Genomic DNA, 139552 nt, shown 5'->3' with positions numbered 1-139552 from the left:
ATCTCTGGTCCTCAAAGGTTTCAGATTCACAAGGCATATGGAGCTCCTGATCGACTTCCATCAGCTCATACTTGGTAAGTAAATATTATAGCCTGTCCACATCCATACATTTACTACAATTTACAGTGTCTACATAGAGTTTCTGCCATACTGATTCCTTCTCTCTACTTTCATCTTTTCAGCTTCAATCAACTTGACCTTCCTGAGTACACCTCAAAGGAACAGCTTCAAGAACGTTTGTTACTTGCCATCCATGAAGCTAGTGAAGGGTTTGGTTTTGGTTGACCAGTATTCTCGTGCGATATTTTTTGCACAGCGGTTCCTCCATCTGGAGTCTCCAACCTGTCATTTGGAGGTCACACATCTATTTCCTTTCCATATATATTCCATATGATAATCACAGGAAATTTTTCATGTGCTAAATTAGTCAACACTTGATTCTAATAAATCCCCGATCTCCTTGTGCTTTTGTTCAAACACCATTCAGATCCAAATGTAGAGTTCAAGTTTTTCAACCCGCTCCCCACAAAAATAGGGGCTTCTAATTGTGGCTTAGGTCGTAGATTTGATATATATATTTTTTAATCTATTTTCTTGAAAAATTAATCACTTATGGTTTTGCCTTCTCTTTGATCAGAAGATGGAGTTTGCGCTGTTATTCTGTTGTGGGCTCTATTGGTAGCATCACAATGAGGCATTTCAATGTTGATCAATTTATTCTGATGCTCTCGCGGCAAAAGTGGCTAGAATGTTTTTTTCCTTGTATAATTCTGCCATGCCTAGTTTGGGAGCTTTCTGACAGCCTTCATACTGTGTCAAGCTTTTGCAATCTGCTCCAATCTTATTTTATATGTAGTTTCTATGGCCAAACAGCCTTTTATAGTTCTAGAATTTACCAATAAGATTGAGGATGTACATATTCTGGAATACATAATATTGATGCTTTTGCTCCAGAAAGGAATTGTTCGATTCATTAAAAAGGGCTCTTAAGACGGCGAATGTAGTGCACAAAATAATAAGTAATAGAGTATATAAAAATAGGGGGAAAAAAGGAAGAGAGAAATAAATATGAAATAGGATGGGATTTTGAGATCTCTGGCTTGGGAGAAATAAAAACGAAATAATATCATGAGATTGTTTTGTTAAATGGAAGATTATAAATTAAATTATTTTACTCTTTTATTAGCGTTTACCATTAACTAATCACATTTGACAATTTAACCATTTTTACTTGTAGTTGTACATAATGGAAGCTATCAAATTTTTAATCAGTATAATGTTCTCATAATTGATTCGTGATGAAGCAATTTTACAAAAAACTGGTTATCGTGTGTTTAAAAATTTGTCGTTTAAAAATCTGAATGCAACTATTGTGCAGTAGATTACAAATTGGATTCTGAATGAAATTTGAGTGCAAAGTGATAACTTCTCGGTGCACCAGTGTTTGGAGCAATTGCTTCCTCTATAGTTTGTTTTGCGTGTGGGCTTCATTTGTGTGCTATTGATTTCAAAATCGACTAGCTTGCTAAACTGTGTTGTAATCAATTAATATATATGTACCCATAATTAACTAGATGGACATGGAGGTTATTTTCAAAAGTTTGATAGAATGGGCACTGCTTTTTCTCAATTTCCTTTCTATACCTAATTTAGTGGGATTGAGATTTTATTTTTTTATTTTATTTGTTTCACTTTTATCAAAATTAAATTTCTGGATTATCTCAATTTTCGCCTCTTCCACTCGATGCTGGACTATATCTCACTTATCAAAGATAGTCTTAGTTAACCGCAACAAATTTGATAAATATAGGTAGAAAATCTAGATTTATATATTGATTCCTGTATAGTGTTTTTCTGTTATTATTATTATTATGCCAATATAGTGGTTTTGATTGTTTTGTTAAAAAAATTAATAACATATATTAAATTGCACTTTTGATCATCTTTTATTTAATATATAATTTTGATTTTTAAAATTTTAATTTTATAATTTCAGTCTTTTAAATATGTAAAATTTGTAATTTTATAATTGTTAAATGTTAATTTGTAGATCTTTGAAATTATAATTATAACATTATTTTTTTGGGTTGTTTACTTCATTTGTGTAGTTAAGTGATAAGTTGATGTTAGTTAAATTGGTTTAGTTCCAATGAGGGTTATAAGGAGCTTTCGCAAGAAGGAGACTTATAAATTTCATGTTGAAAGACTCAAGAGAGTGGAGAAAATGAAAACCTTTTTCTTCTCTTCCTCTTTCTAAAGATCTTTCCGTTCTTCTCCCTTGTAGTTGAACCAAGTGGCTAACTTTGATATCAAAGTTGGTGGAGTCGAGATCTTGTCTCGAAGTTGTACAAAGTTTTCCTCTTTTCTCCCTCTTCTTACGGATTTGTTATTTCAAGACATAAGGGAAGGTAGAACTTGATTATTAGTGGATTGTGGTGCTACATGTACCTTGATTCTTGTTGAATGTTTGTAGGTATGCTTAATTTGGAGTGGATGTTGGATTTTGAAGAACTTGTTCTTGGTGTCTATGGTGAAGAAAGAAAAGTTGGATGATCTGTTTGGTGTGTTGTTGTTGCATGTCACCTTTTATTCAATTTATGAGTTGCATGTTGTTATAACTAGAAGATTCTAAGCTTGCATGCATGATATGTTGCAAAGTTGTATCGTGTTATAAGTTGCTATGTTGTGTTAGTTGCTCATCATTGAAAAATTGTGTTGTTTATATACTAAGTTGTATGTTGTTGAGTTGTAAATCCTATGTTGTATGCTGTTATGTGTTGTTAAATTGGACGTTCGATTGTTGTTATGTTGATCATTTTAATATCTAGCTTACCCTTACATGTTTCTTGGTGGTTGGATTGCGATGATCATGTTTTTAATGAGAGTAAGGCAAGTTAGTTGGAGGTAGACAATGACTTTGGTGAGACCATATTACTGTTTGGTTTTGCTGCATTTGTTAGATTACTTTGATGTAACTAGTTTGTCTAATTATTTCTTGACCAACAACTATGATTTTTATTTTCACAATTAGATTATTGTACACACATGCATATACACATATAAATATTTGTTTGTTTGTTTAGTTTAGTTGACAACTGTATGTATATATATTATAATGTACATATCTAAATATCGTAATTATCTTACTATTAGGTAGTTATAGTGTGGTTTCCATTACTAGTTGTTTGATTTCGTTAAATACAAGGATTATGATAGATTCTTAAAATAATATTGATCACAATTTCAAATTATGTATTTAAAGTGATAATTAATATTTAATAATATTTAGACTATATTATATTTTTTATTCTTATTTTCTTTTCTTATCAATTTACAAGTAAAAATAAAGATTAAAATCATAATTTATCTTAAAAATTATTGTGTCATCTACTTAATATTAAATTATAATTAATATTATAAATTTAATGATAAATAAATAAACATCGATCAAATCAAAATTGTTAATTTTACAAACTGAAAACTAAAATTATATAATTAAAATATTAGAGATTAAAACCGTGAACTAAAATTGCAATTGATATAATATATGTATATTTGAATTTTTTAAAATTATTATTTTTAAATGGTTTTTATTATCAGGGAGTGATATGATATGTATTTAGATAACATTATGAGATAGCATATGGTACACATAAATGAATGTCATGTTTTTAGTTAACAGTATTCATAATCATGTTAACATTTTTAAAATTTCATAAAAATTAAAATTAACGAAAGAAAAATTGATCATTAAAAATAAATGCATTTATATTTATCAAGTTTAAAATCATATTTACCTAATTTTCCACTTAAATAAAATTAAAATAAAAAAGATGAAATATAGGAAAAAGGTTTAAATTTGTAGTGGATGAAATAGGGATAGTTTCTTGTCTTTTTGAACAATAAAGCATAATTACATATAATAGTTTCTTCTCTGAAAAAGGTTTGATTTTGAGAAATGGGTGGGAACAAGAAGAGGAAGAGAAAGGAAGAAGAAGGAAGCAGCGTGTATTCGGAAACCCCACCGGACTTTGCTCTTTTGGCTTCCCTCTACCCTTCCTTCCACCCTTTCGTTCAATTCTCACGTCGCGCCACCATCGATTGGACCGACTTCAACGCCACTCGCGAACTCACGCGCGTGTTGCTCCATCACCGCCACGCCCTCAATTGGTTTGCTTCTTCTTCTTCTTCTTCTTCTTCTCTCTAGAAAACCCTAATATACTGTTTATTACTGAAGAAGGAATGAATGAATGTGTTTTGCTTTGTTTGTAGGTGGATTCCTGTTGGTCAACTGTGTCCCACTGTACCCAACAGGTGCAATTACATTCGTTGGCTTCAACATCTTCTCTCCTCCAACCTTATTCCCAACTACGTTTCAAGTGATGGGAAGGTTAGGGGATTTGACATTGGGACTGGAGCTAGTTGCATTTACCCCCTTCTTGGTGCTTCTCTTCATGGATGGGCTTTTGTAGGATCAGGTATGAAGTTAGTTAAGTAACAACTTTTGGAGAAATTGGGTTATGGATAAACTTATTTTATTTTTCTTTCATATTTTCTTCTCTTACAAGAGTTTCTAGAAAAATTTATGCAAATAGACCTTTAGATTCTTTTCAACTTCATATTATTTCGAAAAGTTGGATGGAAAGCTTTTAAAAGTGATTCTTTTATGAAAAACAAACCGGGCATTAGATGTGGGTGTGGCTCTTTAATTGCTTTTGGTGTGTTCTTTATTTAGAATTAGAGTTTTTCTTCAACAATGCCTAATAAAGGTTTGTGTAGGTTATTGAGCTGATATTGAAATTTTGATTTAAAAAATCACTAAAAGCTTGTAAGGAATGTCAACCAAGATTTATCCATTGCTTTTAGCGTTATAGTTTGTGCAACCACTTTCAAAATTGAGATATTGATTTGCTTATGATGACTGACTGCAGATGTGACTGATGTTGCAATTGAGTGGGCAGAGAGAAATGTTAATAGTAATCCACATATTTCTGAACTGATTGAAATCAGAAAAGTTCAAGGCAATGCAAATGCTCCTGGTGTGGAAGTTGAGGAGTCCGTGAATGGGGATGAGATAACCCTGTGCAAGAGTACTGATACTGAGGTAGATTCTTTGCCTCATGGTTTTCCTGACAGCGAGAATAAGAATTATTATGGGCCTCCCATACTTGTTGGTGTAGTCAGGGATGACGAGAAGTTTGATTTCTGCATGTGCAATCCGCCATTTTTTGAAAGCTTGAAGGAAGCTGGACTCAATCCCAAAACTTCTTGTGGTGGGACCTCAAAGGAAATGGTTTGCCCTGGTGGTGAAAAGGCCTTCATTACACGTATCATTGAAGATAGCGTTCAACTGAAGCATCAGTTTCGGTATTACTATTTGTATATGAAATATCTTTTTTATTTTTCATCTTACATTTACCTGTTCATTTGCATGTGAAAAATTTGAGCTCATTCATTTTAATTTGTTTATAGGTGGTTTACTTCAATGTTAGGTAAAAAATCGAATCTCAAGTACCTTATATCGAAACTTTGGGAGGTTGGAGTTGCCATAGTCAAGACAACTGAATTTGCCCAAGGCAGGACATATCGTTGGGGGCTTGCTTGGTCTTTCTTGACTCCCATGCAGAAGTCATCAATTTCTTTACCCGACAAGAAAAACATGTCCTTCACACTTGAGGTACAGTATACTGCTATCTATTTTACAGTTTCTAACAAGTATTGCTTTTAAGTTCACACACTCACTGGTGCATATTTTAAATTGGTTGTTATTCCATGCCAAAGAATAAATGATGCTATTATTCTTTGAGCCGAGGACATTATCTGGCATTCTAGGATATTGATCCTTGATAGAAACTATAAGAACATGATTTATATATTTTGTGCTACAACTTAAAGTGGATATCAGATTAGTGAGAACCTTTAATCCAAAATATGCTTTGAACAGCAATCTAACTGACTGACGAGAATGACAGGGATTCAGATCATCAATTTGTGTAGTGTGTATGCTCTGGGATATAATATATATGGTGGCTAACTTGAAGAGACATCCTGCTAGAGTGAAAGGCAACTATTAAGTTCAGATGTCAGAATCTTGTCAACTAATTTGAAACAGGAAGGCAATCTTTCTAGCATGATATTTATAACAGGAACTATTTTCCCTCAATTAGTGAATGTATTAGTTATCCATTATCTTTCCAATATATTAAGTACAACAGCAATTTTCTGATTTATTCAACAAAAAAATAATAATTCTGATTTCATGCATTTTTATTGTTGGGTGAGCATTCAGTTCTTGTTGGTGCATTCATCCTTTGCATACAAGGTTGGCAGGTGGGGAATCCCAGTAGCTCTAAGTTTCCAGTTGGGGCACAAGTTTGTATATGATTTCATGTACGAAAGAGATCTTCAATTATATGAAGTAGATGTTGAATTGCTTCAAGATTATCAATTGCACCTATGACATATATTCCCGTGTGTTGTCGCATTTGGTTTCTTCCTGACATGATGTGATGAAACAAATAAACTTTCCAGGGTCTTCAACGCCAACATGGTGCCTTTAATGTGTTGGAAGCTGTCAAATTTTACTTTTCTTCGCATGGCCTATCCTGTAAATTAAATACCTCCTCTTTCACAGTGGATGTAAGATCAGTCACTCTTTAACTCTTAGATTCTTGTATAATTTCTTTGTGATGGCTGTTAAACATGATCTCATTATAATAGGTTGCAGCATCAAAAGATGAATGTGATTCGATCTTGAGGAATGAATTACCCATTATCAATAAATCCATGGATTTCCAACCTATAAGAGAGACATCTAATGGAACGAGTTTGAATTCTTCTCTTGAGAGATTATGCTTTCGTATATCGGTATTCTTGCATTCTTGCTAGCTTGAAAGTTGATTTTGTTTGGCCGAATTCACATTGATCTTGTGTTATTTATTCATCCTACAGGTTTTTCAGCAAATCCCTGGGACACTGTTGGTGAAAGGTTCATTACAAGACAGGAATAGCCCATTATCAGGTTTTTCTCCAACCTGCTTTTCCAATTTCAAATTTCCTAAATGTTTTTTTTTTTCATCATTTTAGTAACATTTTTTCAAGAAATAGCATTGGAGGAATAAATTCTGTCTGTATATGGGCTCGATGTGCATTATAAAATTAACATTGTCGGTGCATTATAATTGCCTTGGTTAAGTGGCAGTGACTCTCTGCTAACAGTAAATAAATTTAGTTGTGGGCTGTTCTCTTTGCAGGAACATTCTCAGTGATTTTCCAAAAAGTGGAGGAAGCTTTGCGGAATAAATTTTGTACGAAATCTGTTTAGGGTTTTGATTATTCGATTTATTGTTTGGGACGGTGACTGTATATGATATGGAATGTTGAGAAGTACGCTAGTGTTATTAATTTGTGGACTGATGGTTTATACAAAGCAGGTAGTGATTATTAGGGATATAGATTGTAATCGGTACTTGACCTATATTAAGGCTCTCACAGTGATTTTGTAAACACACTTTTCTAATTCAATTCAATAGTATATTGCTTCTATATCAGTTTCTCTCTTCTTCTCCCCTCTGAATATGTTTCTTAACAGTAATGGTGCTATTTTGGTGTGAAAAGGAAATGGAGGACAAAATGCAGGGTTACTCCTGTGGAAATTTTGGGTAGATCATGTGTATTATTTTGTTCAACAAACCAACAATAATCATTCAGTTGGTTTGAAAATTGTACTCTGTGGGATCCAAATTTTAAAAATGTCACATTAACTTTCCATTTATATACTCGACAATTAACAGTATTAGAACTTGCTCCTATCCTGTGATTTGATGTATAACTTAGTGATAAGGGAATCAAAGGGAGCTGTCATCAATGCTCTTGTGGAGCTGTCATCTGAATCATCTGGTACCACTCATCTGAATCATCTGGTACCACAGTAAACCCAGGTCGTTACATGAATTAATGTTCTAGGAAATGTCAAATTATCCTTCAAAGATTAATTTAAATGTTCGTAATAGTCTAAAAAGGATAGAAAAGATTGAATAATTTTGTATATTTGTTTTAAATAATTGATTTAATTGCAATTTTGATCGTTTTAACTTGAATTATGTGTGGTTTTGGTCTCCGTAAATTATTAACTAATTAAAGTTTTTCTATTTTTAAAACAAATTTCATTGATCCTTCTCTTAATTTTGTTTTATAGATTCTAATTTTTATTTTCGATACAAATATCTTAGGGCTTACGGTAGATTTGAGATGTGAAATAATTTAAAAAATTTAGAATTCAAAACTTCGGTGAAAATTTAAGATTTTTTCTTCTTCTAAATGGAGGGAAATTTGATATTTTTATCGGTGAATTTTGTAGGGAAGATTCAAAATAATTCATTATTTTGATTTGTGAAAAAATGGAGAAGAAAATGAGAACTTGATTTTATAGAGAAAAAAATTGGTAGGAGACTACATTTTAAAATTTAAAAATTAATGACTCTATAAGCCAGAAGAAACTAAAGAGATCAAAATCTCTTATAAACTAAATTATAGTTAAAAGAATAATTAAACACAAATAATTATCTAACAGTTAAAATTGGAGTAATATGAGTTTTAAGTTAGAACTTTTTCACTGTCTTTTAGAATAGTGTATTTAAGTCTAACTCAACCCTATAAAATCGACTTGTAAGGTGAGGGTTGGGACTTGAGTTTTTCTCAATACACCCCCTCATGCTTATGATGCATGTATCAATGGTGGATGACCCATTTTTAAGAATATAGGATAGTTCTGATACCATCTTAGAATAGTGGATTTGAGCCTAACTCTTTCCACTTATATTTTCAATTGCCTAATCTCTAGTCGATGTGAGACTTAGGTTTTTCCCAATATTTTAGAATAGTGAATTTGAGCCTAACTCAACCCTACAAAACTGACTTGTAAGGTGAGGGTTGTTTTCCACTTATATACTATTCAATTGCCTAATCTTTAGTCAATGTGAGACTTGGGTTTTTCTCAATATTTTAGAATAGTGGGTTTGAGTCTAACTTAACCCTACAAAATCGACTTGTAAGGTGAGGGTTGCTTTCCACTTATATACTATTCAATTGTCTAATCTTTAGTCGATGTAAGACTTGGATTTTTTCTAATATTTTAGAATAGTGGATTTGAGCCTAACTCAACCCTACAAAATCGACTTGTAAGGTGATGGTTGTTTTCCACTTATATACTCATCAATTGCCTAATCTCTAGTCGATGTGAGACTTAGGTTTTTTCCAATACTGTCATATAGTTTTTATGGATAAAAAAGAAATTAGTTAGGATAACTATCATCAGGTTTTATGAATGTTGTGTCCTTAATTCGAGTTTGAGTCTCACTATAGATAGTTGGATACAAATCCCTTGGCTTTTTTCAAGACTTGGGATGGCAACCGGCCATGGCCCATGAGGCAGATTGTAAGTAGTCTAATTGGATCTCGTCACTCGCCTCAATAAAAAAATTATCTTGTATTTGTTTCATATCCACGTGGATATAAAGGTCTGGATTTCCTTTCATATTCATGCGAATATTTGTCTCATATTGATGTGGATATTCGATAAATGAGTATTTTTAAATTTTATTAATACTTATGAATATTAATTTTTATATATTAAATATGAATTATTATTTTTTATAAAAATATTTTTAAGATTTTTTTTACGAAAAGGTTTATATGAATTTTTTTAATTTCTTATATTTTTTAGTTTTTATTTATTATAATTATTTATAAATTAAATATTTTTGAATTTTATTAATATTTGTAGATACCAGCCCATTATTAAACATAAACTATTATTTTTTACACGAATATTTTTAGGAACTTTTCTTTAATAGGACTTAGAAATTTTTTTTCAACTTTTTATGTAATTTAATTTTTATTTATTATAATTATTTAAATATTAAATATTAATATTTAAAATAAAATATCAATAAATAAAAACAATTTTATCATAATATAAATTATTTATTATAAATATAAATTATTTATATATTTAAAACATCTATTTATATAATTTTAAATATAATTTATATATTTAAACATAATATTTATTTATATATAATTTATTATAAATTTTAATTATATATAATCAACATATTTGTATATTACACAAACTAAAATATTTATTTATAAATACATGTAGATATTTATGAATTATTTTAAAAAATAAAAAAATAAGTATAATTATACTTGTGGATATTATTTTTATTTTTTCAAATAAAAATAATAAAAATATATAATAAAAATATCACATGTTAATTTATCCCTTTTTAAAATAAAATTATTATTTTATAAAAAATATTTTAGAAAATAAAAAAATAAGTATAATTATACTTGTGGATATTATTTTTATTTTTTCAAATAAAAATAATAAAAAGATATAATAAAAATATCACATGTTATTTTTATCCCTTTTTAAAATAAAATTATTATTTTATAAAAAAACCAATTATTTATTTAAAATATACTAAATTACCAATTGATTAACTAACATAACAAAATATGAATTTCTTACTTAGCATAAGTAAATATAAACAATAATTTAAAGATAGTTAAGTAGTATTATATAATGAGTATCGGTATAAATAAATACTATTATATTCCCTTCTTTCATTTACGACTAAAATACAAACTCTTATTTGAAAATTAAAAAGCATAATTCATGCATTTTTTCTGATGAAAAACACATTTTCCAGTAAAATATTCATTATTGATGATTGATTATGAACAATGATATATTAACCAAATTTCTTCTCTTTTCTAATTACTTAAAATAATAAAAATAAAATAAAACGTCGAATAAAAAACAAGTGACATGCAGCATTGAGGAAATATCCAAGCGGTACTTAAATTTTAACTTTGTTATAAAAGTCAGCCTTTCTAATAAATTCAATTACTAACATTAAATTTTTTTTGAATAATCGAAAATTAAATGTTAAGTTGTAATTTAGGGATTAATTTGCATAAAAAAATTTAAAATTTAGGGATTCCACATGTAATAAAAAAATCTTTTGGATCTTATTGGTCGTTTCAACCATTATTCAAGGAGTAAATTAGGTGTAGTATCACACATTCTATTAATTACAAAATTAATAATCGAAACTGTGATAAAAAAAATATATTAAATTTTAAAACCATAAAATCAAATGTTTATTAGTACGTTTAGTTTGGGTATTCTTCTCCGAAACGAGGTTGTGTTTGGTTGGTTTCGAATTTGATGATGGATGTTCGAATGTTGGCTTCTCCCTTCCCTGGCTACGTAAAACCCTTTGCAAGACCAAACCCTTCTTTTCTTACGCTCAGGGCATCTTCTCTGCGCCATAACTACCCTCTTGCAAGCAAAATTATTGTTAAAAGTAAAATTCCTTTCCCTCCCTCTTACCTTTCAATTCTATTCTTTTATGTGTTTTTGATGCATGCCCATCTCTTTGCCAATTGTTCTCCTGTTGTTTGAGCCTGTGGACACATACTGGGTTTAGAACAGACACCTTTTATCCCATTTTCCTTATAAAGCAGTAATTTTTATGCCAATTTGGTGATGTGGGTAATGTGTAGGAGAAGTTATAATGAGATTGATGATTTATTTGTTGGACATGCCAGCCTTGTTAAATATAATTATCTTAGGATGCTTGTATTACTTATGGGTGGCACTCAGTTTAGATGTCAACAGCTATCTACCATTGCCAGCTCAAGGTGATTTGTGCTACACAAAAATAAGTGGCAAGTAAAACACCGTTTTGGTCTCAGAAATATTTTAGGTCGGTCGGATTAGTCCTAAAAGATGAAAATCACCATTTTCATTCCTGGATTTTTTTATTTTTATTTTTGAAAAGGCAAAGATTTATTAGGACCAAATTGATGGTGGAGATATCACAAGCAGCAACCTCCACCCAAACAGCAAGTACACCAGTTAATTATCACAGTGAACACCAACACAGCCTGCTACCAAATTCGATTTACAGGATCTGAATTTGGTACTAGAGAGCAAACAATACTATGAAATCTACTTCTTTTGGTCAATCAATTTAGCCTTCTTTTTGCATCCATTTAGTGCTTTCCAGGAACTAAATTGATGAAAGTTTTCATATTTTAGGGACAAAAAAGATGATTTTCATCTTTTAGAGACCAATGTGTCTGATCCCAAATCTTTTAGGGACTAAAATTGTGTTTCACTCTAAAGTGCTTGGGACATGGATATATTTAGAGTACGATGAAAAGGTTTTGTTTTGAAACCAGGCCAATAATCAATATCCTTTATTCTCCTGAGATTTTTATAAGGGTTTTAGGTTGGCCCTCATATATTTGTGATCATTTGCTAACTTTGGAGTTTGGACATTAGTGAGGCAAATAGATTTAACAAACTAATTGAATTTTTTGATGAGTGCTTATAATTGTCTTCTGATTGTTGTACAGCGTACATAGTTTTTTTATTAATCTCTAGGGAATGCATTATAGTATAATATGAATTGAATTGAATTGGGGGGGGGGGGGTGTATCAAATGTAACTTTCCGTGCCTGCCACATTAGGTTTCAAAGATAACTTAACAAATAAAATTACCATTCGTCATGGAACTGAGGTTTGAACACGAGGATGACTATTTGATGTCTATGAACATGATTGGATTTGGGTCATATAGATATTGACTCTGGCTTGAGTTTGCTTCACTATGTTCATTTTTCGGTGTCTATGAACATGACTTGAATTGGGTCTTCATTTACATATATAAAAAACAAACTATATTCTGCAGCATAGAACAATCATTCATGAAATGCTGAGGGGCATTTGACACATTATATAAGAGAAGAAAAAAGAAAAAGGAAAGTGGACTGGAGAGGGTTTTGTCTAGGGAGTTCATATCTACGTATTAGGGTAGAGGGAGGGGTGCTGTTATGACTAAAGAAAGAAATAGTGAAGTGTAACAGAAATACAGAATGTACAGGTTGCAGAATGGTATTAGAGAGGGAAATTAAGCAATGATGGGAATGAGTAAGAAAAACATGAAGAGGACGAAAAGAATTTTGGGGGAGGGTGGATAACAAAACTTTAGGGATCATTTCAGGGTCCTAGGCCATTGTGGCAGAGAATTTTCAGCTCTGTTTACATTTTAATCTTCCTCTTATGTTGTAATGGAGATTTCTTCGAGCACCATTTTACAGTGTTTGAATTCATGAGAAATTGAGAAAATTTTGACAGAATCATCTTAATGCAATAACTTTTTTCCTATCTATAACATCTTCCCATTCTTCTGTTACATTCCAACAATTTGTATCTCCAGTATCATTTACTGATAGAATTGATCAAATTCAGATTGTGACTTTAGTTTCAATCTGCATAAATCTGATGTATTGTTGGGTGGAGAATTTTCTTGACTTTATCTATTACTTCAATTTCATTAGTGATAAGTCTGCACGCCTATGTGCCCTTTTATCATTTTTTTTCTTATGATGTCTTCATGTTGTGGAGGCAGATTTATATTAGTACCAGCTATTCCTGCCTTTTATTTACTTTGTTTATATCTTGTTCTTATTTGGAAGCAGATTTACCATATTCTACGGGTGAGACTACTTTGCAGAAGGATTTTTCAAATTTTGGCGAGATAGCTGAAGGTTAATACATGATTTTTGTCATTATTCATAATAGTATGGGACTTCGGTGGTTCACGCGATGGTTTTTAGTACCTTAACTCACCCTTCTTGGGCTATGTATTTTATGTGTGATGCAGTTAAAATGCTAAAAGACGTGAACACGAAAAAATCCAAGGGTATTGCTTTTATTCAATATACATGTCAAGATGCTGCCATGCTTGCACTAGAAACCATGGATCAGAAGGTTCAAATTTTCATGATATGCCTCATCTTTCTACTATCAACCATGACATTGAGCTTGTTTAAATACAAATTTGGAAGAACTTTTGAGAGTTTAACCAAAACTCTCTGAAATTTTTCTAAGTTTGTATTCAAACGGGCTGGTTGACAATTGAATGTTCCCTTTTCATTTGTTTCTTGTCCATTGTCTACAGAATTTTTATGGTCGAACAATCCATGTGGAAATTGCAAGATTGGGTTGGGATGATTTTGGTGCATCCCCAAGGGCCTCAGGGCCCCCAAAGAAGTGGGATTTGCCTGATCAAGGAGAAGTCATAGATTGTTGGTACTAATCAAAATTCTTAGCATAATTGAATAAAGCTGTACAAGAGAAAATGATGGAACAACAAATATTAAAGTTATACAAGAATGACTATATAGGCTTGAATGTTGATGTAATGATATTTTTGTAATAATATTGATGCAATACTGTAGTTCATGTGATCTTTCACGTTAGTACTCTAGATTTGAATGAAATTGTAGTGTAACAAAACTTTTATTTGCTTTGCACCAGAAAGGCTTGGATTATTTTATGCTATCCTTGCCCAATTGGGTGCAGTCGGTGCTTCCATAACCTTAGACTAGATTTGCTTCTCGACCGACCTTCTCATTTTATTATATCATATTTTTTAGAAATTGTACGTTTTTTTTCTTTACAATCTCAAAGATATGTGAAAAAAAAATATCAGCATGGGTATTTTTTTGTCAAAATAAATACAAGTAGGAAGCTATACAATTTTTCTTTTGAATCTTTAATCTAGATTCATATGAGGAATAAAGTCGATATCACTAAGCCGATTATTTAACTATACTTCGACTCGAGTAAAGGAATAAGTGTTATAAGAAAGGCAAAACGCAATAGTGGATTTGTATCATAAAATGGTAATTATTGATGTTATATTTTCATTGTGAACAGAGGCCTTCAATAATCCAAAGACATACCTATTTAACTCAGAAGGTAGATGAAATCAAGTACCATAGGTCGAGTAAGTAGGTAAAAGTAAAGGGGTGGTCAAATTTGAAAAAGAATTAAAAGTAATAAAATTCAAAAAGTGTTAGATTTAGTTTGTGAATAACCTCCATGTGCTTGAATTGGAATAGGTGCCTGCGAAGCTGGAACACCCAGCAGTTTCCATAAAGGACAAAGCTTGTATATAGTTTCATTTTCGTAGGTGTTGTGTGTCAAGGTGTGGGATCATGCGATTAAACACAAGTATATAAAGAAATTTTGAGAATTAGGACATGTAAATTACTCATTGAATATTGTGAATTTGAAAAACTCTCAAAATTTTGTATTCTCTATAACCGGAACAACAGCAAATAGGTGTTGTCCTTCCTTAAACTGGTCCGAGGCAATTCCGGCTCTATGCCTATGTTTGATTGAAAGTGTGATAAAGACAAATGCATCAATTATTAAATGAACATAAAATAATGGGTTATGAAATATGAACAAGGTCACGGAACCAGACATCTGTTTTATTCCTCACAATTCAATTCACACATACGCTGTCCTCATCAAAAACGAACTACCAATGGAAAAGAATCCCAAAACAATTATATTCAAAACCCAATTAACATTTTTTAATTATTCCCCTCCCATAGTCCGTGACACACACAAGAACAAGAGACACCAACACGTGAAAGGGTGATAGAGAGTTTTGAGCTTCATTTGCAATCGGGGTTATAAGTTAAATAAATAAAAAGCATATTTATTATTTAATGACTATGAAAGGTAGAAGAAATTAAATTAAAGTTCTTTTATTTAAATATAATTTTGATCATTTATTTCAATTATGTAATCAAAATTAATTTATCTCATATTTTTCTTTTGTGTGTGCGAGAAAATTATTTTTATGTAAAAAATAAGAATATACATTAATCATTAAATCTTGAAATGAATTATCAAGATTAAAAAAAATAATAAAAAGTCACACAACTTTTAAGTAATTGTGTAACTTTAAATTTCTTTAACATGAATTTTTTTTGTATAATTTACATTTACTCCACTAACATTCGGTTTTTTCTCATTTTATATATATATATATATATATATATATATATATATTTATCTATTTATTTTACTAAAAAGTTTAGGTGAATTGAATTGAGATTTCATCAAGGTCAAAAAACATTTACAAGGTTTTTATATTGATAACAAGAATTAAACTCACATTCTTGTGAATATAGGTTCTTTCCTTATCAACTGAATCAGCTTTTGCTAATATGTTTATTTGCTTTTGATTAAATACCACGTGTGTATCTATCAATAATTTCACGTCAAATAGGTTAAAATGATGCAAAAATTACTTGTATCTCCTTCAAGTGATGCGTGTTCATTTCTAAACAATACTAAACTAAACACATTACTCACTTACATAAGAAACATATCCGGAGAAAACTCTTGATTAGATCATATTTGATAATATAGATTAAAAGATAAGTACATATTTTTTTAAATAACCATATCATTACTTTTCTTAGTTTTAACTATTTATTTACGACTGTATAACTGAGATTTATGATATTCTTATTAGACATGACACATGCACATCTTAGAAAAAACACTCACAAATGCATGTGGTATATAACAGACATATATATATTTTTTATCTATCTTTGTAACTTGATTTATTTATATTTATTCGTATACAACATATTATGTTCTTAGAAGTTGCATAGACACAGAGAGGAGTCTGAGCCTATCTGTGATGCATGGTGAGAGTGGGGCCAGAGATGAAGCAAAGAAGCAGTAAGTTGGCGCGTGAACGTGTGGCCATACGACGTGTCTACTCTGAGAGCCACAAACTGGCAACTGCCACTGTATCTGTCAGAGACACAAAAATGTTCACCTTTAGAATATATTTGATCACACACTTTTCTTCTGTTAAGCTCTCCATTTGTGTTTATGTTTCGTTTTGGAATTCTCCCTTTTCTCTTCATCGCACCCGTGAGACTGCACACATGATCTTTCATACCACCCGTGAATGTGTTAAATCCCTTGTCGCCCACCTAAAATATGCTGCCTACAATTCCTTGGCCACAAGGAACTACACAACAACAAAGAGTCACGGGATGGGTCTTGCTTTTACATCACTACCATTTTCCTACTTGTTTTTTCTATTTTTCATTTCTTTTCTGTGCCAACCTATTAATTATACTTCTCTCAAACCATACTACGTGTACACTTCTGACCATGCCACAACAGAACAACCAAATATTTACGTAATAAAGTAAATCATCATTCTGATCTTAACTTTACAAGACATATATTTTGAACACCCTGGCATATGTAACCAACATAATTTTGACATGTGGCATCCTTATGCTTTGAGCATTGGTTCCTGACCAATCATATATGTTTTCCGGTATAAATAAGAGTTGGTTCTTGCTACACCAATTTCCTATGACTCCTCTGGATTTGCATTAGCCCTTGGCCCTTCTTTCTTCTTCCATTTATCTCTAAAACCACAATTTCTGAAGTTTTAAGTTGTGGTCTATTTACAGAAACAACTTAGCAACACTTTGTGGTTCTTTTCTTCCTACATTGGCATATACACACACAGAGTGAAAACATTAACATACTAGAGCCCCTCATGGATCTCATTCGTGCGTTTTATACTATATGCATTGCCTTGATACTTTTGAACCATGTGGAGGGAAGATACCACCATCACAGCAAGCAGAAGAAAGTTTCCTCAGCTCCTAATGCTCCTGCTGATCCTTCCACTGAGCCAGAGAACCCTTCAGTTCCACCACCTTCAGATTCTCCAAGTGTTCCTTCGGACCCTTATCCAAATGATAACCAAACTTCCACTTCTGAATGTGTTTTTGATGTGAGATCCTTTGGGGCAGTTGGAGATGGTTGTGCTGATGACACACCTGCATTCAGAGCAGCATGGAAAGCAGCTTGTGCCGTAGAGTCTGGGATTCTTCTTGCTCCAGAAAACTATAGCTTCAAAATCACTTCAACTATTTTTTCAGGTCCATGCAAGCCAGGCTTGGTATTCCAGGTAAGAATGCTTATTAGTTATTCTTGAATGCCCATGTTGATCATGTCATGTCAGTTTTTTTTTGTTTTTTTTAACCATTCAGTCTTATATATAATGTTAAGATTAGCTAATTTCACTTAAATCTAATAGTGACTATCAATATATATTTGAATTGTCAAGATTAACTTCTCTCACTTCGCGTGGGAGTGAAAATATAAGATAGGTAAGATTTTGACGAGTCTTAACCTGACTTGCAATGTAATTACTAAGTTTATGTTTAACTCATTTACTTTCTACATGTCTATTTTTAAGGTTAGCTCCGACTTACAAGCCAATGAACCTACAAGCCTAAAAACATTATTATTAATAGTTATATATATTAATTATAGATTAATATATAAGTATTAATAATGTAAATACATAATATTATATTATATAATAAATTAGTCGACTTATCAAGCATATTAAACTCTTTTAAAGCATCGAATTTAAGATTTTTTTAGTAAATTCTTTTTTGGGAGAGTGTAAGCCCAACCTTTCTGATAAATAGGTCATGTCAAACCTTTTAAATAAAAGCATCATAGCAAACTTTAAAAGTCAGGTCGCGAATTAATGACATGTCACTTATTTATACTCTATTATCGCATTACATCGATATAAATATATAGATAAATATATTTAATTTTACTGACAAGGTTCACAATTGACATATAACAAGGTGGATGGTACACTAATGGCACCAGATGGACCAGATTCGTGGCCAGAAGCAGATAGCCACAGTCAATGGCTAGTATTTTATCGACTTGACCAAATGACTCTTAATGGTACAGGAATCATAGAAGGGAATGGAGACAAGTGGTGGGATCTCCCTTGCAAACCACACAGGGTAAGCATTTTTGTCTTCTCACCAATACCATTTTATTTTTCTAGTTATTTAATGTTGAATTAATGTTACTTATCAAATGACACTTTCAGGGTCCCGATGGAAAAACTATGTCAGGACCATGTGGTAGTCCTACTGTAAGTAAACTAAGCCAAGCTATTCTTAAGAACACTTTTTGTATTTATAAATGTCTTAACCTTTTTTTGTTTGTTTTGTTGATAGATGATACGGTTCTTTATGAGCTCCAATTTGAAGGTGAATGGGCTGAAAATTCAAAACAGTCCTGAGTTTCACATGAAATTCGATGGCTGCCAAGGAGTATTGATCGATAAGCTCTCCATTTCTTCACCAAAACTCAGCCCCAACACCGATGGAATCCATATTGGGAACTCCAAATATGTTGGCATATATAACTCCAAGATAAGCAATGGTAATGACTATTAATTGCAATGTTCACTTACTCTGTGGTATTTTGGTTCTACATTTCACTATTTTTTTACTTGTGCTAGATGTCCTTTTCTTAATACCATGATTTGAACAGGTGACGATTGCATTTCAATTGGACCCGGGTCCTCAAATGTGGACATAGCAGGTTTAACTTGTGGTCCTAGCCATGGGATTAGGTACATTACAGAATCTTCACCTTTATTGATGATTAATTAAACCAACACCGAGTGAAACTTGTTAATTAGTTAATTAATATACAGTCTCTGTTCGAATACAAATTTATAGTATTTTTCCGAAGAGAAATTTTGAAAAGTACAAATGCTACATGTTTTTGTCTAACATGGTCAAATACATACATAACACATGAACTAATTGTGAAACATTAGCAACACAAACTTTTCTGTGATGCTAATTTCATCATGTCTTGTTTTGTTATTGCAGCATTGGAAGCCTTGGAGTGCACAATTCCCAGGCATGTGTGTCAAACCTAACAGTCCGTGACAGCATCATTAGGGAATCTGACAACGGACTGAGAATCAAGACATGGCAAGGTGGAATGGGATCTGTGTCAAGTTTAAGATTTGAGAACATCCAAATGGAGAACGTTGGGAATTGCATCATCATAGACCAATACTACTGTTTGTCAAAGGAATGTCTAAACCAGACTTCAGCTGTGCATGTGAATGATGTGTCCTACAGCAACATTAAGGGCACTTATGATGTGAGAACCGCTCCAATTCACTTTGCCTGCAGTGACAGTGTTGCCTGCACAAACATAACCCTCTCTGAGGTTGAGCTTTTGCCATTCGAAGGAGCATTGCTTGATGACCCTTTTTGCTGGAATGCTTATGGGACACAACAGACCTTGACTATACCTCCAATTAACTGCTTAAGAGAAGGTGACCCTGAGACAGTGGGAGATCTTTCTGATTATCAATGCAGTTAAACATGTTACTTTAAATTTGATGGCTTAGATATAGAACATAAATATATATTATCATATACTATACTTAGAGTCTAGATATCCATTATTATGTGTTGATGATTGTTGTCCTCTATGTATCTTTTAGGATTCGTCCCTATTTGGGTGTATTATTATTCCCATATTGTGCGATGAGATGCAGAATTTGGTCCCCTTTTTTGGAACTACACTGTAATAGCTCGATTGAACTTTTATATGTTGTATGGCTAAAATAATATACCATTTTTGTTGCTTAACAACTTTTTCTATCTATGCTGATTTCAGATTTAATTTTTTTATCTTATGTACATGAGGATTCTACAACGGTACAAACAATCACTTCTGAGCATTCATGCCATGCCAACCTGACTTGGGCTGGAGCATTAAAATGTGCTTTTAGTAACAACAATAATATTCATTCACCAACCAATGATCTGTATTTTAATTTTCTTCTTGTTATATCACTATCGCTTGTTATGTTTTTTTACTTCTCTTTCTTCTTTTTTTTTTCTTCCTATTTCTGGCTAAGGTATGCAGTATACACCTCCACTCCCTTATGACCCGTAACCCATCCATTCAATGTAGTCTTCATTATCTTGCATTGTTTGTTTTTCCTTGTTTTTTTCCTCAGACAATCATTTTTTGGTATCTGATATTGCTATATATCTTGCGTAGTATATAGACTTAACTTGATTAACCCTACACTCATAATAATGTAACCCGTGTCTCTAAAATATTTGATGGAAACAATAATAATAAAAACACCCCTGTTGAAATAGAAAAATAACGTACCCACCATTGGACAAGGACTCTGTCTTATCTTCAATTTGCCCTTCGGCTTTGGTTCCGTTGGCTTTCTCATGATGTATACATTAACATTGTTTAATTCATGCAGTGATGGAGCTAGGAAACTTAAATAATATTCATTAGATATAGTTTCAAATTTAAAAATAAAAATATTGACACAAGAAGTACTAATAATATCTATGCATATGGAATATCAGAAGAAATTAAATCCAAATTCAACATTTATAAAGTTAAGAAAGAAAAAGACATGAAAGTGCATGAAATTTACAAATTATACTAATAATTTAACATTTTTTGTGTAAACAAAAAAAAAAGAGGAAATTAATCTTGAAGTTAGCCTTTTAAAGTTGCATGTGTTACGTGTGTTTCAAAAGGCATCCAGTCATGTTCAATATCAATCCAATATGAGAGAAGAATTGGTATTGGATATGCTTTGGAAAGTAGAAAAGCAAACACACTAATAGTCTTTTAAAAAAAATTGATTGTGACAAAAGTTACTCAATAATGACCTAAAATGTCACTAAAATAGTTTTTTTTTTTATTTTATAAATTGACATTAAAGTAGTTGTTCACAAATGTAAAATATCATTATATTAACCTTATGACCAAAGTAGTGGATCCGAGCAAAAAATCTTTAAAATAAGTAATTTGGCGACGAATTAAATCTTTACGGTATTAAATTAATAATAATATCATTGAAGAAGGAATATGTTGGTTTTGTAGCTATTTAATAGGTTAGTTTAGTAAGTAAAATTTTTAAAAGACTAATGTGATGACGAATTGAAATTTTTAAAGGATCAATAGGTAGTTTTTACTAAAAATTTCATTATTACGAAGGAGTTGCAAAAATTTCATGAACAAGATCCTCCGGGGACTAAGTGCTTGTTTTAAAATCTACAATTCGTTGTATGGATACAATGGACTTCACTGTCTACATGAGAGGTTTTCTTACGAAGCTCAATTTTTTCTAATGATAAAAATAAGATTGAAACTTAAGACTGTGAGTACATTAGTTATATTTTTTAAAAATAATAATAGTTGTTATCTTGGAAATGAATGAAATGTGAAGTATAAGTGAAATATCCGATTGAATAAAGTGCAAAGTAATAAAAAAGTTAACAGTATAATGAAATGTAAGAAAAATGCCAATCATTAATGACAAAACTTGACAATAAATGAACAAATTGAAGTAGGTAGGCTTTAATATATTAAAAGTTAAATTGTTTTTTTTAATAATTTTATTTACTTTATTTTTTAATCTCTATAATTTAAAATAGATTTATTTTTTAATTTCTATAATTTAAAATAGATATTTTAGTATTTATACTTATAAATTTTTAATCTTTTTAATTTTTATCGTTAATTTTTTTAATATTATTTTTTATATTAACGTAACATAAATATTAATTCAACTTTATATATGTTATGTCAAACTTATATTGCTGAAATTATTTTAAATTATGTTTCTTTAAATTATATTTATTAAAATTTTATAATTACTCTCACTTACAATATTTATTATTGAAACATTTTTTTATCTCATAAAATTAAAAACTTCTATCATATTAATAAAAAAAAAGTATTATAAAATAATTAATAATAGTGACTAAAAAAATTATAAGTATAAGAATAAAAAAATTTATCTTAAATTATAAAGATTAAAAAATATTTATAAAGATAAATATAAGAATTAAAAATATATATTTTAAATTATAAGAACTAAAATATAAAATATTTAAAAAAATATTTAAAGGGAGGAAGAATGCAAAAACTGTGGATACAATATTTATAATCTTCCTCATTGTCAAGAAATACATTTCCCTCAAAGTAAGGAAATACATTTGCACGCCCTCAATATAACATAGGTCTCCCATTGAGTTGAGGCTTTGAAATATTTGAAATAATATATGTAGTTCCAAATTTTAATCATATTATCGTCTTTGTATATAAAAAAAATAAAAAAAAATAAAAATATAAATAATATAACATAACATAGGTCCCCCATTGAGTTGAGGTTTTGAAATAATATATAGAAAATCCAAAATTTTAATTTTATTATCGCTTTTATATATAAACAAATAAATAAATATTGAACATTTTTAAAAATTATATGACTAAATTCAATATTTTAAAAATAATAAGATTAAATTAAATAAAAAATTTATCTAACTTTTTTGTCTAAATAAATTTAGAATTTTCTTATTCACCGTAAAGATCATGAATATAACTAAGTACTTGAAATTATACAATAAAAAAAAATTACAATATGAAGGGATTATCTAAATAACTCGTTTACCTTTCATATATATGACACATGTCCTAAAATTGGATTTTTATGATCATTTCATTAAACAACCTTAAAGCTAGATAATTTATGTTGTAAGAAGTTATTAAAGGGATATTACACTGGCACAAATTTATCAAGGAAAACTTGAAATAACTAATGAAGAATCAACCTTCAAAAGCATTAGAAGAGATGTTCTCAAGACAGGCTACAATTTACTATTAACCAGCTTTTATCATGAGTATATAATTACAATAAAACTAGAGAAGCATAACTTATCGATCATGGAGTTTGTTGTTTCTATCTAGATAGGTCTATAATTACTTCAAAACATATGTAAAAATGGGATAAAGAAACTTATAGTGCTTGACCCGCTAGGTTTAACAAGTTAAGTTTTACCATATATCTATTTAAAAGAACATTCGTTTTATTTTCATGTTTGGCCAATTTTTTTACAAATTTTAATGCAATTCAATAAAAAGGAAAGTTTTCTTATGTGTCATCTGGAAAATAGTTTTCCTATGCAATAATTACTAACTTTGCATATATGCACAATAAAAAAAAATATTGGATTGCATTCAAATCAAGTTCTAGGAATAAGATATGAAAAGGAGTTCATATGTTTTTAGGTTATTTGGTTAGTTTTAATTTGACATATTATTATTTTTATGTTAAATTTTAAGGATTATTTTATTCAATAATTTATATTAAAAAATTTCTTATATCATGCATTTCATTCTTATTTTATTGACACTTTCTTAAAGTACCTTAAAACTAGTAAAATAGGTTGCCTAGCTCATTCTTGATTAATTTGATATGAACTATGAATTATATAATAGATTAGGATAAAAAGACTTAAACTTAATTATTTCTTTTAAATAAATATTCAAGTTTGATTTTATGTAGACATTTTTGAATTCACTTGACATTTCTAACTTTTTGTTAATTTTCAATTTCCTTCAAAATTTAAACTAAATATTTATTGTGACAATTACTTTTTATTGACATGTTTATTTTAATGTAATAAATAAAATACAAACAATTTCTTTATTCTATTATTACATTTAAGAAAAAGATTAAAAATTGATAATGAGACAATTTTTTTTGTAAATATTTGTAATATGAAAAGTACCTATATATATCATGTTAATCTCATGTACAATATGTAAGTATGTTAATCTCATATATCATTTTATATAAAGTTGTTGTGAAGAAGTACCTATATATAATATTTAACTATTATAAATTATAAAAATATAATTTTATTTAGTCAATATCTCTTAAATATTAAATTTTTACACAGTCATTTAGTAAAATTAAATAATCACGTGAATAATTCATTCTCATTGAGTTAGTCTATTTCGAACTCGTTTATGATACAAATTCTATCGAATTAGGTTAAAAAGGTCAATAATTCATTTGGGCTTTAAATTTAGAGCTCAAACTCCGTAATTAATTTAGTACAACCATTTTATTAGCTCTACCGTAATTGTTAATTAATGTGTCCTACAAAAAATCAATGTTATATTCAATCTAAATATTTTTTTTTGCTAAGCAAAATTGAATTAAATATATAAGAGGAATACAAGGGGTACTCCAACCCATATACACAACATAACCAAAGTAAGTAGTGCACCTCTGATAACAGGAGGTGATTAATGAAAACAACACTAACTATATACCTCCTAAAATCAATTTGCAAACATCATACAATAAAAGACCTTGCACTAATAGGTGGAACAACCAAACTAGCAATCCAAAAAAAAATTATCAACTACAAAGTGAAGTCAATCAGCGTTGTCAAAAGCATTGCCGCAACTAAGTCAGAATCACACACCCAGATAGCAATAATCACCAACAAAATCACTTAATAAAAATTAAGGTATACGGAAGGGGACTCAGCCCAAGAAGAAAATGAGTATGAAAAAGAATTATCTCTCGCTTTTAACAAATTTTCAAGTGCGCAGTTTTACCAATTCAAGCACATCTAAAGTAGATAGCACCTTGTCAGAAAAAATAAGAGCATTTCTTGCTAGCCAAATACTCCAGATTACAGTCAACCATATCACAGCCCATCTATGCCTCATTTTGGAAGGGCAGAGACTAGATTGAATATATGAGTGAATATATTTCATTACAAACTAGATGTATACTTTAAATTAATTATATCTAATTATTTTTTTTTATCAATTATAAGTCATTAATAATATTATATTTTCTCCATTTGACTCTTACCATTAATAAGATTGAATATTATCTTCAAATAGGAAAAAAGTTCAAATATGTTTAGCTTCCAAAAGAGAAGAAGATTATACATTTATTAGGAGTGCTCATAGATTGGATTTTTAAAAAATTCAAATCGAATCAAACCGAACTATTTTATAAAAATGGATAAGTTAACCATTTGTTTTTCATAAAGTGGATTGGTTCGATTTTTTTAAAATATGAATTGATTTTTCTAAATTAGACCAGTTTGATACGGTGTGATTATCCATTTTATACCCATATATGAATTGATTTTATTAATAAAATCGAACCAAACTGAATTAATCTACTTTATAAAAATGGATCGGATAATTAAACTAATTTTACAAAGTGGATCAATTTAAATTTTTTCTCAAAAAGGATTGAATTTTTTAATGTGGATCGGTTCGATTATGGATCAATTTTGATTTTTTTACACTCTTAGTTGGGGATTTACTTGTTAGTCACATGACCATAGTTCTCTAACATAAATATATCTCAAATAAATAAATAAAAAAAATTAGGCACAAGTGATTAATATGTTGAATTCAAGATCAAATTATTCGGATTATATCTGAATTCAAAAAGAATTTTTGATTGGACTTTATTTATTTTTGGACGAGACAAACTAGTCTACAACAAAACCTTACAACATTGGAATGAAATTAAAAAAATATATATCCCAAAGAACATGAAATCCAATTCCCCAAATATAGAACAAGATGATATGAATGGCAAAAGAATCACCAAATTATAGGCTAAATCCTTATATTAATACAGCTACAAATGCATGAGTGCGAATTGGGAATCTCCCACTAATGAATTTGATCACTACTTATTAAGTAAAGATTTGAAATTTCTATGATCTAACCATAAGGAAGTTCATTCTAATTTCATTCATGAACCCATTTGTAGGACACAATAACCAAGTAAGTAAAATTATACTAATCAAGCTTTAAAAATTTTGAGTCTACCTGAGTTCATCTCCAAGACCCCAATAACCAAACACAAATCCACATCAATTCATCTTTTGTGACCCTTTTTCATAAAAGACAAGTAACCTATTTTGAGTTGGGGTGGATATATGGATTCAAGAGCCAGTAGATTGATCCGTATTTTGTGACCCTTTCATAAAAGGCAAGTCACCTCCTTTGAGTTGGGGTGAGTATATGGACTCAAGTTGTAGATTAATCTGTGAAACTTATGGCCTACATAATAAATGGACCTATTATTTAAAAATTCATATAATTATAAAAGAAATTAAGTGCAACCCTTAAAGTCCATGAATTTCACGGCCTTTATCTACGAATCCTGTTGGCTAGCCCATTTAAGGGATTTTTTTTTTCCTTTTAACTTTATAAGAGATTTTAAATAATAAGTAATTTTAGTATTTTTTAATAAATAAGTATAAGTAATAAATATGGAATTTATTATATTTTATATTTAAAATATATTACATTTTTGCTACTTTAATATATTTTAAATTTTTTTAGATTCTTTTACGCATATATATGTTTTAAATTAAATGTATACATTTTTTATATTAATATTTTAATATTTTAGTTTAAATGTGTAAATTTTTGTATGTTAAGATTTTTATAAATTTTTTTTTATTTTAGATTATTTGATGTTTATATTTTCATATAATTTTTTTATATATTTCTCCCTTATATAATCTGGCATAAAAATAATCTGACATAAAAAAGGGAAGGAGGGATTTTTAAAAAAAAAAAAAATTATTGAACCGCGGGTTGTAGGTTTCGCATATGAACCTTAAAAAAAAAACATCATTTATTTCATCGAACTTATTGAGATATGAAGCTTAAAAAAAATCATTTAAAAAAAAAAATTACGGATCAAGATTTGCCGGCCCATTACGAATATGAACCTTAAAAAAGTCATTTATACGAATATGAACCCAAAAAAAATCATTTATCCAACTCCTAATTATTACGTATGTCGTCTTATACTCATCCCTACTTTTGAGTATTACTAATGTTAAATTATACTTATTTTTTCATTGCAATTTCCTCTCACTATATATAGTACGGGAAATTTCAAAGCAAAATTATAAAGGATGCCCAAAAATGCAAGTATAATTAAGCCATGAACGATGTGCATAAATCTTAAATCATTAAAATTCCTGTTTTATTTATACTTGTTTTATTTGTGATCCGTTCACCATTGTTGAAGCAGTTGATAACACACTACACGATCCTCGATAATAAAGAAGTTCAAATATATATTCTAACCATGAACATTTTCCTACTGTATCAATCTGCATTTGAAACCCCTCATGGCTTATTCTATTTGCAGTTCAAAGAACATATATATCTTCGCATTTCACTTGATCAGCCTTGACTATGGAGCTTCTCAAAGTTGCCTCTGTCTGCTAAGGAATTCATGTTTTATTTCCATGTGAATATGTGATATAGCTTGGTTGTAACTCCTTGATATACCGATTCTTTTATTCGTTAAAGTTTGATTTACTTTTACTCTCCACAAATGCCCCAAAAATTTAAGAGGAACAAAAAAGTTAAAAATTAAAACTTATATTTAAGATTTTAACAGCATGGTAACTGTGGACATACATGGATTTTTGTTGTAAACAAAAGATACATATTCAACAGCATGATAACTGTGGACATACATATGGAATTTTATAGTAAACAGAAGATACATTCAACAGTAAATATTTTTATATGTAATTAAAAAAACAAGAAGCTGTCACAAAAAGTGTACATTAACGAGACATTGTTTGATTACTTAAGATGACTCGATGTCACTGAGATTTGACAAAGCTGAAGAAGATTCTCCTTAATTCAAACTTTAGTGAAACGCAAATACTCCTTCTTTGATGGGAGATCCACAGTGTCAAACCCTTGAGGGAACATTTCCTTGGCTTGATCATTGGTCACATCAGGCGAAATCACAACAGGGTCCCCTTTCTTCCAGTTTGCTGGGGTTGCAACCTTGAACTTTGAAGCCTTCTGCAATGACTCTATCACCCTCAGCACTTCATCCATGTTCCTCCCAGTACATGCAGGATACAGAAAACTCAGCATGATCTACAGCAATCCCCAAATGAACATGCACATGTTAGCCCCCCAAAACTGAAAATTCATTAATTTAATTAGTCAAAGAAAAAATTGAACCTTTTTATCTGGGCCCACAATGTGAAGAGCCCTAGAGGGTAGGTTGCCAGTGGAGTCTTTCTCATCAGGGTCAACCATGTTGAGTTGCTTGATGATTTCTCTGCTGGAATCAGAAATTATTGGAAAGTTCACCTTAGCACCTGGCTGAATACAAGGACAAAGACCCTTATCATTCATCTAAGATTTATTTTTTATATATGTCTTATTTTTTGTTCAATTGTTTATATAATTGAGAAACACTGTATGGGAAAAGTTGGAAACTAACGGTGTAGGCTTCAATGTCTTTGATCCACTCATTGTGAGATTGAAGGTCATCACAGGATAATCCCAATAGCTTCACTCCTCGTTGATAAAATTCCTTGGAATACTGAGCCATCTTGCCAAGCTCAGTGGTACAAACTGGGGTGAAATCACCTATACATAATGTATAAATATAATCATGATCATGCATGCATGCATGAGAAGAAGAATAATTAAGAATAAAAACACAAGGTAGGTAGCCAGCAAAAGGATCAAACATGGAACTAAAAATAAGAAGAAAGAAAGAAGAATGAGAACCTGGGTGAGAAAAAAGGATGGTCCAGGCATCAGCACAGAACTGGTGAAGCTTAATTCTGCCATTAGTAGTTTCAACTTCGAGGTCAGGAATAGTGTCTCCGATGGTAAGGCCTGGCATTTTGGATGCAACTGCAGAGAAGCTTAATTGCTTACGTTTTCCTTTGTGTGATGGATCAAAACGTGTGTGCAAGTGAGATTATAAAGAAAAGAGGGTTCCTTGCATGAAGAGAACGTGGCATGTTAACGTTGCTCGCTATCTGCTGTTGCTTACATGTCATTGAATTCTCACACTTTTCTCCACGTACACAGTTCTATTCTTTTTCTTATTGTTACTTCATCTTTATTGTTTTTTACTTTTTTTATTTTTACTATTTTAGTGATTTCTTGTTTGTCATATCAGGTTGCAAAAAGAAAAAAGCGTTAAAAATTATTCCGTTGCCGGGACTTGAACCCGGGTCTCTCGGGTGAGAGCCGAGTATCCTAACCAACTAGACTACAACGGAATTGTGACAGATCCTTATTTATAACTTTGTTAAATATAGTTTTATTTCCATCACTAATTGACAAAATTCTTACTCTTTTGGTCACGTAAAAGTTAAAGTTAAAATGATTTTATCCATCATGAGATTTTTGTCTTGCTTGCGATGTTTACTCTTTTCTTTTGCTATGGAAGAACTTGAATTTGGTCTTTGTCATTTCCATTTGGTCATGCTGTCGGTAATGGTGGGATGCATGGATTGCTTCATTTTGGTCATTATTGGTCTCTCTTTATCTTATCTATTCTATGGAGTATGTTTTAGACAAATTAAAAGTCGTTCATAAGTGCCAACTTTAGGTGATTGTCTTTCATCTAATTCAGATGTAAAATTGTAGTTTTTTCTGCTGATAAAGTCACCAAATCTTAATCCACACAAAGTGACAGGATCAATATGGCTTTATCACACACTTAGATGTGTCGGACAGGATATTCACTTACAAAGGAATATGTGTACGCATCTTTATATTTATTTACTTTCAATGTAATTGCAATATACATGCAGTATATCTAAAGTTTTTTTTTATATATACATAAAAAAAATATATGTTCTGTTACTTAACTATTAATTATCATATAATTAAAATTATTAATTTTTTTAATTAATATTTTAAAATCATATATAGACTGACTTCCAATTAGTTGATAGTATAAAAGTCTTTCAAGATTATATATATATATATATATATATAAAATTTAAATTAATGAAATAAAGTATTAAATAATATTTAAAATTTTTAAAAATTTACATATTTAATATGTGTATTAAGAACTTTAAATTAAACTGTTAGATTGTCAAGATTTGATATAAAGCATGAGTTATTAAATAAAATAAATTTAGGTAGACTTACTAATAGAATAAATAAATCATTCATATATATATATATATATATATAAAAGATGCCAAGATACATTATCTTTGATTCTTTTATACCTGCCATCTTTTGGAAATTTTTTTCTGGTACGATTCAAAAATGGATTAAATGCGTTAATGAGTTCATTAGCATATAGGCAAAGCGTACTTCATTTTCTTCCATAGTAAGCACTTTGAATTGAATATACAATATGCTTTCTAATTACCGTGTAATTAATAATGGAGAATTCTAGTGTTGTGGATTTGTGTTAATATATTAGATTTAGATCATATTTTAAAAAAAAATACCTTAATTAAGAAAATATGAGTTGATTTCGTGAAAGTTTATAATTATAATCTGGCCTGATCAATAAACTAAAACATTGCATAGATTATTGTAAAGTTTCATATTATTAAAATTAAGGTTACTTAATACTAGTTAGTCAAAGTGAAAATGATATACGAATCTCCAACTGAATTTTATTATTTATAATAACATCAGAGATTGAAAAGGTTAGTTGTCTTTTATTTGCAAATACAGGCACCCTATAAGGAATAGAAAGAAAAATATTCAAAATAGGTTTTTTTTTCTTTTTTTTGTATTAAGGAGGGCTTTGAAAGCCCATTCAAAATAGGGTTGGTGTCGAATCTTGTTAATAGTTAATATATAGTTTATATACGACCCAAGTAATTAATTAACGTTACATATCAGGTTTAAAGGCACGGATGATAAGCTGGCCCACGTTGAAGTTTTTCCACCTTCAACAAATGAAACTTTTGCTTAAGAATATTTTTTCAGAACCGGAAATCAGAAAAACTAGAGAAAATTCTTTAATGTGATAGTTATAAATTATAATGTATGCAATAGCGTAGGTTTTAGCATATAGCATTATAATGAGGGTACTATGATGATACACAGACAAGATTCAATTCTTGTACTACTCTAATTGAAATCTGACTCAAAGTACATAGACCTGAAATTGAGAAAATTTAAAGGAGGAATAGCTAGATTGATACATAAGTGTGTGTTTGTTTTAATGTCAACACATTTTTCAAAGTTCATTTAACTTAATCCATGAATCTTTCAACGTACGTTTGAAATTTGTCAACTATAAAACAAACACACTTTAAACAGAAAGATGTTATACATTGTAGCTTTACATATACAAGACCTAGAATTGATGTAGTTGAAAGTTGAGAGAACTAAGGTATGACAATATGTAAGGAGTGAAGAGAATGGTCATTTGATGAGTTGAGTAGGTGCCTGCAAGTAGGGCAAGAAGAGTGAGAGAGGAGCCACTTGTCAATGCAAATGACATGAAAATAGTGGTTGCACTTTGGTAGGAACCTTATGGGGTCCCCATCAGAGAAGTCAGCTAAGCAAATGACACAATTGGAAGGTGAAGATGGAGAGGAAGAGTGAGCATAGGTTGAGGTTGGCAAAGCCACCATTTCCTTCTTCTTGAGGCCAGAATTGAGCCTTCGAGAAGCGATCCATTGGCGAGGCTGTGTGAGGACACGAGTGGCACATTGGAAGACACATTGTAGCATAGTGTTGAGGCCAAGGGCACACACAAAGGCACACAAAATGGCTGCCACAAGGACCATCCAATCGAAGCCACCAACTTGGTCATGGTCATGGGGATGATCATGATGGCTTGTCATGGGGCCTAAGGTGTGAGAGTGAGGTTCTTCAGCCATGGTGATGGAGAATTAAGTTATGAGGAAATTCGGTAGATAAAGAAAGTGGAAAACATGGAGAGGTACAAACACAAAGGGAATGTATTGTAGCCAAACAAAATATCATATGCATATGCTTACTTGACAATCCACTGCCCTTCCTTTTTTCTAATGTGCGCTTCAAAGCAACTCATCTTCAATTTGATTCCCCTTCAGTCCTGTCCTATCATTTTTATTTTCAGATATTTGTCCCACTTCTTTTTTATTTATTGTTTTTCCTATCACCACGGCTTATAATTCTCCTTACTAAGTCTCCATGTTTAATAGTTAAATAACATTTTTGTCACCATTTCATGTCAAGTCATTCATTGAATCTCAATCTTTTACAAGAAACACAATCTTGCCAAGATCATCATGGTAAAACCCTTGGAATATTCACCTAGTTGCAAATTAAGAGTCAAATTTTATATTACTAATTCACAAGTCGTTAATCTAATTGATATTGAATATGATTTTCTTAAATATGATCTCAACTTTATTAAATATGATTTTTGAAATTTTTTTTGATAAAAATTAGTCACCAGCAAAATTAATAGATACTTGATGTCAATAATATAATTATTTAAAACAAACTTGAAATTACTAATTAAAATATAACAATTTTAGAATTATCCCAATTAAATTAGTGGTGAAAGTTGGGATAGTATGTATATTATGTTTGAACTTTGTGTTACTATTGATATTTTGACAAATTAAAAAATCTACATAAAAAATTTATTAGTTAATGAATATAATTTATGATGGTGAAAGTTGAAATAAATATTTGTTATTGTAGTATTTTTTACTAATTAAAAAAAAATAGTAGTATATTTGTGTCCCTCCAATGGGACTATCATCGTTTTTTATTAAAAATAAATTTATAATAGTTCTTGTGTTTATTGTTTTAAATAAGATAGAAGAGAATTTTAAATTAAAAGCTATTTACATAAGAATAGCAATAGAACGTGAGAACATTCCCTAATTTAAGTTTTTTTTTTTTTAAATGGTGTGATTTTATATTTATTTATTTGCTACAAATGACATTTTACTTTTTTAATATTTTCAGAGGATATAATTAATTATTATAATGTTAATTGTGCTGGCATGCAGAGGAATTTAGTTATAATGTTAGTATTAGGCTAAATAAAATTGATAGATTTCATAATTTAGGTAGTGATGTGATGTAAATCATAATGATTGAATCCACTAACTCAGTTATCTCTTTGTTTTTTCTTTGCAGTAATGGCGCGGCGTGAAGTTGCCGCTACTTGTCATTGTGGCTCCCACTTTTCTTTTGGATAAACGATAAAGATACTTTTCGTTTTCGATTTCGCTTAACTTCTTCGAATCGTATAAGGAAAATTAATTAACATTTTATTTATATTTTTACTACATCTTCTACATATAAAAAAAAATAAATTAAAACAACTATCTTGTGTGTCTCATAATATCTCAAAAGAAAAAAGTTAAAGAAAGATATTCACAAATATTTTGAGGTACGTAATTTTGAATTTGAAATTATTTTGACAAGCGAGAATTGTGATATTCTCTTCTTCAAGTTTTTCCCTATCACTAAAAAAACTTAGAATTTGCATTTTTAATAATTTTTTATATTATTTGTATTTGTAATTATTGATGAATTTAATATTTCATGTTTTATTTAGTTAATTTTGGAGAAAACCCATAAACATAAATAAAATTAGGGTTTGAGTTTAAATTAAAATCTTATTAATGATATTAATAATAAAACACTATTTTATAAAAATTAGAATTAATACAGTGTGTATTAAAAATAATCACGTGAGTGAGATTAACGAATCAGTAGTGGTAATTAAATTGGATTGGGTTATGTTTCTATTTCTGTGTCCTTGCTGGGCTTTCCTAAACCTCATAGCCCATGTAGTACCTATGAGGAGGCTTTTTTTCTTCTTTCATTTGCTTTTGGGCTGATGTTCTCTCCCTTTTACCCGACCCAAAATAGCATTCCCTCAAACAACCAAACTGATCAAGTTTCAAGAGAGTTCATAATTCGTCCTGTGATGTGCTCCAAAAGTTTTTTTTATAATGAATTTAGATTTAAAAACTTAAACCCGATGGAAACAAATTGAAAATATACTGTGTTATTCTAATCAAATCTAATGTCATATATTCTTTTAAAATTTATAATTTATTAAACAATTATGTACAAATAATATAATTTGTTTTTACTTAATAATGATACTAATTTCATTATTTAACATGATATCATTTATATATTTATATTGTTTATTTTAAAATGTAAGTAGTAAAATAGACCTAATAATGAGAGTTATAATAACATGTAAAAATATTTAGAATGTGGTGCACAAGAGTCTCGTTTACCAATATATCAATACTTCAAAAGAGATAAGTATTTTTGGGACAAGTTTTGTTAAAATTCGTATAATCTACACACACTTTCCACTTATCGTTATTGTTTTTAAATAAGACTACATTGGTAAGTTAAATCGTATATCATATTTCTTGGATGAATCTAACCTCCAACAAGTTAGACACTTCAGCCTTTATAACTACTCTCCTTTCGTTGTCCATCTTCTTTTTTCTCTAGGCTACTGGTCAGGCTTCTTGACGAATGGACAAATGGTGATAATGAAATGATGGATCAATGCTTGGCATGTTAGATGTCAACCATGCGAACAAGTCAACATTTTCTTCCAAAGTCTTAAGCAATAAAGTCCTATCTCCTAACTCTATTTATTTACCAATGTTAGTACATTGTCCTCCGCTTTTCCCAATTGAAATTTCTCAATCTTTTATGTCGACTCCATTTGAGCTTCATCATTAACCCTTGGATCCAACTCCACCAAGTGTACTTGTTTTTCCCTGGTTAAGGAGGTGTGTATGTCAACCTAGGTGGATAAGTGTTTAGCCTCAATTTGACTTACCAAGGGAATTATCTTAAAATTGGTTGCATAATACTCTCGTGTTGTCTTTTGATTAGCATGAATTGTATTATCTTTCTTGTGGAAAAAAGGAATTTCATAGCTAGGTGAGGCATGAAAATTATATCTCTTAACTCATTGAGAGAAAGGAGTTATAGTAAAGCATTATAAGAAATATTGTCATTGACCAATATATTACCTATGCTAATCATCTACCTCCTTTTGTCACCATCATTAAAGGTAGTTAGCAAATTGATGTACTCTCTTGTGTCTATCCTTTCTCTTGAAAATTTGACTAGTTGATCATTATAAGGCTTGATACTGGACTCGAGAATTTGCAATTGTTGAAGGGTAGACATGTACAATATATTGGTCAAACTACCTTGATCCACCAACGTCTTCATTGTTGTGAAGTTTTCCATTTCCACAATAATCACTATAAGGTCATCTTGATAAGGATCCAAACCTTTGAAGTCCTCATCAATGAAAGTAATCAACAACACCTTTTGCGAGGATTGTTAAGCAACAACATTTAGTACCTTAATAGTGTGAAAATGTCCCTTTCTTACAAAAATGGTTGAAACCCTCGCCAACAAATCCTACAACAATGGTATTTATCACCCTGCACAATCGAGAGTTGGGGTGGTACTCTTGTTGAGAAGCTAGCCTAGTGCTCATTTGAGAATGATCCTCTTTCTTACACTGCCTTTCTTGATGTTTGTACCTTTGACCTCGGTCATGCAATCTAGCCTCAACCTTTTGCACAACTTTACGCAAATGTCCATCCTGTATCAACAGTTCAATTTTATCCTTCAAGGCAGCATACTCTTTGATTGTATGACCAAAATTGCAATAATACTAACAATGCTTAGTGTGATCAGCTTTCTAAGGTGTAGGGATCGACATGACTAGAGGTATCAAGTCACTACATAATGCTTTGTCTAGGATCCTTGAATGATTTTCATTCAAAGATATGTATTGAGAGTACCTTGGTGGCTTGTGCTCTCTCGATCTTTTGGATCGATCTCTTTCTCTGTTCTCCCCTCTTGAATTCTGCCTTTTCCTTTCCTTGTTCTTCACTGGATTATTCTTGGAACTCAGTAAGCTCTTCCATTTGCATGTATTTCTCCACTCTATTATGAAGCTCTTCCATATAAAGGGTCGACTTTTTGCAAAGGCTATCCAAAAAAGAACCTAACCTCAAGGTTGATAACATTTAGTGGAAAGCAAGCTCCTCTCCTAAGTTGGGAATCTCAAAGGTTTCTTTCTCAAACATGTCCATGAAGGCCCAAAGGGATTCATTCTTACCTTACTTGACACTAATAAAGGTGACTAACGTCATTGCATGCGGCCAGCTAGAACCAAATTGCATAATAAATTAGAAGACCATCACCTAAAGGATTTAACCGAGTGGGATGAAAGGGGAGTAAACCATCTTAGAGTAACCTTCTTTAGAGAAGTAGAGAATAAGTGACACATTACTGCGTTGATGCTAGTGAGCATGCTAACTTGAGAAACATACAAGTTATCGTGGTCATTATGGTCAGTAGTCCCATCATACTTGTCCAAAACCATGTTCTTCCACCCCTTTGGGAAGGGCTACCTCCATGATATCACCAATGAAAGGATACTTGTGAATTTTCTCAAGAAAGATAGTAAAGTGAAGTGTCGATGTCCCAACCTATCAAGACACTTGGATGATTCAAATCTCTTGAGAGACTGACACTTTGGTCAAACATATACTTGAAAGAAAACTAGAATCACCCGAGTAGTCGAGTGAGCCTGGTAGCTAATTGGGATCGTTACCCCCAATTATTATCTTGGTGTTGTTTTATGATTGTTCAATCAAATGTAACATTTTAGAGTTTTGTTGACAAAGAAGCATTATTTCCCTCCCCATGTCACTTCTTTTATTATTCCATTTGCTCACACCATAATTGCAGCTCTTATTATAATTCTGCCAACATGCGAGTGTTATCAAGTGTCTCTTAGTTCCTGTTTAGTGAACCACTTGTTCTTGTCATCTGCTTGTCAATAGAGACAGTAGGAATACATTTTTTGTGACCCCATGATAGGTGTCAAATGTACATGCTAGAAAAAGTATTCCTTTGAAGTCGTCGATCTCAATTTGTAGTCCTTAATTTTCAGATTAGTAGTTGTACCAACAAAAAATGGCTATGATGTCAAAGTTAATAAGTGTTCAAAATGTATATATAATCTACAAAATGAACATATCTTATAAAAATGAAATGCAAGTATATATATAAGAAAAAAATATATTACCATTAATCAATAAGATATTTAAATATATTAAAAAAAATTATTATCATTGAACATTATCATGTGCTAAATCCTAAATTTTAAATTAAAAAAAAAAAAGTGCCTAACAAGTTGAGGGCTGCTTAGTCTGAGGAGGTGTAGTATTTACTCGACCAGCCACTAGTACTTGAACACTTACTATGTAGATAAAGAAATATTTTTATGAAATTAGAATAGGAGCCGTCAAGTCCTTGCTATGAGAATTGAGCATCTATCCGATACAATTTCTTCTTGACCGGGAGTTAAAGGAGCGTGAATGCTGAGGAAATTTTCAGGAACGTTGTAAACGTCTTTGACTAATCCTGTTGAAGAGCACCCGGGGTTTTTGAAATTGGAATTATTCTATTTTATTTCTAACACTTTTATCAGCATTCAGCAAACCCTCCAGCGTGGGTTTAAACCATTCTGCATTTGGTCGTATAGGACGTCGTGCTTACGCGTTCTCATTGAAATTTCATATAACATTCTCATGGTTTGTTATTGAAATATTTAATTTCATCATAACTAAAATACGACTTTTGTGTATGTTGTGCAGCCTAACATAATTTTCTTTGTTTTGGGTCGTTTTCTTTCTTAAATCTTAGGTAATTGCTTTCTATTTTTCCCCTCGCATGACTCCAGTGACGTCCCTATCTCGTTAATATTCTTTTATAGAGAAGAAGACATGAATACAGTCCAAATCTCAATAAAAATATATATTAATTATCATCCTTGTCCACAATCTACGTGGCTTTACTTGATATTTATCCATTTCAATTTCTCTGACCAATAACTCGCATAACAAGACAAAGCATTTTTTGTTTATATAAAATAAACCTTAAAGAAAATGCAACAAGAACACAAAGCCTCTTTCCAAGTTTGTTCTCCTCTCCTGATACGAATTCGAAATATAACCTCCATTTGTTACTTAATGATTTAGAAATAGTAAAACAGAGGGTATGCATGGAAGCACAAGTTGGTCCTTTCAATTATGATTCTGAAATGACAAGGGTCAGTCAAACCCCATGTGGGATGAGGTAGGGCGGCACCCATGGTAGAACAGAATTTGACTTTTCTAAAGTTAACATGCGTTTATACTTGTTAGTATTATTATTTGGGCGCGCACGACACGGTAAGCGTGTCTGAAAATGAGTGAGAGGTTGACATAAAAACTTGAAAAGCCCATCCCAGGAGAGGAGAGGAGAGAAGAAGAAGCCGAAAACAAAATGGGTGGTGTCTGGCTGTCGGTTTTAGTAATGGTGGCCATGGCGGGCTTGGCCCAGGCCCAACCGGAGGCGAAGTTCAAGTGCAGCACGGAGAACGCCACGTGTCGCGGGCTCGTCGGGTACTCCAACCCGGACGGCACCACGCTGGGCGACATCAAAAGTCTCTTCAACGTGAAGCACCTCCAGGACATCCTGGGCGCCAACAACCTCCCCTCAAACGCCACAAACAGCCACAAGGTGGGTCCCAACGAGGTTGTCAAAGTCCCGTTCCCTTGCAAGTGCAGCAACGCCACGGGACTCTCCAACGGAGTTCCGCGTTACAAAATAAAGAAAGGGGACGGGCTTGACGCCATAGCCCGGACCACGTTCGCGGGCCTCATGAAGTACCAGCAGATCCAGGTGGCCAATCACTTGCCCGACGCTAATAACATCACCGCCGGGGACACGCTTTATATTCCCCTCCCCTGTAGCTGCGATCCGGTGGATGGGAGCAGTGTGGTGCACTATGCAATCGTCGTCGCTTCTGGAAGCTCCGTCGAGAGCATTGCGGAACAGTATGGTACCACACAGCAGATTCTCCTCAACCTCAATGGGATTACTGACCCCAAGTCCCTTGAGGCCGGTCAGGTTCTCGATGTTCCCCTCCGAGGTACCCACTACTTTCACTTCGCAAAGACTAAATTTTTAAATTAAAAAACTCAACTTTATTTGACATAGATCATAAATACTTTGTGGGTTGTGCCAGCTTGTTCCTCCAGTGTCAAAAATAATTCCTTGGACTCTCCGTTGCTTGTCCCTAATGCTACTTACGTCTACACCGCACATGACTGCGTCAAATGCAACTGTGACTCCGCTAACAATTACATGTCAGTGCCTCATATTATATACTTCACTTCAATTTTCTGTTCCTAGTTCGTGTGATGTGTATTGAATGTGTATTTGGTTTGTGTGTTTAGATTGCAATGCCAGCCATCTCATCTGAAACCAACCAACTGGTCTGTTTGCCCCTCTGCGGAATGCTCAAGTAACGTCTTCCTTGGCAACACCACCTCTTCAGATTCTTGCAATCGCACTACCTGTGCCTATACTGGCTATAACTCCACCGCTATCTCGGCTGAACTTGTAACGCAAAGCGTTTGTGCTGGTTAGTGCAAATATTCACTTCAGAGATGGAATTGCTTCATATGCATGTATATATATATCGTCAATGACATTTTTGTTTGTTTGTTTGTTTTGGATTGTGTTCAAAACAGTGCCACCAAGTGGTTCAGGAGGATCAACTGGCTCAGGAGCGTCGAGGAGCACCTTGCAAGCCTTGTTTTCCAATAATCTTTTCATTCTCATTCACTTTCTGCTCTTTCTTCTCTATGTTTTGTAGTAAATTACTCTGCACCCCTCCATCCATTTTTTCTTTAGTTAATTAGTCCACTCTGTAATTTTCTGAGTTCAGATAGACTGTTTCTTGTGACTGAACGCAACCTTTTATGTTTTTCTTCTCCAATGTCAGTAACTTAAATAAATATGTTCGGACGAATAAGAGTGATATGATATCTGGACTATTTTAATGTGATTAAAACAGGTCAGATATGTTTTTCCTAATTTCCTTGTCAATCTTTGTAACTTGAATTCTGACTCGTCCGTAATCTAATGTAATTTAATAACTGTTGGAATCCTAGAGTTTTAACTAGGCTGTGTGAGGCTGTGAGCTAAATTTTCCATAAATCTTCTGCATCTGGTGCATATTTTGGTTATTATTCAGTCATGGTGTTTGGTTATGCTCATTGATGACTCGATACAATCATTTTACCTTGTTTGTTTTAAGTAAAAAAAAGAATCCCTGGTTCTTCTAAGAAAGAAAATCTAAGTTATCAACAGATTAATGGCATCCATGTCAGTCCATTATCACGGGTTGACTAATTCAATTCCACGCTTTCGTCTTCATGGTGTTGATTGAAGTTAACCATGATGGAGTGGAGACTTACCTGATACTCGTATTAAGTTACGCTAGTTTGTAATCATTTCTTCTCTCATTATTATTATCACTCAGTCACTTACCTTACAAATTTAGGACCACTTAAGGGTAGATAGTCAAGTTGCCTCAGTGAAATGCCCAATGGGAGAAGCCAAAACAGCTTTCGTCCACTATCTTTTCATTTCACACAAGCACCTTGCTCAAAGGCATTATCTGTTGTCATATCAGACACACAATTATGTTAAAATATAAAAATAGTTTTGAACCACCAAGATGGCGGCTGCTCTTAGATGTTGATTTCTGTTGAGAAACTTTCGTATTCATGATAAACTTATGATTAAATATAAATAAAACGTTATCTTTCCCAATACGAGAGACACCATAATTGTGGTGGTTGCAAAATTTCTGCTACTATTATTTTTAGTATAGTATCCTATCATTGAATTATAGATTATTATATATGTGTATTTTTTTAATAAATATTTTAAACTCATATTTTAGAAAAATTCTAATTAATTGATAATATAATACAGATAACAGATAAAAATTAATCTTAATATTCTGTCTAACAAATAAATAAAATATATTGACTATAAACAGCATATTTTGGTCATACATTTATCGGTTAAAAGCTTTATGAGTTTGAGTACTTGCCATCTCGTTAACTATCTCGCGTGTGAAATGATAACGATGGTTACTGTTGTAGGCAGTTCAATCTCTATATTTGGGTCTATTTGATCACTAACAGATTCAACAATTTTTTTTTATATATAGCTAAGAGGTGTGAATCCACCTCTACATAATCGTGGTTTCACTTACAGCAATTATGTATGGCACTCAAACAAGAATATACTCCTCTTCAAGAAAATTACCACATATATTAATGCCACCTTAAGTCACATGTTAATGCTTTTTAACTATAATTTATAACCACTAGACATGTTCCAGAAAAAAAGCACGATCAAAACAGGAAAGACTAAAATTGTACGAAACCTTTAACTGATAGCAGGCCAAGATCTTGCTTCAAATTAATACAATTACGTTAAAAATTAATGTGGAACCTTACCGTAAATTCAAATTTAAGCAGCAATAAGCTATACAAGTGCAGAAAAAAATATTTGAAAAAATTCTGAAACTATTGGTATTCTTTATTAATACATTAATTAATGAATACAATCACTCTGTCTCCATTCTCATTGTTCAACTATGAAGGAGACAGACCCTTTAGCTTCTTTCTCACTCTCCACAACAACGACATTATCAGAAACATTAGTCACTGAAAGTGCTACAAATTTAGGCTCATCTTGAGCATAAAATGAATATTGAAAATGACTAATCCTATTAGGAAACACCAAGACTGATGAAAAATCAGCCACCCACTTTGTGCCATTTCCACTCGCAGTTAACTTCCCAACCGTTGATCTCAAGCTCATGCCATTCACATTGTTGCGATCAATCACCACTTGATCAATGCTACTAAATTGCCCCTCTAGTTTTACAATCGGAGCCTTCTTGTTGGGGTCACCACTAAACATATTATCCACTATATTCAAACCCAAAATTTGACCCTTAATAGACTTCAAAACAACATTAGCATCCCCTAGAAACAACCCATTAGTGACATGAACTTGAACAGGATCTTCCATGACTATGCCAGTGTAATCAAGATAACAGTTGTCAATTCTAGTTAGTGAATTACCTGCCAATTTCACCAAGATTCCTATGCCACCAAAATATGTTGCCTTGTTATAACAATGCACCCCAGTTAGAATGTTAGCTTGACCCCTCAGCACAACACCAATGGCTGCTGAGAAAATTGCAACATCTGTGACTGCATTATCATTGCTAGCAAGATCAATGGCCACCCCTGAGAAGTCCTTCTCGCCCTTGTCTCCGCCGACCGTCGAGTGCTGCCCGAGGAAACAACTTGATATGAAGGTCTCATGTCCATGCTGAACCAGAATTCCTTCTGTGGTGAAATGAAGGAAGAAGCAATTATTGATCCGGGTTCTTGCGGAATCAACTATGAAAATCCCCCCTCCTCTGTAGGATGAATCAAAGAGGATGTCATGGAATGTTATGTCTTCATAGTAAATTGCATTGTTTTGAGCTTTTATGTTTTTGAAGTCATCATCATTGAGAGATTCTTTTGTCTCGAGTTTCCCCGAATTTGATGACCATAATTCAACTAGATGTCGATCACCAGGAAATGTATCGGATGCTCTCAACGTTCCTCCTTTTACCTAATGAATCATATAGACATTTTGTGAAAGTTCAAATGCAAAGTAAATACGTGCTCTTAAGAATAAAAAACCAACATAGATAAATATAATTTCCTCAATAAACTATGCTGTCATCTGTCACAACTAGGATCACAACAGTAAAGCCAAAAAGTAGTAACTACTTAGCTATTACAGCAAAAGCAAGCATAACCTTTATTGTAGTTGCTTTTGAGTAATACTATTTAAGAAAGTAATCATTATTGGAAAATATATGAGAAAGTTGTGTATAATCTTTGTCATTCCAAAAATGTTCATCCAATATTCAATTACGATATAGTGGTTGTAGCTAACAAAAACAGAAGCGAGAGATTCATTTATGCAATGCAAATCATAATAGCTAATTGGTTGTAATTCTATCTTATCTTACCATAATGTTACAACATTATTGCTATAAGAACTAAGAAGTGGTTATTTAGATTGATGGCTCCCTCCATTTGTATATCAAAAAATATTATTCTGAATATGGTCAAGATTGGTAATATAATTCATGCGCATTAGCTGTTAGGTACATCCCAAAATTCAAATATCAAAGGGTTTTCTTACAATTGGTCAGTTATTCATTCTGCCTTCTTAATGTGGGCTAATCTTTTTCTGCAAATTGATATACTTCTTTCTCAAGAAATTATTATATATAGGAGTATCACACATGGTCTACTAAAAATATGATAAGTAAACATTATAATATGGTATGCGCTTGCATTGAAAGCCTTAAAAGAAACTGTAACAAAAATGGTTACAAATTATGATGATATTAGAGTATAGTACACAAGCATCTTTAATAAAACTGGTTCTTATTGGTGGGAAGTAGAAACAGATAATTTATGACACCATCAGCCAGATCCAGTAGAAGGTATTGAACTTGGAAGTTGGAAATATAAATCTTATGCCATGTGCCTTAGCAATTATAGTCATGGAAATCATATTAGATCATTAAATTTAGAATATTACTAAAAGAAATTTAAATCTGAGTCGTGAGTGTTTCTCTTATAATACCTTTTTTTTTCTCGTGCGAAAAGTAGGTGTTCAGGTTACTTTTTATATTTACTTTCGGTTATATTTTTATTTTAAAAAGTAAAATAAAAAATATCCTCAACGTTCTATTCAGTACTAAAATTTACAAACAGAACTTTTGTAAAAAGGACAGCACGTTTATTCATTTTTCTAGAAAAAATTCATTCTCCATACGTCATTTATTAGTTTTTTACTTAAATCTTTGCAGAAGAGTGTGACTTGTAAGGGAAAAATAAATAAGAAACGTTACATAGAGTCAAACAGGTGTCATTGTCTGCGCGTTTGTTGGTGGAAAAAACACTACAAAGTATGTTGAGTAATGCTTAATTCTTTCCTTTAAATTATGACATCTAGTTCGTGTCTAGTTAATGTTAAACTTTTTAAAATAGAAAATGAGAAATTTTATGAAATCAAGGGTGATAAATATTAACAAAGTATATTTATAAAAAAAAAAATACTTTAAATTTACTTGTTACATATCAGCCCTAATATGGAATAATTGGCAAAGTAAGGTATTATATTTTTATGATTTTCTTTTTCCTTTTAAGACATTTATTGACAAGCCTTTTTCTAAAAAAAAATGAAAATGACAATTAGTGTTTCCTTTAAATTAAAAGTAAACCCCAAACATGTGATTTAGTAGTAGGGATTGATCTACGCTTAAGTAAGGTCAGGATTTCGAATCCTTCCTTATGCATGCAATCGTGTTAAATTTTAGGGTCAGCTATCTCATCCTTTGAGGTACCTCCAACCTTCCAACCTAGCGAGAAGATTAGTCACTGCTATCAACGGTGAATACTCCAGGGACGAACTAAAATAAAAAAAATAATTAAAAGAATTTCTTTAATAAAAAAAATATCACTTAATCTTATTAATACACCTTTATTATTCTTAAATGTTTAATTAATTCCTTTGCGGGACCATTTTCGTTATGAAAAATGCTAACATTTTGTACTGTTACTTAATAATATATTGATATATTATAATTTGATTTAATAAATTAACTTACTTACTTGTACTATTAAGCATATTAAAAAATAAAAAATAAATATTTTGAATTAACAGAGTAAACTTATTTACATTAATGTATATACAAATTAAATATTAATCATAATATTTGTGTCTTATTAAAACTTAAAAGAGTTTAATTGAATTAATCTATCATATTTTAAAATAATATCAATTTTTTTTGATAAATAAATATTTATTTTTCAAAATTTTGTACAAAAACTGATAAAGGTAAATTAATATTTTTAAATCAATTAAATAAAAAAAACACTTGATATGGATTTTAATGAATGTTAAAAAGAACATAAATTATACGAAATGTCAAGAAATATAGGTGTATATATTAAAAGAGTTAATCACTTATACACTACTAGTATAAAAAATTTTTACACTCTCTTAATTATATCATATCATTGTTAAAAATAAATATGTTTACAATAACATGGTATAATTATAAGATATAATTAATTGTTAATATAAAAAAATTTTACAGTAAAAATGTATAGGTAATTAGCTCATATTAAAAAAAAAAAAAAACTCACAAACAAAGTACAATTTTTTAAATATATCTATAACAATGATTTTTATGGGTAAAAGAAAAAAAAAAAACTGACATTCCAACCAAACATCCTGAACTGTAATAAAAGATTATATTGATTACAGCAAAGAAAAGTGAAAGTGAGAAACTAACCAGAAGATTGCCACCAGCAGATGAAGGGAATGTGATGGGTTTGCTGATTTTGTAGTTGCCACCTTCCAAATCAATGACAACCCCTCCAAGATCTTTCACACCCTCCACCAATTGATCACCACGCTTCTCTTTCTGCAATGCAAATGCATCCTCCAATGCTTTCAGAATCCCATCACTGCTCTCTTCTGACCCTGTTGGGTCTGCACCATATTCACTCACGTACAACACCCTCCCACTCTAATTAACATCACACAACAAACAATAACATCATTGCAGTTGTTTGTTTCATCAGTGCAAAAAACAATGCAGTGTGTCTTAATTAATTACCTTCTTGGTCTCTGAAGAAACTGGTGGTGATGCCAAGGGTGCTAACTTTTCATCCAGTTTGTTCCTGAATTCCGACGCCTTTTTCTCTCTGCTCAAACTCAAACTCAAACTGAAGCATGTGGCTTCTTCCACCGCCAACCACAATAACACAAAACACGCTGCTGAGAACTTGAGCCTCATTTTTCACGCAACTTTCAAGTGGATTTTTGGTTGTACGTGTTTCTTATGGTTCTATGGGAGACTAGTTGGTGGATTTTTTAAGGCTTTGTCAGTGTTTAACAGTTTGTGAAGAAGGTAACACATGGAAAGGGAAAGGGTAAAGGGTTCCGTGTGTTGGGCCATTGAATTCAATTGGTGGGTTCACTTCTATAAATGTCACTTTGTAAATCTGTAAAGCTTTAAAGAAGGACACGCAAACCCAAGGTTGTCTTTTCTGCACCCAATGCTACTATGGCTATTGCTACTATGTGAGGGGGTTTTAGTGTCCCTTATGTAAGGACCAACCACATATTCACATGTCAATTCTATAAGCTGATTCATTGTAAATGACAAGGTCAAGTAAATACTATGTAGTAAATAGAATGAACAAAACTTAGAGTTGAAGGAATGCAAAGAAAGAAGGATTTGCATAACTCTAAAAGGACTGAAATTGAAATCAAGTAAATGTGCAATAAAACTAATGAAACTTGGATTAAAACTTTAAAGAGAAAAAAGAAAAAGGAGAAAAACGCCAATGAATTTGATACAAGTAAAAAAAATGTTTTAAATAAATACACATAAACGTAAATTTGAAAAGCAGTGTAAAGATTTTGGAAATGTAAGTTAATAAAATTTAAAGAGGAGGAAAAACCTGGAAAAGAAATGCGAAATGAAAAGAGAAGTAATGGTAAAGCAAATTATAAGAATATAAATAAACAACTAAATACTCCATAATTGTTGGAAATGTAGAGATTTTATTGAAATCGTGTATACTCAATTCATTAAACGAATAACCATTCATTAATTTGCTGTCAAAAAATAACCATTAATCATTAATATGTGAAGTGATGCATAAAAAAATTAATATGTGAAGTGTGACACGTATTACAAAACATTTGATGCAACTATGCAAGTAATTAAAAAAAATTGAAGTACAAGAGTCTTAATTAATAATTATATATTTTCGACCCTTATAGTCAAACCTTATTATACAAACTCGATTTATATGCTGAAATAAGTAGCTCTCAACTTTTCATTCAATTCGTATATTTATCTTGAAATGATTCGTCTAAAACTTTGCCACTTAACTTTTTTTTTTTTAGAGTAAACTTGGCTACTTGTTATCCTTTCGAAATTTTAGTTTCTGATGAAATTTTAACAAATTTTAATACCCGCTACAATAAAAAAAATAACATAATACAAAAATAAAGAATATAAAATTAAAATGAATAAAAAAATAAAAGGCCGAACTGGGACGAACTTTACGCTGAATTAATTTTGCCGAAAGCGAATAAAAAGGAAACGTTGTAAAAGACTAAAAGCTATGAAATTCCAATTTCCAAGATGCGAAGGCTTAATTTATTCTTGTATGATTGGTGCAGATTCGACATTTCAAATGCTTTAATTAGAAAAAGAAGAAGAAAAAAAACACCAATTCTCCTTTACTCTTTTTTTGCAAGTAATTTTCTCTGTAAAGGTTTGCAACACTAAGCTTTTTGGAGTATATTTAATTGATTTTATGAATTATATGATTAATTGTAAGTTGTTATTAATGTTGTTATTTGAGAATTATAGAGTAAAAGAAATGAGAGTTAAGTTGTTATTAAGATAATTGAATCAAAGTTATATTAGATTAATATTAAGAAAAATATATAAGATTTTTCTTAAAATATTAATTTCATATTCATATTTTAAGAAATTTTAAAGAAAAGTTAGTGAGAAGTTCTCTGAACTTTGAGTGAATTTCTTAATCTTTCTAAACTTTTTCTCTTTTCCTTCCTTATAGTTGATCAGATTTGATAAATTGGTGATTTGAAGCTTGCGGAGTCAAGAGCACCAAGTTAAAGGTTGTACAAAATTCATTTTCTTCTCCCCTCTTCTCGTTTCAGATTGACCAGAGGTAAAGGAAATTTTGTATTTGATTGTGTTAGATTGCATGTTGATGATTTGTTGTTTGATTTCATTATAGATGGTCGTTTTGGATTGAAAATTTGAATGAGATGATGAATATATGGTGTTGGCATTTTTTGAAAGAGATGTGATGATCCATGATTTATAGAAGTTGCATGTTGTAATTGAGGTTATTTTTTAGTTGTTTGTAGTGTTTAGATGTTGTATAATGTGTTGCATGTTGATGAGGACACCAAAGACCAGGCCAAGCCCATAAGGAAGCTCAATACCCAATATAAGGCATAAAAGAGCCCATGACAAGAGCAAGAGCTAAAAAGGTCCAAGAATCTTTTCATTATATGGTGGCTAATCCAAGGACAATCCAATTATATGAAGGGACCCAACATCTAGAGGTATGGGGGTTATTGCTAGGCAAATGTAATGCTTGCTTGGAGTCAAAATAAAAGGTTAATATTGACTTAGTCATTAAATAAATAAAAAATTAAAATAACAACAACAACAACAATAATAGTAATAAAGTGTTTGCAATAAGTTTTGAGGGTTGAACTTCAAGTTTAAGTTATGCTTCACTTTATCAATAATGTTGAGATTTTATTTTTCTTTTATTTTCTTCCAAATGCATGAGAACTAATATGTATTAATCATTTTGAAGCGAATGGACAGAACAAATTTGTTGATTTTATCATTGAAAGGTGAGAATTGTCTCTACTAATGTTCTTCCTTGAATCATTTAATCTTATCAAGAATTTGCTTAATTCTTATGATAATCCTCAAAGTTTATCACACATCATTGTTTGTGGTGCCTATCCTTTTTTTTTCTTCCCCATTTTCTATTTCCTTATTTATTTTCGCATTGCCAATTCTAGATTTTTGTATGAATTTCTTATTTTCATATCTCTTGTTTTGCTTATCATTTTTTTTTTAGTTTTTCTTGGGTCTAAATTGTGTTTCAAAATGTCCTTTTTCACCTTTCTTTGGAAGCGTTTCAATCTGAGCTCTATAGGTTGAGATGCGTAATTAAATTAAAACACATTATGGGCTCACTTTGTGCATGAATTTCATCCTAAAAGGGTCCAAAATTTGAAGTAAAGCAAGGGGATTCACATCACATGTTGGTGGATTTTTGAGTTTTAGGTAGATTAAGCATATTTGAGTTTTTATCAAGTACAAAAATTGATATCACGTCAAGCACGCCTTCATGACATTAGGCATGGCTTGAAATTAGGGGTTCTTAGCCTCATCATTAGATGCAAAATTAGTGGCGCTTGGATATGAGGAGAGAGACTTGTCTTTACCTAAATGGACACAAGGCATAAATGGAGTGACATTGAGCATGAATATGATAGAGACCCTCTAGTTGATTGGGGTCGGGCATGGAGTTTTGTCAGGCTAGGCGTAAAGGTGTGGGAGACTCTCTGTCTTAACCATGTTAGGCATGAGTAGTTTGGCACTGGACGTGGGTGAGACAAAAAATGCATGTCTCATTGGCATTAGGCGTGAGTTGCATGATTTTAATATGATGATTAAGTTGTATGATGAAGATGATATGATGATGGAACATTTTGTTTCCAGTTGATATACTATATGATGGTACTCATGCTGCTAATTTGTAAGTTGATTAATGATAAAGTTGTAAAGTTGTATTGATGTTATAATTGATTAAGTTGTCAGACATGTGGTGGAGATACATGTCTTTGCTAAAATACATAAAAACTAAAGGAAATTAAAAGATCTTTTAGAAATTAAAATATTTCATTGTGCGAATATAAGTTGTAATGCTTTGAGAGTCTAATTGAGAACCTTTTAATAAGTAAGTTGACTTCTGAATGAGTCATTGTTTTTAAGTTGTTTCTTCTAAGTTTTATGTAGTATTCGTATGTGGTCAAAGTTGAAGCATACATGTATAAAATAATCAATTGAGTAAGGTACAATATCAAAAACTTAGTTTCCTAACTGAATACTAGAAGGGCATAATATTTTAAGAGTAGTCAATGGACTAATCACATAGGAGGCTTAGTGTTGTAAACTAATGTCGTGGTAGACTCATACCCAAACTGTTATACCTTAACAATAGTACTAAACTTCCTAACTTAAGTGACAACACTTGAAAAATCAAACTAAGTTGTTAAACAGATTCTTTAAGAGACCCAAAGTTGTCTATACTTAATAGGTTAAACGTTGTGATTCAGTACGTGTGACGACACATTAGTTGTTTATTGTTGTCCATGTTGATTATGTTGTTTTGCTGAAGTTGTTAAGACGTGTTGTGGTTTGGTAATTTGTTGAGATGTTTATATGTTGAAAGCTTTATATTAAGAGTTGCATAAGATGTTGAGTAGATTGTTTATGTTGTACTGTTATAAGTTGATGTGTTTATGTATGTTATTTTTGTTTCACAACCTTACCCTTTATTTTCCTTGTGATCGGAACTACAATAATTATATTTGGCATGGAAACAAGGCAAGATTAGTAGGTTTGCTTGGATGGTGGGTGATGACTCATGTTAGTGATAACTCTTTTGTGTTGTTGTTGCTCTAATTTAACATAGTTGATGTTTAGACATTTGACCGATGATTTGAGTTATTTTATGTATAATGATACAATTCATATATATAGTTTATATGTTTAGGATATGTATGTAACTCCTTAAGGAGCTATTTTGGTTTTAAATTTTGTACCCTTTACTTATATTTGTCGCATGAATGTTTGAGTAAATATTGCATGATAATATTAAGTTAATTATATGTTATTTAAATCTTTTCATTATATTAAGTATAATGACCTGACAAGTCGTTACACTTATTTTTTAACAAAGATATAAATGTTAATCAACATGTAATTTAATTAAAATTATATTCAAAGTTTTCAAATAATATACTATATTTAAGTCTTATAAATAATAATAAAAAATGATAAATAGAGAAACTTATTAAAGATAGATAAATACACTTTTTCAGATATATTTGTAATTAATAAAATCATATTTTGTTTTATAATATAGTAACGAGAAAATATTATTTTTTTTTAAATATATTTTTTTGTTTGATAAAGATTAAGAAGATATAACTTTTTTCTCACCATCTACAAGAATTAATAAAGTGAGTGCTCTCATTGGTATGAAGTATACCCATTTTCATCAAAATCATATGAGAGCAAGTAACGAAGCGAAGGTGTTGTGAAGTTGTGTGATCCGATCGCGTAAGAAATGGCGTCCTTTCTCCACCAACGAAACCTTCACAACCCTTTCTCCAAATTCCCGGCAACACCTCCTTCTGCATCCAATTCGAAGAAACCCCTCTCCCTCGGCGGCCCCACCGCGCTCCTAGCCCTCCTCTGCCTCCTAGTGCTTGTCGGCGTCTTCAGCCCCTGGCTCGGCAGCGGCGTGCCCAGGGCCTTCTCCTCCTTCGTTTCCACAACTTCCGCTTCCAAATGGAGTCGCTACACGCTCCAACAGGCCCTCTCCTTCGTCGCCAAAAACGGCTCCGTCATCGTCTGCATTGTCAGCCAGCCCTACTTGCCCTTCCTCAACAACTGGCTCATTAGCATCGCCATGCACCGCCGCCATCACATGGTTCTCGTCATCGCCGAGGACTACGCCTCGCTCCATAAGGTTAACGACCTTTGGCCTGGCCACGCTGTCCTCATCCCTCCCGTGCTCGACGCTGAAGCCGCTCATAAGTTTGGCTCCCAGGTTCCTCACTCCCTGCCTTTTATTGCATTCATCTAAGTAAGATTCACTTTGGCTAAACAACCTAATTAAGATTGAGGAACAAGTAGGAAGGGAAATACTACGTATAGATAAAAGTTTAAAATTAAATTTTGAAGAACCTAATTGTAGATTATGTAGAAATTTATTTCATTTTCCCTTTCTTAGAAGTGTTTTAAAACAAGTTTGCCCAAATAGGTAGGATAAGCTCTGATATCATATTAAGAAAGTGGTTTGGAGCTTAATTCAATTCTACAAAATCGGTATATGGTAATAGCACTATATACAAGCATTTTTTTTTGTTTTGTTTTAATCTATGTTGTTAGTTTTCTAGCAATGTAAAACAACCACAAAATGGAGGTATAAGGACTAAAACATAACAAAAATTGCTAGTTTAAGAACTAAAACATAGAATGTTTAGGTGTAGGGACTAAAACGAAAATTTGGCACAAGTATAGGGATCAAATGATTAATTAAACCTTAATTATGTGTTATGGCTCTATAATGTGCTCTCCTTATCTGGTGGGGTGACTTGATTGTTGTTACAGTCTTGGAAATGTAAATGCATAATTGTTATCCCTGCTGGTATTTTTCATGTTCATGTCTGCAGTCGTGTTGATTATTTCTTTTCTTTCCTATGTGTGATGCTGAGTTTTAGAACCCATGCCTGTTCATTTCATTGTCTAGGGTTTCTTCAACTTTACAGCCAGGAGGCCAAGCCATCTGCTAAAGATTTTGGAGCTTGGATATAGTGTGATGTACAATGATGTTGATATGGTTTGGTTGGCAGATCCATTTCCTTATTTGAAAGGGAACCATGATGTGTATTTTACAGATGATATGACTGCAGTGAGTGTTCTCTTATAAGTTCACTTCCATCTGTCCTTTGTGTCAATTATTGTATTGTTTGTAATGACTTGGAGCTACATCAATGCTGGAAACTTGTTGTCTAGGATAATATTTAGTATTCACGTGGTATGTATAATTTATACTGTAAATTTTGTGAGAAATATTGATGCTGGGGATTTTGTAGTTTCAGTATGTTTAATTTGATGACATATGATACAAAGGTTATCTATTACAAGATTGCCAAATTTAGGATTAGTGCAATCTTTTTGAAGTACAAGTTGATATTACTATTATTTTTTCTAGATATTTCATCTAGAATACACTTTGAATACCAAATTGGTTTTGCTTAATAATCATACATGATCAGTAATTCCACATTGTGCAGGCAAAATTTTTTAACATATACATTGACTTATGATTAGACTAGCTCATAGATAGAGTGATCATGTTAGCTATGGTTAATGATTAGTACCTAAAATTGTAATCAGTAGTCTGTATTCTGATTAAACCCCATTTTGTAAATGTGTGAATCAAATATACAGAGGGAACATCATGATATCCATGATAGTTCTTAAAATGGACATTTAGAAACTCAATGATATAAATCTCTTACTTGCCTGGTCTTTTTAGGTTTTTCTTGTCTATTAAAGACTAAAAAAATAATTACAAATCTATTCAAATAATGACAGGAGATTCCATTGTGATCCATTCAGGGATGTCCTGATGTATCCTTGTGTGAAGATTCTAGTAAATTGTCTGTTTTTTCTTCAATTTTCTCTGTCTGAATATATGCTGCAGTTTTACTGTGAATCCATTTTGTTCTTGTATTATTGACTTTATTTTTTAATTTCTTTGTGAAACCAGATCAAACCATTGAATCATTCCCATGATTTACCACCTCCAGGAAAAAAAGGCCGTCCTTACATATGTAGTTGCATGATTTTCCTCCGCCCTACTGATGGAGCAAAGCTGATTTTGAAAAAGTGGATTGAAGAGCTTCAAATGCAGCCATGGTCTAAAACTATGAAATCTAATGATCAGCCTGCTTTTAACTGGGCTTTAATGAAGAATGCTAAAGAGGTTTGTTGCATTTTCTTACTTCCTTTCAGTCTATATAACTTCTGTAGACTAATTATACTGATACATAGGTCACTTATTTTGATAGTCTGTTGGGATCTTTTTGTTTCTTATGAAGTAGCATAACCCATGCTATTAGGGCTAAAGGCCAATTAGTATATTTTTGTTTCTGAATTCTGATAAATTAGCAAAGCACATGCTATTATAGACTTTAGTAGAAAATCTATTCTCATAGCTTGACAGTTTAACTGGTGCCAATTGTCAAATCTGTACCTTATTGTTTATCCAAGTGTTGCTTCAATTTTTTGATTCATGACAATGGTTTAAAATTCCCTAGATCTAAAACTAAAATAAGTATGGCTCAATGAGGCATGGGCTTCCTTCCCATGTGGGGTCTACCGAGGTTAGATGTACATAAACATAATTATCCCCATAAAAGTGCTGAAACTTTATTTGTTTGATTATTTGTGGTTGATTACCATAAAAATAATAATTAACAAATACTCTAGTTGATTTTACTAAAAATTTTGTTTTTGACAAGAGCTCAATGGTGTGTTGATTGATCAATGTTGCCATTGGATGAGACTTGGCTATTTGTTTATTCTTGATTGTTGAATGTGGTTTATTGGGCAGTACAGTATAAATCGTATCTTCAAACTGACATTGATTTTTTAAGGCTTATGTCTCATTTTGTTTCATGAATTGACTGTTATTCCCTTTTCCTACATACTGAATGTGTATATTTTATTCCGTTGAACACTATCTTTCTGATAAATTTCTATCATATAGGGTGCTGTGGATGATTTATGCTTGCATTAGAAATAGAAGATATGCATTTTTCTTTGTCAATCCCTGTTAACAAAAAGCAGAAAACAGGAAACTGTTTAATACTCAGTCTTAATAAAATGAATATTTTGTTTTTAAAGTGAAAAACTATCCATCAGAAGAAACTTTTTTGTGAATGTGTGGAGGGATTTTGCGTGATGCATTGTGAATAACAGAGCCAAAATCCTTTTATGAATGAAATGCTAAAAGCATAAGCACAAGTGCACTGGGACTGGCACTGGGAAATGTGCATTGTACTTCTCATCTTTGTCACTGGTCCCCAAATGATCCGGTTCAGTGGTTCAAGTTTTGTTCCAAATGCTTGATCTAAAGTCTGATATATTTGCCATCAAAAAAGGGTGGGTGGGTTTATTTTATTACTTAGAACATCTAAAATGCAGATAAATCTTCTATATTTTTCTCTTAATGATTACTTTTTCCATTGCAGGTGGATTTGTACCTCCTTCCACAAGCAGCATTCCCCACAGGCGGATTATATTTCAAGAACAAAACATGGGTTAAGGAAACTAAAGGAATGCATGTTATAATTCATAATAACTATATTGTTGGCTTTGAGAAGAAAATAAAGCGCTTTCGTGACTATGGCTTATGGTTGGTGGATGATCATGCACAAGAGTCTCCTTTAGGTGGATTATGATCCTTGGTCGATGACTCGAGTTTATCGTTAGCTTTGGTCCAAGCATTTGGATTCAGAAACATGCTTTCTCTGCCAATTTGTTCATCCGTATTGCTTGGTGGATGTTTTTTTTTTTAATAGATTACAACCGTTGCTGTAAACTTGCAACATTGACCTCATGATGGGTTGAAAAAAAAATGGTCTTTTGCATTCAATTTTGTGAAGAAAAAAGGTGCTTACAAAATGTAGATTTTATTTCAAGAACGAGAAAGAGAAGGGTTAATTTGGTTCTTGGAGTTTGTACCTGATAATGTATTATTGTTTAGAAGACAAAAGAATATGCTTCCACTGTAAGAATTATTTAATTCGCAGATATATGAAATATATTCTATTTTTTGGCACTACATGTAGAAATACCAATTGGTAATTGGCTTGTACTTCCTACAAGAGATCTGAAATCCAAGGCCATTACGGGTAATATTAATATGTGATGTTAATAAAAAGTGATCATAGCATGATATTACATTATAGAAATCATAATATATCAAATTACCAAAAAGAATTCTTCAGCTGCGTTTGCCGGGAGTCGAACCCGGGTCTATTGCTTGGAAGGCAATTATCCTAACCGTTGGACTACAAACGCTTTGTTGTCAACAGTAACCCAAATAAAACTAGTATCTATTGAGTGAAAATAATAGCATCAAATAGGTCATTATTAATGTTGACAATAGTTTATATTTCTACAGATAGATAAAGATTATTAGTAAAAAATTTACTTGAAATTCATTTGGTCATTTAAAGATTAATAATATCAAATAAATCATCAAAATGACATTAAAGTAGTTATTTTATCATATTTCTATACATCAAAATAAAAGCTAATTTTTATGCCTAATAGTATTGGAAAAATAAATAATAACCCAGATATGCAAAAAACCAAATTAATTTCTTGTGAATCTGAAAAATAAATTAGAAATTTACTTTTAAAAAATGAAGTCTTTAAATTGGAGTTTACATATATATATATATATATATATATGACGGATAGACACTTTCTTTATCACTCTTGTTAATGTTCTTTTTTATTATTGATTAAAAATTACAAATTTTAATAAACATTACCATTAAATGTGAAGAGAAACTCATTAAATGAAATGCAAAGACTCGCAACATTTATAATTTCTAACAAATTTCCGTCAATAATAAATAATACTAGAAAGAATGTCTAACATTCCTCAATAAGTAATGATACCCATTCACCCTATTTTGGGATGAATTTAGATGAAAATAAGAGAAAAATAGAAAGGAATAAAAGAGGTAGACAGAGAAATTAATAGAAGTAATAGTTGATGTGATGAAAAGAAAGGATAAAAAGAAAATAGACCGAAAGTCATATGGAAGGAAATGTAAATGTATGAGTATTATTCTAAAAAAAATACTTCTTTATTTTTGACAACTTTCTTTTTTATTTAAAAAAACAATTATTTTTCAAAATCAATCCTACCTTCAGTGATAACAAGAATCTGATTTGATTTTGCGCAGTCTAAAATCCTTATGATGGATAGAACCTCTCATCAGTCCTTATATTGAAGTGATCAAACCACAAAAGTTTTAAGACAATTCAATGATTGATCATAGGTTCTTGTAGTCAATGTCAAATATGAAGAACTATTATAGGTATGAAGAACTCCATCCACAGCAAGAAATCCCTAAGGAACCTATCTATTGTGTTTTCCACGTTAACTAGAGTGAACCAAAGATAAACTAAGGAATGCTCTCTACAAAACGAGCAAAGCTAGCGTACTTGGGCTCCCAACCAACAACCTGGCGGGTTCTTGCGTTGTTTAATCTCTTCCCTAGAGGCCCATCAGTTCCTGTAAAGGCAAAGATTAAAAACAGAGTCATTGAGCTTTGAGAATCAAAGGAAATAATGAGAATCGTTAATTGCACACTCTTTAACACACTTTTTTGAAAACTCTTTATTATTGACTGAAATTAATTAGAAATCACAAATTTTAATGAGCCCCACTCATAATTTTGTAATTTTCAATAAATTTTAATCAATATCTAAAAATATGCTAAAGAGTGTGTTGCTATTACACTTTCAACATATAAACAACACAGGTAGGTAAACATTGATAACAGTAGAGATTATACCAACACACAATAAAGTAATGATAGTATTAGTTTGAGATATGTTTCACTATGAAAGAACTCACCAGTAAACTTATCAAAATTTTTACTGAATTTACCACTTTTATTAACCAGATCCATCATTTCTTGCCTGTAAACACATGAGCAGTGTGAGGTTGTTATTTTTCAACCAAAAAGGGAAAAAATCACTTTAAATAGATATATACTGCCAGAATAATCAGAATGTCATTTGATAAGTTAAAGGGAGAGCATATAACCTAGACAAAGGATGATTATCACAACCCAAGAAAATCTGTCCACGAAAATTCTTCTTCAAGATTGCAACTGCGAGGGAAGCTGCATCCTGGTGTGCAAGCATGTCAATGAGCACCATTTTTAACCCCAACATAAGAACCACTACTAAATACATCAAAGAATGCAAAGTGTAGGAGAAAACATCAAAGGCTTGATAAAAGGAAGATGTGTCTCGGCATGAAATACAAACATAATAAAAGATTGACAAGTAGGATTAAAATTGATAAAGAAAAAAAAAACAGAGGGCAGGGCACAACCTCAACTAGAATATATTAGCCTAAAGTTTATATGTAAGGTTCTTAGATAATTTGATCATTATGAAAATTGCTTTCATTTTTCAAAAGGGTTTACTAGTTTTTAATTGAGCCTTGCATTTTATATTTAATATTTGCTTATAAGCAAGCAGGCTACTGCTTATAATTAAAATTTAAGGGAAAAAAACTAGAGTTCATTTATGAACCAAAACTAGAAGCATTCAAGTATCGTAAATAAATAATGAGTGACCGCAAACTTTCAAATGTACAGAGATTCAACACGCTCTAATAGACTCATAAGAATAAGTCTACTAAGGTGAAGTCAAAGTAAGACTTTGCTAAAAATTCCTAGAACTACGAGAAGAGTAAGCTCGAGAGCAAAATTAGAACAACTTAAACCATTGTATATCGACAACATCACACTATGTTGCAACCATACCCAACCACGACTTTTAGAAAGTTATCAGTTTTCTGACTGAACTATAGCTCTGAAGATTTGTAGTAAACATTCTTAACACCTAGCTGTAGAGGCTAGGGTGGATTAAAAGAACAACTTTTGACGAATGAAAATCCCATCAGATTAGGAATGGATGTAGGTCCCTATTTTGACCAAACTAATGCAGAAAAAAGCTGTGAATAGTATTTACTTTAATTGCTGCTTATATTCCAATGCTTACATTTTAGATAATGCTTCAGTCTCATGCTTAATTTTGCTTAGGAATGAAATGAAAAAAATCCAAAAGCTCTCTCTTCAACATTCTCGAGTTTTTTATAAAACAAAATTAGCCAATCCAAAAATGTTGTTTTCAGTTTGCATCTCTGCATCATAGTTGATTTTTGTACTCACTCAGTTTCCCCCAAATCTGCAATCTGCACGTGTCATGTTCTGTTTTCGGTTTTAAAACATATTTAAACCACTAAATGGATATAATCTAATTCTTTCTATTGTGATAGATTTCTTGAAGAAATCAGTAAACTAGGCTAACTGAGTATTCTAATTGGAGCTCATTAACACCACCAACACCACTTCGACCTTTATCTGTAGCTCTTACCAGAATATATTTTGACATTGATATAAAACAGGTTACAAAAAAATTAAGTAAATACAGAAATAACTAGAGATGAAATGGCATTCTGACCTCATAATGAATAAGATTTAGGATGTGATCAGGTCGACTATCAACAATACCCTTTTCCAAGTAATAGTTGTGTGCACCTCTATCTGTTTCGTAAAATTGGTCAAGGTTGCAATGAAATAAAAGCACAGTGGCTATGATCACTTAGGTTAAAACAATTTCTTGCGTGCTAATAATTTGAGTCCAACCAAGGATATATATAACCCTGCCAATCTTAGAACACAGCCACCAACCTCCAGCACCACATTTTCAGCTTTTAGAAGGACATCAGTCCTAGGGTTCCTCCCAATTGGTACAACTGGAGAATCCTAAAATGAAGTATATCCCATCAAGATAAATCAACAAACATCTAAGCCCCGCAGAAAGGGAAAATCTGACACTATCAATTGAAAAATGCAATTAAACAATTTGCATATTATACTATTATTTGGGGGGAAAAAAAATTTTGTACCTTGACGTAGGCTGGAATTATCTCCTTAATTTAAATCAAAACTGAGAAAAACAAAAGAATATGACAGTTTGGATGTAAGACCCACCTCATCACATGGCCCATTATCATTACAATCATATGGAGCACTGCTTGACGTAAATAAGAAAGAACCTTCACCATTCCAGCTTAATGCAGCTAGCCTGATTAGTTGACAATCCACATCAATACATGCGTTTTTAAGAAGACAACTACTACACTATCAAAAAAATTTCTTTCATTAAGTTTATATATTTTTTCTCTAACTAAATTGTATATATGAGGCGATCTTAGAAAATCCAAGTTGATCTGACCAACCAATTGACTACAGGAACTTGATGTAAACACTCAAGCAGAATACTCAAATGTTAGACATAAGATCAGATGCCCTGTGTGTAAACATGCAATCAATCAGTCAACTTCTTCATAAAGATTGATAATTCTGAGATTGAATGCAATTAATACAACAACCATCTCACCTCAAGTTTTGTTTTAAGGTATGTTTGGGAGTGGGGTTTTAGCGGGAAAGGGAAGGGAGGAAATTTTTTTAAGGATGAGCATTCTGGGTGAAAAAAGTTTATAACAAGAATTTTATCTTTTGACATTATGTTACATGATAATGCTCACAAAAAGACATCATGATGTAGTATTTCTTTTTTCCCTATCTACCATTTTACTGATAAAAAAAAAAAAAAAGACATCATGATGATATAAATGAAGTAGTGTTTATTCATGTGACTTTAAGATATAGAACAATGATTAAAAGATTCACATTGAAAATACAGATTGATGGTGCTTAAAACTTATTGATGATATTCAACCAAATTCAAAATCCCAGATCATATATCAGCACAGTAACAAGTTGTAGGAATTTAGAAGCCTGATTTGTGATTTCAGAATATAAAGAACACTCCTAAATGGGGATCCATTTTCCAGTACAAAGGTGTGCATTAGCACAAGTTAACCAACTGAAATCCTAGAAATAACCAAACTAACTGACCAACACTTAATGTATAACCAAGTGTTGGAACAAATTCATTAACATGTTATCATACCCTCAAGATTTCTCACCTAACATTACCAGCATAGTCTGGGGTCCGGGAAGGTGGAGCACAATAAAGGACATTCGGAAATTTGTGAGTAGCTTCTGTCCATTTCAAAGACGGTTTAATACCCATTTGAATCAACTCGTTGTGATGATCAGTGGTCGCTGTCTGACCATAAACTTCACAACCAGGAGTTTCCTGCTTGCACACACAAAGATACAAAGATAAATAGATAGATGGAAAATAATGAATATTGAATAGTCACAAGTGTATAGTTGTCATGTTCTATCAGTATAAAAAAATTTTACTTTTAAAGTGTCAATTAATTAAAAGTCATCCTAAACTTTTAAAATAATTATTACAAATTCAACAATTTTATTATGGGCAAAACTCATACATTATTCATCCTAAACTTTTGGTGTTACTTTATTATAAGAATTGGAGTTTTATTTCAGTTATACACGTTAATATTTAAATAGATATGTTATTGAAATAAAAATTTAATTTTGATTAGAGAATATCAGAGTACTGCATCTTTTATTATATATTACTGTCTATGATTGGACTACCATTTAAATTCTAATCAAAATGCCGATAAATCATAATAAATAAATTTTAAAAATATTTTTAATTCTTTAAATTTAAAATAAATTTATTTTTAATTTTTCAAATTTAAAATTAGTCTTTTTAATTGGTAGAATTTAAAAAATTCTTGTTTTAATCATTACCCTCAAATTTTATTAATAAAAATATCACATTAAACTCATTTAATAGAATTTAATTATTTCAATTTGTCACATGAGATACATTGTTGAAAATATAAGAGATTAAAATAATATTTTTAAAATTACAAAAACCAAAAATAACGATTCTAACTTTGAAAGACCAAGACAACAAATTAATCTTAAATACAAGAGATTAAAAACACATTTAAGAGATAAATAATATAAACAACAAAAGGTTAAAAAAAAAAACAAAAAAAAACACACCATTCCATATACATTTGCCCTTGTTACTTGTACTATGTTCAAAATAAAAATCAGCATGAGCTAACATTTCAATTTACGATAACTAATTGACCCAAGAAAATGAAAGACTACCTGACGCCATTTCTGAGCAACCAAACGGCCAAGAACCCCGGGACCCACAATGAGCAAGTCATGTTCCGCCATTACCCGAGGAGAGGAAGACGTTGGTGAGAGTGCATCATGTGAAACCCTCAAATGGGTTGCCTTGGACATCGAAAAAGATGCCAACTTTACTCTGCTTCCCAAGTTAGAGTGAGAGGAACGCAGGTGGGGTGTGAGGAACCTCAGACATGGAACGCTATCACGGAGATTAGAGAAATTCGCAGGTAACTTGTGAGGTTTGAGAAGAGCATTAGACGTGGTTCCCATCATCAGAGGTGCTTGAGTTGCTCTCACTCTCACTCTCACTCTCAGTATTTTGGGATGCAGATGGGAAGATTGCGGATAAGAGAGTTTCTCACTGTGAAATTAGTTGTCAAGGTTGCAATTGCAAAATTATGTCATCTTTTTCGGTTTCACCTTTCACCACTTTAATTTGAAGTCAACAGTCAATTTCATATATAGCCATGATTAGGTTAACTTACATGCCTACTACTATGTAATACTCCTGCACTTATATATGATTTTACACATATATTAAGAAAGATAATTAAATTAATATTATTATTTATTTCATATAAAACATAGGTTATATTTTATTAAAATATTTTTAATCATATTTTTTTTAAATAGTATTCTTATTTATTGTTTTAAAAGTATTAATAGATTAAGAATATTAAATAAAATTAATTTAATTTAAAAACTTTAAGCTTTTTTTATAATATATATAATTTCACAGAGAGTACCAATGAAAAAAAATGATTTGCTTTAAAATAAAAAATAAAAAAGAAAGTGTACAGTTTAAAACGAATGAAAGAATAACAAAATAAAAATGGAATTTATTTTGTCAAATGAATTGAGAGATAAAGATGTAAGCAATTTAGAATAGAACTAAAGTTTTGTATATATTTTTTTAAAACTAATTAAGATATTTCAGGATCGAAAGTAAGAACTAATTTTTCAACGTAGAAATTCATATAATAATTCACCAAATTATAAACACTAAAAACAACAATTTTGATCTCTAATTTAGCCAAAAAGTTGAATTGCATTTTTTTAATGATATAAAATAAAATAAAATAAGTATAAAAATATGATCTAACTTAAATATTATTTAACCCCAAACGTGTGGATCAGCGGTAGTAGTTGATCCACGCTTGAACAAGGTCAGGGATTCAAATTCTGTCTTTTGTATATATGCAGTCGCATTAAATCTTGAAGTCAGCTATCCCACCCTTTAAGCAAACAAAAAAACTTAAATATTATCAAATATAATTATAATACCAATAATTTTAATAATAAATGGATGAACCTTTAACAGTAACGTTAAATTTGCAAATTTTATAAAATTAGAAAAATAAAATTGTTAAATTAAAGGCCAAAATTACAAATAAAATATTAAATGAAAATCAAAAATGTATTTTAACTTTTTTTATGAATAGATATAATTTAAAACTAAACAAATAAAATATTTGTAATTTTAGAAATCGAATTCTCATTATATCATCTAAGAGATGTTTCAAATTTAACGTTAGAAACTCCGATCCTAGATATGTATAACTAGAATTTAGACTTAAGCGAGTAAGAAAATTAACACACATTATTTTCATGCATAATATGTTTAAGTTGAACATTCTGGTTCTAAGATAATAATTCTTAAATAAATTAAATTCATGTTTAATATTTTATTAAATAATATAATAATTAATAAAAATGATATTAATATCATTTAAACCTCATTCGATATACAGTACTAAATTTGGTGTAGCAAACTTTGTAACCAAGCCTAATTTAATAAAACTTAACAGCATAGTGAGTGTAAAAGTAAAATATTTACTTTGATCTCCAACAATACATATCATTACTTTGATTAAATATTTACTGTTGAACATCAAAATACTCACTTTTATAAATCACTAAAATTAACTTAATGTTGAAAGTTAGAGTAATATACACATGTGATAGTTTATTTTGGAAAACTTGTCGCTCTCTAAAATTTTCGAACCTATGTCTACTCAAAAATGGATTCAGCCAGCATTTAACAAAGGTCAAATGCAATTAATATTCAACATACTTCTAAGTCTATTTTGGTCGTATCAGGTTGCTAGCTAGAAATTAGATTCGCTAGGCCCGAACCCTCTTTGCTTTGCAGATATTTCCTGTTAGCAATGGATGATCCTCGAAGTCTTGCATGCTTGGTGAATAATATAGATGGTCGTTATGCATAAGAAATTTTAAAAATTCTGAAGTTTGATAATTTGCATTTCAACCACACGATGCTGTTCGTCAAACCAAAATCTATGTTTGTTCACATGATTCGATGTCTTAAAAAGCACAGTACAAGTGGATGAATAATAAGTACGTACAGACTCACTTTGTGGCTCTCATTTTATTCTTCGACTTTCAACACGTCTCATTCTAATGTTTTTTTTTTATTTATTTATTTCATTTACATGAAGCATAAGTAGAGTGCAATCAAAAGGAAAACATCGACCTGCATACTAGTATATACTTGGAGAAACAGAAGAAATATTTATAGAGGAAAAAAAAAAAAAGTTCTAACGGAGTGTTATTTAAATTTAAAAGTTAGAACTCATTGTTAAATAATATCAGTGTTGGACTTACTCGGAGATATGCAATGACTCGAAAAGAGTAACTCGAAATAGGGCGCATTCATAAGGTTCAAAGTATCAGATACTTAAATCACTTGTGCTCGAAATGTATTCGAATCAAGAAGCCCAGTCGAATCTAATGATGCTCGAATAGTTGGAAATTGGGGTAGAATGCCAGATAAAGTAATTTTTCTAGAAACGGTTAAAATCATTCAAAGGTGGAGTGTTAGAGCGGGTATTAAAAGTCAGAATAAAACACGTGGAAACGGCAGTTATTAAGAGTTGATAGTGGAAGTTATAAGCACACGTTTAATATGGGAAGTGGTTGTTCACCCACGATGTTTACACGTAAAGAGAAACCGCCCTGGAAAAACTCTATAAATGCACCAGTTTCAGTCTTGTACAAGGTCGGAAAAACTCATACTCTAACCAAATTCTGAAGCATTCTCTGCCTGCGCATATGGCTTCCATGCAAGGAATCATCTTTGGGTATGATTACTTCTCGGCCACTTGTCTTTTCTCTTTTTAGGAGTAGGATTAGTGTAGTCTTTCTTTTCTCTTTTCTCCCTTTAATTACGTAGTTATAGACTTTAATCTTGTAATGCTTGAACATTATGTAATGTGAACATGATTTGTATTGCGAATATATACATTGTTCATTCTATTCATATTGTTATTTGCATGCAGGAACGTTGCTTGTTTGTTTTAATCGAAGAACATTTCGAAACAAGTAGTTGCTAAGGCTTTTTTCATCCTACTCTCCATTCTCGGTAACACAATAACACAGTAAAGCACCTAAATTAAAATACGGTCGTGTGCTAGTCTAAATAAAAAGAACCCAGGATTCGATGGTTAATTCCACCGTAAACAATCAGTTACTTGAAAATTTGTGTTAGTTAAGTTGTTAGTATTACTTATTAGTAGTTAATCACTTTCTAAAAGGTTTTATATATAGATGGCTCTCAAACACCTCTTTTGTATTTTTTTTAGATCAATTACAAAATAATTTTTTATGGGACTCCATTTCTTTATTTTAAGTTTTATGTTGTATGATCATAAATTCATAATATGTTAGCTAGGAAGTTTAATTTCATCTCATAGATTTGAAAAACAATGACAATATATATAATTACAAAGAAACACGTTATAAATTTATATTATTCTTTATTTTTTATCACATTATATCAGCTATTATACTTATATTTTTCACGGTTTTATCCCTCTAGTGTCCTCCTATTCTTTTTTCCTTTAAACGAGCACGATGAAAGACGAACCTATCTAACATTATAGTATTAACAACTATATCATGGAATATAGCAGAAAAAGCTACATCCACCCTAGTCCCTAGACGTTTGTCACTGCTCGCAAACTATAACATGTAAAATGTGATAGAAATTTTAGCTGCTGCATGCATGTGGAAGCTAATGACTGCAAAGAGTAGGTTACATATAATTGCATTAATTTCACAACCTAGTTGCTTAGATTTCAAACCACACCTCAAATCAAAACTATTGTAAAACAGCCAAGTGATTACATACGTTAATATCAATATTACAAAGGGAGTCACTCCTAGCTAGGGTGGTAGTGAGACATGCATTTACCATAACATGATTAAATCATTAGATACGTAGACATAATAAACTTATAAACCATGTTTCCCATTTAAGCATTGAAGCTCTGGAAGGGGAGTGCCAACTGATCAAGAAGGCCAGTGACTGGGGTGGCGAGTCTAGGTTCATATGCAAAGCCATGCAACTCATAGCCATCATGTGCAGTGTAAGGACAGGGTGGAATCCAGTGCCACCTCTTCCTGCATATATCAAACAACAAAGCCTTGTCCGTTCCACGAATCACGATCACAATAAACTCCCCATGCCCTACACATTCAAATCCGTTCCCATCTTCCAATTCAGCAAACTGAATATAAAGCTGCTGCGGCATTCTCTCTGACTCCACCCACATGGTCCCACACGCCTGCAAACTCCACACCCTCAAACTCTTGGGCACGTTCAGCTTGCTCTTCTCAACCGCCGCAACAAGGAGCAGCTTCCCCTTGCACTCCACAAGGTTCGGTGACCTAAGGAACCTCCTCATCGGGGCTTGTATTTTGAACCAAGTGTTTGATGTGATGTCATAGGCCAACACGCTGAAAGGGCTAGAATTCATGCAGTACAATTTCCCTTCAGCGTACACCATTCGACCAGATTCAAGGCTGCAAAGCCTTGGCAGAGAGGAAGTGGTGCCCCACAAGGAGTAAAACCCTCCTCCATCGATGTGAAAGCTTTCAGAAGTCAAATTCTTCACTGCATAGGGAGATATCATGTCATCACCAGCAACAGTGACATCTATGCAGGTGGGGCTGATGGTTAAGCCGATGGAAGGGAAGAGCCTAGGTCTCAACGTGGGGGGTAACTGAGTGAGAGAACCAAGTAAAGGGTTGCATAGAAGCATGGTTTTTGGTCCAGCCTCATCAGAAACCCAGCAGAGTAAGCCAGCTGAAGAAGAGGCTGGGGAGAAGCCAGAAGGGACCAAAGCAAAGGAAATGCGGTACCATGTCAAGTCATTGGGATCAAAGAGGTATCCTTCTTCGCATGATGAGGCTCCACCGTGTCCACAACCACTTCCATTGTTGTTGTTCTTGTAGATGTAGCTCTTGCGGGTCTTGTGGTGCTTGAAGAACATGAACCAGTGGCGGCGAGGGGAGACTTGGAGGTACAATTCAAGGAAGGTGTTGGAGAAGAGAAGAGCATACCATCTCTTGCAAACACAACGTGCACGAAAGAAAGCTGGTGGGGGAAGGAAGGCTATGACACGATCAAGAAGCCTTTGAGGGAGCTTGCTCCATATTCTGCTGTTCATCCATGGAGTAGAAGTGCAGCTATAAGTGCCTGTGCCTGTGGTAATGTTGCTACTGCCAGCACCACTGATAGGGAATGTGTATGAAAAAGGAGAGGTCAAAGAAGGGTGAAAACCTTCCATATATATAAGGTTATCTGTGTTTGCTTAGTTTAAGTGGAAACTAGGCACAAAGTGAGAATGGAGGAAATGGGAAATGTTGAGGACTGAGGACTGTATGATATGATACTAGCTAGGCTTGCCTTTAATGTTAAGGGAGAGGTTATGCATGGTTTCTTCTTTTGTTGTGAAAGATAGTGGGAGAAATGGTTGTGAAAACGTTTTTAGGGAAGCACCTAAGAGGGGAAAGCAGTGTAGCTTTTACAAGGGAAAACGAAAAAGGTGGATTTTGGTATTTGGAGGGATAATTGTGATTGTTGTGTTTGCTGACTCCTAGCTATAGCAACCACCTGGGATGGTTTTTTCTGTTCCTCATTTTCAGTGGGGTGTTGGAGAATGGGGAGAAGTGAAGACGGTTTTGGAAGTGAAGAAGGGTGATGCAACACCACTAGAAATGGAACAAAGGACGTGAGATGTAGAAGTTGGTGGTGCTTCTCTCATGTGAGGAAATTATTGGGTCTTGTGTTGTGGCATTGGTTGGGGGTGGGGACAAGTTTATATATAAGATCGAGATGGCTCTGGCCTTATTGAATTCTTAATTTGTTAATTAATTAATTCATGTATTTTTTTAAAGATATTTCTTACCGAATTAGAGTGTCTTCTATGGTAAGATCTATTTTTTACCTAATCCCGGTTAAGTATAACAACCAGTAATTTGTGTTTTTTAAGTAATTTGTTTAAATTTGAATTATAATTATATATATATAATATATTATATTAAGAAGGAATTATAAGATTAGTATGGTAGTTTAGAGAAGTGATATAGAAGGTGTGAGTTTCAATCCCTTCATTAAAATAATAAATAACAAATAGTATTTGTAATTAATACTCAGTAAAAATTACATTAGTGTCGTTTAAATCCTCTTCATATATATATATATATATATAGTCCTAAAAGAAAATTAGAAGACACGTTTTTAAGTCATTATAATTAGTTTCTGAGATCAAATAAGTCAGTCTGAATCTAAAACAATAATATTGAAACATTCGTAATCATAACCTTCAAACACTTAATCTTTAAAAGATATTTCCACATTCTTAATTATTAAAGATATCAAACACACTCTATCAAATTATATGAACAATCAATAGTATCTAGGCAATCTTAACCAATAAATATGTTAAAAACATCTCTATTAACTCATATAAGTACTAAACAATGACTCAACATCTTTGGTCGACAAAAAAGATGAGATTATCAAAAATTTATTAGGACATTAACATATATAACTAATAAAGGAAATAAGACGAAATTAAGATATTAACTCATAATCAACAATCATATTGTCTAATTGATAATTAAAAAATAAAGTCTATTAAATTCAAGTTTAATATAATCAATATAAATAATTCCATAAATTAAAATAAAATCATTATTTATTTATTGTTCATCTAGATCTTTATATCCATCTTGACTTGAGCGAATATTTTTTATAAATACTCCATTCATCATATTTTTATCAAATAAATGACAACTCAACTTGAATTCAAATTCACTTGTGTAGCCTCTAATCACGTACTACATATTGAGGTGAGATTATTAACTTGTTTTAACAAATATGAAGTACTATTCTCGTTAGTGAAAATTTATGTCAATACTATGAATATCCCAAATTCACTTTGAATTTCACTATATGCATCTACTTTCTCCTTTGTTTTTTTTTTTTTTCTAAAATAACTTGGTTCTGCGATAAAAACTAGTTGTACAACATCGAAGTGAAGTCACTTTACACCAATAATAACAGCTATTATTTTTAGAAGCCATACATTTAAGGATAATTGTGTATGAACTAGGTTTGTATGGTTAATTAAATAATCGATGAATGTGTGTGTCTTGGCATCTTTTGGTGGGTGAGAAAGAAAAGGCAAGTGATTCTGATGAATGCATCTATCATTTCAGTGTTGTTTTGTCAAGGCCGAGGTTGGAAGGACATAGTTGCAGAAAAGTGAGACAGATGCAATTGATGAAAGCGCAACTCCCTGGTAGTACAAACACATGGGGGCATAAAATACTGATTATTCAATATTCATCCAAATCCAAACCACTTCTCTGAACAGAAAATCTGAGGAGTAGTGGTATTTCTTTTTTCTTTCTTCATGTTCAAACGCAGGTTATTCCCACAAAGGGACAAAATAAGACCATCAATGAGAAGTACAATCCATATGTATGTAGATGACAACTCTAGCATGAAAAAGGTGCATCAAAATCTTGTTTACATAATATTTTTATTGAAAAGTCACGAGTCAGTTTGTTTTAATTTTCTGTTATGAAAAGTTTTTTTTTTTAAGTCTTTAGGGTTTTTGTTTTTAAAAATATTATTGATTAGATTGAAAACAAATTAAGACTATAATATTCGATTGAATTCTTTTCTATGATAATTAAAATTTAAATAAGCACAAAATATAATAATTGATTCTTTAATAATAGATTGAAATTTTGAACAAATGAATGTCATAAAAATTTCACAATATTTTATCTAGCACGCAAAACACTATTATAAATGGAAAAAGATTTATTTTTGTCAAATAAAATTAAATGTATTAAGACTTTTTAAGAATTCAAACTCAAAATAACTTTTTTTTTTGTGTGTAATCAACCTCAAGATAATTAGTTCAACTAAAAAATCCTTATATTATGTTTTATTTGAGAATATATTGTTTACAATAATTACAAAAAAAATACTTTTTATTTTAAAATTTGTGTAAAAACTACTTTTGCCATTTTCTTATAAATACTGAAATACAACAAATTAACAAATAAAAATCAGGAGATGATTAATTTTATTTAAAAAAATTACAAACCAAGTCGATCAGCACTATTGAATTAATATATAGTTCCACTTGGATAGGTAAGAAAGAGTTGTATAGGGCAACTGAAGTCCATGAAATTTGATTACTATTGCATTAATTGTATATATGAGTTGGTGCAGTGCAGAAATGATTATGAATAAAATCAGAATGATACAAAGTCTAGTGTCAGATGAAACATGCATACGTCCAATCCCATCGAACTGATGGGTTTCTTTACACATACAGCACAGCACAGCGAGGCGTGAACTACCAAAAGCTTTTGCTGCTGCTTTGGAGGATCAGATCAGTAAAGCTATGCCTCAGCTCAGCTCAGATCAGTGTACTCATTCCATGCCATACACACACTACTACACTAGCCTTCCCTGTTTTGTTTCTTTTGTTCCTTCTTATTCTTTCATTATTTTTATTATTAATCATGTTATTAATATAAAATATTTATTGATTTTGTTGATATTAATTTTTATAAAAAAATTATTAGACTGGTTACTTTTTTATGTAAGCTCTCTTTTTAATATTTTTTTTTAAGTATATAAGACTCAAATTAAAAATCTTGTATGAGGAAGTAGAATGAGATGTCACTTTAATCGTTGGTATCCATTCATTCATTCAGTTTATGTAAAAGACTCTCTCTATACATCTGACTATTCCTTTCTTCTTTCTATGAGTCATAATATTCCCTTTCTCTTAGCCTATTGGCTTTTGTTTGGTTTTGTTAAGGGAAGCAAATCTCAGTCAGAAAAGCCCCCCCTTCCCCCCTCTTCTGTCACGCTGTCTTGTTCGTGTCACCTTCAATATTTGGAAAAAGTGGTGCTGCTCACGTTTGGAAATTTTTTGTTCCTTCAAGAAACCTCTATATTTAGAAAAAGCCTAACTAAGCATATTTGGTATATTATGTTCACTCCCAAGCAATCCCTATATATCAACTCACCATCTACCTTTTTCTTTTTAATATTTCATCTCGACAAAGTCAAACAATATGCAGCAACCCACCTTCCATTTTCATATATAATAATTATAATAATGAGTTAGCTAGCTTTTTTTCAAGCATGCATAACCCTCTTAATTTTCCTAGTAGCTACATATATGACTATTTGAATTATGCATGGTCAATTAAAATATAATATGAAAGCAGTTAATTAATTTGTTGCCCATGATTGATTGTCTGTCATGTTCAATTTTCTTATTATAACTTATAAATGCTTGTTAATTAATTAATTACTATTGTAATTTTACAAAGTGCCAAATCTCATGTCAATATTGATGTGTAGCAGTTTTGATACTGACCATAACCCCTTACTGGCCTGTCTCTGCTTGGAATTTTCCCTTACACAATCGACGCATACATCAGCTTCATGTAGTGGAAATTAATAAGAGAGCCAAAAACAAAATTTTATAAAAGATCCAAAGATGATTTCTCTGTGCATAGAAATTGCAAATTCAAGCTCTTCGAGGGGGATCTTTTCCCATCTTGTATCTGCTACCATTCATGAGATTAATTTCGAATCTGCAGTGATACGTAGTTAATCTATCATTTCAAATTCTTCGTTAACACATTATTTAATTATTTAATCATATTATATTTATATTTATCTTGTCTTTTTATGTGTCAATTAATTAGAGAGCATCTGTTTATCAATCTTTCTTCATTTCAAATTTATTAGAGTTTATAGTTGCTACGCGTATATATTATAATAACAACTACAGACACTTATAAATCACGAACATGCTGATAATATGACACTTCTTATTTATTATATACTTCTTGTCACATTAATTGATTATATTACTTATCATTTATGTGTATATATTTTTTTTTATCTCTTTTTTTTTTTTTCTCGAAGTATATATCAAATAGAATGGAGGCATCCATACATGGCGATTCATATTATATATTACGTTTGCTTTGTTCTTATTTTATTTATATTAATTAACTTCAATTTTATTTTGGTTCTAACCAATATTCCTTCCGTTTTAGTTTTATTTTTCATTTAGAATATTATTTTGTACTAATAAAAAATATTAATTATTTTTCAAATAATATCTTCAGAAAATAAATGCACTAATAAATATATAACTAACTATATAATATTGCTAATAAAAATATTTTAGTCAAATAGTGTTATTTTATTTTATAATAGGATCTGATAAAAATAATTGTTTATAAGATTCATGTGTGGATTATATTAATAAATAAATTTAAAAAAAAAAAGAAGAAGGAATATATTCTATATATCCAACGTAACAGGGTAGTGATCATGATTTTTTTTTCTTTGTTCTTTTTGGCAAGAGATATAGCATGATTTCATATGGATTGTAAGAGGGGGGGGGGGGGGGGGGGGATGTGAAATGTTTATCAGAAAATTCAACAACAGCATAACAGAACAACGAGTAACACTACTCACTCACATGATGAAATACATGCATGAAGGTAAAGAAGTATCATTAATTAGTATAATACACTAAGTGGATAAAACTATGGCCATACAAGTCAAAATAGTCAAAACAGTGAATATAGTCATGTTTCAAGATTGAAGTATTAAAGTCTACTGGAGTGTGGGGATAGCTAGAAACCAAAACTAGCTAGAGCCGACTACCATAATTAGCTGCTGCATTGGACGTGCCTGAAGTATACATGTTGCATGCTGCATGCTGCTCAACCATTACTATAGATAATAGCGAAGCCAAGGTATATTTCATACATCTATATATACAAATAAAAAATACTTTACTTACGTGTTATTGTAGTATAGTGCTTTAAAAGAAATCAGTTCATTATAATTGGTAGAATGAGGAGAAATATGAGAAAGAATATGTTATTTTAGAAGAATGAGTAATTATTATTTGAAATGAATAGTTATTTTAGATGAGTTGAAGGATAAAAATGATATGTATAGTAAAAACATAAAAAGAATAATTTTATTAAAAATTAATCATATATTTTAAGGATAAAATAGAAAAATAAATGTCAAAACTTAAAAATTTAAAATCTCTTTTATCTATTATAGGAATAATGTCCGTTGCAAATGGATGGTTATATGTAGCTGCATGGCAATCACCGCCAGAAAACTTGTCGGTACTTATTTACCACCACTTCAATATCAGATGCAATATAATCTTTATTTAACAAATACTACTATTAAGTTGTTATAATATACACATTTTGAATCTATCTTAAATTGTTAATTTTAACATATAAGTTTATTAGTATATTATAGTCATATGTTTTTATTAATCTATCAAATGTTAGTACAATACAATGTACGTACTGTCAGTGAAGACTTCTAAAATTTATATTAATTTAAATTTTATTAAATATAAAAGCAACCTTAATATTTACAATTTTGTCCATTTGAAAATGACAATTTTTTTTAATAAAGATCCATTTCTAACATGTTTGTTTATTTGAGTATGAAGATGAGAAAAACAAAATAGAATATAAAATTTATGCTATTTATTTTATAAAAAAAATAGAAAGTGAGATTTGTTTTTTGGGAATCCACAAAAAGAACTCCACTCCTCACAAATTGGAGTGAAGTGGGGGGTGGAACTCTCTTTTTAATTTTTCTCGTTTTAACTACTTAAAAACCTAAATATTTTTTATAAAATGAAAATTAAAAATAGTAACTAAATTCATGTTAAGGGAAAAAAAAAACAATAGAGTAAAAAGTTTAACTTTTTAAGTTAATTTTCAATTAATTTAAAACTATTTTTTTATAGTACAGTTTATTTATTTATTTTCACTCTGTCTTTTATTCATCTAAAAAAGAAAGAACATTTTCCCACTCCCCTTTTCTTATTTTAATTTATTAAAATATCATTTTTTTTTTACTTCTATATATAATTTTTTTTCTTTCCTCTCTATTGAACTTTTAATCTAAAAAAAGCATAAAACCAAATGGAGATAAGCATGAAGGGTTAAAGAGCATAATGTAAGTGATGGAAACAAACGTAGTTGAGTAACAGGGCACAAGTGGAAGTGGTGTACATAGGAAGGATTGAACTGACAAAAGTGAAAAGTGGTTCTCAAGTGTTTCTCCATAAACCCACTCTACCTTGACCGAATAAACCTACATACCTATGTCATTATTGTGCCTTAACACCACTGTACATGTGCATGGAGGATTCCACTTCAACCAATCAGCCTCGTATTTGTATGTTGTTCAACCCCAAAATCAACACCAAAACCGGTCTAACCCATAATAAAGCAAGCAGGGGATAGGGGGATATAGTTAGAATAGATTAGGAACAGAGGATACTATATTATAATCGTTTACTATATGTACATGTTTGGATATATATCCATAATTTATATCTAAGTCACAATTATATTAATCGATAGAGAAGTTGATCTTTATTATTTTAGTTAATTATAGAGAGAGTATTGATTCACATTTTTTTTTATTTGGTTCACATACTATATATGTGCAAGTTTAATTAATTATCTTTATTTAGTCTGTGTATTAACTCTCGTGTTTGTACGTAATTTTTTATGTTTAAACTAAAGTTATTCAAAGTACCATTTTTTTTTTACATCTATGATAGCTTTTACATTTTAAAGGTGATTTTATCATTGAATGTGGAGACGTGTGAATTTATGATGTACGATAAAATCATATTTCTTTTTGAAAAAAGTATTTGTACAGAACAACTCATGATAAATATGTCTAAATACATAATAAATGAGTAACTTTTTGTCTTCAACAATTTTTTTTAGGATAAGTGCTTATGTGTGAAACACAAAATTTTGTCTAAATTCTTGTTATTTCCATCTTACCATACTACATAAATTTGTGAAATATAACTTCTTAATGTTATTTTTTTTACGTGGAAGTCATAATTTTTATGTAAAATTAAGAGAGAGAAAAAAAAGACATTCAAAACACGACTTCTATTAAAAAAACAAAAAACAGATGTAATGTTTCTTAACATGTCCTCCACAAAATATCACATTAACAAGCAGGTCTTGTGATTTGATTTTAAACATTTTCTTTCATACTAGAACACTAGGGGGTTTCTTGTTAATCCACCGTGAGAGTCTTAAAATGTTACTAGTATAAACAATTCCACTCACACTATGAATTGAGGATGACTCGTTTAAGTACAAAAAACACATACATAAAAGAATACTAATGAAAATAACGAGATGTGCGTCTCCATCTACATCTCAAGTGAGTATTTCACATCTCCATTTCGTGAAAATGGTGGACGTAGATGTAAAAAGTCAGGTAAAAGCATTTGATTTATATAAATTGTCAAAAGCATATCTTTACACAGATATCCAACAAAAATTGACTTTAACATATCATCATGTTCTTCGTAGTAACAGTAATTTATATTAAATGTCTGCGTAGTGATGTTTTATATTGATAATATATAGATTAAACTCAGTAAAATCTATCCATTGAACATCAAACACAACATAATCCAACACCATACAGAGTGTGAAGGACAGCGCCAATATCAGTGTGCTGTTATAAATGATATGTAGTATGTTAAAGCTTTAATTGATACAGAAAAGAAATTACACCGGTATTCTTCAATATTATTCCACCATCTCTTTCAACTTAAGTAAAATATTTAAATAAACAAAAAATATAAATGTCGTCATCAAGACGCTTCAATAGAGAATACAAGTTACTGTACGGTCATTTTAACTTGACAACCAAAGCAGTGCAGAACAGGCTAAGCTTTCCAAATACACATATGAAAATCTTAGAATTACTTCCTTCCTCGGCTAAGCCTCTGCAGTTGATAATTGATACTGCCCCAAGACTTTCTGTTCTTTTTACTCTGAAAAAACAAAATTGAAGATTTATTTTTTTGCACTATTTAGCTTCAAGTAATATGATAAAAGTGAAACCTGAGAAAGTTCGAGGGCAACAAAGGATGTCAGTTTTCATTAAACTATATCTATATTACCTGAGATTCCATACAGGCATTTAATAGCTCCTTCTGCTTAGCACAAGCTTCAAGATCGCTATGGTTTGCAGCCATACAGTTGAGAAACAATGCCATTTCCTTCATGCAAGGTTTTTGAAGTGAACTAAATCTCTTAGGGTTGATAAAAAGTGTACCAGCTTTCCGCCCCATTATCCTACAACTTCACATACATTCAGGAAAAAGTCGATTTCTTTTTCAATTTACAGATAAATAAACATGTAATACAAACCCATAATTGAAAAGTTTTATGTTCCTTTATTAATATATATATAGGCCAGGAAAAAAAAATAAAAATGAATAGTCAGTCATCACTATAAGTCTAATGCAGTTGCTCATGTGGTCACCAAAACATTCAGCCAACCCCAAGGGATAAACAAACTATGGCCACTTTCATTCTGTTCCCATCTTCTTTGTCTAGCTAGAGTACATAACAATATCCACCAATTTGGAAATCACACTATACATGCAACAAACCAGACCAAATTTAAAAATTATCCTCTAGTTCAGTATTTGGTTCAACTTACCTCAGGTTGTGTTTGGATAGAGAATTTTAGAATTCCAACACATTTTACAATTTCAATTGCTTCAATTGAAATTCCTACAATTTTAAATTTTCTGTTTGGATGAAGAAATTAAATTCCTTCATTTTCAAAATCTCGCATTTGGACAAACTACAAAGCAATTAAATTTCTTCATTTCTTCATTTTTTCATTTCTTATTTTGATAAAATAACCAAATTACTTCATTTATAAAGTTTTATATTTGATTAAAACATTTAAATTTCTTTCATTTATAAAATCTTTTATATTCACTAGATCTTATCCAATCTGTATGAGAATTTAAACTATATATGTGAATCACATTTCCTCTGAACAACGGCCTTAAAGACACAAATTCTGTTTCTCTTTGTAAGGAATGGATAAATATTAAATAAACAAAAGTAAAACAATTGAATTGAAACAGGAAGGGAGCACTAAACCAAAAACTTATATCACATCTAACATACCCACCAAACCATAGATGCGCCAATAATTTTCTAGCTGAAAAATTAAAGAGCCGTTTCTCTACTGACTCAAACCATTAGCTTTGCCTTCACTCAATTAAAATTACAAAAAAATTCCCCCCCAAAAAAAAATCCAGACAGGAAACAATCCACACAAAAAGCCATTATAATGCAAGCATTGAGTAAATTAAACCATGATATTCCTCCATCGACAATGTTCAGTTCACTGAACAAAATTTAATAGTACATTAGCTATATTATACTTATAGGGTGTAAATGAAACAAACTCATTTCCTGAAGTGCTGCTAGTAAGCAAACCAGCCTTTGAATCTTTTCCAGCACAGCAGTTTTGTAAAATGGTAAAGTGAGTTTCTATTTCATCTGTTTGGTACAGGAGAAGAAACTCACCACTCTGTCTTTATAAAATGAGTAACAAACCACACATTAGTCCTAATATTCTTGGCAACTGGAAGATGAATCAAGCAACCTTTTTCTCCTTCTCACTATTCCTACTCCTTTCCTCCACCACCTTGGCCATTTCACTTGCCCCTGCAGCAGCCCCTAAAGCCCCTGCGGCAAAAACTCTCCCTACCCCAAAGTCTGCAGCACCATCACCAAAACCATCAATCCCCACGTTACCTCAGTCTCCAGACTCTGCTGACTCTGTCCCAATGACATCACCTGAATCCTCAAAAAGGCCAAAATGTTCCAAGTCCTAATCCGCCTCCTCAAAAACACCAAAATCAAAAACAACATCAACTCACAGCTTATAACAGCCAAGAGTGGGGGCATAACCATCCTTGCACCAGATGATTATGCCTTTTCCCAACTCAAAGCAGGCTCTCTAGCTCTCTAAACGAAGCCTAGAAAATAGAATTTGAGCAGTTACACATCTTTCCAGATTTTGGGTCACACTCAAACTTCAAATCTCTAAGCAATAAAGCTCCAGTTTTACCGAGATCAGAATAAATCTGAAGCACTCAGTTTGGTTAACGTTGGTGGAACAAAGTTGATGTCACTTGAAATAGCTTTTGTCATTTGCAACCACGTGGAGTTGATCCATTTGGCAGCTGTACTTTCAGTTTCCTTTGTTCTTTTTGCCTCTATTTACAGAGGGAGTTTGTTTATTCAAATTTACATTTTTCAGAATCAGGGATCAACGTCTGGATTCTTTAAACAGTTTTCGATGATAGAGAATACATCAGAAATAGAATCTTCAAATTACCAACTACAGACCATAATTTCTTGATTTTTAAAAAGCTTAAAATTTCAAATTTAATCAACAAATTAGAGTTACTATTTTACAAATCCAATCAACCTAAAATTTTCTAGCTACAGCGAAAGGATTCTGATTGACATTACAACAGAAAGCCACCTAAATTTACAACGGAAAAGCATAGCAATGTATAAACCTTAAAAAAATATGATTATCTTCTATTGTGAATCATGCTAATAAACAAACCGATGACCTCTCAATCCTCCATAATGGTTTTGCCAATAATTATTCTGGGTCTTCCTCTACCTCTGTCGGTAGGGCTATACTCCATTCAATAAAGGGCTTCTTCTCTCCTTCAGCCAATTACAAACAACCTATCGCGAGATTTTATCAATGTTTTTTACAACCAGTACTGCTGCAACTTTCTCTCAAATGCATTCATTCCTAGTACTAATCCTAATCCTAAACCTATCTGTTTGATGTGTCCACTCATCCCATGCAATGCAACCCATGATAACCCAATATTTTAAGAAGAAATTAACTTAGCTCCTGAATGAAAAGGAGCTTAAGGTAAAGGATTGTTCCTTTTTCAGATTCAAATACACACTATCTTGATTTAATAAGTATCAACAGATAACGATGTGCACATTCAGAAGGTAGTACAATTTATAGTAGTTATATGGTTTAAGATACGAGCTAGACTGATATATAGATAAGAAATGCTTGTGATGGTAATTAGAGGAAATACCCTTCGTATTAACATTTCTTATGAGATTCGAAGCCCCAAATAACAAATGAAGGCATTTTCCCTTTTCTCTTACGCAACTAACCCTCAAAGACAATACGATAAAATAATAAATAAACTACAAAATCTCACTGATGGAAAAGCTAATTCTGAAGAGAAGCGAATAAAGGTAAAGAGAGGGGAGCAGAAGCGGTTACCGGAGAGAGAAGAGTGGAGACGCCGGAGAAGTAACGCCGGCGAGGTTGAGGCTGCACCTTAAACGGAGAAGACGCCAAAATGCAATAGGTAAACAAAGCAGAAGAGAAACGAAAAAAGTGAAAGGAAGGTGCGGGCCTGGGCCTGGGCCTTGGCCTTGGCCATTTTGAATATTTAGGTTTAAGCAGTAATAGTTATGGGGTGATGATATATACACTTCCTATTTTTTATAAATATACCTTCAATTTCTTTTTTTAAAATAAAATTTTTAAAATATTCTTCTAATTAAATATGATTATGTTGATGAAAACGTTAATTTTAGTATTTTAAAAAATATTTTTTGGAATAGTAAAATTATTATTTGGAAAGTATTTTTCAGAAGTATGTTTTTTATATAATTTCAGAAAGTTCTTTCTGAAACATTAAATTTATTATTCTAGAAAATATTTTCCGGAATTATGTAACAAGCACACTTCCGAAAAATACTTTCCAGAATAAAAAATTTACTATTCCTAAATATACTTTCCGAAACAAAAGCTTTATTATTCTAAAAAATATTTTCCGGAACAAATAGTGAGAAGAATTACTTAAAAGAAAAAATATATATGGTTTTACACATTTCCCTTCGATATTGAACCCGCTTACAACTTATAACAAAACTAAAAAGGGAAGTGGATAATGCAGAAATTGAAAAGGGAAGAAGGGGAGGTATGAAGGTGCGGAGAAAAAAGTAAAGAAGAAGAAACGGGGTGCATAAAGAAGAAATAAGAACAGTGAGAAGGGAGGTGTGAATATGAAAAATTATAAGTTAGAAAAATAATAAATCCGGAAGTGTGTTTGTTACATAATTATGAAAAATATTTTCTGAAATACTAAATTTAATGTTCCGGAAAGAACTTTCCAGAATTATATAAGAAACACACTTTCGGAAAATGTTTTCCGGAATAATAATTTTACTATTCTGAAAAATACTTTCCAGAATACTAAAATTAACGTTTCCATCAATATAATCGTATTTAGTTAGAATGATATTTTAGAAATTTTATTTTAAAAAGAGAGATTGGAGGTGTATTTATAAAAAAATAGGAAGTATATATATCATCACCCATAGTCTGCCTAAAAAAAATAAAAAAATAAAAAACTTTTAACATAACAAAAAAAGATTGACATTTTTTTTAAAAAAATTATATATGTATATTGATAATATATTGAAATATAACTTTTATAATAATAATAATAATAATATATAAAAGGAATACCTCAAAAAAAAAAATTAAATATTAAAATTAATAAAGATTATTAATACTTTGTTTAGTGTAAAAAATAGAAAAGAAAGATTATATTTAATGAAAAAAAAAAGATAGAAGATTAAATAGGTCAATTCTACCTATTTTTTTATTATTGTCTTAAGTAAGGAGTTTGAGAGAAAGTAATAAATAGTGTTTTTTAATTATTTTGGTATAATAATAAGAAGAAGAAAAAAAAGGTATTGCATTCATGTAATAGACATATTGTCTTTATTTAAAACAAGTATGTTGTTTAAAGGGTCACTTCAGTCTTTGACTTAAGAGTTTATAGAGACACCCTATTTTACTAGACAGTCAATCATAGTATTGATTTTTGTGTTTAAATGAATAATTAAGGTATTTCAATCTTTAATGAAAAAATCATGAATTTTCTATAGTAGTTTATCATATTTATGACATTGGATTACTACGTGCATATTTGGATGCGCGTTGCATTAGGGTAACGCGTATATTCTCTTCAAAAAACGTGATTCCTCTCTCTGGATGCATGTTTGGATTTTTCTTTTTCACACGATTTCACGGATGAAAAATCAATTTTGGCTGAAGCTAGTGAAGATTGCTTCTATGTCAAGGAAATTGATTTTGGTAAATCAATTTTCCAAACGCAAATCCAAACAGGCACTACATCTTCTCAATTGGTTAGGAGGCTAGCAACACGCAAACTGTAAAATTCACATGAAACACTTGAATTCCTTGTTCTAATAATTAGTGGGGGCTTGATGTAAGGCTAACAATTTTGTGTGGATATGGTTCCCTTTGCCTTTAGTTTCAGAGAAATCAAACAACCATCTTCCAACTTCATCTCTAACCACACCACATATTCCCATATGATTGATTATAAGAATATAACTATCGACTATGTTTAGTTTTATAAAAAGGATTCTTTAAGGGGGACTATTCCTATAAAGTATGTCTTTGATGAGTAAAATTTTAGAGGAATGGTAATTGTGCATGGGTGTTATATATATTTATTGAGAAAAATTCAAGTCCCACATCGACTAGAGATTAGGCAATTGAATAGTATATAAGTGGAAAGTAACTCTCACCTTACAATCCAGTTTTGTAAGGTTAAGTTAGGCTTAATCCACTATTATAAGATGGTATCAAAGCTATCATAGATTCTTAAAAAATAGGCCGCTCACCATTGATAAATACATCATAAGCATGAGGGGTGTATTGAGAAAAACTCAAGTTTCGCCAATCCTAAATCAATAAAAAGGGTCACCCACCATTTATTCACATACCAAGCCCAATAACCCTAGACATGAGGGGATGTATTGAGAAAAATCCAAGTCCCACATCAACTAGAGATTAGACAATTGAATAGTATATAAATGGAAAGCAACCATCACCTTAGAAACTGGTTTTGTAGGGTTAAGTCAGACTTAATCCACTATTCTAAGAATGCTTAAAACAACATGATGAATGTCAACCATCACCTTACAAGCTGGTTTTGTAGAGTTAAGTCAGGTTTAATCCACTATTTTAATAATGCTTAAAACAACATGATGAATGTTCCATGTCTCAAGGGAGAACATTGTTTTGTTTCTCCATCTCCAGACCCACCGAATAATCGTAATAATTTTCTATCATTCATCGTAGAGAATCTTGGTTAACCACAAAGTACTCTTGTTAGGGTTAGTAGGGGTAGAAAAAAAATTTGTTTTGTGCCAAAGCTCACATGAATTGGGACAATCCCTTAGGCCTGTCTTTGGTCGAAAAAGAATAATGAGAGCAAGTAACTAAGGTTGATATATGACACCCCCACCTTTTGGTATTTGTGGGTAAGACATTATAAAGGATTCATTAGTAGAAAGTCTCATATTCTCTAATAAAACAAGGCATCATTTTTTTTTTTCCAAATGGGTTGAGGATGCAACGCATATCATTTGTAAAATAAGGTTATTTTTAATTATTAATATTTTAGAAAATATTAAATTTCAATACAAAACAAAATATAAAAAACAAAATAGTTTCTTTTATTTATTTAATGTTATATTTGTTTAAATTATAGTCTTAACGTCCTTAAAGATATTTTTACATATCGCGTCTTAAATATCCACTATTCTCATTGTAACCTCCCTTCACTTCTCTTTAAAATCTTTTCAATATTTTTTGAGAAGAATATAAAATTAATCAAAATAATAAAAAGTTAAACAAATAAAAAATATTAAAAAAAAGAGTCAAATTTAATATTTGTCCTAAAGAATAAAAGAGTTGAATTATCAAATACATCATTGAAGTATTCGAATATTTCAATTTTATTTTTATAATCGAGTGTTTGATCATGTAAATTTTTAATTAAACATTTAATATAGTTAAGAGGCTCATTTTAAAATTTTCCAATAGTTAGAGTTTAACCTAAAAAAAATAAAAAAAATGAATATAAAATGTGGTACACACACTATATAGTATATACACTACACAGCGAAAAGGGCAAGAGAAGGAAAAGAATTTTGGAGGGAAAGGAAAGGAGGGTTGCAGAAGCGATGCCGGTGGCGAAGCGAGAGACGTGCGATGGAAGAGTCATTGCTCACGTAGACATGGATTGCTTCTACGTTCAAGGTCCCATTCTTCGTCAACTGATTCTAATATTCTATTCTTCCCCTTTCAATTCACCAAATAATGCTCAATTTTGTGACTATTTCACTTTGTGCAGTGGAACAGAGAAAGCAACCTAATCTACGAGGCTTGCCTACTGCAGTCATACAGTACAACTCCTACAAAGGTGGGGCCCTCATCGCTGTTAGCTACGAGGCTCGCAGATGCGGTGTCAAACGGTAACACTAACATAACAATCACTCTCTGTATTCTATTCTATGCCTTTGCATTCACCGTATCAGTGTTAATTTTTTGTTTTGGTTTCAGTTCAATGCGTGGTGATGAAGCCAAGGAGGCATGCCCGCAAATTCAACTCGTCCAAGTCCCGGTCGCACGTGGCAAGGCTGATCTCAACTCGTATAGGAGTGCGGGTTCGGAGGTATTTCGCACAAATTGTTTATCTTTGGGTCGTTATTCCCTTTTGTGTTGATTTGTGCCCTATTTCCAAATTTTCAGGTTGTATCGGTTCTTTCGCAGAAGGGCCGGTGCGAGAGGGCTTCAATTGATGAGGTGTATATTGATCTAACTCATGCTGCTGAAGCCATGCTCATGGAATCTCCTCCAGAAAGCATGCAGAACTTTGAGGAGGAAGTTCTCAAGTCACATGTTTTAGGGCTGGAAATTCAGGTCAGAGGCTATTGTGTGTGTTTTGTAGGTTCTCTTTGTCTGTCTCGAAAGAATTTGCTTGATTTTTCTCTGACATTATATCAAAATTCTGCAAACCTGGTGAATCAACAAAAAACAGTTCTTCATGTTTCACAAGTACAACCACTATAAAGTACCTTGATTTTTCGGTTTACTGAAATACCTGTCAAACTGGTCAGTCTAGTCCATTTATAGGACCATACTTTTTATGACAATGTTGTTATGGAATACACTCGACTAACTTACCACATCTTTGATTTCTCTTTTTAAATAAAATCATGGTAGCACAGACTTGAGAGTATATGGGAGTACTGAAACTGTTTTTTTTATTCAGGATGGAAGTGATGCCAAAGATGAAGTTAGGAAGTGGCTTTGTAGGAGTGATGCTAGTTACCAAGATAAACTATTAGCTTGTGGGGCTCTCATTGTTAATGACCTCAGGATGCAGGTGCTGAAAGAGACTGAATTCACATGCTCTGCTGGTATTGCTCATAATAAGGTAAAAGGCAGTGTTGGTATGTATATATGTCTGTATGTATATTTTGTCCCAAATGTCTGACCACTTTCTTCCTAAGGACATGTCCTTGATGTTTTTTGTGGCCATTAACTAGTGTCTGATGCTTTTCTCAGATGTTGGCTAAACTTGCAAGTGCCATGAACAAACCTGCACAACAAACTATTGTGCCACACTCATCTGTTGAAGGGTTGCTTGCATCTTTGCCAATAAAGAAAATGTAATGTCATTAGTTAAAAGATGTTCTCATGTATTTCATCCAGATTTAAATATTATCCTACTTTGCCTTGAGTTTATAAAGCATAATGTTGGAGAAAACTTGACTTTCAGGAAACACCTTGGGGGAAAGCTGGGGAGTTCCGTACAGATTGATCTCGGAGTCAAAACTGTTGGTGATCTGCTTCAGTTTTCAGAAGAGAAGTTACAACAGTTATATGGGATCAATACTGGGTGAGTACCTGTCTTTCAACATGATGTTATACATGTATACTACCAACAATATCATTCTTAGGATCTCATATTTTAAAGTCTACAACAAAATAATGTATTGGCAATAAAAAAAGATTTTCTACATAAATACTATTTTATGTTAGTAATTTTTGTGTCATCCTCTCATCTCAAGGCAGATGGGATGCAGTTCTGATTTAGTAACTTAGTTACACATGACTATCCATTTGATTTCTTCATTTCAATCCGTTGGTATTCTATTCCTGATTCTAGCTTTTACAGCACATCAGTACTTGGTTGTGGAATATTGCGAGAGGAATCAGTGGGGAAGAAGTTGAGGGGCGACTACTTCCCAAGAGCCATGGTTCTGGCAAGACATTTCCTGGGCCTCAGGCTTTGAAGACAATTGACTCTGTAAGAGTTCTCATCTTAGCTGTACTCCTAGCACTTTAGTTTGGATGATGCCTCTCTCAGCAGCATTTTATTACTGATGAATGATGAAAACTCCTCGTGCTTTATTTGTTAATGCCTCTTGGATCAGATATTTTTATTGCTCTCATAAATATTGTTTGTGTTTCATTTCAGAGTTTGTGTTGGCTGGCATTTTCAGGATTGTGATTTATTATTTCTCATGTAGTTTCACAAGCTTGTACATCTCTTTTTGTGTTTTTTTTTTTTCCTTCAGGTTCAACGCTGGCTTAATGAACTTTGTGAAGAGCTGAATGAACGCCTACACTCCGACCTGGATCTAAACAAACGGATTGCACAGACACTGACTCTGCATGCTAGAGCATATAAGGTGGCTATTCAGAGACTGATCTTTACACAATTCTCTTTTACTCAGACAATTTTGTCCATTTTTACTCTTTTACCATCTCTGATTGTAAACTTTTCTTTTGTCATCATCAATGGTTTTTTTTATATATATTTTATTTGAGTTTTTATCTTGCAGACAGGGGATTCAGATTCACATAGAAAGTTCCCTTCTAAATCTTGTCCTTTAAGATATGGGACTAGAAAGATTCAAGAGGATGCCCTAATTCTGTTTCAAGCTGGGTTACGTGATTTTTTGGGCTTCTGCAGTAAGGCTCAAGGAAGCGAAAATAACTACTGGGGTGTAACATCACTTTCTGTCTCTGCAAGTAAAATTGTGTCCATACCATCTGTAAGTATGCACTGCTTGAATTAATAAATTTTTGTTGTGATTTGGGTTCATCTCGTGTCTCCTGATATAGGGTCACCTTAAAATAGTGACAAACATCACTAGCATTTGAAATGAAATAACCTGTAATTATTGTTGTAGCATGTGGTATACTACTAGTATCTGTATTTGGTATTTCTAAGCCATGTATTCTGTGTTTGGTTTATACTTGTTAACATGAGCCTTGCAATTTTATTTTCCCTTTTTTGGTTGGTCCTAGCCAAGTGATAGCTTTTAGGGTCGCATATTGGTATTTAAATTTTTTGTCTTAAATGGCATTTCCGTCCAGGGGACACATTCAATAGTTAAATACTTTGGTGGGCAATTTCCGTCAAGTTCTACATCAAATCAATCTCTAGATGTTGTCATTGATGGAGCTACGCCATCAGGTTTTACATCATCTCATTGGTTGCATTAGTTATTAAATTACTCTCTTAAATTCCACTTTAATTTAATGAAGGCTATATGCTTAAGCAGGTAGTGAAAATTGTTCGGGATTGGTTCCCTATGAATCTCAGCTTGAATATCCTGAAGACACGGGAATGAAGCATTCAAAATCTTCTTTGTATCAACAGGTATATCAAAGCAAGTATGTACTCACAAATAAACATATTTACCAGAAGATTTTTATGATAGTGGATTTTAGGTGACTGCAAGATGGTATAGATTATGAAAGGTTCTAATGACTAATGTTGAGATCTGGTAGAAATATTTAATAGCTGTTAGCAGATATTGTGCTGACTCGTGTTCTGTCAGACTTCAATATTGTTTTCTCATTTTAATGTGTTTTATTCATAGGTAAAAGGTAAAGATATGACTTTCTTGTAGGAAAGATTGTTCAGTTTGTATATAAATTCAACTAAAAGAGTTTGCTATGTATCCCTTTTGACTGTTAATGCAATATTTTATCAGAATCGAACCCTCGACTTTGGTTCTCTATATGCAAATTTTTGTAGAAAACAGATCTAATAATAATTCATGAGATTTCTCTTTTCACTTTACAGGATCCACTGTGCAATTTATCCAGTAAAGCAGATAGCTTGACTGAAGAATCCCTCCTCATGTCACCCCTAGGTACTGTGTGGTACTGGTTTTAGCTCATCATTCTCACTTCTCTTGTTTCCTTTTGAGATTATGATTGTTTTCTAATTCAGGAAGTGAAGACAGAATGATACATGATGAGTCACGTAGAGATTTACCTGCAAAAGATCACAGGCTTGTTTCAAATATCTCTGGTTTGAAAGCAGTTGGGAAGAAAAAGAGAGCAGGAAAGCAGCTTCAAGTATGCTTTGTGATGTTATTTAGCTATTGTTTATATAGTTTTTTTTAACGAGATATACTGATATAGTTTTAGCATGTCTTAAGTGCAATCATGAGCATAAAAACCTTCAAATCAATTATAATCCTGTGTCGCAAGTATCTAGGATGAGCTGTGTGCTGTTAAGCACTGTTCTTGACCAAGATAATTTATTTATTTATTTTTTTTTTCTTTCTTTCAAATTCTTATCGTAGTTCTGCAAACAGAATTGAACTGGTTAAGTTGGTAACTTAACCAGAAATCAGTTACTTACGGATCCAGTTACAGCATATAAATCATTTATTTCAAGTCTGAGACCGGTTGTCTGTGCAATACTTGTCCACAGGGTCACATGGTTCAAACTTTTCTTTAATAATTTTTAGCTAATACCAAAACCGATGTGGTTTTGAAGAGACACACACATTTTTCAGCTAATACTTGTAGCATATCTTTCATTATGTTTGTGTTAAAAAACAACACAGACTAAGCCACTAGCCAACTATGATGGCCCAAATAAGCCATAGGGTCGTGTTTCAGATTCAGACGGATAGATGTTAAAATGCATACTTCATAAAGCATCCGAGTAAGGCATGGGACTAGTGTCTTGGATTTTATAGATGCTGGAATGAATGGATGCTTTGGTGCCTCAGTGTGGGACTTGAATAACATGCAATTACTGACTTTAATAGGAAAATGGCGGGGATAATGTCTCACGCCATTTGTGTAGTCTGGTTTGACCATGTTTCAACTATGATCGCGTCAGTCCCTCAGCCTATTCAATAATTTTTTCAATTTTCAGAATCTTGGCTCCCTATCTGGTTGTTCTAGTTTGTAATATGCCTTGATATATGAAAAATGGCAGTGTCATATCAACAAATCAACTTCTAGGTTTTCCCTTAACCGAAAGAGTAATAAATTATAATAGCTTATGCTGATAGAATGATGATAAGGAGTTTTAGCTATGAATCTATTGCATTTTAGTTTTTACAATAAGAATTATTTTTGTGGCAGGGGAATTCTTCAATTACAAATTTCTTCAGTAATTACCACAATTCCCAGTCTTCATCGGAGCAGAAGAATGTTACAAATGCCGAGGGTCTTAAAATATCATCATCACATGGTAATTTTCTGATCCTATTCCTTTTATTATATTTATGAGATCCTGTCTCTATTTCTCATCCTAATATCATCAATATGACAGGATCTCAGTCTGCCGATGATAGTTATTCAACTCCTAATCGAGTTGGGCAGCCTGCTGAGCACCCTCATGAAGAGATTGATGCAAACAAGAGTGGATGTAGCGTAGGTAATATACCACAAGGAAGAAGGCAAGCTTGGAGTTATAACATTGATGAAATTGACCCTTCTATCATCGATGAATTACCACCAGAAATTCAGCAAGAGTTTCGAACCTGGCTTAGGCCGCATAAACGGCCTAATGTGGTTAAACGAGGTTCTAGTATTACGCACTATTTCTTACCTGACAAAAGTAGATAAAATGATTATTGACTTCAGTTTATTGTACATATTGTTTGATGTTATTTTAGAATAGCTGATTTGTGATTGGTTATTTGCTTTTCAGATATTTTATGGTTGTATGATGCTCCTTATAAGGTCTCTTATGTAAATAGGCATATTATTCTCTCCGGCCGAATCCAACAAAAAATTGCTATATTCGAACAATTTAAGAGTGAAAATTGAAGAGGCATACAGAGAAATGTTCATAAAAATCCAAGTTTCAAAAGAAAGTAAAACTTCCGGTAAGTAAAAGAGATTGAAAGCATATTAGCATATTATATGAAATAGTGAGAAAGAGGCATTTGTGTGTCTCTTAGTTTTTTTAAATTAAAATAAATAACAAGAATAATGAAGGTGGTTATTTAAAAGTCTTGAGAGGTTGTAATGTGAATACTGTGTTATTTTGGATGTGAATGTGGATCACAAACGAATAAGCAAACATGCCCTCCTTCACTTATGTATGTGCATTTGTTTTAACGTTGCCCGTGTTTGATTAATGGTTATGTTGTGGATCCACATTTATAAACATATTCACGTCAAAATCTTGAAACAACGAAGAAGCAACAATCTAACGCTCCAATATTGATGCGCTTTCGGTGTACCTGATACCAAATCAAACACTATATAACGTAGCTTTTGCATTCAATCCACTCCAACATGGATTTGGAATGTAGTTCCAAACATGTAAATCGTCTGATTCTAAATTTTAAAAGTAAGAGTTCATTATTGTTAATGTACCGGAGAGACTGTATTGGTCACGTGGGCTAACACGTGTCATTTCATCAGACACCCATGCATAACAAGTCACGTACATTGGTGTCAACGTCGGCTCGACATGAGGCCGAGAGCACCCATCGATTCGGCTCGGCCAAATGCCGAATGAGTAAGACCCCAAAAGAAGGTATGTTGATCTAGCCAGTTGAAATGATGTAGGCTACCACAGACCAATCGGCTCGGCAGTTTGCCGTACCGACAAGTATCACGAGTCGGCTAGGCCGATGGTTGAAAGGTTAAACGGATGATAATAGTAATCACAAATTAACAAGGTAAACACATGATTAAAGCCTAACAACTAGTTAATATCGTATTACCTAATTTGGTAAATATCTGAGAAGGCCCACCATACTCAGGCCCACGTCAGGCACTATAAATAGGTCACACATAACGAGGTATATCACTGTTCATTATTTTACCCTAGATATTGTGCGTATTCTGACTTGAGCGTCGGAGTGCCTTTTGCAGGTACCTCCCCCCCTCTGTGGAAGACAGTTGGAGCTCCCATTCGGCCCCCTCTCACCTAGAAGAACAAGAGTGTGCCCTTAGACAGGTACATTTTGGCGCCCACCGTGGGGCCGAACCAAGAGCTATTTCGGGACTAATTGTTGGAAGGAATTATGGTTAAGACAAGGAAGAACAATGTCGAAGAGCACCAGTCTGAAGACGAGCATCAGTCCGGGGCCGAGACAGTTGAGGAGACAAACTTGACCGATATGGTACGCCAGATGAAGGAGGAAATGATTGCTATGAAACAGCAGCGAGAGAGAGATGCTGCCGAGATGACTGCATTGAGAGAAGAGAACGCTGCGCTGAAAAATCAATATCGGGATCCTACGTGGAAACCATCTGAGACAACCCACACGCAGGGGTCGTTTCACTCGCAGGGTCCTCATACTTCTTTTCCCCACACCTCTGTCGCCGCCACAGCTGCACATGCTTTGATCGGCCGACCAGTCCAGCCCTTGCCGATCGGAGCACACCGGCATCCCTTTACCCCAAGCATCATGCAGACAGCACTCCTCGACCATTGGAAGTCGTTGCCCTTAGATAAGTATGACGGCACCACTGATCCAGATGAACATGTAGACGTGTTCTTGACTCAAGTTACACTGAGCACCACCGATGATGCAGCTCTATGCCGAATCTTCCCAACTTCCTTAAAGGGACGAGCACTGAGTTGGTTTACTCGGCTTCCAGCTAACTCCATTGATTCGTTCAATACGTTGGCTTCCCAGTTCATAATTCAGTTCGCTACCAGCCGACCTCACCAGTTGACTTCGTTAGCACTAGTGAGCATTCGTCAAGAGAAAAAGGAATCTCTTCGGGACTTTATCAGCCGATTCAATAAAGCGGCACTTGAAATCCGGGATTTAAACCCTGCGGTAGCTCTGCACCATCTTACTACTGCTTTGAAGCCAGGGCCTTTTGCTAACAGCATTTGTAAGAAACCCCCTACGGACATGGATGACCTACGTCGGCGAGCTGATAAATATATGCAGATGGAAGAGTTAGCCGAATTCCGGAATCAAGCCCGAGCAGACACGTTAGCAAAAAATGACAAGCTGACCGATACAAGTTTTCGTAGCCGTCCGAAAGAATTGGTTCCTCGGGAAAGGCCCCCTCAGGGACCAAGGTACTCGCAATATACGCCTTTAAATGCAAGCAGATCAGCTATCCTGGAGCAAGCACTTGCGTCGGAAGTGCTAGCAGTCCCGAAACGAGCCTCGACCCCTCCCAGGGCCGATACGAGTAAGTCTTGTAGGTACCACCGTAACCGAGGACACTCAACAGACGAGTGCACCGCCTTGAAGGATAAGATCGAAGACTTAATTAAGCAAGGACAACTACGAGGTTTCGTGGATCGCCCCAAGTCATCTCAGCATGTCAATCGGTCGAGACGGTCTGACCACGCTGAGCCAAGAACGGAAACCCGCAGGTATAGGGAGCGAAGCCGCTCCAGAGAGAGGCGTGATCTGGAGTCTACCTCACAACCTCGGCGGGTCATCAACACGATAGCAGGCGGCTTTGTGGGCGGTGGTTCTTCCTCGTCGGCCCAAATGAGACATCTACGAGCTGTTCGGCATGTTCACGCCGTCGAGACGCTTCGGCGTCGACTACCTACTATTACCTTCACTGAGGCTGACTTCAGGGGAATCGACCCGGAGCAGGACGACCCAATGGTGATCAGTGTTGAAATTCACAACTGCATTGTGTGCAAAACGTTGGTCGATCAGGGAAGTTCAGCTGACATCCTATATTGGAGCACATTCAAGCAACTGGGCATCCCGGAGTCTGAATTGGTCCCGTATGACGAACCATTGGTCGGATTCTCTGGCGAACGCGTCGGGACAAAAGGGTACATCAAGTTAACAACTCAGTTCAGAATTGAAGGAGCAGAATACTGTGACATTCCAGTAAAATATGTGGTGGTCAACGCCAACACATCCTACAACATTCTGCTCGGCCGACCATCGTTGAACAGACTCGGCGCAATCGTATCCACTCCCCACCTGGCCATGAAGTTCCCATCCGGTTCGGGGCGGGTGATCACCGTCCATGCCGACCAAAAAACTGCACGAGAGTGTTACTTCGCTAGCCTGCGGTTACCAAAACCTTGTGCAAAAAGTGAGGAACCCAAACGCATCCACTCGGTGTCATCACAAGAGACGCTCGACCTTGACCCCCGAATGGATCAGGATGAAAGGGTCGAACCCATTGAAGAAAAGCAACCTCTCCAGGTCGGAAACTCAGATGCTCAACTCACATACTTGGGAACCATTCTCCCGGAGAAAGAAAAAGCAGCTATCGGATAGGTAATACTTGACAATCGAGATTTGTTTGCATGGCATCCCTCCGACATGCCAGGCATCGACCCAGATTTTCTTTGCCATAAGCTTTCGATCAGTAGGGAGGCAAGACCGATTGCACAGCGGCGTCGAAAAACCGGGGAGGAGAGGAAGGCGGCAATCGAGGCGGAGGTTGCCAAGTTGTTGGAAGCGCAGTTCGTCCGGGAAGTACACTACACAACGTGGCTAGCCAATGTGGTCATGGTCCGAAAGCCGAACGGAAAATGGCGCATGTGTACCGATTACACCAACCTGAACAAGGCCTGCCCGAAGGATGCTTACCCGTTGCCTAACATCGACCGTCTTGTCGACGGGGCATCCGGCCACCGATTCCTATCTTTCCTGGACGCCTACTCGGGGTATAACCAGATCCGCATGCACCCCAATGATGAAGAAAAAACAGCGTTCATCACCGAGGCGGCCAACTATTGCTACCGGGTGATGCCGTTCGGCCTGAAGAACGCCAGGGCCACATACCAGCGATTGATGAATAAAATCTTCCATGGTCAGATCGGGCGGTGTATGGAAGTTTATGTCGATGACATGGTCGTCAAATCTGGTGATGTTTCTACCCACGTACGCCACCTAACCGAAGTATTCCAAGCGCTCCGGCAACACCGGATGAGGCTGAATCCCGAAAAATGCATGTTTGGTGTGTCAGGAGGGAAGTTTTTGGGGTTCATGCTATCTAGCCGAGGCATCGAGGCGAACCCAGATAAATGCCAGGCCATATTGGAGATGAAAAGCCCCGCCACACTTAAAGAAGTACAGAAGTTAGCCGGTCGGCTCACATCACTTTCCCGGTTCCTCCCTCGGCTGGCCGAGATATCTCAGCCAATCCTCGCCCTGTTGAAAAAAGCCAAGCAGTTCCGCTAGACCCAAGAATGTGAAGAATCATTCCAACAATTCAAGCAATGCCTTAACTCACCCCTTGTGCTCTCCAAACCGGTTGCCAACTCAGATATGATAGTCTACCTTGCCGTATCAAATCATTCGGTAAGCCCTGTGTTAATACAAGAGCGCCAAGGAGATCAACAACCCGTGTACTTTACCAATCGGACACTACAAGACGCCGAGAAGCGCTACCAGCTGATAGAAAAGGTAGCTTTAGCGCTCGTTTACACCGCCCGCAGGCTCAGGCAATATTTTCAAAGCCATAGGGTAGTCGTCCGAACCGACTGCCCGATCGCAAAAGTCCTTCGGAAGCCAGAAATAGCTGGTAGGATGATGGCCTAGTCGGTTGAGCTCTCAGAATTTGACATATCCTTTGAGCCGAGGGGACCTATCAAGGCACAACATTTGGCTGATTTCGTCAACGAGCTCACACCGGCAGGTACTTTTCAGGATGAGCCGTGGACCATGCATGTCGACGGATCCTCCAACGCTCAAGGAAGTGGGCCGGGGATAATCCTCGCTAGCCCCTCAGGCATCACGATAGAGCAATCACTCCGCTTCGGCTTTCGAGCATCCAACAACCAAGCGGAGTACGAAGCATTGTTGGCAGGAATGAGATTAGCGGCTGAAATGGGCGTGAAAAAAGTTGTATGCTGGACCGACTCAAAAATTGTGGCCGAGCAGGTCAACGACAACTTTCAAGTTAAAGATGCTAATTTATTACAGTACTATCACCTCTTCCAGAAACTCAAAGCCGATTTTGCCAACATGGAAGTCCGACATGTTTTAAGAAGCAACAACGAACGGGCCGATCAGTTGGCTCGGCTGGCTAGCAGTAGAAAGCCGGGACAGCTAAGAATAACAATTCACTTGGAAGTTCCTTCTCCAAGTATCACCGAAGAGTGCATGGCTACCGATACGGAAACTTCGAACTGGATGACTCCCATTCGGAACTTCATCCTCCAGGGAGAATTGCCAACCGATTCGATGGAAGCGAGAAAGTTGCGAACCCAAGCAGCTCGGTACTCCATCGTAGCTAGCGAACTCTACAGGCGAGGATTCTCCACCCCGTTGCTTAAATTTATTGACAATCTGCAGGCCGACTATGTGATGCGGGAAGTCCACGAAGGTATCTGCGGATCCCATTCTGGAGGCCGAACCCTAGCGGCAAAGGTGTTGCGGGCCGGTTATTATTGGCCAACTCTAAAAGGAGACTGTGCTGAGTTTGTTAAGAGGTGTATCCAGTGTCAGCGGCACGGAAATCTCATTCATGCATCGGCCACCGAGTTACATAGCATCAGTGCCCCATGACCGTTCGCGTTATGGGGTATCGATGTGCTCGGGCCATTCCCTATAGCAAAAGGGCAGGTAAAATTTCTCTTGGTCGTAGTGGACTATTTTACCAAATGGATAGAAGCCGAGCCGCTCGCCTGCATTTCTGCAGCTAATGTTCAAAAGTTTGTGTGGAAGAATCTGGTCACCCGTTTCGGCATTCCATACGCCATAGTATCAGACAACGGCCTCCAGTTTACAGATAAGAAGTTCAACGCCTTCCTCGAGAACCTCGGTATTCGGCATCGCTTCACATCAGTCGAGCATCCCTAGTCGAACGGTCAGGCCGAAACAGCCAACAAGGTCGTCCTCACGGAGCTAAAGAAGTGACTCGGCTCGGCAAAGGGAGCATGGGCTGAAGAATTGCCGGAAGTCCTGTGGGCGTATCGGTGCACACCCCAGTCTACTACCAGAGAAACTCCTTTCCGCCTAACATACGGTGCTGACGCGATGATACCGGTCGAAGTTGGGGAACCATCATTTAGACGACGGCATTTCCAGGAGGAATCCAATGACAATTCTCTCCAGGTTGAACTAGATGTTCTTGATGAAGTACGAAACAACTCGCAAGTAGTAGCCGAAGCATGCAAACAACGCATGAGTCGGCGCTTCAATTCCAACCTCAAACCAAGAACATTTCACGAGGAGATCTCGTATGGAGAGCAACCGGCTCGGCAAGGCGCAACTCAGCTGAAGGCAAACTCGCAGCCAACTGGGATGGTCCGTTCCGGATACGACATGCCCTTCATAATGGAGCATATAAACTAGAAGAATTGTCGGGAAAAGTCATCCCTCGAACATGGAATTCTACGCACTTGAAGACTTATTACAGTTAGGATTTCACTTCACAAATGTCAATGTTGTAAGATGCACTCTTTTCCTTGAACCGGTCTTTTTCCTCTTAAAAAATTGTGAAAAGAGGTTTTGGCCGGCAAGGTTTTTAACGAGGCATCCATTCATTAATGACAACAAGATTCAGTTATTCATGATTTACTTTACAATTATGCAATTTTATTTAATGTCTTCCCTCCCGAGATGTCTCTCGGCCAAGGACGCGACCTCCAATTATTTAACAAGTCTTCCCTCCCGAGATGTCTCTCGGCCAAGGACGCGACTTCCAATTATTTAGTCTTCCCTCCCGAGATGTCTCTCGGCCAAGGACGCGACTTCTAATTATTTAACAAGTCTTCCCTCCCGAGATGTCTCTCGGCCAAGGATGCGACTTCCGATTATTTAGTCTTCCCTCCCGAGATGTCTCTCGGCCAAGGACGCGACTTCCAATTATTTAACAAGTCTTCCCTCCCGAGATGTCTCTCGGCCAAGGACACGACTTCCAATTATTTAACAAGTCTTCCCTCCCGAGATGTCTCTCGGCCAAGGACGCGACTTCTAATTATTTAACAAGTCTTTCCTCCCGAGATGTCTCTCGGCCAAGGACGCGACTTCCAATTATTTTACGTCTTCCCTCCCGAGATCTCTCGGCTAAGGATGTGACTCCCAATTATTATACAAGTCTCCCCTCCCGAAGCGCCTCTCGGTCTAGGACGTGACTTAGAATTAAAATTACAAATTTTATCAATTCAGTAGTCCGCAAGGTAAGTTGGAAAATTAAAGATGATTTCATTCAGGCGCTATCGGCCTCAGAAAGTACATTCATTAAGGGGCATTACTGGCCCATTCATACATAATAATAATAAAAAAAAACATTTAAAAGAAAACCCTACTAGCCCATCCTTCAAGATTGCACCTCAACCTCCCCCTGCACTGGACCATCTTCCGGGGCACCTTCCTCGCACACCGTCTCCTCGATCGGCCCGGCAACCCGTGCTGGGGCTTCCTCGTCTGGTTGCTGGTCCAGAGGGATGGAGGTCATGTCCACTAACTTCCCTTCAAAGAAGTCTTTGGTCATATCCAGGTGGAAGTCAGGAGGAAAGTCGCCGAAGTAGCAAGCCTGCTGAGCAGCTTGAGCAAAATCGGCCTAGTGCTGACCGAGAACCTTGGCGCGCGCTTTCTCCTTGTAAGCACCGAAGGCGACCTTTTCAGCATCCAGCTCCTTACTCAGAGCCGTAACCTTCTCGGTCTCGTCCTTCAGAGCAAGTTCGAGACGTTGCACCTTCAAGGCCAAGTCGTCGGCAGTTCGCCCTCGGCGATCCATCTCGGCTTGGAATTTGCTGCTGGCTGTTTGGGCGTCGGTCAAAGCCGCCAGTGTCTCTTGGAGAGACTTTTCTTGCTTAGCCAGCTGCTTGCGCAACTCGTCGGCCTCACCATTCGGCTGCATGACAATGCTCTGTGCCATGGCCACGGCGCGCACTTGGAACTCACAAAAGAAGCTCCATTTTTGCGCTGAGCTCATGCGACTCAGCATCCCCTGGCTTGCCTCGGAGGTCAGGTCTTGACTCAGGAAATCCTGAGCGTTAACGTTGCCGGCCAGGAAACTTGGCGCCGCCAAGCCTTCTGGAACAGGAGGGCTGGCCACTCGGCGCTGCTTCGCACGGCGACTCTCGTCCTCGGCCCTGGGGTTAGGCCTTCTTTTTTCAGGCTGGGGCCGAGTGGTCTTCTTCGGCCTAGACGAGGGCCCTACCCCGCTACCTTGGCCAACCGGTTGACTCCCGCACGCGGCGGTCGGAGGCCTACTCCCGGTAGTCGCCGCCAATTGATTCCGAAGCAAAGTGCGGATGTCCAAATCATCATCTCCGGGAGCCGCCATTATACCTGCACATCATTAGTCAAAATCAATGATAACACAATAATTCAAACAAGTAAGAAAGATACCATACCGATTAGTTCCTCGACCACGTCGGCCGAGTCAAACAATCGGACCAGAGGACGGCATGGTAAAGGCCGAGGCAACTTGTCCAAAAAAGTTAGACTTCGCTTCTCCTCTGGGGACATGCGTGATTTGGAGACCGTGTCATACTTGCGCGGCTTCCGGGTCCAATACAAGGGAAATAGTGGATTCCCTTCGGCGTCAAAGAAATACTTCCTTCCTGTTTCTGGCCGAATCATCACCTTCATAAATCCCACTTTAAATTTTTTGTACGAGGTGGTGAAAGGTTGTAGCAAACAATCATTGTGACGAATCAATGACAGCCACTTAGCCTTCCTCGTCGGCCGAGAGGTGTAGAAATGTAAGAATAGATGTGGAGTAGGTGGGAGACCGAGAGCTAGACACAGATGCCTAAACCCTTGCATAGCGGCCCAGGTGTTCGGGTGAAGCTGACTCGGCGCCACATTAAGAAGCCGAAGTATACCCATGAAATAATTGTCAAATGGGAGAGATATCTTCAGATCCCGGAACATGTAATCATACACATAAAAGAAGGGGTATTTAGAAGATCCCTGATTCAAATAAACAAAGTCTGGATTCGGTGCCCCGTCACCTCGGCACGGTTGAAAAAAGATGGCAGAAGGTTCTTCATCTTCGGGAAAGTTTAAAAACTTTACGGCCGATACGAAATCTACAAGAGACTTCTTACTCGTATACCGAGAGTATACGCTACCAACCTCACCGTGCACCCATGAGTACCCCGGGGTCGATATTGGAGGAAACATTCTTGATGATTCTCCACCCCGACTTGGCTGATCATCGGAACCTACAGTCGACGCAGAATCGTTCCCACTCTGAGAACGCTCGGACCCAGAAGCCGACTCCACGGAATCGTCCCCATTGGATGTCGAGGCCGATGGTGCATCCTGGTTCGGCGTCGCCCTTAACCTAGATTCCCCTTCGTCCCCAGAGGAGTCAATGTTAACAATGTCCAGATTAGCCATTACGTACCTGATGGTTGAGCTTGACCTATCGCTGATAAGAGTACTCGAAACGCCTTCAAACAACTTCGGCTCGGAGCAGCTAATAGATTTGCATAAGAAAACCCTCACCTCTCCCTGCACACCTATTTATAGGCGTCCCCAATGGGCACCTCAAACGACACCCCCTCGCGTGTACCGTTGGATCAGGACACGCAACTCTTCGCATATGTCATCAATGCCCAACGGTTACATCCCTTCGCCTTCTGCCGCAACTTTTCGCATGCGTCATTAATGCCCAACGGTTATATCCCTTCGCCTTCCACCGTGACTTCTCGCATACACCATTAAAAACCTAAACGGGTACAACCCTTCGTGTCCCACCACCAGTTGTAACCCTTAGTTTACCTTTCAAGGCCAACCGAAAGACCCTTTGCGTTTCACTAACCTTCTGAGTCGTTTCACTCCTCAAAGGCTGGGGGGCTTGTGTACCGGAGAGACCGTATTGGTCACGTGGGCTAACACGTGTCATTTCATCAGACACCCATGCATAACAAGTCACGTACATTGGTGTCAACGTCGGCTCGGCATGAGGCCGAGAGCACCCATCGATTCGGCTCGGCCAAATGCCGAATGAGTAAGACCCCAAAAGAAGGTATGTTGACCTAGCCAGTTGAAATGATGTAGGCTACCACAGACCAATCGGCTCGGCAGTTTGCCATACCGACAAGTATCACGAGTCGACTAGGCCGATGGTTGAAAGGTTAAACGGATGATAATAGTAATCACAAATTAACAAGGTAAACACATGATTAAAGCCTAACAACTGGTTAATACCGTATTACCTAATTTGGTAAATATCTGAGAAGGCCCACCATACTCAGGCCCACGTCAGGCACTATAAATAGGTCACACATAACGAGGTATGTCACTGTTCATTATTTTACCCTAGATATTGTGCGTATTCTGACTTGAGCGTCGGAGTGCCTTTTGCAGGTACCTCTCCCCCTCTGTGGAAGACAGTTGGAGCTCCCATTCGGCCCCCTCTCACCTAGAAGAACAAGAGTGTACCCTTAGACAGATACAGTTAACAAATACAGTTTGTTATCAACTATCAAGTTCTGATTAAACATGTGCTAATACGCAATTCAATAAAATGTGTAACATTGGATTTCACGAATTTCATAATTATTTATTTTATTATATTAATTACTGAATAAATAATACATGTTCAATTAAAAATTGTTATACATGATAACTTTATTGTTTTTTTTTATAATAATCATTTTAAAAATGATTCAAAAAATATTATTGATTTGATAAAAAAATGTTATTGATTACTGATATCAAAATCATACCAATAATATTTTTGATTGGTTGATATATCTCTAGGTTTCATTCATGTCAAAGTTAAATGAAACTATACTAATTTTCAATTAATGACCCATTTGAGCAACTCTTTCAAAAGACACGAGGAAAAGTATATCATCTTTTGCAAATATCATTAGCAAAACACATTCCACATTTGTTAATCTACGCACAAGGTCTTAATTTAGTCACATGGACGAGATGATGAACAATATGGGCCTGATTTAGTCATTTTGTTTGAAAATGTTAATTTGAATAATTTCTGAGTTGCAATTTAGTCAAAATCACATTTTTTTTTACACCAATCACATGGAGTTAAAATGTAGGTTTTTGACTTGTAGGGAATTAATTTAAACATTAAAATAAACTAACCAAAATGAATTTTGAGCAAATTGGTGGTTATCTATTGGTAATAATAGAGTATTATACCATAATGAACTACACCAGCGAGGTGCGAGTCAGAGGCAGCGAATGCACGTGAGCCTCGCGTGTCTCACGACAACCCTAAGCTCTCCGCACTCCGCCTCTGTTCCCGTCGCGCAAGGTACTCCGCACTCCGTCAGAACACTCCTTTTTCACTTTGCTAATTTTGGAGTCCGTAGTGGTGTTTTGCTAGTTGCAACTCTTAGTAATTTCACATTTCACTAATTTGGTTAATTGTTCTGTTATTTCTGTTTTAAATTCTAAATGTGTAATGTTATGCCTTAACTAATTGTTCTGTTCAATCTGTTGTAAATGGTAAATGTGTAATTGTAGGTTGTTGTTGCTCCTAATTAGTAAATTGCTCTTTTGCTGTGCCATGGTGGTTCTTATTTCACATTTCAGAATTTGCCACAAGGTTTACTCCTTGGACATAAATAAATTCTGGACTTGTTTAGAACTTGTTTGATTATGTTTAAAACTTATTTGTGAGTTTTGTTATGTGTTTGAGCTCACAAGTGACATTGGAACTTATGTTAAACTCTACTGTGATTTTTCTTTTTGACTTTTAAGGCATGCTATGAAATATGTATGACATGAATATTTTCAAAATTTTTAATAGTCTTAGTGACTCACCAGTTAGACCATTGACCCAGTGCTCTCGGTCTGAACACTTGAACATGGAGAGACTGGTTAAACATATTAGGCCTGATTAACCTTTGGGTCATGCATTACCCTTTTTCCTCACTAGTTTACTCATACTCTGTTTGTCACTCCGATGCACTTAAACTGTTCGAAGAAACTCCCCATCAATCCCTCCCTTCAAACATATTAGTTTCTACTCTTGCAACCTTTTCAAGCTACTAATACTTAAGTTCTGATGACAGCATCGTGAACCTCAATGCCCAATATAAAAAGTTTACTTGCTGATTTGAAGTTGAGCGTACACTGGTCGTTGTAGCCACAAACATCATGGATAATACAACATTTCGAAGTTTTCTTCAAGTTCTTCCCCCCATTGAATTTGCCTGCGTCTATGGATCAACTCTTCATCCATCCAACAACGATAAGGTCCCTTTTGTTTCACATCCATAAATTGTTTTTGTTGTTGTTCCTCTTCTCCATTCCAGGCCTCTTTTTTATTTATTCATTCACCCTTTAGTTGTTTTTTTTAATATTTGTTCTCTGTTCTGTGTTTTTGTGTTTCTAGACAACCATGACAGATTATATTCTTGGTGTATGTGACCCAAAGCAGTGGCATTCTGAGGTACTGATATGTGATGACATGTTGTGTACTTGTGTTATGAGTTGTATAGTATTATTTGATTGCCCTTCTCATACTTTTTTAATTTTTTTAATTTTCATTTTATTCTTTTTGCAATGGCATCAATCAAGAATCTGAAATTGAACAAGCATCACTATGCGTCATGGATGGTTAACCTTGGTGGGGAGAGGCTGGTACTTGCTCAAATTTAGTTTTCTTTTGTTTTTGGACTCGTGTCTTGCTTGGGTTATTAGATGATGATCATATCTCATGCTGTATCTTAATGTAACATGTCAGATTACCGGAGTTGCTGATAAAGTTGGTGTGGGAGTGCATTTCAACCCTTTTGTTACTTGGAATGGAAAGGTATTGATAGCCTTATGACTTGGTGGTGTGGTGTGTGAATCAGACCCAGAGTTCAGTTTCTGCAAACTCACCTTCCAGAGCATTTAATTGAGAATACTGGGATATTTTTTTGGTTGTTCATAACATCTTTTTTTTGGCTGATTTGTTAAATCAAGATTACCTTTTTCATGAGTTCCTCATCTCTATAAGTAAATTTATGCAGCTGTTCAAGTATGGGGTTGTTCGAATGCATGACTTACTTCAAGATGTACAGTATTGGGAGAAATTCTACTTGTGTGGTCGGTTACAAAAACCAGTATGTTACCTTTTTTTCCTAATCATTTAATTCTTGATATTTCCTGAGCTCTAAGCTAATGTGTTTACAATATTCTTAATTTTCACTTATCAAATTCTCTCTGGATAAAAGAACTAAAGATATTTTATTTTTAGCATCTATGCTAATTTATATTTTCTCATGTTTAGCTAGGAAGATATTAGTGTATAATAAGTACTTTTAAGCTTTATGATTCACCTCTTATTCTCAGATTACTGTTGTAACTAGCAGTGAAGGTAGATCTAAATGCGAGCAACTCTAGTGACAGAGAGGAGGAAAAAAAGAAAAAAAAGAAAACAGAAAGGCATTGCTGTTACAAAGAAGAGGAAGGATAGGGAGGCGGCTGTGTGGGGGGAAAAAGATAGAAGGTCAAAAAAATAAATCCCTAGTTCTCAGAATCTCGGCATCATTCAGATAGGAAAAATAATAAAATAAAAGAAATTATGGGCTAGTGTTCTAAAATAAGCAAAAGAGCCTATTCAATTATAGGATGTTTATATGTGGTAATGCTGTAATCCAATTCTAGGTTAATTTGGATCCTAAATAGCAAACCAACTAAGTTTATGCCTTATACCACATATCAAGAAAATTCCTGTACTATATACTTGTACTGTATGCATACAACATACCAAAATGTACCATAAATCATGCAACACTGCTCTAGTGCTGGTGTCACATATCTATCTCATAGTTTGTCTCTCCTCAATTTTTTTTCCTGATATTTTCAATACATGATTGAGGGTTACGGATGTGTTTCATGCAGGTTCATATTGTTGTTGATAATTTAGATGTTAACAGCACCAACTCTGTTAACTTGAGAGCTGCAGTGTCAGCTGCTCTTCTTCTGCTTCCGTCAGAATTCACAGAGGTATTCTTCTTTCTTATTAAATTATTTATTTTGAGAGTTGGAACAACCGAAATAATTCAAGCATACCCTTGCAGGCAGATCTATATGCCAAGGTATGTAGTCTCTCATACACAGGTGACGTGCGCATGCTATTTGCTGAGGATAAAAACAAGGTATTCCTTTTTCTACCTGAGTAGGATGTGGTATGGAAATGTTAATGTCTTTTAAGTTCTGATATATATAAACTCTCCATGCTTACTTGATACCATCCCATGTGAGGACTGAGGAGCATGTGTATACAGTGGTTAAAGTCAGTCTGGTCACAAATTCTGGCTAATGCTTTAGATTCTGCCGCCTTTCTAAATTACAAGTTGTCTCTTTATAGTTATTTTGTTTTACACGTTTCTTGTAGTGAAGATGTGAAACATTGGATATTAGTCATTTCACTGATATGAACACGCCCATCCTTGATAGTCAGGTTGTATTCTCACTTAATATGATTAGAATTATCTACTGAAATTAGTGAACAGTTTCTGTATATATTCCTTTTGTTGTCTTAGGGACTGGCAGATTCCTGCTGGAAAACTATTTGTGTTTGTGGCATGTTATTTGTGAAGGAAGACAGATTGATCATATATGGAGCCTATTTTACTTATGCTTTTTTTTCTGAGGTTCCTTTTGTTCACAATCTGGCCAGGTGAAAAAGATTGTCAATGGACAGTTTGATCTATTCCACTCAATGTATAAGCCATTTCTCGAAGAATACGAGGCTAAGAAGTTATTGAGGCTTTCATCAACTGCCAGTAATCAAATACATGTCTCTCAGGTCTTTATTATTTGGTATTGCTTTTTGGGAGGATTACAGATTACAAATTAGGATATTTTGACATATTTCCAAATTAGGATGACGAACTAAAAACATGGTTGACAACATTCAAACAATTTGATTAGTCATTTATTTTTGGGTTCATTCATTGTAATTGGGAATATATTAGTATTAACCAAGTATCCTGAATAGTAGTTCTCTCGTTTTTTTATCATGCATTTTAAGGAATTTAGCTTTGTTATGCCTTAAACTCTATGCTGAAGTATTACCACTTGAAATTTAAATATTGCAAACAAACTTGTAGTTCTTATTTCCTATATTTATTATGCCTTAATTCTTGACTTTTTTACTAACTTGGACTGGGATGCTATTCAGTCCCCCTAAAATTTTTATTACAAAAAGAAGTTGTGTATCCTATGAGATGTAATGTCAAGAAGGAGAAATATAAGCAATTTTTTTCCTGCTATTCTTTGTTTTTTCATCTTCTAGATATTATAGTTTTCACCTTTGATTGCTATTAATGTTGATGACATTCTTGAGGTTTTATATTTTGAAGATACGTTATAGATTTTTTTTTTTCCTGTTCTAGAAAATCATTACTTTATATATATTTTCATCACATTTATTGACAATGTTTGGTACTTTGGGTGATGTATTTATATTGTGTAATGGAAAAGCTTCTTTTCACTGCATAAAAATTTTGTTAGTCAAAATACCTTGCAGAAGCACGCAAGCTGTATATATATGTATCTTCAGAGTTTACATACTAAGTAAAGAAACAAACTTACTATTTAAAACAGGATTGTGACTTATCAGTCGTTTGCTCTCTAGTGTCTGCTCTTCCTCCATCAATCAGAAGCCAGATGAGCATCAAGGAAGGAGAGAAAACAAAATTAAGGGAAACTGGTATGCTTATAATATTGTTTGATTTGTTAATGAATTATTGCTTTAGTTCTTATGGCTAATATTGTTGAGGTTCAAATCCCTGAAAGGGGAAGAGGAGGGGCTGATATAATTAACTCTATTTTTTGAGAAATTATCGGTGAACTGGACTTGATTGATTTTCTTAGAGCTATTTTAATCTTTTGATGGTACTTGATGGTGGTAAGATTGTAGCTCTGAATGGTTTAGGGTTTAGTGATATGTGCCAAATTGTGAAAAGGGATATTATGATTTCAGGTATAGTCATACATGATACTAAAATCAGTACAAGAGAAGAGGCTGCAAATTGCTTGCAGAGGATTTTGAGGCGAAGAGTAATGGTTTCAAGTGCACGACAAGCCATGTCTGGCTTTCTGGCTGTTGGTGGCGTAAATGCTAGCAGGTATCTTGCTAAGAAAGTTAGCAAAGCTTGGAAATCATGGAGATGAATTTTTCTGTATTCACAATCATAGAGATGAGCTTTTCTTGCTTACTTTGAGTAGTTTAAAGATAGACTGGTGACCATTTTCTGTTTTCATTTGCTCTCTTTCTATCCCTCTTATCTTGGAGGCAACCCTTTCCCTTAATACTCCCCCCTTTCACAATCAAAAGGGTTTAGTGTAACTGGCTTGGCTGGCGCCATGTCATTATTCTCTCTTGAGACCTGAGATACTAACCAACCAATATAGGCATTGTGTTTGATGTGACAATAAATTTTGTAGTTAAATTTAGCTGTATTTTTTAGGGCACAGGGAATATAGTTTACAGAACACAAGTCTGAATTCAGATGTATAGACTCATTTATTTCTTCCAATTGTGAGTTCTTTCTTTTTTAAGAGGTTAAATTCTTCTAGAAGAGACTAGTATTTTGAATTTTAGTCCGCAAAAATGTTAATGACATGAATTTATTATTTAATACTCTATAAACCAAATCCATTTATACTTACAGAATGTAAACTGTTAGCGCCATGTCATATCTGTATCTGTATTTTAAACATTTCTCACCTTCAAGATTTATTATTCATCAAATTCAATTCACCCTTTTGTTTTGCCCTCCTTTTTTTTATTCATTTAATTAACCAATATTCACGTATAAGTTAAATTACTTATCTAAGCTACTCTTAGGGGAGTGTATTAGTTTAGGATTTCGTAGGATTTTAAAAGACTTTTTTTGAGTAAAAAAATCTATTGGTATTCAATCAGGATTTTATGTCACTTAAAAACAATCTAGTGATATTCAATATGGATTTTCAAGATTTTTTAAATAGTCCATTAAAATCCATTGGTATTCATTTGAGATTTTTTACAACTTAAAAACAATTCATTGGTATTCAAAAATATAAGGATTTTGAAGGACTTTCTAGTGTTATTTATAAATACCAAATTCATAAAACAATCTCATCCAAACCCATCGGATTTTGAAGGATTGTTTGAAGTGACTTTTCAAGAATTTTCAAGTGAGTTTTTCATCTTTTTTTTTCTATGTTCTTGTCTTCTCCATTTTTTCTCTGCTAATAATACTGCACTATTGTTCATTGCTCATATATAATATTGTAGTAGTGTTCTCATCCCATTTTTCTATTTTGTGAAACTCCGATATGTAAATGATAGTGTCATTGATTTGTTCTATTTTTCTGTTCGTTCTCTTTAATTGACTTGCTTTATTTTATTCTATGTAGTTGAATTTGTTCCTTTATATAACACAAAAAAATGCTTGAAATTTCAACTTTTAAGTGATAATTTTTTTATAACACACGTCAAGAAAAGAAAAAGGTGAAAGATAAAATTGATATCATAATCTCTACAATATATATATATATATATATATATAAGATGAGTTTATTAGGGTTTCTGTGAGTAGAATGAGATGAAAATGGATCTTAGTTGGGGAAAAACCTTCTCAGCATAAAAACTGTGATTTCTCTCCTTCTCTTAAGTTTGTTACTCTTATCCCCCTCCTTTTACAACTCAACAATTAATTTATTTTTTTTACTATGAATTTTTCTTTTTATATTGTGAAATTAGGACTTTTTTATATTTTAAAAAAAGAAAATTAAATAAGACATTGTAATATCTAATTTTTTAGAGTTTAGGATTTATGTCTTCATTAGCTTATTTTTTAAAATAGAAAATATTGTTAAAATATTTGTTAGAATAATTTACATTTATAAATATCGTTAAAAATTATCATATAATATATAACTAAAATAATATATATATATATATATATATATATATATATTCTATATATATCTAAATGCTTATTCTTTAAATAATAACAATAATAATTATTTTTATTATACTAATATTATATATATTGCATATGTAATTAGGTAAATATTTTTTTTGGTGGATTGTGGATTTCCTAATCGACGTCAATTTTTAGCTCCATTTCGAGGTGTAAGATATCATTTACAAGATTTTGCAGGTCAGGCTAATGACCTTGAAAATGAGAAAGAATTGTTCAATCTTCATTATTTGTCTTTAAGGAATGTGATCGAGAAAATATTTGGTATTTTTAAATCAAGGTTCACAATTTTTAAGTCAGTACCTCCATTTTTATTTGACACAAGTAGAACTTGTGTTAGTATGTGCATCACTACATAACTTTTTACGTAAAGAATGTTGTTATGATGAATTTTCAATTGAAGCGGTGGATGAACCTTCATCTTAAACGTTACCAGTTAATGAAGATCATACTTTTGAACCTATTATTCAAACCCAGGAGCAAGAGCGAAAAGACGCTAATGCTTGAAGGGCTAGTATAGCTATGAATATGTGGGTGAATGTTATTTAAGAGGATAAGATATTATGGAGAATTATTATTATTATTATATTTATCTAGACATTATTATTTTTTATTATTTTTGTCTTTGACTCTATAAATTTAAATGTATGAAATTTTTTTTGAAATCTTATCAAATGTCAAAAATCTATGAAAATTTTACAAAATCTCACATAATCCATTAAAATCCTGATTTAAAGTCTTGCAGAATCCATTAAAATCCTGATTTTAAGTCTTGTAGAATCCTGCAAAATCTTAAAAGTCATGAAAATCTTACAAAGTCTTTTAAAATCTGCAGGATTTTTTTAAACTAAAAAAGTCTTTTAAAATCCTAATTCAATATTGTAATGAGGAAGACTACTAGTAATGCCCATTTTAATATTTTAATATTTTTTATTGGTTAAAATAGATTGAAAACTACAAAATTATGAGTAAAATTCCTTAAATAAGAATGGAAACTTATAAAATTATAATTTTTAATGAATTTTACTTAATATAAATGAGTATAATCAAGAGAGTGTATTAGATATTGTATTAATAGCATTTATCTTACAATAAATTATTTCAATTTCAATACATAAATTCATTTTTTACCTTTTGATTTTATTCTTTTACTTATTTTCTTTTATAATATCTTTACTATTATGAAATTAACCTATTACACAAACACACACATACATACATATATATATAAAATTTCTATTATATATAATTTTATTATATATGTTATACTTATTTATAAAATCATTTGATTTTGTATATTTATATGGTTGGAATTTCATTTTAGATAAAATGTTTACATTTTAATGTGGTAGAGAATTTGTTTCCTTGATGTAACATATAACATTAAAATGTAATCTATAAAACCAACTAAAAAATACGTATCATGTAAATAATTATTTAAATTAATATATATATATGCATAATTTAGTTGTTACTATTATCATAATTTTATATAAAAAGTAATTTTATTTATTTATTTTTTTACTTGTTGCAGCAATGCTGATTTCATGTCATTGACAAATCTCTCGTGGAAATGGAAAATAGTGAGAATTATAACTATAATTAAGTAGTTATATGCCAAAATTATCAACCACTCAATGGTCATTTGTGAAAATAACATAATGCATTCATTTCTTCATCGGGCATAATGCCTGTTGCTAAACTAAAATACAAAGTTAAAATGTATGAGAAAAAAAACGCCTTTTTGTGTATAACACTACCAAAATAACTTTGTTGTGTCACTCCGACTCCAAATTAAAGTTTAACAATATCCTTGTATCAGAATTGAAGAAATTTTATCATGAATAGGTCTGAAATTGTTGAACTAATAAATTTTCCTATCTTTTTGTGTCCATGAACTTATTAATATCATTATTATAATCATTACTAAACAAGTTAAGCATGTAATGACTGATCTTGACACTATACTTTCCTTCTCTAATAGCTGTTTGTATGTGGAACTGCCGCTGCGTATTGAGTGTCCAAAACATCAATCACCCTATTGGCTATGGCACTTGCATAGACAGAAGAACCTTCAATTATCTGCCACAGTGAAACAACTCACAGTTAAATATACAACCACAAACAACAAGGCGATAATTCTGTTCATGCAAGGAATTTATAACTACACAGTTAGTTTTATGTCAACCTTGCTATTAAACAAGAAGCTGCAATATTCACCAACATGTCCACCTGCAACATGGTGAAGTTCCAGCTGAAGTTCATCCAGAACTTTGGAGACAAACACCAGACAGTTAATCTTCTTCCTCTGAAAGAGTTTGATTGTGACATCATCGTCGATAATTCGGACATCAACCTCACTGTCTTTGGATTTCCTCTGGAGCCATGAGGTTCTTATGCCCCCGTCTGGATCACTAAAAGGCTTTATGTTACAGCTCTCAGCAGCATCTTCTTCTGTTTTTGGCCTCTTGCACCTCTCCTTCCCATATCTTTTCTTCTCCACCAATAGTTTGAGCTCATTGACTGTTCTAATCAGTTCTCTTATATAGTCAATGGCATCTCCCACCACAGATGCTCTATCAATCTGTGTTAGATCCATAGAAAAGAAAATGTATTCCTCAAAAAAATAAAACGTCTCTTTTTGGTCCTTGTTTTCATAAATGAGACAAAAAAAAGATATAATTTGTTGTGAAGGACAAAATCATTTCATAAATGAGAGATCAAAAGATGATTTATTCTATGAACAAAACTTAGGTACACTACCATAAGTATAGTTGATGTTGTTCTCCGAAATTGGAGTTTAAGATCAACACCAATTGCACAAATGGTATTGTATCTGACTTTTGAATTCTTTAGGGGGCTAAAAATAAACATTGTAGAAAGTTCATAATACCTTGGTGGGGTTTGGGATGAGACTCCTCAAGATTTGGTATTTTCCATTGAGTTGCTCTCTTCTTTGTTTCTCAGTTGCAAAATGTTTGGTAGCTTTGCCACCCCTTCTTTTGGCCACAGAAGGTGTGACCCTGTTGAATTCGAGCACTCCCATGTCATCTGGCTCCATCTCATCCCCTCCACCAAAGAGTGAACCATTCCTGGAGTTGGTTGGCAAGCTGTAGCCACGGGGGAGAGACTGAAACAGCTCTCTGAGGGCTGGAGGCTGTGGAGGCAGGTTGAGATGGAATAGAGGATCATACAAAACTGAGGATGCACATGCACTTGTGTTGTCTGATCCTATTGGAAACTCTCCGAGAAAGGCCATTGGATTTTGAAAATTTGGAGTTGGGTTTGTGAGCAAAGATGAGGTTGAGCATCTTGGTAAGTGGAGAAGGTTTAGGAGATCTGGTGAAGGGTAAGGAGGGTCTAGTATGGAAGAGGGGTTGTAGCTTTGACTTTGTTGAAATTGTTGTTCATTTGGTTGTTGTTGTTGTTGTGTGTGATTAGCATATGCCATGTCTTGTGATTCCTGGTCCCAAGTGGAGTGCTGATAGGAAAGGGCATCAATCACCTCTTGCACCAAATGGTTATCCATGTTGTTGTTGTTGTTGTTAAAGGTGTTCCCCATGTTCAAACCTAGATGTTGTGGATGTAAGATGTCAATAGATGAGGCAGTGACTCCATTTGCATAGGTGGAGACATCTTCTGGATTGTGATGGTTGTAGGAGAGCTCATCCACCGAAAGCTTGAGATTCTCTTCCAGGCTATTGCTGTTTGTGGTGTTGCCTACCACAACCATAGGTGATGGAGGTAGAGGGTTTTGAGGAAAGTTATCCTTCAGAGAGGTAACACTTTCTCCCATTGTGTTGGGATCAAAGCAACCACTTTGTTCATGCATTCTTTGCCTGTCTCCTGTACTCATTGCTCTTTCTGCAGAAGTAGTTGACACAAATCAACAGAATCACAAATTTAAAATAAAAGAAAAAGAACATACCATGTGAGTGAATACAAAAAATATCACCTAAGAAGGGGAAAAGAAAAAACAAAGAAGTAAAAAGACACAACAGTTAGACACCAGAATTTGAACATTCACTGAAAAATATGTTTGAGATTTGATCATTTGAATCTTGCTTTAAATTGAAAATTTGAGGCCCTTAAATGAAGAAAGTAATTACTTGTAAATTACCTATACTAGAAGGTAAGAAAACTAGATAATATGCAGAGTAGGAAACAGTAGTTTCATATAGACAATGTGGGACAGAGGGATTTGGAATTGTTTTCCAAAAGAGAGTTTGTTGTGAGACAAAGTAGAGAAGTAGGAAGGATAGTGGTGCTTAAAAAAGGCAAATATCTCATAGTTTAATCTTTTAGACATAGGATTTGGAAGAAAATGGGTCGTTCAGTTACAAGCAATTCAGTCCGATTCTGGCTTCAGGGCCCACATCCTCAGATTCATGAAAAAATTTTATAGACCATTATAGCTTCTTTTTGAATTAAGGCTACAAAAAATACTTTTGCTAATTCCAAATGTGAATTTTTTTACTGATTTAGAATTTAAAAAAAAATACAAAAATAAACTCTTCCATATTTTATTTACAAAAATAAACTCCTTTACTGTAACAGGTCAGAATTTGGTGTCAAATTCTGACCTGACTACAGTGGTCTCCTTACATTTTTTTTTTATAATTTTTAAATTACCAGAAACCATTGAACCAAATTCTGACTTATTATAGTAAAGTTCTATTTTTTAAATAAAGTGTGGGGATATTTTTTTTTGTAATTTTTTTAAAAAAATTCTAAAACGGTTAAATTTTTTTTTCCAAATGTATGATACTGAATTTTAATAAATAAGATGAAAATTGATGTGAGTTAAAATAAATAATACTTGTTATGTTTTTTAATCAAATTATTTATAATTCGAATCTTTTTCATAAGTATGAAATAATGTTTTATTTCAATTGAAATCTTATAATATATATAGTTAGAGAAACATCTGATCAAACAACTTGATTAAAATGACTTTTAGGTAATAAATTTTGATTTAATAGGCTCATTTTAAAGAAATTTATGGTGTTTTTTTTTTTAAAATATTTGTAGAAGAATCATACATGATAATCACTTTTGTAAATTTTCACAATTTTTTTATAGGGAAAATAGTTTATTACGAAGATAAATTTGTTAACCCTGACACAAACTTGAAAATAATCTTGAATATGGCAAGCATGAAAACTTTAGTTTTGAATAAGCAAAACGACATTTATTAATAAATGAAAAAAATTTATTAAAAGAGGAAAAATCATTTCAATAATTTCTAAAATTTCTAAAGCATTGCTATATATCATTAATGCTCATAAAACAAGGTCTTCAAAATGTTCCATCTTCATCCCTTTTTCCACTTGCTTTGATAAATACGAGTGATTAGCAAATGCATTATTAAAACCCATTACACAAGTTTTACGTGATTCGATTTAGTAAGTCTATATTTACGGATGAAAATATCATTATCAAAACCAAAATTACAGAATAATATTTGTAAGCATTTTTAATCTCCTCTGCCCGTAACTCTCCACCGTTGTTTACCTTTACCAAGTCTCTTAATTTACCCTTTCTGATATATTAATTAAATAACTTCTTAATTCAAGTAGGTACATATCTTAAGTACTTAAGATTTTGGTTGTCAAAAAAAAAAGTACTAAAGATTTGTATCATGTTAAGGAGTTAGTTTATAATATATTATGCATTTTATAATATTTTTTTTGTCATATTCTATAATTTCTTACATGTCACTACCCCATTACACAAGTATTAATCTCGCAATTTCATTTATCAAGATATCTGACAAAAGATGAAACAAATTTTCACATATCATGATACTAATTATAACATTTAAATTTATAAATTAAAAAAACAACATTTTATAATCTTCAAATTACATTTGAATTATAAATATGGATCAAATCTCAAAATACATATTTATACGTACTGCTGAATTGAATTTAAAATATTATACGATCTAATTTATATGTTTGATTTGATGAGTTCTGGAATACTTGTTAATTGAGTTATTTGATGACTAAATGAGGATGAATCAGTTGCATGGATGAGGTTGTATGTGATGATTATGTTGCAAGTTGTTATTTGAAAGTTGAGACGAATTGTAGGTTGTGTGATTGTGTAGCTGTGTTGAAATTGTTATATGTATTATGTTGTTGTGTTGTTGAGATAATTCATGTTTGAGAATGCTTTAGACATTTATGTATGATGTTATTGAGTTGTGATGACCAACCTAGGACTAGAGGAGAGTTTTTTCAAAGTTGTATATCCCATTGTGTGGTATTATGTTGTAGTGTTCTAAGAGTCCAATTGGTTAAAAAACTTTTATTGAGAAGTTAACCCTTAAAGTGTATATAGTTGTGTTGAGTCTTTTCTATGACTTTGTTGGTATCGTGTGTGAGTAAGGTCAAGCCATATGTACAAAAAAATCAAAGTATAGGGTTCAGATTGAGTTATACTAACTACAAGTGACTAGCTAAGTAAAGTACGAAGTCAGAAACTTAGTTCTTAATCAAGTATTAAAAGGGTATAGTATTTAGATGGTAGTTGGTGGACTAATCTTATAGGAGGCTTAATTAAGTTTGTCAATGTCATGGTAGACTTATATCTAGTCATTCTACCCATATAATAGAACTAGACTCCTTGCTTAAGTGGTAACATTCGAGAAACTAAATTGTTATATTGTGGATTGATATTCAATTTGTTGTTGATCTAGTAAGCAAAAAAGATCATCATATCCTATATTGTTGGTTTGATAGGATCAATTCACTTAAATTATTTATCCTATGTTGTAAGAGATTTCCTAGTTGAAATGTGTGCTAACACATATAGTTGTTGTGTTATGCATATGAGATGCTGATTGAATTGTGTTGTTCATATGCAATGCTAATCTGTGATGAAGTATGTTAATGTTTTGAAAATTGAGGTTGATGTTGTCTTGTTTAAGTTGACCTTGTTTTGTAGTAGATGTAGTTGTAAAATTGATAGATTTGAATGTGTTGAAGTGTTGATGCTGAAAAATATGAGTTGTGCTGTAAAATCTTGTTGTATATGTTGATGCTTTAAATTCTAGTTTATCCCTGTATGTTTTCATGTAATTTGGATTGTGATGATTATACTCAATATAGGAGCAAAGTAAGGATAGACTGAGGGAGACCATCTAGTGAATGGTAGAGTGAAGTCTTTTTGGTTTTATTGTTGTGTAGTATTATGTATAGGAGTTGCTTGACCGATAATTTATGTCGTATGATTTGCTTTTACTGGAATACCGTACTTATATTATGTGTATTTGTATAGTTATTTTACCTTTATATGAAGGATATATAATACATATTCTCGTATATGTATGTATATATATAATCCTAAATTAGTAGTTGGTTCATTACTAGTAAATATAACGTCTAATGTAGGAACTATATGTTTCGTTATAGTAATATTTAAACTAAATTATACTTTTAATTCTTAAAATAAAAAATAAAAAAAGGAAAATAAAATAAAAATAAAAATGAATTTAATATAAATACAATTAAATATTAATTATCATGTCATTTAATTAATCTTAATTCATGACATCTCAACAATCAGCAAAACATTTAAAAATAGTATTTAAAATTATCAATTTTATAAAGTCCTAAAATTAGGAAATAAAAAATTTGGTGAAGAAAATCACGAATATAATATTACAGGGAGAAACTAAATTTACAATTATATTGGTATCACTAAAGCAGTGTCCTCAGCTTGCAGGGCATCCAATTATGAGTCGTGCAACTGTCTCTTTAGTTTTCTTCTTTGGATAGACAACTTACGTTACATCCATCTCTTTCTTAAACTACGCTCTAAAATCATACCTTGTCTTTAAACTATGCTCTAAAATCATACCTTGTCTTGTCTCCTATTTCAACTCTTATAATATCTATCAGATGCCTAAAGTATTACATAATGTTTAATACGTTTGGGGCATGGAAAGGAAATGGAAATTCAAACGTGACTGATGTTTCTTTTATATAATTTATTATAATAAGGAGAGATAAGAAGAAAAAAAAAAATGATACTATTCTTCAAAGTGATATATCTACATATATATGTCCCAACAATTTTCTTTTTATTTGTTGGTAGGTTGTTATTGTCTGTAACCATTTAGATTTTTTTTTCCTAACAGGAAACATAAAAATATTCAAGCAAGATAAAAGCTTGAAGATCACCTATGATCATAGTTAATTTCTTCTCCAAATCCTTAGAAGTTTAGAAGTTTTGGGCCATGTACAGTGGCAATAGTTTATACATAGAAATTATATAGTAATTATTTTTAGATAATTTGTTTAGGTAGTAAAATAAAAATATACATTCTAAAACATGAAATTCTTTTTATTCTTGTAAGGTAGTATAAAATGCTTTAAATGTTGAAATGCAAATATTATTTTTGTTTTCTTCATTGGTAACATATCTTATAAAATAAAAATAAAAATAAAAGGTGGGAATTATTTAAAAAGAAAAAGAAAAAGAGTAGGATGGTTCACACAAAAGGTGATTGCAGAAGAAAGCGTGTTAGTTTGGATTGTAAAATGTATAATTAATGGCACTTGTGGTCCCCACACAACAGCAAGAAAATCCTCTCCATGCATTTTGGTTACTTAAACTAACTTATATGAATGCTTTATCTTCTTTTCCTAATAACAATTCTATTTTTTCTGTTTTCTACTTCTTTTATGTTTCTTCCTTCAAAAATGGAAACAACAATTTTTAGAATGATTTCACAATTTTACTTAAGCATCACTCCCTATTCAAGTCTCGATCTCATAATTTTACATGTCAGAATTTTCTAAAAGATAAAATTATGTATGGCTATTGAAAATTTCACATTTTCAATCAAATTTTAACTAGATGTTTTATTTTCTCTTTTCTAACCAAAATTTGTTCTTGAAACAAACTTTGCAAAAACAAATCTATAATATAATAAGTTATGTAATGTCTCTAAAATTCATCTCAGAATTTGAAAATTTTTAATTGAGTTTAGCCATCAAAATAGAAATTTACATAATCTGCCCAAAATTCGTTTGAATTGTCAAAAAGATTTGGATGAACTTAATTATACAAAAATAATATATGATAGCATATGCTGAATTAATTATAATATATTGAGTTCTATGTTGCCTTCTAATAAAGAAAACCTCATTGTAAGTTTATATAGTAATATAACATATAGTTTTTTTTTTTTTTGTATTATGGGCTTCGTCCGGTAAGAGGGACCGGTGTTTGGGCTGCCTTCAACCCAATATCACTGTCTGAATTATTTCAGACCAACCCTTAACTAAATAGTAAATACTTTAAACACCCTTAAGCGTACTCTTAACCATAAAGCTACAAAAATATATATTAAAAATTTAAAATATGGTTCCTGGGATAGGGAATTCGTCATATGCTAAATAAAGTATCGAATAATTCTCTATACATGATTGTAATTTTTTATTTAACTACTTGTAAAAAAAAATAAATTATGTACCGTAATTGAAATATTGACAATAAAATTATATCAATTAAAGATTATTAATATGCATTTGACAAGTATATAAGTTATTTTAGGTAGTAATAGAAGTTCAAATTATCGAATCTATAAATACTTGAGTTATAATTATTTAATTATGGTACTAAATAAATAATTAAAGAAATTTAAAATTATTTAACATGAAATATATGAAATTTATAAAATTATGAAAGTAATAAAGTAATGAAGAATTTGAATTTATAAAATGATAAGAACAACCGAAGATTGATTTTACTAACTTTTTTCATGTGAGTTTGTCTCAATTTTTATTTAATATTAGAGATTATATAGTTAATTCATAGTTCTCAAATATGTTTAAACACTAGTTCCTTAGGCAAAATTTTTTTGGTTATTTCATGGAATTTTTAATTCTTTTATAATTTTTGTTAAACAAGCTCATGAATCTAAAAATTGACTAATAAAGCTTTCATATATTCCTGGAAAATAAATATTACCAACGTTTTATCTAGATTGTAATTCTTAGAGTTTTTCACTCTTAGTTAATATCATGCATTGACCAAAGTAAGAATCGAGAATAAAAAAATGAATTGAATGAAAATAAAGAAGATTACATGAGTATAACAACTACGTCAATTTCTAACCGTAGAAAACTTAGTTGCACATTGCTAAGGAATTCACTCATAAACGCAAAATGAAGATCGTTGATGGATCCATGATTACAATGCTATCACTCTCACTCTCTAATATCTATAAGTAATACAAAAAAAAAAAAAAACAAAGTGAGTTGTTGCTCTAATTTTATAACTTCTTAATGGGTTTTTTTTTTTTTTTTTTTGCATAGGCTCGCTTAAACAACAGGTTGGCTCACTTGAGTGAGTTTGATGACGTATCCATGCTTACATTGCTATATTAACTTGCTTAGAATGCTCAAATGTCTTACTTGAGTGAACTTTTCATAATGCTTTGAGGATGTCTTTTGAGTTGGCTAGATGACTCCCTTTGCGTGACCATGCAATTTTTATAGAGCATGTTTTCCTCACTTCGAGCAATGCTCCTAATGTTATTAGTTCTTCCTCCATACATCTCGAAACTTGACTAAAAGAATTAAAAATATCTAAAAAAAAAAATTATACAAATTAATCAAACAAAATTAGAATAATAATTTTTGACATAAATAAGACTCTAAAACACAAAATATGCTACATAATTGCGTAAATTAGATTAAAGATATTGAGATTATTTAAATAAAATTGTAAACATGTAGAATTATTTTTAATTATTTTAAAATGATATTAATCAATATATGTGTTAAGCAAGTAATTTAATCAATAACTTGAGAAAAGTGAATTAAGTTATTCAATATTTAAAAATATTACACTTTGAAAACCTTTAACAGTGAAAAATAAAATATAGAATGATATGAAGAAGAACTTCAAATTAATTTTAATAAAAAAGTCAAAATGAAATATTAATATGAATTAATAAAAAATAATTAAAGTAACATAGAAAAGAGTGCCAAAAGAATACATCACACTTTAATTTTATCATAGTTTACCCTAAACTACGACGTGTATATATATATATATATATATATATATATATATATATATATATATATATTTATATTTTAGAATTTAGAATAAATTATAGACATATATATAGTCTCTAAGTTATACTTGAAATTTTTTTACTATAGAGTTTATAATTCAATAAACATTTCACAATTAAAGAATTGTCTTTGACAATCCATCCTAGGATGCTTTTCACCATCTCACTTTATTAATAAGTCACTAGAGAAAACCTATTTTAGAATATACTACTAGCAACTCTCATTTGAGTGAGAACTACAACTAGAACCACCAAGAAAATCCACCCTTCATTTTCAAAACAAAGTAAGTAAAAAGTTAATTCTTAGTAGCAAGAACATGTGAGTTAATTAATTTAAGTCTCACATTTGTAAATGCAAAATAGATATTATGCAAAAGTGAAAATAAGAATAATAAATAAAAGGATAAAATTTAGTTACAGTTTTCTAGATGTAGTTGATGTTGTTCTTTAATAAAAAAAATGAGAGATGTACCTTGATAATATACATTAATATATATTAATTAGATGAAATTAGCTATGCATTAAATATAAATATATATTATCAAGGTGAATCTCTAATTATGATCGGAAAACAACATTGACTACACTTATGAAATTGTACACAAGTTTTATCATAGAAGAATAATACCAGAATTTTTACGTGGAAAATCTTCTCAATGTATCAAAGAAAAATCACAATACTTAGTCTAATAACAAATTTTCATTATGAAAATAGGATTACAAATAGTCTCTTTTTCTCAACAAGATAACTTAAAAGAACCTCATCCCTCTCGAATAATTATGTTTCAATTCTCACCAAATGTGGTGAAAATAATTATCTCTTTCTCTCAAAGAGGAGTACAAGAATTTTCTAACTCCAATTCTCTCTTTTTCAAAGAGGATTCTAGAATTGATAGGATGAAATCAACCTCTCTTTTTAGGTCTTGACCCCTTCTATATGGTGACACCTTTTAAGTGGCTAACTACTCTCATCACAATTCTCCTTTTTTATAGAGATAACATGAAGTTTTATTCATGACTCTTTATTCACAATTTTTTGTTCATGATAAAAATTTTAGATTAATTTCTCAACAAAATAACATAAATTGAATATCAATATTTTGACTCACAAAACTCTAAGTATTGAAACAAAATAACTCAGTTTTTCTTTCTTTCTTTTATGTGTAACTTTTTCAATGAAAAACTTTTTTTCTTTCTATAGGACTGGAAGATAGAAAACACGAAGCAATTCCTAAAGATATAAATATAATTTTATTCTTAAAAATATTTTTCTAATTTTCGAAATCACTTAGTTAAGAAAATAATCATTTAAAGATTATACTTATTAAAAATTATACAAGTTTATGGGAATCAATTATTTTGTGAGGGAATCAATTCCTTCTCACGAGAATCAATTGCTTTTCAAGGAATCAATTTTGAATGAGAATTTCATGTTCAAAAATCATTTGTGTCACTTTTTATTTTTATTTTTGTTCCACTTTGTGAGAATCGATTTCATGCCAAAGAATCGAAGCTCAGGACCTAGAACAAGTTTTCATAATTTTTTTTTTTTTTAATCTTAAAATCATTTTTAAGCTTTCTCAATTTTTCTCGATGGACTAGACTTGATTAAAACTGATATGCACTTTATTCTTTTTGATCCAAATGTATCTATATCAAATCTTCGTTTTACTTTGACTTTGTCCATGTTTTGTTTTTGATTTATCTTCAACTAAGGATCAGCAGACTTTTGGCTTTGTTTTGATCAAATCTCTTTGTGAGCCCTACGTGTATGACTAGGAATCGCAAAAATACCCGCACCTGCAGGTATATGTGGATAAAATTTGCTAAGGATAATAAATGGATAGGCTAATTGAATACCCGCGGATAATGTGGACGAATAATTTTTTACCCGTTTATAAATGGGGCAGGGGCGGGTATGATATACATACCTGTGGGTACCCATTTAATAATATTTATTAAATATCTTAATTATCCTTATACCACATAATCCTAAAACTACACTCTCATCTTATTTTCTTTCCATAGAATTATGTTGGATGTAATTTGATTAATTTTCTAGCTTTGATTGGACCAATAAGATTTATGTATTTTAAGTTGTTTACTTACGTTTGGAATTATGAGATTTAATTATTGCAACTTTATGATATGAGACTTTCCCTTACTTGTGTAAGATTGATGTATTTTAAGTTATTGATATCTTGCATTTTTATTATTATTTCAACCGAATTAACGTTAAATACAAATTCAAAATTAACATTGAATTTTTATTTTTAATATTTCATTGACATTAAATATAAATTTAAAATTATTTATAATATAATTTATTTAATTTCTTAAAAAATTTATAAATATCCATAGATATTCATGGATAACCGTGGGTATTCAAGAAATTCATGGATACCCGTTTAATGAATACACGCGTGGATATGAGATAGGTATGAGACCAATTTTCATACATCGAGATGGGGATGAATTTACTATTACCCGTCCCATGGGGCTCCATTACCATCCCTATGTATGACATACTTCAAAGGTAATGTTTATTTAAGTTCTATTGCTTTAAAAAATGGTTATAAACATTAATAACTGAAACATATTTTTAAAACATATTTAATTTTTAATAACACTTAGTATTTTATTTAAAATATGTATTTGGACATTATGCTTAACGTGCATTTGATTTTTTTTTTTGTTAAAATTTAATTCATTAACTATTTTTTTTATTTGATAAAGACTATTTTGTTCTACATATCAAAATATGATAAATAAAAAATAATATACTTTTTAGACATTAAATTTGGTAATAAGGAGGCTTTTGATAAAATAATTTTTAATAAATGTTATTAGTGAAATTTGTGATGTATTTAATAATTATGATAAATATATCTTTGTTATCCATAATAATTGAACTTACTACAAAAGAGTTTACAACAATTATATATTTTGTTGAAGCAACTGAATTATATGCTACATATTTGCTAAATAAATGAAATTAATTGTGTATAAAGTTTTTTTTATAACATTTTTTAAATTACCTGTATTAATTTAATAAATATAGTATTTAATATTATTGTGCAATTATTTCTTTTTTACAATGACGATAATTAGATTAGAATATTTTATGTATACTACTTAAACAACCTTCCACTACCAACCTAATGTTTCTTTTCCAATAAATTTTGATCATTCATGTGTAGATAAGTATTTAATAATTGTTTTATTTGGTAAAAAAATAAGTTTTTATTTAATAATAATTTTTTTAAAATAAAAAATTACTTGTGTAAAAGTCACATTTAAATTATCACTTTTTTAGATTACGAGTTATATATGCTTTCACTTAAAGAAATCTTAAACAGAGAAAAGTTATTAGTTCTTAATATAAGCTATTTTTAGTTTCATTTCACTCTAAGTCTACGTTAAGATACAAGGATGTCATTTTTAAAAAGCATGAAGATGAATGGACGAATTACATCTTTCTATTTTGAGAAGTTTCCACCGTCGTATCGTGAGCAAGATCTATGGAAAGTGTTTCAGAGGTGGGGTAGAGTGTGGGAGGTCTTCATTGCTGCAAGAAGGAATGCTAAAGGATACTTGTACGGATTCGTCAAGTTCATTGACGTGTGGGACGTAAAAGCACTCGAGGTTCGGCTGGATAAAATCTACATTGGGAGTGTTAAGCTCAACGTAAACATCTCAAGGTTCTCTAAGGAAGAAACGAGGAAGAAGAAACATGAGACAAAAATATATCGACGTGAGGTTGGAAGGAAGGACACCCAAAGGTCATACGTTGATGTGGTTAACGGAAATGCAGTCCAAAAGATACACCAGGAGGTGAAGACGGTAGCCCCACGATTCCGTCATACAAGGGGGATCAGGACACAGAAGGTGATGTGGTGTGAGAAAAAACCATCAATCCAAGGTAATAGTGAGGACGAAGAATGGACTGAAATTACAATGAAAGTGCCCGAGGAGTGCAGTGAATGGCTTCAGGAGAGTTGGGTGGCAAGGTTACACTCACTGGAGGATTTTGACAGACTTGAAGGGCTACAAGCATTGCATGGGAACGAAAAGGTACGACTAAGATACTTTGGAGATGATTTAGTCTTGATTTTAGGCTTGCAGGAGATGGATCTTATGGAAGCAGAGAAGGGAGAAAATAGTGAGTTTTGGGCATTGTTCTATGATATTAATCGTTGGGATCCGACAACATTGCCTGGGTCTCGATTAACATGGGTGAGGTGTTACGGGGTTCCTTTGCATATGTGGAATGAACAATGTTTTTCTCAGGTGGTGTGCATGCAAGGGTCTTTGGTTAAGGTGGATTCAGATACTGCCACGTTCAAGACAATTGAGAGCGCGAGGCTGCTTATTAAAACTTCATCACAACTACCCATCCAACAACATTCCCGGTTCAAGATCAATGGAATACGAACACAAATCAGACTAGTCGAAGAAACAGCGGGGTTATACCCAAACTGCAAGTGTTACCTATGAAGGGACAACTCAGAGATCTTACAATCTAATGAAAGTGTTTGTGGAGGGGACTTACATTCTATCTCAGACATGATAGAAGAAGAGGAGAGCTGGGATGGCAATCCTTTTGCCCGGGACATATCTCCAGTAGGTAGAAGCAACAGCGGAGCTAGGTCGGATTGTTCAAATTCAAATGGATGGCGGGAATTTCAAAGGTGGCGTGTAGTGAAGCAAAGAAAAGTGAAGCAATAGATAAGTCAGACAACACAGAGAAAAGTATACTACAACGAGGTAGCTTCAGGGAGTTGGTGAGGGGGGAGGGTACTGTGTTAGGAAAAAAGGTGGATATCGAAGATCAATCAGGAAAAGGTCACCAAAACGAGGTTCAGGAAATGGGGAAGTAGGTCGGCTAAACCTTACATCAAGCCGAAGAATGTCACTTCCATGTACTTGGGGGAGGGGTTGCCTATTACGAGATCCAAATATACTTCGGACTTCAAGTTTAACCACATGCAATAGATTTATTTTGAGCTCAACACGTGCAACGATCCAAACACCGGGCTCAACACGTGCATCGCCACAAATAGCAAGTCCAAAGAATGACAATGTCAACTCCGAAAGGGTCAAAAATAATACGGTGGAATTAGAGGGTATGACCGACAAGGGGACTATCTTAGACCAGTGCGGGGAACTGGTATATTTGTTGACGCAAGCGATCGAGCTGCCAAAGAAGGTCATGCTAGAGATGAACTATAGATCCGTTGGGGCCGTCGCAAATGTTACACCAACAGTGTTAGATGACAACATAAATTTGGATTCTCTGTGTGATGAGCGAGAGGCAAAAAAGATACAATGCTTGACACATGTGGTGCATCAATCAAAGTCAAGGAAGGTGACACGAGCTGTTAGAAGCCAAGTGAGCCAGAATTTAAACTCATCTAATAATTCCATTTCAGATACAAATGTATTGAACTGCAACCGATTGTTCTGGGCTAATTATGAGATCATTGAGGCCAAGAAACAATGGGAAAGGGCAAAGGTGTTAGGGGTGACCTATGAAGGCGATGAGGGGGTGATTGTGGAGCAGTTTGGTAATCTGGAAAATAGAGACATTCAACAAGCAAAGATGTTACAACGCCAGACACATGAAGGGGTTAACATTAGTGATCAATGAAGATTATCTCATTTAATGTTAGAGGTCTCGGAAGTGAGACAAAGCATGGTATCATCAGGAAGCTGGTCTTGAAACATAGGGTGGATGTGCTATGTGTACAAGAAACTAAGAAGGAGGTTGTCACGGAAGCGTTGTACAAAAACTATGGGGTGGTGGAGTTTGCAAGTGTTGTTGGGCTCCTGCAAATAATGATGCAGGAGGATTATTATGCATTTGGGATAGCCGAAAACTTGAGGTAACATCTCAAATTGCAGGTCAAGGGTATTTGGGGTTGGTTGCCAAATGGATTGTGACCGGAGATTTAATGGTGATTATAAATATATATGCACCCTCAGAGAGACAGCGTAAAAAGATGCTATGGGATGAAATTCTGGAAAGGAAAAGAGCTAGCTCAATAGCATTATGGTGTGTGGTAGGGGATTTTAACAGCATAAGGTGCATGGAGGAGAGGGTTGGCCAAACTACTGGTCTCTATGCTACTATAGATATAGAAATGTTTAATCACTTTATTGCTCAGATGGAACTGGAAGATGTCCCTTTGGTGGGTCGTAAATATACATGGTATAAACCAAATGAGAGGGTTAAAAGCAGAATTGATCGAGTATTGGTTTCACTAGGGTGGTTGGAGAGGTGGCCGAGAGTTGCTCAGTTAGTCCTTAACCGGGGAATATCAGATCATTGTCCCATTTTGATGAGGAACCTGGAGATAGATTGGGGGCCTAAACCATGGAGATTCTTTAATTTCTGGTTAAATGACTCGGAGTGCAGAGAATTGGTGTCAAGGACCTGGGCTAATACAGAAGTGGTTGGCTGGGCAACATTTATTGTTAAGGAGAAGCTGAAAGCCATAAAATGCCAAGTGAAGAATTGGTGGGGAGGTAGAAATACATCCATACAAACTGCTACTGATGTTATGGAGGAAATGAATGCAATTGATCTTATAGAGGAAACTAGAATCTTATCAGAGGAGGAACTACAGAGGAGGATTCACCTACAACAAACATATTGGGAAGTGGCGATTAAAGAGGAGTCTCAACTGGCTCAAAAGGCATGGGTCAAGTGGATGCACTTGGGTGATATAAACTCAAAGTATTTTCACCATGTCATAAATTTGAATAGGAAGAGGAATTACCTGCCTGGTCTTTTTATTGATAATCGGTGGGAGGAAGAACCTACGATAGTCAAAGAACACGTTAAATCTTTCTATCAAGAAAGGTTTAGTGACTCAGTGACTCATAGGCCAGGCTTGGATGGGGTTAGATTCCAGCAGTTAAACGCTCAGCAATTAGAGTTGTTGTCCAGGCCAGTCGAGGAAGATGAAATAAAGAGGGCAGTTTGGGCGTGTGGGAGTGATAGGTGCCCAGGCCTAGATGGTATAAACTTCAAGTTTATCAAGGAATTTTGGGATATCATGAAAAGGGACTTGGTGCTTTTTGTCCAACAGTTCCATGATAATAGCAAATTACCTTGTGGGACCAACTCCTCGTTTATTTCTCTGATCCCCAAGGTTGATACACCACAAAGTCTGAATGAGTATAGCCCTATTTCTTTGATAGGTTGTATGTATAAGATACTTGCAAAGATTCTAGCACTTAGACTCAAAGTAGTGCTTCCGTATTTAGTCGATCATAGGCAGATGGGCTTCGTGGAAGGAAGGGGATTATTACAAGGAGCTATGGTTCTTAATGAGACGCTTGATGAGGTTAGGCGCAGAAAGAAGTCATGCATGTACTTCAAGGTTGATTTTGAGAAGGTGTATGATTCAGTTTCATGGAGCTTCGTGTTATATATGTTAAGGCGCTTTGGGTTTCAAGATAAGTGGATAGGTTGGATTGGTGAGTGCTTAAGAACCTCTTCTATGTCAGTTCTGGTTAATGGAAGCCTTACAACTGAATTTTTCATGCAAAAAGGGATTAGGCAAGGGGACCCGCTAGCCCCTTTCCTGTTTGTTTTGGTTGCAGAGGGACTTACTGGCCTGGTTAGAGAAGCTTCAAATTCTGATTTGTTCAGAGGTATTAAAGTGGGATCGAAAGGCGAATTAGTTAACATCCTCCAATATGCAGATGATACAATCTTTGTGGGGGAAGCTTCGGTGGAAAATGTGAGGACCTTAAAGGTAATCTTGCGGGGTTTCGAGTTGGCAAGTGGTCTTAAAGTTAAATTTTACAAGAGTTGTTTAGGAGCTATTGGTGTGGGAAGAGAGACCTTAATTTCCTTTGCAGAGATATTACATTGCAAGTTGTCCAACATTCCATTTGTATATCTGGGCATACCTATTGGGGCCAACCCTAAAAGAAGTAAAGCTTGGCAGCCTGTGGTCTTGAGCTTTAAAAAGAAGTTGTCATCGTGGACAGCATCGACATTGTCCATGGCAGGAAGGATTTGCTTGATAAATTCGGTGTTGACCTCCTTGCCGTTATACATTATGTCATTCTATAGAATGCCCAAGATGGTGACCAAGCAACTGACATCTATCCAGTGCAACTTCCTATGGGGTGGTAAGCTGGATGAGAAGAGAATGGCATGGGTATCTTGGGAGAAAATTTGTCGGCCTAAGAAGGAAGGGGGTCTAGGAATTAAGAAGTTGGATGCTTTTAACGAGGCACTATTAGCTAAGTGGCGTTGGGGACTCTTTCAGCAACCAGAGTCAATGTGGGCAAGAATTCTATAATCTAAGTACGGTGACACCATCATGCACAATACTCGACTGAGAGGAAGCTCAGATTCTATGTGGTGGGGTGATGTATTGAAGGCTTCGGGTGAGGATACCAGTGACTCTTGGTTTATGGATTCATTGTCATGGAGGTTAGGGATGGGTGATCGAATCCGATTCTGGTCTGATGCATGGGCAGAGGCAGAGCCTCTAGCGAATAGATTCCCAAGGATTTTCTCAAATTCATTGCAAAAGTCAAACGTGGTGGCAAATATGGGTCATTGGAGTAGAGGAAGGTGGCAATGGAGATTTCAGTGGAGAAGAGCTTGGTTCACTTGGGAATTAAACGATGTGCAACAGTTTATGAATATAGTGGAGGCAAGGGTACTAATAGAAGGTGTACAAGACTCAAGGCTTTGGACACTGGATAGCTCGGGATGCTTCTCAGTAAGATCTGGGTATCGGGCTTTGATGGACCGTGGCTCCTCATCACAGTTGCCAAATGTTGCTGCGGTAGCTTGGGATATAAAAGTTCCACCCAAAGTTAAATGCTTCATTTGGAGGTTGTTCATGGGTGCTTTGCCTACAAAGGAAAACTTGTTGAGGAGAAATGTGATAGTCTTGAGGGATCAAGCAACCTGCCCCTTCTGTAATGTGGATATCGAGTCGGCAGAACACATATTGTTATATTGCAGCGGCACTGACCCGATCTGGAAAAAATGGTTGTTGTGGTTGGATAGCCCGACTCCTTTATCTAGTTCATTTGAAGGCAATTTCTTTGCTCATCCAAGTATACTATTGTCTAAAAAGAGGCTTGATCAATGGCATGTTATATGGACTGCAATATTATGGTGCATCTGGAGAGCAAGGAACAAATGTGTATTTGAAGGGGAGCACCTTGACGGGAATCGTTTACTGCAGCAAACTGTGTTATACTCATGGTCTTGGCTGACAAGTTTTGATAAGTCGTTCAACTATTCATTCAGTCAATGGGAAGCTAATCCTGGACTTTGTATCATTTCCTAAGATCTTTGATAGGGTTTCGAGGAATCTTTAGAGTAATCTAGTATGCAAATAGTTGATTTTGGACCTCTTAGTTGAAGGCTAATTTGTAATTTAAATTAGGCCCAACTTTGTTGTGTCCTCCGCATGCAAACATGTATTCGACATTGGTATCTCTTGTACCATTCTATTATATAAAATATTTCTTTGCTGTTCAAAAAAAAAAAAAGTCACATTTAAAGAATTATAGCAAAATGAAATAAATGAGTATAGTATGACACTTTCTATCCCGTGTGTTAATATCTATACATGATGATAGAACAATAGAGATTTATTTGAATAAAAATTTAATTTAAATAAATAATAGTTTACAGAAACATCTTTAGTGATAGGATTCATAATTGTTTCAACATAAAAAAAAAAGGTTCTAAAAAGAAATAAGGTAAAAGTAATGGAACTAAAGTCGAATAGCTATCACAGTGCCTTTAGAAAATCCAAAGAAACTAAGAAGTGTCATAATATAAGTAAATGAAAATTCAAGAATGTAAAACCTCAAACTCCACTTATAAAACACTTTAAAACCTAAGTCTCATCACTAAATACCATATCCGATAATTCTCACTTGTAAAACAAATATACAAAAACAAAAATAAGTATACAAGACCAATTATCATCAAATAAAAGTTTTTGGTTCCTACATGTATCATATTTAATTACATCATGAGAGGGCAATTTTTCTTACTATATATACTCATATTATTAGAAAAATGTTATTTTTCTGCAAATTTTAATAAAAAAAATATTCGTAAATTTTTTTGTGAATTTTCTTACAATAATAATTTCACAAAATTGTTTTTACGAATTTATTTGCAAAAATTAATTTACAGATATTTCTTACAATTTTTTTTTATAAAAAATAATCTACAATAAATTTTTGAAAATTTTACTACAATTTTAATGAAGGTAGAAATTTTTTTCTATGATAAAAATTTGCAGAAAATATTGTAAGAATTTTATTTTATTTCTTGTAAAAATAAATTTAAAAGTAATGTTTACTAAATGATAGAAAAATTTTGCAAGTAATTTTTCCTGCGGATTTTTCTGCCAATTTTAATCCGTAGGAAAAATAAAAAAAATTAAATTTATATATTTAATATTTTAAAAAAAATTTCAAGTCCTGTATCGATTGAAAATAAAACAATTAAAGAGTATATAAGTTGGGACAACACTTATATCTTACAAGTTAATTTGTATGGTTGAATGTTAGGCTTATAATTTACAATCTTAGAGTTTAAAAGATTATGTATCACATGTTGGAAACGTGGAAACAAATGCTTCTAATGTAGTAATTTCTGATTTTTTTCCTAAAAAATATTTCCGCAGAATTTCTTGCAAAAAAATTCGCAGGAAACTTTCATGCGATTTTTTTTTGCAGGAAACTTTCCTGCGATTTTTTCGCAAGAAATTTCATAGGAAAATTTCTTTCAGATTTTAAAATTTGTAAAAATATATTATCCACGAAGATATTACTTGCAGATAAAATTTTATAAAAAAATTCACAGAAATAATGTTTACTGCGGATTTTAATACAAAATTCGCAGAAAAAACTACATGTAATAAAAGAAATTTTAGTAGTGTCAATTATAATCGAAATTTTTTTCTGGAATAATTTGCTAAAATAATATTTTTTTTATTTTTTTTATATAAACAAGATTTTACTATATATGTTAGAAAATTATGAACCTTAAAAGCTATTTTAAAAATTCACAAAATTTTAACACAAATTACAAAGTTATAAAAAATGTTGATTAACTATTTGTTTATTTGACCAATTAATGGTTCAGACCACATGATTTGACCATTTACAGACCAAGCCAAAAAGAATCTGACAAGTAGCATTCATCTCACAAATAACAACGAATAAAAAAAAATAAAAATATTTATAATCGAAAAAAATATAAAACGCATATTATTACCCGGTTGTTATTATCTTTTTTTTCAATTTATTTGACTTTGGCTTATATCAGAAAATAAATAAAAGTGGGATTTATAGTCAAAGTTAACCGACATGAAATGAATTTAAAGTTAAATTTCAATTACTTTATCATTTAACTTTCCCTTCTTCACGTCAAAAAGGAGAAACTTTCGCTTCTTGAATGCTAAGACAACCAAGCAAGATTCAGTGCACCCATTTGAAAATTTGGATCTATATTAATTTGTAGATTTTATTCTTTGTTTGATCTTTGTATATATTCACTCCTCTATATGCAATTTCCTTTCTTGAAACACTCTTCTCATTTCTCAAATATGGTATTCCTCCATAGCCAATTGTTTCACTTTCCATAATTCTACCTTCTCAATGAGTTGGTCGGTCGGTGAGAAAAACTTAATAGATAAACAATTACACATCTCATAAAATAATTAATCCTTTGGCCAAGGTTCATTCTCATTTTGGGTTTATTATCTTTTCTTGAATTGACCCTTGTGGAGACGTATTGGTGCGTGCCAACTTCCTCTAAGCCTAGGTAGGTGAATTTGCATATATACAAACAGTTCACTCATATTCACATGAGAGACACACCAGAATAAATATAATTAAACATTTTAGTGTTGATTTGCAGGTATATTTCTTCATTACTATTTGAAAAAATGCGTCCATCTATCTCAAGTGGATTAACTCTTGGTCAATAATGTGTTAATAATTATCATCATCGTCACAATTCTGATAAGATAACTAGACTTGAAGAGTAAGATCATTAATCATATTTTTGATAAAAGTTTTTTTATTTTATTTTATTTATTTAAGTAGTATTATTATTATTGTCATTATTAATTTTTTTTATCTCTTAATTTCAATTGAGTCCTTTTTAAGGATGAAGAAAAAAGATATTATTTATCTAAACTTAAATATAAGTTAAAAATAAAAAAAATCTATGTATGATAGTTTAAATAGATAATTAATTTTATCCTATTTAATTATACTATTTCTTCAAAAAAATTTCATTTAATTTATATTCTATTTTAATGATCCTTTTTTATTCTTAATACAAATTCCTTTAAAAGGTAATTTAGGAAAAAGGCCCTGCTAAGGAGACATGAAATATATATATATATACATATACATATATATATATATATATATATATATATATATATATTATTAAAATTACAATGGGATTACATTTAAAATTAAGAATAGTGCATTGTTATACATTCTAACAAAAAAAAATTAAAAATTTTATTTTTTAACCACTATTTTTAAAACATGTATGAACACATAAAGTGTATCGTCAATGATAGTTGATAACATAATAGTTTTCATAATCTCTCTCCGCATAAGGTAAGAAAGAAAGAAATATGAATGCAATAAATCAATGTCTTTCTGTTCTCACTGTCCAACTTTGTTTTCATTCCTCTTTTTCTTCTTCTGCTTATAATTTGATTCTATTTATTGACCATTTTGTACTTTTTGGTGAGCTATAACTATGACTAACTTTGTCAATTTATTGGCTTTGTGAGCTCAAAGAAGTTTCTTTGTGAATTATCATACCTTTTTATATTTGTAGATGTGCTATATGCAAGCCTAGACATAATATGACATACAATATAAATAAGATATGATATCCTTTCTTATATTTATTGATGTCTATATAAGCAAATCCATTTACGTGTTTTTTACTATCTTGTTAATTATGTATTTAAATGATCATTTTGGTGGTAGCTATGCCTACTCCATATCTATCCATAGCTAGTGTCTATCATTTGTTTCTTTGTTCCACATAAATGTTGATATATATAATTTATTTTTGGTAATTGATGTTTAATTCTCTCAATATTATTGACTATAACTTATTGATATTTTAACTTTTTAAACACAGAATATTCAATGAATGTGCACATCCGGACGAAAGTAGACGTCGCCAAATTAGTGAAGAGCTCGGGCTTGATGCTAAACAAGTAAAATTTTGGTTTCAAAATAAGAAGACACAATTGAAGGTAACATGTTTTTCACGATACTTTATTTTTAAGGGAAATTATCTTACATGCTTTGCTAAATAGTAAATCTGACCACTATATACATTATTTTCGTGTAATTTTCAGACTTTAAATGAGCGATTAGACAACCATGTTCTTCGACTTGACAATGCAAGGTTGCAATCAGAAAACCACAGAATGAGTGAGACTTTGAAGAATTTACTTTGCGTACCTTGTGGGGGTCAAGTCATGGGAGTAGAAGAGCGTGAACTTTCTTTGCAAATCTTAAGAGCCCAAAATTTTCTATTAAATACAGAGGCTAGTAAACTATCTTATTTAATTGATTCTCTTATGATGTGAATATCACACACACATGAACGATTAATTAATCTTTAGTTGACATTCATTCATGAATTGTTTTTCAGTATGAGAAAAGAACCACACTTCTGGTAAACAATGGGATAAATCCAAGGTTGCTTCCTCCCTTTCCTTCTTCACATGATACCTCACAAGGAAGTTTGCAAAACCAAATGCCTGGTATTTCTGTTCAAAATCAGTTCATTCCTAGACAAGATCATCATATTCATGCTCAAAATCAGCTCGTTCCTCCTCATGACCATCATATTCATGCTTGTGATCAACATAATCCTACTCCTAATCAACTCATTCCTAGTCAGAGTTTGCTCATCCATACTCATGATCAACATATTCCTATTACTAATCAGCTTATTCTTTGTCAACATATTCCTATTCTTACTCATGCCCTTAAGATATTTGTGCTCTTGCAGGTGCATCTCATCAGTATACTCCTATTGCTACTACTCCGGCCATTGATCAAAATATTCCAGCTCATCATCCAGATATTCATCATTTGACTTCTTCTTCTGATTATAATATTCCAGGTTTGAGTACTACTCTTGCTCAGAATATTCCCACACTGATTTCTACTTGTAAACAAAATAATAACATTCCTGTTGTTGAGCAAGAAATTCAAGAGCCTAATCATGGTATAATTAATATTCTTTCTCTTACCTTGGATCAAGATATGCCACCTTTGGGTCGAGATATTCCTGCCATAAATCAGTATAATATGCCCCATCTTGATTTGGATGCAATTGTTGAAATTCGGAACAACGATATGTTGATGAGGCAAAGTACAAATATGGAAGATGCACTTATGTTGCAGATTGCAAATAATGCAATGGAAGAATTAATGAAGCTTCTGAGCATGAATGAGCCCTTTTGGTTCAGATCTCTACATGACGGAAAATTCATTCTTCAGCATGAGAGTTACCAAAAGACATTTCCTTGGAGTGATTGCTTGAGAACAGGACCTCATTCACGTATAGAGTCATCAAAAGATTTACGAGTAGTGAGCATGAGTGGGACACAACTGGTTGAAATGTTTTTAAATTCGGTTAGCCCTTCTAATTAACTTTTCTTATTCTGCCAAAAATTTCATTCGTTATCTAAGTTTTTGAAATATATACTCATAAAGTGTATGATATATATACACTCTAATCTTTGTAGGACAAATGGGTTGATCTATTCCCAACAATTGTTAAAAAAGCCCAAACAATCCAAGTATTCGAAAGCGGGTTGTTAGGAAATCGAAATGGAGCTTTGCAGTTGGTATGTTTTCTTAAACCTTGAATTGTCTTTATTTTTGCTAAAATCTCTTTGGATTGTGTGATAAGTGAAGACTCTATCTGTGTACAGATGAATGCAGAAATGCACATTCTTTCACATTTGGTTCCAACTCGGGAATTCCTCTTCCTTCGTTATTGTAAACAAATTGAAGCAGGTGTATGGGTGATAGGGGATGTGTCACTTGATTCCTCAAAATATAAAACCAGTGTTTCTCAAGCTTGGAGGCTTCCCTCTGGATGCCTCATTCAAGAAATGACTCAGGGATTGTGTCGGGTAAGTCACTAAATTACATTAACTTTGATTTTTACATTTTTCTTTTCTCGTTTATCCTTTTAACATCCATTTTTCTTTATTTTTCCCAATCAAATATTTGATCTCCATAAGTAGCTATCATGTGGGGATGGGATTCATCTATGGTTGTCCTTAGATGCTAAGTATTACTTATTAATGTTCCCATTTTCTCTTTTCCTTATATCCATTTCACGTGTTATGATGATGGACCAAGTGTGAGGGAATGATATTTTGAATTACATTTATGAAATAGAATAACTAGACAAAGACATATGTTTACTTATATATGCTCAAAATGGATAAGTAAATGTCATATTTATATATTTTATTGATGTTCATAAATGACTTATTTGAAATGGGAAATCTCTGGGTGAATCGCGCCGGGTGCGGGGAGAACCACGCCAGGCGCAATAGACCTCTGTAGGTCTCTGGTTGAGAATTGTGCCGGGCGAGTTTTTAATGCGCCGGGCGCGCATTTGATTTTCAGAATTTGACTTCATAGTCTTCATGAAAGTTGTAGCCTTGGATGTTAGCTTTCTAATTGCGCTGGAATCACCCAAAAAGGAGTTTTAGAACTCTAGATATGGCTGTTTTAGTGAAGAGGGGTCGAGCTGCTAGCTTTGCTTATAGCTGTTGCGGTTTTTATAATTTTTAACAAAGTAGATGAAGGAATTAAGACTTGGTGTCTTCACGAGAGTTGTAGGAAATCTTCTAATCTTTCATATGAGATAAGGATGAGCATGGTGGGAGTAGTATAACTCCTAATGCGCTATTTTCTATGAAGGTTGCCATTTTACATTTAGTGATTTGGTTAAGTTGAAAGTTGTTTTAGGTGCTTAGGTTGATTGGTGTTGTGTGGGTGGGTGATTTGGCATGATAAGATGAGTTGTAAATAAGATGGTTGGGTTGTATTATGTGTTGATCATGTTGTTTTAAGCTGTTAATGATGAATGTTGTTGAGCTGAGTGTTAATATTGATGTGTTGCGCTGAGCGCGGCCCTTGTCGCGCCGGGCGTGAGACTCCTTGGGAGTCTTTGCCTCGAGGGCGCTGGGCGCAATTAGGTATTGCGTCGGGCGGGAGAGAGCTTTGGACTCTCTGGCTAAGTCTCGCCGGGCGCAGGCACGCTTGCGCCGGGCGCGCTGGCCCCTGGAGCCCTCTGGTTGTGCCATGCCAGGCGCGACCATGAATGCGCCGGACGCGTATGAGGATGTGAAATTATATGCTGAATTTGCTAATAATATTGTTTTATGCTGAACTAAGCTAAAATTGAGGAATATGATGTGATGACTAGCTGAAATTGCTGTAAGATGCTTAGAGGTGCTGTAAGACGATAGGCTGTGCTATTAAGCTGAGCTGTGCTGAATGTTGTTTGTGCTGATTAATGCTGCAAATGTCGTGTGATGAAAAGTTGTGTTGTGCGGTATGTTGTTAATGATGTAACGTTGAGATGTGCTGTGTGATGCTAATGCTGAACTTTATTACTTGAGTCGAGCTGAATTATATGCTGATAGTTGTTGAATTATGCTGTAATTGCTGAACTGAGATGTAATTGATAAATATGTTGTGCTGACTAGATGTAAATGCTGAAAAATGATGTTAAGCTGTAATAGGTGTATATCGCTGTGTTGAGTTGGGTTGTTATTGATGATTTTAAATGCTGATTAATAATATGGCTGTGCTCTAGAATGATGAGCTGAGTTGTGAGTAGTAAGCTGTGTTGAATACTACTTAGCTGTGTTGTATGCTGATTTTGCTGTGCTGTGCTATGAGCTATTTTGCTGTGCTGTTTATTGTTGAGCTGTATGCTGTGTTTGGCCACTATTGTGGTACTGTTATAGCCGCTATGTCGGTGCTGTTATAGCCACTATTGTGGTGCTGTTATAGCCGATATATCAGTGCTGTTATAGCCGCTAAGTCGGTGCTATGCTCTGTGCTGATATGAGCTGTTGTAGGCTATAAGGCTGAGCTGTTGTAGATCTCCGAGCTGATATGCGTGACGATGCATTGTGTGTTTACTGCTATTTATCGATGTGTACTGTTGTTCACTGTTGTTATTGCTGAATGATGTGAGATGTGTGTTGTTATATATATATAGCTGATGTTGTTAAGCTAATTGATGTACTGATAGCTGTAGCTGTTTACTATTCTTAAATTTATATATATGTATATTGTTTCTTTTCACTAGCTTACCCTTTTGTTGTTTCCATGTGGTTTGGAATGCGATGATCATACTATGTTTGAGAGCAGAGTAGGGATATGTTGGTGGCTTGTGGCAGGTCTGCAGCTGGCAGATAGAGCTTAATTCTTGTGGATGTTTTGGTGTTTTAGCTACTAGTTGTAGTAGCGATTGATGTATTTTGTACATTTTGAATCTAGTCAGACTTGGACCATGTATATATGTATATTCTAGACACTATATATATACACTTGTTCCTTTCTGTCCAGTTTTCAGGTGTACTATGTAGTGTGTAGTGACCAGCCGGGTCGTTACATATAAGTTAAATTACTTATCTAAGCTACTCTTAATATTGTAATCAGGAAGACTACTAGTAATGCCCATTTTGATATTTTCATATTTTTTTATTGGTTAAAATAGATTGAAAATTGCAAAATTATGAGTGAAATTCCTTAAATAAGAATTGAAACTTATAAAATTATAATTTTTAATAAATTTTACTTAATATAAATGAGTATAATCAAGAGAGTGTATTAGTAATTGTATTAATAGCATTTATCTTACAATAAATTATTTCAATTTCAATACATAAATTCATTTTTTACCTTTTGATTTTATTCTTTTACTTATTTTTTTTTATAATATCTTTACTATGCACATTTTGAAATTATAAGGAACACTTAATTTGAACTAATTTTTTATTTTTATTTTTCTATTATTATGAAATTAACCTATTACACAAATACACGTGCGCGCATATATATATATATATATATATATATATATATATATATATAATTTCTATTATATATAATTTTATTATATATGTTATACTTATTTATAAAATCATTTGATTTTGTATATTTATATGGTTGGAATTTCATTTTAGATAAAATGTTTACATTTTAATGTGGTAGAGATTTGTTTCCTTGATGCAACATATAACATTAAAATGTAATCTATAAAACCAACTAAAAAATACGTATCATGTAAATAATTATTTTAATTAATATATATATATATATATATATATATAATTTAGTTGTTACTATTATAATAATTTTATATAAAAAGTAATTTTATTTATTTATTTTTTTACTTGTTGCAGCAATGCTGATTTCATGTCATTGACAAATCTCTCGTGGAAATGGAAAACAGTGAGAATTATAACTATAATTAAGTAGTTACATGCCAAAATTAGGAAAAGCCGAGCATGACCCAACCACTCAATGGTCATTTGTGAAAATAACATAATGCATTCATTTCTTCATCGGGCATAATGCCTGTTGCTAAACTAAAATACAAAGTTAAAATATATGAGAAAAAAAAAAAGCCTTTTGTGTATAACACTAGCAAAATAACTTTGTTGTGTTACTCCGACTCCAAATTAAAGTTTAACAATATCCTTGTATCAGAATTGAAGAAACTTTATCATGAATAAGTCTAAAATTGTTGAACTAATAAATTTTCCTATCTTTTTGTGTCCATGAACTTATTAATATCATTATTATAATCATTACTAAACAAGTTAAGCATGTAATGACTGATCTTGACACTATACTTTCCTTCTCTAATAGCTGTTTGTATGTGGAACTGCCGCTGCATTGAGTGTCCAAAACATCAATCACCCTATTGGCTATGGCCCCGTCTGGATCACTAAAAGGCGTTATGTTACAGCTCTCAGCAGCATCTTCTTCTGTTTTTGGCCACTTGTACCTCTCCTTCCCATATCTTTTCTTCTCCACCAATAGTTTGAGCTCATTGACTGTTCTAATCAGTTCTCTTATATAGTCAATGGCATCTCCCACGACAGATGCTCTATCAACCTGTGTTAGATCCATAGAAAAGAAAATGTATTCCTCAAAAAAATAAAAAGTCTCTTTTTGGTCCTTGTTTTCATAAATGAGACAAAAAAGATATAATTTGTTGTGAAGGACAAAATCATTTCATAAATGAGAGATCAAAAGATGATTTATTCTATGAACAAAACTTAGGTACACTACCATAAGTATAGTTGATGTTGTTCTCCAAATTGGAGTTTAAGATCAACACCAATTGCACAAATGGTATTGTATCTGACTTTTGAATTCTTTAGGGGGCTAAAAATAAACATTGTAGAAAGTTCATAATACCTTGGTGGGGTTTGGGATGAGACTCCTCAAGATTTTGTATTTTTCATTGAGTTGCTCTCTTCTTTGTTTCTCAGTTGCAAAATGTTTGGTAGCTTTGCCACCCCATCCTTTGGCCACAGAAGGTGTGACCCTGTTGAATTCGAGCACTCCCATGTCATCTGGCTCCATCTCATCCCCTCCACCAAAGAGTGAACCATTCCTGGAGTTGGTTGGCAAGCTGTAGCCACGGGGGAGAGACTGAAACAGCTCTCTGAGGACAGGAGGCTGTGGAGGCAGGTTGAGATGGAATAGAGGATCATACAAAACTGAGGATGCACATGCACTTGTGTTGTCTGATCCTATTGGAAACTCTCCAAGAAAGGCCATTGGATTTTGAAAATTTGGAGTTGGGTTTGTGAGCAAAGATGAGGTTGAGCATCTTGGTAAGTGGAGAAGGTTTAGGAGATCTGGTGAAGGGTAAGGAGGGTCTAGTATGGAAGAGGGGTTGTAGCTTTGACTTTGTTGAAATTGTTGTTCATTTGGTTGTTGTTGTTGTGTGTGATTAGCATATGCCATGTCTTGTGATTCCTGGTCCCAAGTGGGGTGCTGATAGGAAAGGGCATCAATCACCTCTTGCACCAAATGGTTATCCATGTTGTTGTTGTTGTTAAAGGTGTTCCCCATGTTCAAACCTAGATGTTGTGGATGTAAGATGTCAATAGATGAGGCAGTGACTCCATTTGCATAGGTGGAGACATCTTCTGGATTGTGATGGTTGTAGGAGAGCTCATCCACCGAAAGCTTGAGATTCTCTTCCAGGCTATTGCTGTTTGTGGTGTTGCCTACCACAACCATAGGTGATGGAGGTAGAGGGTTTTGAAGAAAGTTATCCTTCAGAGAGGTAACACTTTCTCCCATTGTGTTGGGATCAAAGCAACCACTTTGTTCATGCATTCTTTGCCTGTCTCCTGTACTCATTGCTCTTTCTGCAGAAGTAGTTGACACAAATCAACAGAATCACAAATTTAAAATAAAAGAAAAAGAACATACCATGTGAGTGAATACAAAAAATATCACCTAAGAAGGGGAAAAGAAAAAACAAAGTAAAAAGACACAACAGTTAGACACCAGAATTTGAACATTCACTGAAAAATATGTTTGAGATTTGATCATTTGAATCTTGCTTTAAATTGAAAATTTGAGGCCCTTAAATGAAGAAAGTAATTACTTGTAAATTACCTATACTAGAAGGTAAGAAAACTAGATAATATGCAGAGTAGGAAACAGTAGTTTCATATAGACAATGTGGGACAGAGGGATTTGGAATTGTTTTCCAAAAGAGAGTTTGTTGTGAGACAAAGTAGAGAAGTAGGAAGGATAGTGGTGCTTAAAAAAGGCAAATATCTCATAGTTTAATCTTTTAGACATAGGATTTGGAAGAAAATGGGTCGTTCAGTTACAAGCAATTCAGTCCGATTCTGGCTTCAGGGCCCACATCCTCAGATTCATGAAAAAATTTTATAGACCATTATAGCTTCTTTTTGAATTAAGGCTACAAAAAATACTTTTGCTAATTTCAAATGTGAATTTTTTTACTGATTTAGAATTTAAAAAAAAATACAAAAATAAACTCTTCCATATTTTATTTACAAAAATAAACTCCTTTACTGTAACAGGTCAGAATTTGGTGTCAAATTCTGACCTGACTACAGTGGTCTCCTTACATTTTTTTGTTTATAATTTTTAAATTACCAGAAACCATTGAACCAAATTCTGACTTGTTATAGTAAAGTTCTATTTTTTAAATAAAGTGTGGGGATATTTTTTTTGTAATTTTTTTAAAAAAATTCTAAAACGGTTAAATTTTTTTTTCCAAATGTATGATACTGAATTTTAATAAATAAGATGAAAATTGATGTGAGTTAAAATAAATAATACTTGTTATGTTTTTTAATCAAATTATTTATAATTCGA

General features: G+C 33.0%; 19 protein-coding genes and 2 non-coding genes across 30 annotated transcripts in view; 11 read left to right on the top strand and 10 right to left on the bottom strand.

The window, feature by feature from the left end:
* Positions 1 to 957, top strand: part of LOC109812819 (E3 ubiquitin-protein ligase UPL1) — a 16620-nt gene extending 15663 nt beyond the window's left edge. For 2 of the 3 annotated variants that reach the window (XM_083068896.1, XM_083068894.1), the window contains exons 13-15: positions 1 to 74; positions 183 to 355; positions 638 to 957. The exon at positions 1 to 74 is cut by the window's left edge and continues 33 nt beyond it. In XM_083068896.1, the coding sequence (XP_082925022.1) occupies positions 1 to 74; positions 183 to 285 (177 nt within the window). In that variant the 3' untranslated portion in view covers positions 286 to 355; positions 638 to 957. Of the gene's footprint in view, positions 75 to 182; positions 356 to 487 lie in introns of all 3 variants that reach the window. The other variant, XM_083068895.1, reaches the window with a different exon arrangement.
* A 2926-nt stretch (positions 958 to 3883) lies between these two features.
* FIO1 (methyltransferase) lies at positions 3884 to 7545 on the top strand. Of its 2 annotated transcripts, XM_020376858.3 has the most exons (8): positions 3897 to 4170; positions 4273 to 4478; positions 4932 to 5367; positions 5473 to 5677; positions 6532 to 6639; positions 6721 to 6867; positions 6952 to 7021; positions 7254 to 7545. In XM_020376858.3, the coding sequence occupies exons 1-8, from the start codon at positions 3959 to 3961 to the stop codon at positions 7322 to 7324; spliced, it is 1455 nt and encodes a 484-aa protein (XP_020232447.1). In that variant the 5' UTR covers positions 3897 to 3958; the 3' UTR covers positions 7325 to 7545. The 2 variants fall into 2 exon arrangements, with proteins under 2 accessions (XP_029130109.2, XP_020232447.1); XM_029274276.2 differs by lacking the exons at positions 6952 to 7021; positions 7254 to 7545 and adding an exon at positions 6290 to 6390 and having other exon boundaries at positions 3884 to 4170; positions 6721 to 6862.
* Positions 7546 to 11179: 3634 nt separating this feature from the next.
* Positions 11180 to 14328, top strand: LOC109812818 (RNA-binding (RRM/RBD/RNP motifs) family protein). Its single transcript, XM_020376880.3, has 4 exons — positions 11180 to 11375; positions 13558 to 13626; positions 13743 to 13849; positions 14040 to 14328. The coding sequence occupies exons 1-4, from the start codon at positions 11237 to 11239 to the stop codon at positions 14175 to 14177; spliced, it is 453 nt and encodes a 150-aa protein (XP_020232469.1). The 5' UTR covers positions 11180 to 11236; the 3' UTR covers positions 14178 to 14328.
* Positions 14329 to 17275: 2947 nt separating this feature from the next.
* LOC109812808 (polygalacturonase At1g48100) lies at positions 17276 to 20424 on the top strand. Its single transcript, XM_020376864.3, has 6 exons — positions 17276 to 17894; positions 18592 to 18759; positions 18849 to 18893; positions 18979 to 19186; positions 19298 to 19379; positions 19645 to 20424. Exons 1-6 carry the CDS (start codon positions 17478 to 17480, stop codon positions 20147 to 20149), a joined length of 1425 nt encoding a protein of 474 aa, XP_020232453.1. The 5' UTR covers positions 17276 to 17477; the 3' UTR covers positions 20150 to 20424.
* Positions 20425 to 28035: 7611 nt separating this feature from the next.
* On the bottom strand, positions 28036 to 29393 carry PER1 (1-cysteine peroxiredoxin 1). Its single transcript, XM_020376874.3, has 4 exons — positions 29213 to 29393; positions 28920 to 29068; positions 28655 to 28798; positions 28036 to 28567 (listed from the first exon to the last, which is right to left on the bottom strand). Exons 1-4 carry the CDS (start codon positions 29328 to 29330, stop codon positions 28322 to 28324), a joined length of 657 nt encoding a protein of 218 aa, XP_020232463.1. The 5' UTR covers positions 29331 to 29393; the 3' UTR covers positions 28036 to 28321.
* Positions 29394 to 29642: 249 nt separating this feature from the next.
* TRNAE-CUC (transfer RNA glutamic acid (anticodon CUC)) lies at positions 29643 to 29715 on the bottom strand. Its single transcript has one exon. It is a non-coding gene; the product is annotated as a tRNA-Glu (tRNA).
* Positions 29716 to 31803: 2088 nt separating this feature from the next.
* On the bottom strand, positions 31804 to 32301 carry LOC109812823 (E3 ubiquitin-protein ligase ATL76). The gene has a single exon (XM_020376885.3). It carries the CDS (start codon positions 32299 to 32301, stop codon positions 31804 to 31806), a length of 498 nt encoding a protein of 165 aa, XP_020232474.1.
* A 6120-nt stretch (positions 32302 to 38421) lies between these two features.
* Positions 38422 to 40363, top strand: LYM2 (lysm domain GPI-anchored protein 2 precursor). The gene is made up of 4 exons (XM_020376861.3): positions 38422 to 39413; positions 39510 to 39630; positions 39721 to 39908; positions 40018 to 40363. Exons 1-4 carry the CDS (start codon positions 38765 to 38767, stop codon positions 40140 to 40142), a joined length of 1083 nt encoding a protein of 360 aa, XP_020232450.2. The 5' UTR covers positions 38422 to 38764; the 3' UTR covers positions 40143 to 40363.
* A 1488-nt stretch (positions 40364 to 41851) lies between these two features.
* Positions 41852 to 46476, bottom strand: LOC109812830 (polygalacturonase QRT3). Its single transcript, XM_020376894.3, has 3 exons — positions 46056 to 46476; positions 45729 to 45965; positions 41852 to 42979 (listed from the first exon to the last, which is right to left on the bottom strand). The coding sequence occupies exons 1-3, from the start codon at positions 46233 to 46235 to the stop codon at positions 41930 to 41932; spliced, it is 1467 nt and encodes a 488-aa protein (XP_020232483.2). The 5' UTR covers positions 46236 to 46476; the 3' UTR covers positions 41852 to 41929.
* A 4802-nt stretch (positions 46477 to 51278) lies between these two features.
* LOC109812785 (UDP-D-xylose:L-fucose alpha-1,3-D-xylosyltransferase MGP4) lies at positions 51279 to 55662 on the top strand. 2 transcript variants are annotated; one of them, XM_083068893.1, is made up of 4 exons: positions 51279 to 51855; positions 52558 to 52719; positions 53584 to 53906; positions 55065 to 55662. In XM_083068893.1, the coding sequence occupies exons 1-4, from the start codon at positions 51370 to 51372 to the stop codon at positions 55141 to 55143; spliced, it is 1050 nt and encodes a 349-aa protein (XP_082925019.1). In that variant the 5' UTR covers positions 51279 to 51369; the 3' UTR covers positions 55144 to 55662. The 2 variants fall into 2 exon arrangements, with proteins under 2 accessions (XP_082925019.1, XP_020232420.2); XM_020376831.3 differs by having other exon boundaries at positions 51288 to 51855; positions 53584 to 53799; positions 55070 to 55662.
* A 167-nt stretch (positions 55663 to 55829) lies between these two features.
* Positions 55830 to 55901, bottom strand: TRNAG-UCC (transfer RNA glycine (anticodon UCC)). The gene has a single exon. It is a non-coding gene; the product is annotated as a tRNA-Gly (tRNA).
* Positions 55902 to 56816: 915 nt separating this feature from the next.
* LOC109812787 (uncharacterized) lies at positions 56817 to 62110 on the bottom strand. Its single transcript, XM_020376833.3, has 8 exons — positions 61709 to 62110; positions 60634 to 60806; positions 59633 to 59726; positions 59294 to 59404; positions 59100 to 59189; positions 57670 to 57755; positions 57478 to 57542; positions 56817 to 57132 (listed from the first exon to the last, which is right to left on the bottom strand). Exons 1-8 carry the CDS (start codon positions 62006 to 62008, stop codon positions 57023 to 57025), a joined length of 1029 nt encoding a protein of 342 aa, XP_020232422.2. The 5' UTR covers positions 62009 to 62110; the 3' UTR covers positions 56817 to 57022.
* Positions 62111 to 65772: 3662 nt separating this feature from the next.
* UFO (F-box family protein) lies at positions 65773 to 67880 on the bottom strand. Its single transcript, XM_020376846.3, has one exon. The coding sequence runs from the start codon at positions 67324 to 67326 to the stop codon at positions 66010 to 66012; it is 1317 nt and encodes a 438-aa protein (XP_020232435.2). The 5' UTR covers positions 67327 to 67880; the 3' UTR covers positions 65773 to 66009.
* A 7733-nt stretch (positions 67881 to 75613) lies between these two features.
* LOC109812827 (uncharacterized) lies at positions 75614 to 79432 on the bottom strand. Of its 2 annotated transcripts, none has more exons than XM_020376889.3 (3): positions 79275 to 79432; positions 76093 to 76273; positions 75614 to 75963 (listed from the first exon to the last, which is right to left on the bottom strand). In XM_020376889.3, the coding sequence occupies exons 2-3, from the start codon at positions 76261 to 76263 to the stop codon at positions 75892 to 75894; spliced, it is 243 nt and encodes an 80-aa protein (XP_020232478.1). In that variant the 5' UTR covers positions 76264 to 76273; positions 79275 to 79432; the 3' UTR covers positions 75614 to 75891. The 2 variants fall into 2 exon arrangements, with proteins under 2 accessions (XP_020232478.1, XP_020232479.1); XM_020376890.3 differs by having other exon boundaries at positions 76093 to 76267.
* Positions 79433 to 82986: 3554 nt separating this feature from the next.
* Positions 82987 to 88930, top strand: POLH (Y-family DNA polymerase H). Its single transcript, XM_020376847.3, has 16 exons — positions 82987 to 83144; positions 83239 to 83359; positions 83448 to 83559; positions 83637 to 83807; positions 84160 to 84324; positions 84456 to 84559; positions 84670 to 84789; positions 85077 to 85200; positions 85472 to 85585; positions 85739 to 85951; positions 86277 to 86376; positions 86465 to 86562; positions 86992 to 87061; positions 87142 to 87269; positions 88296 to 88404; positions 88486 to 88930. Exons 1-16 carry the CDS (start codon positions 83069 to 83071, stop codon positions 88779 to 88781), a joined length of 2121 nt encoding a protein of 706 aa, XP_020232436.2. The 5' UTR covers positions 82987 to 83068; the 3' UTR covers positions 88782 to 88930.
* On the top strand, positions 88908 to 105568 carry LOC109812798 (translocator assembly/maintenance protein). 4 transcript variants are annotated; one of them, XM_020376849.3, is made up of 11 exons: positions 88908 to 89044; positions 101074 to 101257; positions 101397 to 101453; positions 101582 to 101644; positions 101748 to 101816; positions 102019 to 102111; positions 102893 to 102997; positions 103072 to 103149; positions 103674 to 103802; positions 104603 to 104708; positions 104982 to 105568. In XM_020376849.3, the coding sequence occupies exons 2-11, from the start codon at positions 101159 to 101161 to the stop codon at positions 105170 to 105172; spliced, it is 990 nt and encodes a 329-aa protein (XP_020232438.2). In that variant the 5' UTR covers positions 88908 to 89044; positions 101074 to 101158; the 3' UTR covers positions 105173 to 105568. The 4 variants fall into 4 exon arrangements, with proteins under 4 accessions (XP_020232438.2, XP_020232437.2, XP_020232439.2 ...); XM_020376848.3 differs by lacking the exon at positions 88908 to 89044 and adding an exon at positions 99772 to 100310; XM_020376850.3 differs by lacking the exons at positions 88908 to 89044; positions 102019 to 102111 and adding an exon at positions 99774 to 100310.
* Positions 93785 to 94630, top strand: LOC145955174 (uncharacterized). Its single transcript, XM_083069882.1, has one exon. It carries the CDS (start codon positions 93785 to 93787, stop codon positions 94628 to 94630), a length of 846 nt encoding a protein of 281 aa, XP_082926008.1.
* Positions 105569 to 108722: 3154 nt separating the features above from the next.
* Positions 108723 to 111261, bottom strand: LOC109812824 (transcription factor bHLH89). 2 transcript variants are annotated; one of them, XM_020376886.3, is made up of 4 exons: positions 111092 to 111261; positions 109865 to 110835; positions 109160 to 109555; positions 108723 to 109053 (listed from the first exon to the last, which is right to left on the bottom strand). In XM_020376886.3, the coding sequence occupies exons 2-4, from the start codon at positions 110825 to 110827 to the stop codon at positions 108949 to 108951; spliced, it is 1464 nt and encodes a 487-aa protein (XP_020232475.3). In that variant the 5' UTR covers positions 110828 to 110835; positions 111092 to 111261; the 3' UTR covers positions 108723 to 108948. The 2 variants fall into 2 exon arrangements, with proteins under 2 accessions (XP_020232475.3, XP_029130106.2); XM_029274273.2 differs by lacking the exon at positions 111092 to 111261 and adding an exon at positions 110927 to 111016.
* Positions 111262 to 121519: 10258 nt separating this feature from the next.
* On the top strand, positions 121520 to 122566 carry LOC145955173 (uncharacterized). Its single transcript, XM_083069881.1, has one exon. The coding sequence runs from the start codon at positions 121520 to 121522 to the stop codon at positions 122564 to 122566; it is 1047 nt and encodes a 348-aa protein (XP_082926007.1).
* An 8672-nt stretch (positions 122567 to 131238) lies between these two features.
* Positions 131239 to 133636, top strand: LOC145955332 (homeobox-leucine zipper protein HDG11-like). Its single transcript, XM_083069996.1, has 7 exons — positions 131239 to 131370; positions 131476 to 131667; positions 131775 to 131886; positions 132138 to 132251; positions 132393 to 132766; positions 132880 to 132981; positions 133069 to 133636. The coding sequence occupies exons 2-7, from the start codon at positions 131548 to 131550 to the stop codon at positions 133282 to 133284; spliced, it is 1038 nt and encodes a 345-aa protein (XP_082926122.1). The 5' UTR covers positions 131239 to 131370; positions 131476 to 131547; the 3' UTR covers positions 133285 to 133636.
* A 3045-nt stretch (positions 133637 to 136681) lies between these two features.
* Positions 136682 to 139023, bottom strand: LOC145954511 (transcription factor bHLH10-like). Its single transcript, XM_083068892.1, has 3 exons — positions 138818 to 139023; positions 137600 to 138564; positions 136682 to 137293 (listed from the first exon to the last, which is right to left on the bottom strand). Exons 2-3 carry the CDS (start codon positions 138554 to 138556, stop codon positions 136925 to 136927), a joined length of 1326 nt encoding a protein of 441 aa, XP_082925018.1. The 5' UTR covers positions 138557 to 138564; positions 138818 to 139023; the 3' UTR covers positions 136682 to 136924.
* Positions 139024 to 139552: the final 529 nt, after the last annotated feature.

This window comes from Cajanus cajan, chromosome 2 (genome assembly GCF_000230855.2).
Source record: "Cajanus cajan strain Asha chromosome 2, NIPB_CcT2T_4, whole genome shotgun sequence".
NCBI lineage: Eukaryota > Viridiplantae > Streptophyta > Magnoliopsida > Fabales > Fabaceae > Cajanus > Cajanus cajan.
This window is presented reverse-complemented; position numbering and strand designations above follow the sequence as displayed.

What these genes read in the sequence shown, in the direction of transcription:
- FIO1 (XM_020376858.3), top strand. Translation starts at nt 3,959, where the DNA reads ATGGGTGGGAACAAGAAGAGGAAGAGAAAGGAAGAAGAAGGAAGCAGC. An exon ending in CCTCCTCTTTCACAGTGGAT is followed by an intron (nt 6,640 to 6,720) that starts GTAAGATCAGTC and finishes TCATTATAATAG; the next exon opens with GTTGCAGCATCAAAAGATGA. An exon ending in CAGGAATAGCCCATTATCAG is followed by an intron (nt 7,022 to 7,253) that starts GTTTTTCTCCAA and finishes TTCTCTTTGCAG; the next exon opens with GAACATTCTCAGTGATTTTC.
- LOC109812818 (XM_020376880.3), top strand. Translation starts at nt 11,237, where the DNA reads ATGATGGATGTTCGAATGTTGGCTTCTCCCTTCCCTGGCTACGTAAAA. An exon ending in AAGCAAAATTATTGTTAAAA is followed by an intron (nt 11,376 to 13,557) that starts GTAAAATTCCTT and finishes ATTTGGAAGCAG; the next exon opens with ATTTACCATATTCTACGGGT. An exon ending in TAGAAACCATGGATCAGAAG is followed by an intron (nt 13,850 to 14,039) that starts GTTCAAATTTTC and finishes CATTGTCTACAG; the next exon opens with AATTTTTATGGTCGAACAAT.
- LOC109812808 (XM_020376864.3), top strand. Translation starts at nt 17,478, where the DNA reads ATGGATCTCATTCGTGCGTTTTATACTATATGCATTGCCTTGATACTT. An exon ending in TCCCTTGCAAACCACACAGG is followed by an intron (nt 18,760 to 18,848) that starts GTAAGCATTTTT and finishes TGACACTTTCAG; the next exon opens with GGTCCCGATGGAAAAACTAT. An exon ending in TAACTCCAAGATAAGCAATG is followed by an intron (nt 19,187 to 19,297) that starts GTAATGACTATT and finishes TGATTTGAACAG; the next exon opens with GTGACGATTGCATTTCAATT.
- PER1 (XM_020376874.3), bottom strand. Translation starts at nt 29,330, where the DNA reads ATGCCAGGCCTTACCATCGGAGACACTATTCCTGACCTCGAAGTTGAA. An exon ending in AAGACATTGAAGCCTACACC is followed by an intron (nt 28,799 to 28,919) that starts GTTAGTTTCCAA and finishes CCTTGTATTCAG; the next exon opens with CCAGGTGCTAAGGTGAACTT. An exon ending in TTGTGGGCCCAGATAAAAAG is followed by an intron (nt 28,568 to 28,654) that starts GTTCAATTTTTT and finishes GGATTGCTGTAG; the next exon opens with ATCATGCTGAGTTTTCTGTA.
- LOC109812823 (XM_020376885.3), bottom strand. Translation starts at nt 32,301, where the DNA reads ATGGCTGAAGAACCTCACTCTCACACCTTAGGCCCCATGACAAGCCAT.
- LYM2 (XM_020376861.3), top strand. Translation starts at nt 38,765, where the DNA reads ATGGGTGGTGTCTGGCTGTCGGTTTTAGTAATGGTGGCCATGGCGGGC. An exon ending in TCTCGATGTTCCCCTCCGAG is followed by an intron (nt 39,414 to 39,509) that starts GTACCCACTACT and finishes GGGTTGTGCCAG; the next exon opens with CTTGTTCCTCCAGTGTCAAA. An exon ending in AACGCAAAGCGTTTGTGCTG is followed by an intron (nt 39,909 to 40,017) that starts GTTAGTGCAAAT and finishes TGTTCAAAACAG; the next exon opens with TGCCACCAAGTGGTTCAGGA.
- LOC109812830 (XM_020376894.3), bottom strand. Translation starts at nt 46,235, where the DNA reads ATGAGGCTCAAGTTCTCAGCAGCGTGTTTTGTGTTATTGTGGTTGGCG. An exon ending in TTTCTTCAGAGACCAAGAAG is followed by an intron (nt 45,966 to 46,055) that starts GTAATTAATTAA and finishes GATGTTAATTAG; the next exon opens with AGTGGGAGGGTGTTGTACGT. An exon ending in CTGCTGGTGGCAATCTTCTG is followed by an intron (nt 42,980 to 45,728) that starts GTTAGTTTCTCA and finishes ATGATTCATTAG; the next exon opens with GTAAAAGGAGGAACGTTGAG.
- LOC109812785 (XM_020376831.3), top strand. Translation starts at nt 51,370, where the DNA reads ATGGCGTCCTTTCTCCACCAACGAAACCTTCACAACCCTTTCTCCAAA. An exon ending in TTACAGATGATATGACTGCA is followed by an intron (nt 52,720 to 53,583) that starts GTGAGTGTTCTC and finishes TTGTGAAACCAG; the next exon opens with ATCAAACCATTGAATCATTC. An exon ending in TAATGAAGAATGCTAAAGAG is followed by an intron (nt 53,800 to 55,069) that starts GTTTGTTGCATT and finishes TTTCCATTGCAG; the next exon opens with GTGGATTTGTACCTCCTTCC.
- LOC109812787 (XM_020376833.3), bottom strand. Translation starts at nt 62,008, where the DNA reads ATGATGGGAACCACGTCTAATGCTCTTCTCAAACCTCACAAGTTACCT. An exon ending in TTGCTCAGAAATGGCGTCAG is followed by an intron (nt 60,807 to 61,708) that starts GTAGTCTTTCAT and finishes GTGTGCAAGCAG; the next exon opens with GAAACTCCTGGTTGTGAAGT. An exon ending in GATAATCATCCTTTGTCTAG is followed by an intron (nt 57,543 to 57,669) that starts GTTATATGCTCT and finishes ATGTGTTTACAG; the next exon opens with GCAAGAAATGATGGATCTGG.
- UFO (XM_020376846.3), bottom strand. Translation starts at nt 67,326, where the DNA reads ATGGAAGGTTTTCACCCTTCTTTGACCTCTCCTTTTTCATACACATTC.
- LOC109812827 (XM_020376889.3), bottom strand. Translation starts at nt 76,263, where the DNA reads ATGGGGCGGAAAGCTGGTACACTTTTTATCAACCCTAAGAGATTTAGT. An exon ending in ATGCCTGTATGGAATCTCAG is followed by an intron (nt 75,964 to 76,092) that starts GTAATATAGATA and finishes TTGTTTTTTCAG; the next exon opens with AGTAAAAAGAACAGAAAGTC.
- POLH (XM_020376847.3), top strand. Translation starts at nt 83,069, where the DNA reads ATGCCGGTGGCGAAGCGAGAGACGTGCGATGGAAGAGTCATTGCTCAC. An exon ending in CTTTGAAGACAATTGACTCT is followed by an intron (nt 85,201 to 85,471) that starts GTAAGAGTTCTC and finishes TTTTTCCTTCAG; the next exon opens with GTTCAACGCTGGCTTAATGA. An exon ending in TGATGGAGCTACGCCATCAG is followed by an intron (nt 86,377 to 86,464) that starts GTTTTACATCAT and finishes ATGCTTAAGCAG; the next exon opens with GTAGTGAAAATTGTTCGGGA.
- LOC145955174 (XM_083069882.1), top strand. Translation starts at nt 93,785, where the DNA reads ATGCATGTCGACGGATCCTCCAACGCTCAAGGAAGTGGGCCGGGGATA.
- LOC109812798 (XM_020376849.3), top strand. Translation starts at nt 101,159, where the DNA reads ATGGATAATACAACATTTCGAAGTTTTCTTCAAGTTCTTCCCCCCATT. An exon ending in GTGGTCGGTTACAAAAACCA is followed by an intron (nt 102,112 to 102,892) that starts GTATGTTACCTT and finishes TGTTTCATGCAG; the next exon opens with GTTCATATTGTTGTTGATAA. An exon ending in TTGCTGAGGATAAAAACAAG is followed by an intron (nt 103,150 to 103,673) that starts GTATTCCTTTTT and finishes CAATCTGGCCAG; the next exon opens with GTGAAAAAGATTGTCAATGG.
- LOC109812824 (XM_020376886.3), bottom strand. Translation starts at nt 110,827, where the DNA reads ATGAGTACAGGAGACAGGCAAAGAATGCATGAACAAAGTGGTTGCTTT. An exon ending in TCATCCCAAACCCCACCAAG is followed by an intron (nt 109,556 to 109,864) that starts GTATTATGAACT and finishes GATCTAACACAG; the next exon opens with ATTGATAGAGCATCTGTGGT. An exon ending in GCTTCTTGTTTAATAGCAAG is followed by an intron (nt 109,054 to 109,159) that starts GTTGACATAAAA and finishes TCACTGTGGCAG; the next exon opens with ATAATTGAAGGTTCTTCTGT.
- LOC145955173 (XM_083069881.1), top strand. Translation starts at nt 121,520, where the DNA reads ATGAAGATGAATGGACGAATTACATCTTTCTATTTTGAGAAGTTTCCA.
- LOC145955332 (XM_083069996.1), top strand. Translation starts at nt 131,548, where the DNA reads ATGAGTGAGACTTTGAAGAATTTACTTTGCGTACCTTGTGGGGGTCAA. An exon ending in TTTGCAAAACCAAATGCCTG is followed by an intron (nt 131,887 to 132,137) that starts GTATTTCTGTTC and finishes GTGCTCTTGCAG; the next exon opens with GTGCATCTCATCAGTATACT. An exon ending in TTGAAATGTTTTTAAATTCG is followed by an intron (nt 132,767 to 132,879) that starts GTTAGCCCTTCT and finishes TAATCTTTGTAG; the next exon opens with GACAAATGGGTTGATCTATT.
- LOC145954511 (XM_083068892.1), bottom strand. Translation starts at nt 138,556, where the DNA reads ATGAGTACAGGAGACAGGCAAAGAATGCATGAACAAAGTGGTTGCTTT. An exon ending in TCATCCCAAACCCCACCAAG is followed by an intron (nt 137,294 to 137,599) that starts GTATTATGAACT and finishes GATCTAACACAG; the next exon opens with GTTGATAGAGCATCTGTCGT.